This window comes from Bubalus kerabau, chromosome 8, assembly GCF_029407905.1.
Source record: "Bubalus kerabau isolate K-KA32 ecotype Philippines breed swamp buffalo chromosome 8, PCC_UOA_SB_1v2, whole genome shotgun sequence".
In the NCBI taxonomy this organism is placed as follows: Eukaryota; Metazoa; Chordata; class Mammalia; order Artiodactyla; family Bovidae; genus Bubalus; species Bubalus kerabau.
In genome coordinates this window covers 23,480,814-23,624,992 of record NC_073631.1, presented here as the reverse complement: position 1 = coordinate 23,624,992, position 144,179 = coordinate 23,480,814, and the positions used below count along the sequence as shown (strand labels likewise).

General features: G+C 39.7%; 1 protein-coding gene and 1 long non-coding RNA gene across 3 annotated transcripts; one reads left to right on the top strand and one right to left on the bottom strand.

The window, feature by feature from the left end:
* Positions 1-51,411: 51,411 nt before the first annotated feature.
* Positions 51,412-136,764, bottom strand: SCIN (scinderin). Of its 2 annotated transcripts, XM_055589875.1 has the most exons (16): positions 136,451-136,764; positions 126,976-127,130; positions 121,597-121,758; positions 109,469-109,618; positions 80,462-80,554; positions 77,104-77,236; positions 76,616-76,704; positions 75,282-75,497; positions 73,016-73,137; positions 67,702-67,792; positions 64,842-65,012; positions 57,962-58,139; positions 57,545-57,666; positions 54,893-54,970; positions 52,435-52,495; positions 51,412-51,792 (listed from the first exon to the last, which is right to left on the bottom strand). In XM_055589875.1, exons 1-16 carry the CDS (start codon positions 136,647-136,649, stop codon positions 51,665-51,667), a joined length of 2,148 nt encoding a protein of 715 aa, XP_055445850.1. In that variant the 5' UTR covers positions 136,650-136,764; the 3' UTR covers positions 51,412-51,664. The 2 variants fall into 2 exon arrangements, with proteins under 2 accessions (XP_055445850.1, XP_055445851.1); XM_055589876.1 differs by lacking the exons at positions 121,597-121,758; positions 126,976-127,130; positions 136,451-136,764 and adding an exon at positions 111,132-111,608.
* Positions 78,530-79,384, top strand: LOC129658965 (uncharacterized). Its single transcript, XR_008717626.1, has 2 exons — positions 78,530-78,752; positions 79,065-79,384. It is a non-coding gene; the product is annotated as an uncharacterized LOC129658965 (long non-coding RNA).
* Positions 136,765-144,179: the final 7,415 nt, after the last annotated feature.

The following is a 144,179-nucleotide window of genomic DNA, read 5'->3' as shown; positions in this document are numbered from 1 at the left end:
TCAACAAATGTCATACACTATATTAACAGAATGAAGAATAATATCTACATATATAATGCATGAATGTGTGCAAAGTCACTTCATTTGTGTCCAACTCTTTGCAACCCCATGGACTGTAGCCTACCAGGCTCCTCTGTCCATGGGATTCTCCAGGCAAGAATACTGGAATGGGTTGCCATGCCCTCCTCCAGGGGATCTTCCCAAGCCAGGGACTGAACCCATGTCTCTTACATCTCCTGCACTGGCAGGCAAGTTCTTTACCCACTGAACCAACTGAGAATCCTGTGTATACACACACACACACACACACACACTAGAATATTATTCAGCCTTTAAAAAGAAGGAAATTCTGCCATTTGCAACAATATGGATAAACCAGAAGGGCATTATGCTAAGTGAAATAAGTTAGAGAAAGACAAATACTGTAAGATGTCAATTATATGTGAATCTTAGAAAGTTGAATTCATAGAAACAAATTAGAATGGTTGCCAAGGGCTGAGGGAGAAGGTGAAATGGGGAGATGTTGATCAAGGGACACAAACTTCCAATTATAAGCAAAATAACTTCCAAGTTATTTAAGTTATAAATAAGTTATATTTCAGTTATATATTATATTTAAGTTATAAATAATTTATAAGACAAAGTTCTGAGGATCTCTTGTACAGCATTGTGACTATAGTATAAAATGCTGCATTATTTCTTGAAAGTTGCTAAGAGACTAGATCTTAATTATCCTCAGCGCACACAAATGGTAACTATGTGAAATGATGGAGGTTTTAACTAATACTAATATTATTGTAGTAATCATTTCACAATATACATACATCAAATCATCATGTTGTACACCTAGATTTACATAATATCATATGTCAATTATATCCCAATAAAGCTGGGAAAAAAAGATATGCCTTGAAAAGAGATATTTTCCCATGCCCCAAATAATAGAAGAAAAACAGATGCATTTTATGTTTGTGAAGTGTATCAATACCATTCATACTCATAGTAATTTATTCATGCTTCATAATCATATAGCTGTGTTTCCCTGATGGTTCCCTGATGGTAAAGAATCTGCCTGCCAATGGAGGAGAAACAGGTTTAATCCCTGGGTGAGGAAGGTCCTCTGGAGAAGGAAAGGCCAACCCACTCCAATATTCCTGCCCGTGAAATCCCATGGACACAGTCCCCGGAATCTCAAAGAGTCAGACACGACAGCGACTGAACAACAACAATCGTACAGTCAGAGTATTTTTGAGCCAGACTCCATCCTCAGTTGCTTCTTGAACTCCTCTGCCAAATACGCAGCATGTTCAAAACTTAATTATCACTTTATTATCACTCTGATTGAAACATGGCCTTCCTCTTTTAGTCCTTTTTGGGGGGTTGATGGTAATTTATTTAATAACCTAAGTAATAACCTCAGAGCCATTTTAAAAATTCTCTTATGCTTCACTTATGATTAGCCACCAATGTCTCTTTAATCTATGTCTTTACATGCTCATTCCCACTGCTTACATCTGGTTCTTATGATGTCTCTCCTAAACTGGTTAATTCACCCCCTAACTGATTTTTCAGTTAACAGGCAGCGGCAGTGAGATTTGTTTCCTATGTCTGGCACCAGAGTCTGTTCTCCTTTCCATTCCATTTGAGGGAGTCCACATTTAGGTTAATTCACTTTGATCCACTGCATAAACCCAGGGCATAATTTTTGACAAGACTTAAACCCAAACCACTTAAACCCAACCCCAAATTCACTTGGAATGAACATCTAGGTATGAATTTACCCAGCCCATAGAGCCAAAACCCTCCTCCTCCATTTTATGGTCAGCTTCAAGGTCTAGCTCCACCACTTTCACGTCCCAGGACAGAGTGCCCCTTCCTCCAGGAGGGCCTCCATGAGCCTCTGAACACCTAGTCCAGGCCCAGCTGCAAAAAGGTCCAGTGGTATAAGAGCAAGGTATCATGCCACACCCCATATAAGGCCTGTTTTGTAAGCTCTATTTCCCGGTCTTGAACTTGCCTCTTCTAGGATGAATGATGGCTTCCCTGGTGGCTCAGCGGTAAAGAATCTGCCTACCAATGCAGGAGACACAAGAGACTTGGCTTCAATCCCTAGGTCGGGAACATTAGCTGGAGGAGAAAGTGGCAACCCACTCCAGCATTCTTGCCTGCAGAATCCCGTGGACAGAGGAGTCTGGCGGGCTACCATCCACGGGGTCGCACAGAGTTGGACACGGCTGAGCGCACACCACACATGCAGGGTGAATGACAGTAAGAGTGTCCAGTCCAACGGGGCCCCAGTGAGGCCATCACATCAGAAGAGATGAGTCTTGATTCGTCTCAGTTTTAAGTAACACTCTGTGTTAACACTGATTTCAACAGTCTAGTTCTATCCTGTCCGTTTTACATTTCTGCCTTCAGTCCTGAACATCTTATACCTCTCAGTCACCGGTTTATGTCCTCTTGGGGTGCTCCAAGGCTCAGTCTTTCAGTCTTTCTTCTTAGGTAATCTCATCCAGTACCAAGGCTTTAAGCGCTCTCAACACTCTCAAATTTGTCTCCACACTGGGCCTCTTCCCTGAACTCCACAACTGAGATGAACATAAGCCTGTCAGACAACCTCTAAACCTGCTCTCCAGACTCAACATTTCTCTTTGTATTCATTGGCAAATCAATTTACTTGTGGAGGCATGCTCATACGTTATATCTCATCTACCAGCAAGCCCTGTGGACACAAGTATCTAAACCTGACCACTTCTCACCACCACACCGCTGCCCCTCCAGGTCCTGACTGTTGTGTCCCTGGTCTGCTAATATGGTCTCTCTGCTTCTGGGAGAAAGCTTTTCCCCTAGACTCACAAAGCATGTCCTGAGAAAGGTCTTTCCTGAATACTTTATCTAAAGTGTCTACGTCCCCTCCCTTCTCCACCGTCACTCTTTTCCTTATTCTATTTCTTCCTAGCACTTGTCTCTACCTGGCATAATTTGTATTTGTTTGCTGGGTGCCCTTATTCACTGTCTCCTTCTTCTTTTCCATCATAAATTCTAGGGGTAAGGGTAATGTCAGTCTCACATACAGAGTCTACTGCAGTGTCTAGCACACAGTAGGAGCTCAGTGAAGTTATCAAACGAATATTTCATATCCTGAGAAGAACTGCTCAAACAGAAACTCACAGATCTCCACAAAAACAATAATTTCAAGGCACAATTCCATACAGAGAAAACCAAAACAGATCCTAGATAAACAGCTTTGAATGTCCCATTGTTAAAAAGAGAATGCTTAAGCTTCTCAGGGTAAAATATCTGTATTAACAGTCATTTCAGTATTTTTAAGACTAATCATCAGGTGCTTGCTGTATTTTTATATTTAATGAACCCATTCAGATGTTTTCTCATTCACAAGAGTTGAAGACTGCAAAGGAGTGTTCAGATTTTTACAACTTTGAAGCAGCAACTAATTATAATTTTGAGAAAAAGAGTTTTCCTGTACCTTCAAATCATCCATGTTTCAAATATTTTAGCCCAAGTTTCAGCTAGATTTTTGCTTCAAGCATTTCCTTTTTTGTTGTTGTTGTTATTTCATTTGTTTCCACCTAATATTTTCTTCTTTGTTTTATTATAGTGGGGGTGATCCTGTGGTGGCGTGTGATGGGGCAACTATTATCAGAGTGTAATGGTTATATTATCACACTCTTCCCCTTGGATAAGAAATGAGAACCATTATTATCATGAGTCAAGGACAGGCAGAAATTACCCTTTTCAATTCCATGAAATGTATGCTGATGCTTTTAACATCAAGGGCTCATGTGTGTTTGAGCCTGGTGTAAACTATGTAACACTCACTCTTGAAATGATTGTTACTAGCATATAGAGTACTGCTGCTGCTGCTGCTGCTAAGTCGCTTCAGTCGTGTCTGACTCTGTGCGACCCCATACATGACAGCCTACCAGGCTCCCCCGTCCCTGGGATTCTCCAGGCAAGAATACTGGAGTGGGTTGCCATTTCCTTCTCCAAATATAGACTACTAGCATATATAATTGTAAGTGCTTCCTCTTTCTGTTGAACATAGAATACAAGACTGGATGACTAATTTCAGATTCTCTAAACTGAGAATCATGCATGGGAGAAGGAAATGGCAACCCACTCCAGTGTTCTTGCCTGGAGAATCCCGGGGACGGGGGAGCCTGGTGGGCTGCTGTCTATGGGGTCGCACAGAGTCGGACACGACTGAAGTGACTTAGCGGCAGCAGCAAACTGAGTATCTGTACACTTAGTGAGGAAAATTTAGTTTTTACTCAAAAAATAACTGATATCATGACATTTGGGGATATTTTAATTAAGGAAAAACATTTTAATATCTAATGAGATGGTACATGGTACAAATATTGCCTCAAATACTCCCTCATCATTAAAGAATTTCTGACAATTTGAAGTATCTTTAAATGAGCATTATAGATAAATATAAAACAAACAATAGGCTAGTCCTCACTGCAAAAAGTTACCTACTAAATCATTGTGTTAGGATGATTTATAGTCTAATGTCCTACTGAAAATAATAAGTAGAGGAAATTTTATTACATTTCTCTTAAAAGCCCATTTTATTTATTATTAATACACTACTTAAAAACATATTCCAAAATATCTGATATAGCATTAAGCTAGTATCCAAATAGATACTTAGAAAACTACAATTCACTCTTTGCCCTAATCATTGTGTTTGTGTGTCTGTGTTTAATAGTGCTGGAAGAGTTAACCAGGTGTGCCAAGTGATAATCTGGAAAAAAAGACAAAGGTTAAATAATTCAGTTAACTAATCCTGAAGAACGAATAACTAATTATGCTGTGTGTGAATGTGTGTGTGTGCGCGCGCATGTGTGTATGTGTGTGTGAGTGCACTCAGATGCTCTGTCGTGGTCTACTCTTTGTGACCCCGTGGACTGTAGCCTCCCCGGCTCCTTTGTCAATAGGATTTTCCCGGGAAGAATACCGGAGCAGGGTTCCATTTCCTCCTCCAGGGCATCTTCCCAACCCAGAGATCGAACCTGAGTCTCTTACATCTCCTGCATTGGCAGATGGGAAGCAGTGAGCCACCTGGGAAGCCCTATTTAAGCTGGTAAATAACTTAATAAACCACCAAAAGGTGGTTGTCTTACATTTAACATTTAAGGGCAGCTTGGACTCTGGTTAATTTTAAAATTATGTCAGGTAGAATCTTTGCTTACATTCAGTGAGTTTTCATGTACTGATGAAAAACATCATGCTTTATTGGAAACTTTGTTCTTGATGAATGATAAGAAAAGACTGATTAAGAGAAAGCTGGCAAAATATATCATTTGTTTGAATATTGATATATCACTCATTCTGTAAATAATATATTTTGGTCACCTATGGGGAACATTACAAAACATAAATGAGCTTTCTATTTTGATGCAAAAGTTCTAATTAAAGTCTAGCCTGTAAATCATTAATAAGAGTCCTTCACATCTTACCTGATTTTAAATTTCCACTCCTTATTTTGTTTTAGTTCACATTAAGGAAATCTTTGATCACATCTGAGATGACTGCTGAACAATTTAATGCTCTCATATGTATGACATCAGTTACTTTAAGTAAAACAATGTTCAAGTTGTTGGGAATAGAAAGTATTTTTTACAGTTAAAAATATAAGTGACAGTTGATAAAATGACATGTACAAAATACCATGGTTATCCTTTAAGATGATATTTTAACACTAAGTGAATGTAAAATGACTCATAAATTCACCCATCTTCAAAAAATTTAGTCTACTAAAGTTAACAGTAATCCAATGTAGAAAGATATAAGAGCAAGTTACATATAATGCTGCTAAAACATCTGATCACATGGATTTACTGTGAATCAGGAAAGCAGGTACATGTGACTGAAAAGGTGACTTTGAAGCTGGGTCCATACAGAAGGCTTTGAGTTTGTGCATGCTGGAAGAAGGCAGGGAGAGGGCTGAAGCCCAGAGAGGGAGTTCATTCCAGGAAGAAAAAGGAAACAGCAGAAGCAGAGGCACAGAAGGAGAGAATCCAGATGTGATCCAAGGAAATAGCAAGTAATTTATCAACTAATAAAAACATAGGACTGCATGACAAGAGGCAAGTTCAGAAAGAAAAAAGAAAATGGACTCTTACGCTGGAATGTTTTATATATCTTAATAAGGAATTTGGACTTCAGCCATTGATGACTCCTGAATGTTACCTCCCATTCCAGTTAGCTCTGGGCTACCCTGGTGGCTCAGATGGTAAAGAATCTGCCTGCAATGCAGGATACCAGGGTTTGATTCCTGGGTTGGGAAAATCCTCTGGAGGAGGGCATGGCAACCCACTCCAGTATTCTTGACTAGAGAATCCCATGGACAGAGGAATCTGGTGGGTTGCAAAGTCGGACACGATTGAAGCGCTTAGCCCGAACGTATACAAAACACTTGGATGTATTCTGAAGTCGTAATGCTCCAGTTTGTAGACCTTTGATAAGTGTTTTTGGATTGTCTTCTAACCTTATCTGCCACCCTTCTCATTCCTACTCTCCCACCCTCATTCCTGTGCTCCATCCACATAGCACTACTCCTCCATGTATTCCACAGCATACTGTGGATGAAAAAAATAAATTAGTTGATCTAAGAAAGAAATGGAAAATTATACTGCAGCCAAATTAAGGATTATAGCCCAGGACAGCCTCTCAGAAAGCTTTGATAACTGTCCCACCTGTTAGAGGTCAAAGCACAAAGTTTCTGAGGCAGAGGACTGGCTGTACATTAAATGACATTATTATTGACAGTTTATACAATTTACCAAGTCACGGGTCACAGGTCATCATGGCCCCTTATAAGATTAAGAAGGAATGTTATCTTTTAGGGAGCTGTCTTGTCAGTGCTAGGAGAATGTTGCTCTTTATGGCTGAGCAGGTATTTCTGCCGATGGGGAAGCTGGGTTGATGCATAACACAGATACATAAGGCACAGTAGAGGGGAAATAGGGGGCCTAAGGGCACAGAAAGCTTTTATGCTTCAATTTTTCTTGTCTTGCCATAAAACATGAATTTTACTTCATAGTGTCCTTCTATTTTATGACTCTGCACTTTTTATATGATGCCCATAGGTCCCATGGAGAAGGCAATGGCACCCCACTCCAGTACTCTTGCCTGGAAAATCCCATGGATGGAGGGGCCTGGTAGGCTACAGTCCATGGGTCGCTAGGAGTCAGACATGACCGAGCGACTTCACTTTCACTTTTCACTTTCTTGCATTGGAGAAGGAAATGGCAACCCACTCCAGTGTTCTTGCCTGGAGAATCCCAGGGATGGGGGAGCCTGGTGGGCTGCCCTCTATGGGGTCACACAGAGTTGGACATGACTGAAGCGACTTAGCAGCAGCAGCAGCATAGGTCCCATATCTACACCTGTTCAGCCCTCCACTGACCCTTGTTCCCTTGGATATCTGTGTATCTCTCAATACCAGGTTCTAGAACCTGCGTCTCTAACTTTCTCAAACAGAATAAGTCACTCTTTCCTCTGTGCTGCTTCTGGATCATGTGCCTGCCACTACTGAGGCACTCATCACTTGGAAATTCTTTGTTTTCACGTCTAAGTCTCCTGCTAGACTCTGTGATCCCCAATGTCTAGCACAAAGCTGGTACAGAAGCTATCACAGCAATCTACCTTAATTAGGTTGATTATTTTTTTAAAGCAGACACAGCTGCCATTTCAAACTTGCAGGATGCCCCTCCTTGAGGCTTATCTTTGCTTGGAAAGAAGCACTTTAAATGCCCCTCGTCATTAAATAAAATGTAATCAGGCAAAGATTGCCTGGGAAACAAGACAGAATAGGGCCCCTTTTTAAGAAACAGTAAATAGCGCTGCCACTCCAAGTGGATTTGTCACTTGGGGAAGGACAAGACTTTGTCTAGAGCAAAGGAACACCCTGGATGGAAAAGAAATAAAATTCATGTACTTCAGGGAATCCTTCCATTTAGACTGAGATGGTCTCAACCAAGATCTATGGCAAGAATGGGCCTGAAATGGGAACATGTAATAGAAAGTGAGGGAAGAGTCTGCACTGTAACCTGGAGTCAAGACTACGATGCAGATGGAAGGTAAACCTAATTCTAGGACACACTATAGATGAATCGGAAACCCTCCCTCCCTCCCTCCATCCTTTCTTCCTAACATGCTGGACTTAGTCCAGATGTAGGCGCACTGTTTCTTTACGTCATAATTGCTACAACTTCTATAGAGATCTTGGTTGATAATCACATTAGAATAGCAGGTCCTGTTTGGAACAACAATTCTACAGGCAAAAACAGCAGTGAGTGAAAACCAAGAGGCACTGGAAGATCGACCATGTTATCCTAGACTCTACAAAGTATTTAAAGGTAGAATTGGCTCATTAAGTTCCCATGGTTATCAGATCATTCAGGGAAAGAGGACGGGCCCCAAGAGAAAGATACAAGTATTCCTTGCTAACCTAATATTTGATCCTGAAGTGGCTGTATTTTGAAAAATGAGATTTGTGACCTTCTTTATGCTGCCCCAAGCAGCTCATATCAGTCACAGAACAAATAGTCATCAAAGATTTTTTTTTTTTTTTTCATTTACAGACTGCCAAATTCAGATTTGTACTTTAGGATGATTACTCTGGCCAAAAAATGGGTAAGAATAGAGAAAGAAAGACTGGTTAGGAAGCTTGGTAAGACTCCTGATTAGAGCTTAATTACAGCTCTATTGGATTGAGGGGGAAAAGGAGTTAAATAATTTGGAGAGAAGATAGACAGGCCCTAGAAATTCATTCAATAAATGAGGTTAATGAGGTATCATATGGCTCTTATGTATTTAGCCAGAGTACCTAGAAAAATGTTGGAACAATTAAAAAAAGTAGAAAGCATACACACAAAAAATTAGGAGGCACCAAAAAAATTAGGAAGTTCAAAAGGTGACATTGGTGTGGTAGAGAAGACAGATAATGAGCCTGAAATAAGAATGCAGGTTTGAGGCAGTGGTGATACAGGTGTACACAGAGCAGTCAGCCCCGAGGTTTTTCAAAAAGTTATCAGAATCACTTGGTGAGGTTTGTCTGTCTGCTTATTTCAGAGATTTCTGCTAGTTGGAATTTTTAGATTACATGTTACATACATTATGATTGATTAAGCAGGCAACACATTTTGATTTCCTCACAAAGCTGTAAACTACTATTGATTATAATGCTATCATAAACAGAAAATAGCAGGAAAATAACGATGGCAAACCAGCAGTGAGCATTAAAATCAAGCCTGTTTTCTTGTGCAACAGCAGCTTTGTATAGCTTTGTGCTTCCAATGTCAACAATTTTTTAAAGTGCTTAGTTGTATATAAAAATCCTAGGGATAACAGGAATTCTGGCAGTGGGGGAGGGGCAACACAAAGCAAGTCTGAATTAAATCAAATCTGGATTTACTTGATTTTATGGCTTCCCTGGTAGCTCAGATGGTATAGAATCCACCTGCAATGCCAGAGACCTGGGTTCAATCCCTGGGTTGGGAAGATCCCCTGGAGGAAGGTATGGCAACCCACTCCAGTATTCTTGGCTGGAGAATTCCCATGGACAGAGGAGCCTGGCAGGCTATAAACAGTCACGTGATTAAGCACAGCCCATATCTATTTTATAGCCATACACTTACTGCCATTTTTTTAAAAACATAGAGGGAAAGCTTACTTTTCTATATGACTAAAAATTTTGAGCTTCAAACTTTCTTATTTTCCATTGAAATATTTGTTTAGTTGGCATACTTCATTAATAATGCATGGCTTCTTAGGAATACAACTCTGATGTATGGTCAAAAGATTTTTAGTTTCCCACCCAGACCTACTGAATCAGATTACCTAAGGGATAAGGTCTTTAAAAACTTCTGGAATGAGAAACAGTTAGAAATCATTGACAGAAGTTGGTGCAGGATAAATTCCCAGGGGTTCTGGGGTACATGCAGGATAGGTGTGACTATTAGAGAACAAAGGACAGAAATTTGGAGGCCTATGTTTCCACATACATAGCAATTTTAAAACTGGCATTACTTTATGTAATTCTTCATCTGTCAGGAAGTGATCAGAAGAGATGGTGCCAAAGCAGATGGGTGTCAGAAGAAAGGGTGTGTTGGCTCTGGCGGGGAAGACTGTGTCTCTGTTATGCATACAATCCTGTATGTATGAATATTATAATCCAGAACTAAAAGAGGACTTCAGTTCAGTTCAGTTCAGTCGCTCAGTCGTGTCCGACTCTTGGCAACCTCATGAATAGCAGCACGCCAGGCCTCCCTGTCCATCACCATCTCCTGGAGTTCACTCAAACTCACGTCCATCGAGTTGGTGATGCCATCCAGCCATCTCATCCTCTGTCGTCCCCTTCTCCTCCTGCCCCCAATCCCTCCCACCATCAGAGTCTTTTCCAATGAGTCAACACTTTGCATGAGGTGGCCAAAGTACTGGAGTTTCAGCTTTAGCATCATTCCTTCCAAAGAACACCCAGGGCTGATCTCCTTCAGAATGGACTGGCTGGATCTCTTTGCAGTCCAAGGGACTCTCAAGAGTCTTCTCCAACACCACAGTTCAAAAGCATCAATTCTTCGGCGCTCAGCTTTCTTCACAGTCCAACTCTCGCATCCATACATGACGACTGGAAAAACCACAGCCTTGACTAAACGGACCTTTGTTGGCAAAGTAATGTCTCTGCTTTTTAATATGCTATCTAGGTTGGTCATAACTTTTCTTCCAAGGAGTAAGCGTCTTTTAATTTCATGGCTGCAATCACCATCTGCAGTGATTTTGGAGCCCAAAAAGATAAAGTCTGACACTGTTTCCACTGTTTCCCCATCTATTTCCCATGAAGTGATGGGACCAGATGCCATGATCTTCGCTTTCTGAATGTTGAGCTTTAAGCCAACTTTTTCACTCTCCTCTTTCACTTTCATCACTTACAAGGAGGCAAAAGGGGGATTTGCTCCTGTTCAGTTACATTTAATCAGTACTGTTAAATACTGATATGAATGAGGATCTCCCTTTCACTAGAAGGGAAGAAATCTAGGTCATCCCTGGCCCAGAAGGCTGGGATATCTAAGTACACGGATCTAAGATAGGAGTGAGAAGGGCGCCCTCTGTGTACAGGTGGTACAGGATCAAAGCACGAATCAAATCTAACCTTCCTTCTCAGAAATTCTACTAGTTATACTTTGGCCACCTGATGCAAAGAACTGACTCACTGGAAAAGACCCTGATGCTGGGAAAGATTGAAGGCGGGAGGAGAAGGGGACAACAAAGAATGAGATGTTTGGATGGCATCACCGACTCAATGGACATGAGTTTGAGTGGACTCTGGGAGTTGGTGACAGACCGGGAGGCCTGGCGTGCTACAGTCCATGGGGTTGCAAAGAGTCGGACATGACTGACCAACTGAACTGAACTGAACTGATGTATAAAATCAATAATTGTTATGTAAAATAGTCCTTTATTAATTTGATTAACTTTAATTTTTTAGCTCCCTGATGATTACAGAACCTAGTAACTACACAGCATTTTAGTCAAAGTGATGAGGATTTAAAAATTACTCTAAGCTACTGAAATTTTCTGATGTGAAATTGGTAAACTGAGCAAAGACACAGCAAAATTTCTGAACTGTTGAAAAGAAAAATAACACTGGTGGCTATTTGCAAGTATTTTAACGAGCAAACTGAGTCCTAAATTTGACGTTTGATAAGATTTTCGCATTTTTATAAAAATCACTATTTGTTAAATAAATGAAAGAGCAGTTACAGTTTACAAAGCTATTTTAAAAGGAATTTTCCATATTTAGCAATGACCTTCCAAACTGCCTCAAAAAGAAAGCAATTGATCCTAATTTTATAAATGAAGAGACTGAGGCTCTGTGACAGTGAGAGATTTATTTGCTGAGGGTCACTAAGCTAATGTTTTGGAGTTGCAGCTTGGCTGATTCCAGGTAAGAGCTCCACCATGACCACGTGCTGACCAACTTAGGGATGCGGAATAGAAGCCTAGGAGAAAGGTTTTTTCCAGAAAGCTTCTGCTATACCGAACTGGGGCTTCCCTGGTGGCTCTACTTGCAATACAGGAGACCTAGATTTGACTCTGGGTTGGGAAAATCCCCTGGAGAAGGAAATAGCAACCCCCTCCAGTATTCTTGCCTGGAGAATCCCATGGACAGAGAAGCCTGGTGGGATGCAGTCCATGCAGCAGAAAATTACAGAAGGTCAATATGTCCTTGTTTAAAAGTACATTTCCTATTTTTAACACAATAATCCCTCATATGCTTGCTTCTTTTATCATGAAGATGTAATATTTAAGGATTAATAACCAGCAGGCTGAATATTGAGAGTTGGCAGCAAATTTATGATGTTCTCAATCCAAAGGGATTTTTATGGTCTTAACACATATCCGGATGTAGTTTTAAAATCAGGGAAAGAAATAAAGGTTAAAGTTTAGCACTGACACAGAAAAAACTGGTGTTGGGGAACTGCCCTATCTTCTATTTAAAGATAACTCTACCGTTTAAAGGAAATTAGATCATCCTCCAATAAAATGATAGGGGTGGAATGTGTTGCCCACATAAAAAATTACGTTATTATTAAATTACAGATCTTTTTATTCTGTACTTCCCTGGTGGCTCAGTTGGTAAATAATCTGCCTGCAATGTGGGAAACCTGGGTTCGATCCCTGGGTTGGGAAGATCCCGTGGAGAAGGGTAAGGCTACCCACTCCAGTATTCTGGCCTAGAGAATTCCATGAACTGTGTAGTCCATGGGGTCGCAAAGAGTCAGACATGACTGAGCGACTTTCACTTACTTACTTACTTATATTTTCTTTCGAATAGTGATTCTCCATGATACAAATTGAAGGTACTCATGGATGGCTTATTAATCTTAGAGTCAATTGCTTTTTCAGGAACCTGACAATTAAATCAGGCTGATATTCAGACTGAGAAATCGCTTATGTTTTAATTCATATCTTATGACAATAGATAGAAATGTTGTACAAGCCAGGTTCTCAAATACGCCTATAATTCTGAAATGAAACTTGGCTTCAAGATGTGCTAAGTGCCAAGTATAATAAGGCAATGTTGTTTCAGGGGAAATCTGAAATATTAGAAAGAAAGTTATGTGTTGAGTTATGACAAAGGTAAGTAGTATTCAACTGGAAATCTTGCTATATATACAATACTGCATACTATAGACCACAAAATAGAACTCCATCTTACCATTTAAGTCTCATATTGGAAAAAAATTTGTTTCATTCTAAAATAATAGGTACAAAGAAAGTATAAGTGATCCACTAAAATACCTTGGGAAAACTATAGATCTCAGTGTGCATGTGTGTGTTAAAACCCAGCCACATTATAGACGCTAAACCATCAGTATCAGAAGACCAATTTATCTAAGAGTAAAATTAAAATTATTTCTCAATGCTGTTTATCCATGTGTAAAATTGTAAACATATCTGAAAAAATATTAAGAATTTTGTATATTCTGTTTAAAAAGGAAATTATCAATAATGGACACAGTTAATATTTTCTACTTGAACTTTCCATTTATTTAGTTGAAGGTTAGAGGTGGATTGGATTAGACTCTAAAGCAGGGATGAAAAATGGACTGTAATTGGATCTTCTGAATTTCATATACATCTTGTAAACTTATAAACTATAACTATATTAATAAAGGAAAAAATCTATATTTCTCTTCTTCCAAGAAATGGATATTAAAATCAGGCTTCTAAAAATCAATTTCCTTTAAATATTTTGAGTCTGAAACTATAATTTCCAAACAATTAAAAAATTCCATTTGTTTAAGTTTTACTCAAATATTATGGAATAATATATTGTTGAATACAAACGTTAAAAGTTTTAATAAGTTCCAAGAATCCATGTACAATGCAGGAGATCCGGATTTGTATCCCTGGGTTGGGAAGATCCCCTGGAGAAGGGAAAGGCTACCCACTCCAGTATTCTGGCCTGGAGGATTCCATGGACAGGAGAGCCTGGTGGGCTACAGTCCATGCGGTTGCAAAGAACTGGACACAACTGAGTGACTAATACACACACAAGAATATAAAAATATTTTGACATTAAAAAGTATATACAAGTGCTGATGGGAATACGAATGGTGCAGCCGCTTTTGGAAAACTGGCAGCTCCTCAAAAGGTAAAACATCGAGTTATCATATAAGCCAGCAATTTTATTCCTAGGTATCAACCCAAGAGAAATGGAAACATATGTTTATACAAAACTCATATATTAATGTTCATAGCAGCATTATTCATAATAGTTAAAAAGTGAAAACAACCCAGATGTGTCCTTCAACAGAAGAATGGATAAACAAAAATGTGATGCATCCATATAAAGGAATATTATTTGGCAGTAAGAATGAATGACTTCTGTATACTATAACACGGATGAACCTTGAAAACGTGATGCCAAGTGAAAGCAGTGAGTCACAAGGACCAAATGCTGCATGATTCCATATATATGAAATGTCCAGTTCAGGCAAATCTATAGAGACAAAACAAACAGCATCTCTATAGTGTCTCTAGGCAACCAGTGGTTGCCTAGGGCTAGGAAGGGGGAATGCTGGGAAAAAATGAGAATTGACCACTAACATGCATGAAATTTCTTTTTAGGGTGAGAAAATGTCCTAAAACTGATTTCAGTGATGGTTGTATAACTGTGAAAAAAGGGGGGAGCAATAGCAATCTCTCAAAAACTAATTGGTGCAAATAAATCATGTTTCTTCAAAAAAGACTTGCACACTTGCCCAGATACAAAGATATTTAAATCTAGCATGTTCATAGGAGTAAAAAAAAAAAAACAACTTACAGTACTCCAGTTCTTCAGGAACTGAAAATATGAATGAATATGCAGGCCATTATTCATGTTCAGTAGAACATTTCAACTGAATTCATTATAGTTCTTTGACTACAAAGGGAAAACATCACCAGGCTTTAATAGATGTCCTTGAATTTTTATATCAAAATGAATCAATATATAAATAAATATATTAAAAACATGTAAGCATATCAAAATATATCTGATCATCTGAAGAGTAATTCACTAACAAGCACACAGCTAGCATGTATTAGCTGACTATCTGAAGTCACATATCCAAGACTTCACAAAACAACAGACTGCCTCTGAGGGGTTCAGTTCAGGATTGTGTCCACTGCATGTTTTCATCTTACAGATAATCCATTCCAAGTACAGTATTAATATAAAAATCTCCCTGCTACAACATCAAAAAAGAAGACTAAGCAAAGATCAAGCAAAGGTATTTGGCAATCCACCGTGCCAGTGGATGGGGACTTAGTTTAGCAACTGCGTTTGTATACATTCTAATCCAGGCTGAACATCTGGACTGCTGATCAAGCGCAACACTCATGTGACTGGGAGACTTTTGGCATAAACACAGACAGTGTTATGTATACGGGTTCATTTTGCAGCCTGATATTTATGTCGTGGAAATTAAACATGAATTTATGCAAAAAGAGAGTATATCAGTACATACGAATGGTATTTAGAGATTGCCTTCTTGCCAGTATTGTAGTAGGCTCTGGGGAATTAAAAATTCATGATGATATGTATTTATAATACATGCAAAAGAGATACAATATGTGTTTAATCATTATTATAATAGATACCCCCATGTATTATTTTCCTTCATGATTTTCGCCCTAAACATATTATAAAATATTTAATCAAATATCTACAACACTAAAATTTAATTTGCTTTGTTTTCCCCTCTGTCTCTTCTTTGCCTATAATTTTAAGTGACTTAAATAAACTTAAATAAATTTTAAGTGACTTAAAATTATAAGGATAATTATATTTCCTTATATTATATAAGGAATATATTATATACTATATATTTCCTTATATTATAAGGAAAATTATAAGAATCAGGACACCAGACTTTCCTTTTTCCATTCCAAGGAGCTCTGACAACAAATCATTTCACACATGGAATAGACAAACGGTGGGCTCTTTTTTAGATTTTTGAGATATCCAAAATTAACCACTAAAGTAACTTTGGGGACTCTTCTGAGACCATGGAACATTCTGCATCACCCACAAGTTTTTTGGAAATTCAGCCTTCACTGAAGCCAGAATTAGAGTTCACCATGTGGGAAGATTTTTTTTTTTTTTTTTTCAAGAAACCCTCAACTCAAACACCTTTGTCTGTGTATAGCAGTCAGTGTTGTTAGCCACCAACAGATGAAATCACTTTTAAGTAGTTAAGCAGAAAGATAATAGATAAAGATGTCAGGCAGCTCTTTGCATCTGCAGGAGGGCCAGAGAGCCTGGCTTGGAGGCTGCACAGTCAAGAACCATAATTCTACTCCCACCATTGATAAATGGCACCAGCAAAGATACCAACCGCTGCAGCAGTTGCTGGATGAGGCCACCACAGACCACACTGCCCACACTGCTGAGGGTGAGTCCTGAACAGCACCCCTAGCACCTCGGCCACAGGCAGCTCTGTAAACTGAGTGCACCCACCACGGCTCTCGGGCTTCCCAGGTGGCACTAGTGGTAAAAAAAAAAAAAATTGCATGCCAATGCAGGAGACACAAGAAACGTAAGTTCGATCCCTGGGTGGGGAAGATCCCCTGGAGTAGGAAATGGCAACCCACTCCAGTATTCTTGCCTGGAAAATTGCATGGATAGAGGAGCCTGGCAGGCTACAGTCCATGGGGTCACAAAGAGTCAGACATGACTGAGTAACTGAACACACACAGACACACACACACACATACACACACACATACCACGGCTCTCGCGCAACTGGATTCGACAGTACCAGTGCCATCAGCTCCCAGTTCAAGTCTGGAATGGTTTGCCCTCCACTAATGGCAAGGAAAGATGGGAGTCCTGGCTGCCCACTTCCTTGCAGGAGATGGGCTCTCAAAAGGTGCTGGTGGTGTTACCAAGCTCAAGCTCGCTCTGCGCACTGCACAATAAGCCAATAAATCCGAGAGACAAGGGGTTGAGAAAAGAAAGGGACTTCATTCAGGGAAGAGGCTGACTGAGAAGATGGCAGGCTAGCACCTCAAAATAACCCTCTTGTGGGGCCTGGATGCTAGATTCTTTCGTAGAGTCAGAGAGAAAGTGTAGGGTAAGGGAGTTAGAGGAGGCGAAGTTAGGAAAAAAAAGAGACCGGCACTTTACAGGAACAGATCACCTTTAATGAGGCCAGAAGGGGCAGCAGTCAGATTAGTGAGCTGCTGCACTAACCCAAGAAAAGAGTAAGTATATATAGGCTTATATGTGGAAAGCTACTGTTTTTAGGCAGCCTGTTCTTCTCGAGGGTTGTACAGAGTAGTTATCGCTTAAACGGCTGGGGCAAGGAATTCTGGAGATGGGCCAGGGGCTGGACCGGCAGGAACTGGGCAAATCAACCTTAATGTCTATTTTGTTTTTCCTTCAGGTGAGAGAGTTCTTTGTTTTGCATAGAATGGTGGGGAGGACCTGGAGGGGAGTTTTAACTCCAGGTTATTTTGAGCCATGTAACTTGCCTTCAGAAAGATGCCATGAGGAACTAAAGTCAAAAGGCAGAATAGAGAGGGAGAGGCAGTGGGGCATTGAAGTGAAAGGGTCTTCAGTCTTGTAAAACATCTCCAAGGAAATGGCCAGCCTTTGGAAGGGCTGCGTTAATCTTTTCTGTTCACAGGTGGGCAGAGTCAGATAATCTCTCTATAAGCTAAACAAAGGCACTTTAGTTTGCAGTCAGGCAGAGGGGCAGGGTCCTTTGAGGCAAGCCATTAACCATGATTATAATAACAAAAGCAAGTCAAAGAAACAGTTTCCAAAATGGAGTAAGAACTGGCTTCTTCTCCACAACAGTGGGGAAAACACTGGCCAAAAGTGCTGGATGGCCTAACAGCCTAAAATATTCAACAGGATGTGAAAACATTGCTTTTCAGATTTCTGGTGGACCATGCCTTTCTCTGCTCTGAAAATATAATTTCTGTGATAGGTGGAGAGGGTTGGAGAACAGAAAGTGTTCCTTCCCAACACTGCTATTCCCTTACACATAATTCTTTCCTATGCATGTTTACTTATAGATTATGTTCAGCATCGTAAAATTTCAGTGCCAATACATGAAATTTGATAATACATTTTTGATACACAATTATAAAAAGAGAGAAATAAGGGAAGTTGAAACTATGGCAGAAGAGTTGATGTGACTGTCTTCCTCATATGCCTGGAATGCTTCTGGTAATAAAACATAACTACTCAACTTAAAAAATTTGGCACTTTCATAAATTCATGGTTATAAAAAACAAAGTTTTTCAACATCATTCCTCTCCTGTTTAAGTTTTTCTTTTCTCAAAAACACCCCTCTCTCCATGGTGACTATTTTAAGCTTTATCCATTTGCCTTGAATGTCCATCTCATCCTGCCCAGGGCAGATAAACACCTCATTCTCTGGCTATCTTTCTCTTTCCCTCTAGTGATGATAGAGCCTGAGACCCTCTTGCCTAAGACTAATCCCGCCCGTGCTCTGGACCCCATCTTCTGCCACTTTTTCATGGGTCCCTACCATCAATTATTTTACTGTGTCATAGGTTTGCAAACTACATCTACTGGCTATTCCTCCTCAGCATGGAAATGTGCTCAAGGCTCTCACATTCTCAAAAACTTTCTTCATCCAGAGGTCTGTCTTCCTGTTGCTACCAAGTTTGTCATTGCCCTTACAGCCCCATTTTTCCCCACAAGTTTCCTGGACTACCTCTACTATCTCACTCTGCAGGCCCTCTTCAGCCCCCGAGATCCCCTGTACTGCTCCCAGAAGTCAGCAAAGATTGTGAGAACTGAATCTAATAGTTCTTGGGTTTTATCTTCTTTGATCACTCAGCAGCTTTGAGACTGTTGACACCACTATTCTCTTCATTTCTCTGAAAATACAGTCTCTTCGTCCTCTCTCTTCTCTGGTCTCGTCCTCTCAGGCTCCTTGGAAGGCTTTAACCCACTTACCTCTTAATGTCATTATTCCCCAGCCTTAGTCTTTGACCTCACATTTTTTTTCTCTTCACACCTCAATGGGCTTCTGCATTTCCTCTCATGATTCCAAATATCATCTAAATAACGATGACTCTAAAACCTACATCTTCTCTCTCATCTTCTAAGCTTCTAAGCTCTAGGCCCACGTTTCTGACACCTTACCTCACATATCCTTCTGGAAATCCCACAGGAATCACCCACTCAGAATGCTCAAAACTGAGCTCCCAATTCCTCCCTCTAAGCCTGCCTGTTTCCACAGCCCGCTCTCTTACGGAAGTATTCCTTAAGGAATCCTTAAGGAAGCATCGTCCCAGGTGACCAAGCCAGAAAACTGCCATTACCCTTAACTCATCAAGTTTTTCTCACTCCTCATATCCAACCATTCATGAAGCTCTTTCTGCTGATTTGCCACTTCAGTATCACTCAGGACTGTTCATCTCTCCATCCCAAAATTTTACTCCTGTTTATGCCATGACTGTCGAATATCTGCATCTGGATGGCCACACAGCTTCAGTATTTCTCCTGCCTCCAGCCCCACCCCCTCAAGTGCATTGTCTACATTGCAGCCAAGGGGGGCTTTCTAGTGTCCAAATATGCCTGCTGGCTTCTTTGTCTAACATCTTTTACTGCTACCCCACAGGCTCCAAGGATAAAGCCTAAACTCTCTAATATGTCTTAAGATCTTTCGTCGACCTTGCTCCTTGCTTGCTTTTTCAGCCTTAATAGTTACTCACAATGCTCCAGCCACTGTAGCACTGTTTCTGTTGGCCGTTACACCTGGCCACATGTAAACAGTGACCCAAATAAGTGAACTGGGTAGGAGGAGTGACATTATTACAGTAAGTCCTCTACACTGGAAACTTTAAGTTGCAAATTTTCAAAGATGTAAACGTGTGTTTGCATGTCCAGTTGGGAAAGCTAGTTCACGTGTCTGGCGTATATTTTCATTGGATGTATACTCTACAAGTGGATCTGCTTTTGTGAACTTTACAGTCCTGTATGGGGTACATAGCCCAGTATTTTTATCTCAAGTCCACGATGTCTGAAAGGAAGTGTAAAGGCAGAGGTGATGTAGCTGGTATTGATAAGAAGTACCAGCTGTTGTACTGTACTTTTCAAGGTACTGTATTCCAAGATGAAAAAATATTTTTATTATTTGTATTTGTTTATGTATTATTTGTGTGGAAAGTATTATAAATCTATTACAGTACAGAACTATATAGCCGATTGAGTTAATTGGGTATGAAGGCTAACTTTGTTGGACTTACAGATAAACTGAACTTAAGAAATGGAATATTTCCTGCCATATAGGAGCCTTGCCTGGTGTCTCAGACAGTAAAGAATCTGCATGCAATGCAGGAGGCCCGGGCTCAATCCTTGGGTAGGGAAGATGCCCTGGAGAAGGGAATGGCTATCCACTCCAGTATTCTTGCCTGGAAAATCCTATGGACAGAGGAGCCTGGCAGGCTATAGCCCATGGTGTCGCAAAGAGCTGGACACGACTGAGTGACTAACATATATTACCTGCCATAGCAGTAAACAAGGATGTCACAGTCATCAGAGATTGCAGCCTTCCTACATGAGCTGGTGAGCCCTAAGAGGACTCAGAAAGGAAAAGAATACCTGCTCTCTAGCAGCCATCAGACTACAGCAATTTCCTAAGGTAAGCCCCGAAGAAATGAAGCTCAGGATGTGAAAATACAGGATAATGGCTCCAGGATACCTGAGATGCATATGAAGGGAATGACTGCACTGAGCCCAGATTCTTGCATCTTCCCATACATAGACAAGCACTAAATTCCTTAACTTGGGTTATCTGGTTTTCTTACAATAATTTTTTACTCTTCAGACTACATGCCCTTTGTTGCACAACTTCTATATAACTGGCTCCTCCCCTCACCTTCTCAGAGCAGCTCTCTCAGGATTACTTGAGATGCTGTCTCCTGGGCCTGAAGTCCTAAAATTTCTATCATATACAACATAACTCTCAACTTTTAGGTTGTGAATATTTTTTAAGTTGACAGACTTATGAAAGGGCTCTTGAAATGGGACTTGTTTGTATGTAAGTGACTAACTGTATTAGAAAAGCCAGAGGGATGTGGTTCAGGGTTACAACTGCTGCTCCTTGATATCATCCACCTCCCAGGCTCCTTATTATATCAATTTATGCTACCACCTACAGGCTGTATATTGTCACCCTGCTTATTTAACTTATATGCAGAGTACATCATGCACAATGTTGGGCTGGATGAAGCACAAGCTGGAATCAAGATTGCCAGGAGAAATATCAAGAACCTCAGAGATGCAGATGACACAATCCTCATGGCAGAAAGTGAAGAGGAACTAAAGAACCTCTTGATGAAACTGAAAGAGGAGAGCAAAAAAAGCAGCCTTTAAACTCAACATACAAAAAAACGAAGATCATGACATTCAGTCCCATTAGTTAATGACAAATAGGTGGGGAAACAGTGGAAACAGTGACAGAGTTTATTTACTTGGGCTCCAAAATCACTGTAGGTGGTGACTGCAGCCATGAAATCAAAAGACACGTGCTCCTTGGAAGAAAAGCTATGATGAACCTAGACAGCATATTCAAAAGCAGAGACAACACTTTGCCAACAAAGATCCCTAGAGTCAAAGTAATGGTTTTTCTAGTAGTCATGTTCAGATATGACAGTTGGACCCTAAAGAAGGTTCAGCCCCAAAGAAATGATGCTTTTGAACTGTGGTGTTGGAGAAGACTCTTGAGAATCCCTTGGACTACAAGGAGATCAAACCAATCAGTCATAAAGGAAATCAACCCTTGGAAAGACTGACGGTGAAGCTGAAGCTCCAATCCTTTGGCCACCTGATGTGAAGAGCCAATTTATTGAAAAAGACCCTGATGCTGGGAAAGATTGGTGGCAGAAGGAGAAGGGGACAACAGAGGATGAGATAGTTGGATGTCAACTATCGACTCAATGGACATGAGTCTGAGCAAACTCTGGGAGATAGGGAAGGAGAGGGAAGCCTGGTGCAGTACAGTCCATGGGGTCACAAAGAGTCAAACACAACTGAGTGACTGAACAACGTTACCACCTACACCTTTACTCCTTATGGTCACCTCTCAGTAACAATATGACTACTTCACCTTGAATAATATATCCTCTTTACAGATAGCAGATGAGACAGAAGCAACAAGGATGAAGAAAGAGTGTTGCAAGGAAAAGCCAATTCTGACTCCATGTTGGAAACTGTTTCTTTGACTTGCTTTTCATTGCTTTTGTTATTATCAGTTCAGTTCAGTTCAGTCGCTCAGTCGTGTCCGACTCTTTGCAACCCCATGAATCGCAGCACGCCAGGCCTCCCTGTCCATCACCAACTCCCGGAGTTCACTCAGACTCACATCCATCAAGTCAGTGATGCCATCCAGCCATCTCATCCTCTGTCATCCCCTTCTCCTCCTGCCCCCAATCTCTCCCACCATCAGAGTCTTTTCCAATGAGTCAACTCTTCGCATCAGGTGGCCAAAGTACTGGAGTTTCAGCTTTAGCATCATTCCTTCCAAAGAAATCCCAGGGCTGATCTCCTTCAGAATGGACTGGTTGGATCTCCTTGCAGTCCAAGGGACTCTCAAGAGTCTTCTCCAACACCACAGTTCAAAAGCATCAATTCTTTGGCGCTCAGCCTTCTTCACAGTCCAACTCTCACATCCATACATGACCACAGGAAAAACCATAGCCTTGACTAGACAGACCTTTGTTGGCAAAGTAACGTCTCTGCTTTTCAATATGCAATCTAGGTTGGTCATAACTTTCCTTCCAAGGAGTAAGCGTCTTTTAATTTCATGGCTGCAGTCATCATCTGCAGTGATTTTGGAGCCCCAAAAAATAAAGTCTGACACTGTTTCCACTGTTTCCCCATCTATTTCCCATGAAGTGATGGGACCAGATGCCATGATCTTCGTTTTCTGAATGTTCAGCTTTAAGCCAACTTTTTCACTCTCCACTTTCACTTTCATCAAGAGGCTTTTTAGTTCCTCTTCACTTTCTGCCATAAGGGTGGTGTCATCTACATATCTGAGGTTATTGATATTTCTCCCGGCAATCTTGATTCCAGCTTGTGCTCCCAGCACTTCATTGCAAATAGATGGGGAAATAATGGAAACAGTGAGAGACTTTATTTTTTGCGGCTCCAAAATCACTGCAGATTGTGACATAGGTATGAAATTAAAAGATACTTGCTCCTTCAAAGAAAAGTTATGACCAACCTAGACAGCATATTAAAAAGCAGAGACATTACTTTGAGAGCCAACAAGGTCCTACTAGTGAAAGCTATGTTTTTTCCAGTAGTCATGTATGAATGTGAGAGTTGGACTATAAAGAAAGCTGAGTGCTGAAGAATTGATGGTTTTGAACTGTGGTTTTGGAGTAGACTCTTGAAAGTCCTTTGGACAGCAAGGAGATCCAACCATTCCATTCTAAATGAAATCAGTCCTGAATATTCATTGGAAGGACAGATGCTGAAGCTCAAACTCCAATATTTGGGCTACCTGTTGTGAAGAACTGACTCATTTGAAAAGACCATGATGCTGGGAAAGCTTGAAGGTGGGAGGAGAAGGAGATGACAGAGGATGAGATGGTTGGATGGCATCACTGACTCGATAGACATGAGTTTGAATAAGCTCAGGGAGTTGGTGATGTACAGGGAAACCTGGCATCTGTAGTCCGTGGGGTCGCAAAGAGTCAGACACGACTGAGCAACTGAACTGCACTGAACTAAATCTGCCATCTTCTTGGTCAGCTGGCTCCCTAAATATATCCCTTACTTGTCTTAACCCCTTTTCTCTTGGAGTTATTGGCCTACCGTGTAACCAGCAGAGTGAGTTTGGATCAGGTAACAAGAATACCTGTATTGGGAAGGCTAAACCTACTCATAAATCTCCTCAACATCTACTCATGTATTGGGCAAAGCTCTATCCTGTGGCCCTTAACTCTAAGTCAAACCAGAACATGTAGCTTTCTGTCTTTGTAATATGTCTTTTAACCTGGGTATTTTGCTACTTTGAACAAAATGAGAGCTCTGTTAATAAGAAAGAACTAAAGATGCCATTTTGACTAAATAACAGAATTTACCACAGGAAATTTTATGAATCCCTGAAATATTAAAACATTCTCTCTCAGGTCCTCTTTTCATTGTCCCTTGCTGCTGTTTTCACCTGGAACAATTTTTCGTAACTCTGATGTGCCTGGCCAACTTCTTCCTATACCTCAGGTCTACCCTAAATATCACTTCTTTCAGAATGTCTGCTTTGAACCACTCCTGTCTCACCTTCCCTCAGATTCCAAACCAACACTTCTTGTGTACTTTCATGATGGTTGGATTTTTAAACTCTGACATAATTTTCTTTTTACTCCGCAGGCTTTCCCACAAGACTGTCTATTTTGCTCACCACTGTATGTTCAGAGTATGCAGTATATACACTCAGTATAACTTGTTGAATGAATATGAAATACACATGAATATGTTAGTGATTGAAAGGATGTATATAATATATATACTATTTATATACGTTATATATCTATTTAACACAGTATACAGATGTTAGTAGTTAGAATAGGAAAAAGGAATCCAAAACGGCAGTGGCTAAAATACAAAGAAAGGGAAAAGCCCTCGAAAATGGAACAAAAGAAAATCCAGGGACTGGAGTGAGAACTTCAGGTCAAACAAATATGCCCCCTTCCTGGCTAGGCCAATTTGCATAGGGCAGCCTGGTTGGGGGTGTGGGGCGAAGGAGGAGATAAAACATAAAATGAGGAAGCTAAAAGGGATTGAGGCCTCTCTTTTGGGGCCAGCCTGCCCTCATGCCTCCAGGGTTTACTATCCTTTGTTTGACAAATAAAACTCTGAGCTGTAACCAAGCTATAACACTGGTTCGCCATTTTAAATCTTTGTTGTGGCAAGACAGAACCAAGGAAATTACACACTCTCCCAACACAGAGATCCAAGGAATTAGAACATACTTGAAGGAAAATATGGGCTGAATCATGGGGTGGATCAATTTTACTCAAAATTAATAATATGTGCTCCCTATCCCCTGCCACCACCCCTATCATGTTACTGGCCACTTGCTTGGATGTGTCATTTTTAAGATGTTAGTATATGTAAGACAGATCAATGAGATTCAAAAAAGCTAGCTACTTTGAAGAAATGAATGACTAGAATAAAGATCAGGATTAAAGAATATACCAGATGATGAACAAAGGACAGATTCTAATATTTCTCTCTCTCTTTCTCTCATCTTGGCAATGAAAGCTTTCTAATTGGAACATAATAGTTTTATTATCACTTTATGAAGCCTTACTCATGTTTTAAACTATCATCAACTTTCAAATGTTATTACACATCCTTTCCCACTTCCCAATGCCTTAGCATTTAGCAGACAGTAAACAACATTCTGTTGGATAAAAATGTGCCATTTTTATGGCACTGGCTGGATATGTCAAGAAGAAACAGTTAGAACCAGACATGTAACAATAGACTGGTTCCAAATTGGGAAAGGAGTATGTCAAGTCTATATGTAGTCACCCTGTTTATTTAACTTATATGCAGAGTACATCATGCAAATGTTGGGCTGGATGAATCATAAGCTAGAATTAAGACTGCCAGGAGAAATATCAACAACTTCAGATATGCAGATGATACCACTCTAATGGCAGAAAGTGAACAAGAACTAAAAAGTCTCTTGATGAGGGTTAAAGAGGACAGTGAAAAAGCAGGTTTAAAACTCCACAGTCAAAATAATAAGATCTGGTCCCTTCACTTCATGACAAATAGAAGGGGAAAAAGCAGAAGCAGTGAAAGACTTAATTTTCTTGGGCTCCAAAATCACTGTGGTTGGTGACTGAAAACATGCAATTAAAAGATAGTTGCTCCTTGGAAGGAAAGCTATTAAATGACAACATATTAAAAAGAAAAGACATCACTTTGCTGACCATATAGTTAAAGCTATGGTTTTTCCAGTAGTCATATATGGAGGTAAGAGTTGGAACATAAAGAGGGCTAAGCACTGAAGAACTGATGCTGGAGAAGACTCTTGAGAGTCCCTTGGACTGCAAAGAGATCAAACCAAGTCAACCCTAAAGGGAATCAACCCTGAGTATTCATTGGAAGGACCGATGCTGAAGCTCCAATACTTTGGCCACCCAATATGAAGAGCCGACTCATTGGATAAAAACCTGATGCTGGCAAAGACTGAAGGCAAAAGAGGAAGGGGCTTGCAGAGGATGAGATGGTTAGAAAGCATCACTGACTCAACTGATATAAACTTGAGCAAATTTGGGGAGATAATGGAGCACAGAGAAGCCTGGTGTCCTGTAGTTAATGGGGTCACAAAGAGTTGGACATGACTTAGCAACTGAACAACAATGACAACAAAATGTCATTATTCTTCATATAAGAGAAAAATGGCAAAACTTAGCTTAGAAACTGTTGTCTAAGGATTTCCAGACTGTATTTCACAGAAGAATAAGACTCCATGCAGGTTTCTCAGGCCTAATTTTTCTTCTGTGTAGAATTCTGTGTCTTTTTATTCATCCTTAGGACATGCATTGATAATTTACCACATCCATCTTCCCTCTTAGGTAAACCTGGACTCCAAAATCTATATGAATTATTTATGAATTAATGCTTTCTCAAAATTGAAGAAAAATTGAAGTGTAAACTAAAAATTAAGATTGGAGAAGAGTTAATGTTTGCTAACCTCATTCTGATTCTGGGAAAGATTGAAGGCAGGAGGAGAAGGGGACGACAGAGGATGAGATGGCTGGATGGCATCACTGACACAATGGACATGAGTCTGAGTGAACTCCAGGAGTTGGTGATGGTCAGGGAGGCCTGGTGTGCTGCAGCCCATGGGGTCGCAAAGAGCCGGACACAACTGAGCAACTGAACTGAACTGAACCTCATTCTAAGTGGGACAGTCATCAGAGAACATGCTTTGGGAAAACAAGCCATATCTCTGAATGAAATAAATACTCTAACTTCCATATTTCACTAACATGACTAATGTAAAAGATTACAATGTAAAACATGAAGTGATGACATTTATATTTTTAGTGAGCTGACATAATGTTATAAAAACATTATTAAAAATTAAAGAACTTCAAGGCGTAAGTGAAGTTAAAAGTCTTCTTGTAAATAAGCCATTACTTATTCATTCTTCCTATCTTCATCCAAATTAATCACCTGCTATGATACAAGGGAGGTCTCAACTGGGAAAATGTTTGCTTTCAAACCTAGAAGCAATATTTTTCTTCTTTTCTCCCTCTGTTACTTCTTCCCAGATTTACTGAGATATAATTGACATATAACATTGTAAAAGTTAAAGATACATAGCCTGTTGATTTGATAACACTTAAATATTGCAAACGATACCCCTTATAGCCTTAGCTAACACTCCCATGCCATCACATAAGTACCATTTCTTTTCTGTGCTGCTGCTAAGTCGCTTCAGTTGTGTTGGACTCTGTGCGACCCCATAGACAGCAGCCCACCAGGCTTCCCGTCCCTGGGATTCTCCAGGCAAGAACACTGGAGTGGGTTGCCATTTCCTTCTCCAATGCATGAAAATGAAAAGTCAAAGTGAAGTCGCTCAGTCGTGTCCGACTCTAGCGACCCCATGGACTGCAGCCTATCAGGCTCCTCCGTCCATGGGATTTTCCAGGCAAAAGTACTGGAGTGGGGTGCCATTGCCTTCTCCCTGTAGTTAGAACATTTAAGCTGCTATTCTCTCACCAACTCTCAGTGTATAATGCAGTATCATGACCATAATCACCATGCTCTATGTCAGACCCCCAGAACTTGTTGATCTTATGACCAGAAGTTTGCACCCTTTAACCGTTTTCTCCTTATTTCCTCCCCCCGGACCCTGGTAACCACCACGCTACTCTCTGTTCCTCTACTGTGTTTTTAGATTCTACATTTAAGAGCAACCATGCAGTTCTTTCTTTGTCTAACTTATTTCACTTAACATAAAGTTTTCAAGATAGAACCAACATTTCTTAATTAATCATTTTGTGCACTATCTAGGGAATAATAACCTTCACTTCATAACTTAGGTGGATTTCCCCCAAAGGATGATGAGGGAAGCAGCTTTTCTGATTCATACAAGGCTAATACCTCCTGTTTCACATTTCTATTTGATTCATCAGAAACGGAATGACTGTCCAAAAAAATTGGGGGAAAGTAAACTCCTACATAATAGAGAGTTGGACTGTGAAGAAGGCTGAGCGCCAAAGAATTGATGCTTTTGAACTGTGGTGTTGGAGAAGACTCTTGAGAGTCCCTTGGACTGCAAGGAGATCCAACCAGTCCATTCTGAAGGAGATCAGCCCTGGGATTTCTTTGGAAGGAAGGATGCTAAAGCTGAAACTCCAGTACTTTGGCCACCTCGTGCCAAGAGCTGACTCATAGGAAAAGACTCTGATGCTGGGAGGGATTGGGGGCAGGAGGAGAAGGGGACGACAGAGGATGAGATGGCTGGATGGCATCACTGACTCGATGGACATGAGTCTGAGTGAACTCCAGGAGTTGGTGATGGACAGGGAGGCCTGGTGTGCTGTGATTCATGGGGTTGCAAAAGTCGGACATGATTGCGCGACTGATCTGATCTGATCTGAAACAGAAGGTTACATAATTAAAAAAGAAAGAGAAGAAGGAAGGAAGGAAAGTAAGAGAGGAAGGAAGGAAGTAGGGAGGGCTCTCTGTTTCCAGCGCTTTCCCCAAAGATGTTTTTCTTTTACCTTGGGCTTTCATCTATCTCTGAAGACCTTACCATTCAATCCATCTCTAGAATTTATAGATTAGCTGAGTCTGAGCCTGTGTTTGGAAAGATGGTAGGAGGAGTTCAAGCGAGAACAGGTTCTAAACAGCTGCAGGAAATCACTGAGAAAATCCACAAGCATTAATAGTAGCTACATAGATTGATTCCTATTTATTTCCTCATAAAAATCTATCCATTCTAATAGTGTTTGACTTTTCTTTGTTTTTGAGTCATTTCAGTGGGCTCTCTCCACACTAGCTCCGAGTCACTGCCAGCTCCACTGGCTGTGGACAGTCCACGCATATCATTGCTTTCCCATGGAACTTACTAGACTCTAGACCCTACTAGCTGAATGCATTTTGTTGTGTCTTTCTTGCTCTTTAATCAACTCTTTGCTTTGGATTCTGTTCTTTTTCTTTGTCTGTTTCCCATAAATTGAATGTTAAGGCCGTCCCCTCACCCCCTCTAACTCTGGCCTCATAAGATGATACTTCTAACTCAACTCTCATGCCAGAACATGCTTCCAACTGCAACCAATTTTCCACCAGGGGATGAAGAGCTTCTTTGTTTGTTTCCCCATCCTCACACCACCATGCTGCTCCTATGAAAGGGAGCAGAACCTTGCCCCACGTTTGGTTTTTCTTTTTTTTTTTGCCACACTGAAAGGCATGTGGGATCTTAGTTCCCTGAAAAGGGATTTAACCTGTGCCCCATGAAGTTTTTTTTTTTTTTTTTTAATTGGCTCTCTAAAAGATAGTATTTGTTTTTTTTTAAAGGATGTATTATGACACTGAGATCACAGACAGCTGGTAAGGAACATTTAAGTGAGATTTTTTATGATCAGAAAATAAAGGCAATTTCTCTGACAAGACAGGATGTATGTATGGGTGTGTATATGTACACCAGGCTACTCATGATAGTTCATATTCAGAGATGATTATAGATGTTCAGGAAAAGAAAAGATTTCTTCTGACCTGACCAGAGTCACTGGATCCCTCCAGACTGATGCTGTCAGGACTTTTAATTCTAGCTGGACAACAGATGTCCTCTCCTCCTCTTCAGAACTTCGTTCCCTGCATGATGTGCCTGGGAAACTGATTCCCAAAATATTACCTTCTCATCTGAGAGTGAAAATTGCTATCATATTGCCTTCCGGACTGTTCTGCACTAATCCAGTTATAATGCACTGCAGCCTGGAGCGACTGCAGGTAAGCCTGGGACCCGCCTTCTCTGGCCCCAGAGCCTGCATATTTTAGCACTGCAAACTCTGTCAGACAGCGTTCATACCCAGGGCACCTCCCAAAACAACAGCAGCAGCAATATTGTAAAACCCTTTGGAGCAGTAAAAACCAGATGCAGAAACAAAACCCAAGTCCACCTAACCATCTCGTGAAAGTGGTTTCTCTATGGAGAGCTTTGTTTTGCTCCCTACCAATACATGATTGTCCCTTCAGTTCAGTTCAGCTCAGTCCCTTAAGGGATGCATTTTAGTTATTGTGGACACGTTCTTTAGCATGTGAATTTCTCTGTTCTCCTGTTGGTGTTTCCTCCTGACTGTAGGATGAGGAGTCTCTGTGTCCTTGTGCAGTAGTCTGAAGAAATGTTTTTCCCTCAGCAAGCCCAGCTGCTGTGTATGAGCAGCTTGAGCTCTTTCTGTAAAATAACCTAAACCTGTTATTTCCATGCTAATAAATCAGAGATTCAAAACCCTTAAAAAAAAAATTAAAAACTACAACAGCCCTGTCTAGAACACTTCATATGCTACGGCAATTACAATTTCTCATATTCCATGAGTTCCCCAACTTCACTGATACACTTGAGGCAATCTGTATCTAAAAGAAAAGAAGTGTGCTGTGTGCTCAGTCATGTCACATGACTCTTTGGGATCCCATGGACTGAAGCCCACCAGGCTCCTCTGTTCCTGGAATTCTCTAAGCAAGAAAACTGGAGTGGGTTGCCATTTCCTACTCCAGGGAATCTTCCTGACCCAGGGATTGGAGACATGTTTCCTGAATCTCCTGTATTGGCAGGCGGATTCTTTTACCACTGAGCCACTGGGAAGGCCGAAAAGAAAAGACAGGATGGTTAAAAATACCTCCAGGACGGCATTTTACCCATAGGCAAAAGGCAGGACACAGCACCAAGCTACAGAGAGATCTTAGAGAGATACAAGGAATCTTAGCTTCACCTCTCATCACAACCTCTCCTTACAATCACATGTCTCCTCTAAAATGATGGAGACAATGAACCTTACTTCAGTTGCCTCCCTTCCTTGTTTATCTTAACCCCAAAATTCTATCCACTATGAGCTCCATAAAGCTTAACCATGTGAAGCAAGACTTTCCAGAAGGTATTGCATTACTGAGAGCTCCTAACTCAACTGCTATTTCCAGTTCATGGGAAAGAGAAGGTATCAGGAAAAATTTTTGTCTCCATAGCATCTATGATGGGTCAACAGTCAAGCAAAAACCTACCCACATTCATCTAATCCTCTGACCTTTCTAAGGAGTTAAGAACTATTCTTGGTTGTTCTCACTTTACCCCACCCAGGGCTCATCAGTCTCAAGGGGAAGAAAGATCTAACAAAATACATTCCAGTTATAGATCCAGCACAAGCTAATGCCAGTGCCAGATAATTAGTAAACCTGAAATTAGTTCATTCTTGTTTACTTGTTTACCAAGGAGTTGGCATTAGCCAGAATGATTAGGATAACATCAACATTAATCTTAAGTCATGAATTATTAAAACCTTAGACTGAGTCACAGTAAATATGCAGGAATAATATTTTAATTTGGTTCTGTTTGCAATCAGTGCTGAAATGATGGAAAAGCATCGTATGATTAAGTATTGGTAATAAAGGTATCATTTTCATTATAATAACATTAAAAACAATCCCTCTAAATAAGATGAACTTTGTCAGGTTAACTAAATTAAAAGACCCATTTTTCACCAGTAACAGAAAATATTATGACTCCTGAATTCTTATTCTTGCACTAGGAGAAAAATATGTTAGAAATCATCATTCTGAACAACTAGAGACCAGATAAAATACATGCAAATATCACGGCCAATTATATATTGAAAACAATATCCTAATAGAAGAATTATGTTGTCAGATAATAGTCAGTTGCTTTTCATATCAGTATGAAAGAAACACAAGTTGCAAAGCACAGGGGAAGCAATATTTCTGATTTGTCTTCCAGTGACTGCATTATACAAGGAAATTACTAATCAGTATCTTCAATTCTTTGCCAGTGCAAAAAAGAAACTTATCACTTAAACATTCAGTAACATCCCTTGGTGCACTTTTATATGCATTTCTGTTGGGTTTATTCCATGGAGTAGAATTTCTAGGTTATAGGATGTGTGTGTGTATGTGTGTTCGGTCACTCAGTCTTGTGCAACTCTTTTGTGACCCCATGGACTGTAGTCTGCTAGGCTCCTCTGTCCATGGAATTATTCAGTAAGACTACTGGAGACAGTTGCCATTTCTTTCTCCAAGGATATGTATATGTTCATTTTAATAGAAAGTAAAAGCTTTTCAAAACCAACGTATCCGTTCATACTTTCACCATCCATGGATGAGAGCTTCAGTAGCACCACATCCTCTTTAGTATTTTCACTTTGTACTGACAGTATTTTATTTTAGCCATTCCCTAATGAATGCTTTGTTTGAACTACTTTCTATAAGTCTAATGGCTTTTGTATATCATTCTTTGCAAAGTGCATGTATAAGCCTCAAGTTATTTGTCTTCCCAGGGACAACAGCAAGCTGGAATGAATGGTCATTCTACATGTTTTTGACCAATGCAGCTTTAAAATTCAAAATCAGTTAAAAAATATAATAAATACTTATCATTTTCTTCCTCTTAGTTCAGTACATCTCAACTTATTATTTTAGTAGAAAAGCTGGTTTCTTTACACAATGATGTATGTTCCCAGCGCATAGCTTTGGAAAATGACCTATAAGAAAACTGCTGTATGACTGAGTGATGAGCCCAGTGGACAGATGCTTAATGTTTAAAGTTATCATGTGTTCCTAACCGTGCAATTCAGTTCAGTTCAGTTCACTCGCTCAGTCGTGTCCGACTCTTTGCGACCCCATGAATCGCAGCACGCCAGGCCTCCCTGCCCATCACCATCTCCCGCAGTTCACTCCAACTCACATCTATCAAGTCCGTGATGCCATTCAGCCATCCCATCCTCTGTCATCCCCTTCTCCTCCTGCCCCCAATCCCTCCCAGCATCAGAGTCTTTTCCAATGAGTCAACGCTTCACAAGAGGTGCCCAAAGTACTAGAGTTTCAGCTTCAGCATCATTCCCTCCAAAGAAATCCCAGGGATGAATGATCTCCTTCAGAATGGACTGGTTGGATCTCCTTGCAGTCCAAGGGACTCTCAAGAGTCTTCTCTAACACCATAGTTCAAAAGCATCAATTCTTTGGCGCTCAGCTTTCTTCACAGTCCAACTCTCACATCCATACATGACCACAGGAAAAACCATAGCCTTGACTAGACAGACCTTTGTTGGCAAAGTAATGTCTCTGCTTTCCAATATGCTATCTAGGTTGGTCATAACTTTTCTTCCAAGGAGCAAGCATCTTTTAATTTCATGACTGCAGTCACCATCTGCAGTGATTTTGGAGCCCCCCAAAAATAAAGTCTGACACTGTTTCCACTGTTCCCCCATCTATTTCCCATGAAGTGATGGGACCAGATGCCATGATCTTCATTTTCTGAATGTTGATCTTTAAGCCAACTTTTTCACTCTCCTCTTTCACCTTCATCAAGAGGCTTTTTAGTTCCTCTTCACTTTCTGCCATAAGGATGGTGTCATCTGCATATCTGAGGTTATTGATATTTCTCCCGGCAATCTTGATTCCAGCTTGTGCTTCTTCCACCCCAGCGTTTCTCATGATGTACTCTGCATATAAGTTAAATAAGCAAGGTGACAATATACAGCCTTGACGTACTCCTTTTCCTATTTGGAACCAGTCTGTTGTTCCATGTCCAGTTCTAACTGTTGCTTCCTGACCTGCATACAAATTTCTCAAGAGGCAGGTCAGGTGGTCTGGTATTCCCATCTCTTTCAGAATTTGCCATAGTTTATTGTGATCCACACAGTCAAAGGCTTTGGCATAGTCAATAAAGCAGAAATAGATGTTTTTCTGGAACTCTCTTGCTTTATCGATGATCCAGTGGATGTTGGCAATTTGATCTCTGGTTCCTCTGCCTTTTCTAAAACCAGCTTGAACATCTGGAAGTTCACGGTTCACGTATTGCTGACGCCTGGCTTGCAGAATTTTGAGCATTACTTTACTAGCGTGTGAGATGAGGGCAATTACTGGAGGCCAAATATTAGAAAAATACAATATGGAGGCAATTCTATTTACCAGGAATGTTAGAAATATGTGGTATGAAAATCTATTTCATAAGCTACATGAGATAGGAGATGAGAATACCAAGAATTATGCTTGTATAAATATGGATGACCTTAATAAATGACTCTTCAAGGTAAGGGTGGTGGTTGTTGTTCAGCTGCTAAGTCATGTCTGACTCTTTGCAACCCCATGGACTACAGCATGCCAGGCTTCCCTGTCCTTCACTAGCTCCCAGAGCTTGCTCAAACTCACGTCCTTTGAGTCAGTGATGCTCTCCAACCATCTCATCCTTGCTGCCCCCTTCTCCTGCCCTCAATCTTTTCCAGAATCAAGGTCTTTCCAATGAGTCACTGACAGAATAGAGTATGTACCTTGAGCATCAGAATGACAAAATGGGAGTGGTTTCTGCTAATGATAGATCTGGATCCCTGCTGAATCCAGGAAAAGGAACTTCCTTTCTTTGCATGTGATTATATTAGGTAAATATGCCAAAATATCACTTCCAAGGGATGGCAAAATACTAGCCTCCTCAAGAATATACATTTCTCTCTCTTCCATAGGTATCCAGTCAAATGTCTTTGATTTTAAATCAGTGAATATGTTTGATAAATATAAAATGTTTTGGGTGTATTTTTTAAAAAATATTACTACACTGCACATCAAAAGTTTTAAGCAATTTGTACAGCCATTAACAGTGTATTTGTGAACCTGTGTCCCTATACACTGATGACCACTAACATTTTGATATTTTAACATTTGCCAGTTTGGTAGATGGACAAAAAATATGTTTCTCCTGTTTAATTTTGAATTCATTAAATTATGAGTGTCATAGAACATCTTTTCCATATTTATTGGTCATTTTCATTTTTTTCTGTGGACTATCTCTTCATATCTTTTGACTGTTTCTCTATTGGACTGTTGACTATTAATTTTTAAGAATTCCATTTCAATGACAGAAATTAGTACTTGCATAGCAATAATGTTAGCTGTATGTATTACATATTAATTTCTAAGTTTTTCAGTTTTGGGTACTATGTATGTCACAGTTTCATCTAATAAAGCATACAGTATTTTTCTTTTAATGCTTTCTGAGAGCATATGCTTTTGCTGTGATGCATACAGAAATTGTTTGTACAGCTGTGGTTTTTTTCTCTCCCCTTCAGGCAGGTTTAAACTTTTGCAACAGGATTAAGTCATCATTTTAGGCTCTAAAATCATTCTACTTTATCATCTTGCCCAAATCTCATTTTTGAGATTTCCATTCAATGAATATTAACTGAGATCCAGCTATTTGCCTAGGCCTATGCTGAAATTTGGGATGAGAAAAGCCATTCACTAAACTACAGAAACTTAAACACAACTTACATTGAACCAGTAAACTTGTTCCTTATTAATTTCATGAAGAAGTTTTCTTTAGACATTTTCTTCTCACTAGCCTTGAAATATACAATTAAGCTGGTAGGAGGAGAAGGGGACAATAGAGGACGAGATGGTTGGATGGCATCACCGACTCAATGGACATGAGTTTGAGCAAGCTCTGGGAGATGGTGAAGGACAGGGAAGCCTGGAGTGCTGCAGTCCATGGGGTCATGAAGAGTAGGACACGACTGAGCAACTGAACAACATAAGATATTAATACTTATAAATATGTATGTTTTTATTTTGTACTCCATTATTATTCCTAGAAGTAGCTAGATGGCTTCTTATAGCATTCTTGTTGAGTGCAGGGGAAGTGCTATCATTATTAATGTTCAGGTCAAGCTGCTGTAGCAAGACTAATATAAAAAGAAAAAAAAAATTTTTTAATTTATTTTTGGCTACACTGGATCTCTGTAGCTTTGTGAAGGTTTTCTCTAGTTGCAGTGAGTGGGGGCTACACTTTGTTGCAAATTGCGGTGGCTTCTCTTATTGTGGAGCACAGGCTCTAGGCACATGGGCTCTAGAGCACAGGCTCAGTAGTTGTGGTGCATGGGTTTAGTTGCTCCGTAGCATGTGGCTCTTCCCAGACCAGGGATCCAAACTGTGTCCCCTGCATTGGCAGGTAGATTCTTAACCACTACACCACAAGGGAAGTCCACAAGATGACTTCTTAGGCAAACGTCTTATTAGGTAAATGTCAGCATTGAGGCACATGGCCACAGTCAACTCCAAGTGAGGCTGAGAAATTTCTTCTTTTTTTTTTTTTTTTTAGAAATTTCATTTCTATTTGGACCACCCATATATTTGCTAAAATTCTGGTGTGATTAGAAGGAATTAAGAGATAGTGATACTAGGGACACTTGGCAGCTTTTGCCATAACCCATTTGGGTGTAACTCAACATTTTTTTTGCTTCTTTTACTCAATGTTGACACACCTCTTTTCCAAAGGTGAACAATGTAGAGTCCAACCCAGTTCAGCTCAAAATCTAGAATCCCTACGTGATGTGAAATTCTTTCCCTGAGTCCTGAGGAAGCATCATCTGATTCTGTGATTGACTAACTATAGATAATTTCCCTGCCACTTCCCACAGCCCCCACGTTCCCACAAAAACATGATATACAATAGAACCAGGACAACTGTAATAAAAATTCCTACTTGGAAAAGAGAAGGATATAAATGACACAGAAAAGCTGTTCTCTAGCAATGCGGAAATCTTGCTGGGCAGCAATTGCAGACTCCCCTCACTAACACTGGAGTGAGCTCCTTGATGAAATCCTGGCTCTGCCCTCTTGGAAACTCCCCACACTGTCCTTGTGGTCCACTGGCTTTGTCCTTTAGGAAATTCTTCTTTATCCATCATCCCTGGGACACTTCTACAGTGTACACTGGAAAGCATATTCTCTTTTCACTTTAGATGTAATGATAGACAAGGAGTTTCAGGGTTTAAATTGAATGCAGCCCAAGTTTCTCAGTTCTCTGCAGATACAGGGTTAGAATCTCAGGAGATGGTTTCTTATCAAACTTTTACACACTAGACTTGCAAGTTCCTTGGTAGTATAATTTGCTCAAAAAATAGTTGAGTTCTTGTCTATTCCAGGTAGCTGTATGTGAAAGAAAGCACAGCCAAAGGCCTTATCTGTATGTAACCCCGATGATGCTATATTGTCTCTCTCCCTTGAATTAACAGCAGTTACCCTGGGTTTGGAAACCACATCCTTAATCTGATTTTGGACTGGCTCACATTCATGAAGAATCCTTAAGAGAGGGCTCTAGAGCAAGGTCTTGGGTGACAAGTTTTATCTGCTGTGATTTTGTTTACAGAAACAGTTGTCTTTTCCAAGTTACTAATCCCTCAGTCAATTTAGATTAAAGGCCACCTGCTGAGAATAGAGCCGAGTTATGCTCCCTTTTCAGCTCTGCGTCACACTGATTAATTCTTGCCTGACTCATCTCTCTCTTAGTGCATTGCTAAAAGCTGCAAGGGACAGCCAAGACACATTAATATTCTGCAACTTTCTGATCCCTGTTCCAGGAGATACAGAATTGGTAGGCACATGATCTGCCTTCTTAGTTACCACGGGTAACAGTTTTATTTAATGTTTAACATAAAAAGGATTACTGGCTCTTCAGTCTGAAGTATCTGTTTACTCATGCTCAGCAAGTCTGTCATCAAGGAAGGGCCATGTATGTTAGGATAGTTTTACAGTGTAAAACTCCACGTATGGTATCAATTTTTGTATTAATTAGAGTTAAAGCTGAACTGCTTTAAAAAGAGACTTCAATGGCTCTAAGAGAAGAACATTCTTTTTATCTATTCATCTTAAACAAGATTGTAACAGGCAAGCTCTGTCAGCAGCTACACGTGGCTTCCATCTCTGAGCCCAAGGTGGCTATTTGAGCTCTTGCTGTTTCACAGCCAGTGGGAAAGAGAATAGAAAACTGGAGGACAAAGAGCTTTCTTTTCAAGGAAGTGACTATTCACCTGCCTTCATAACTCAAAAAACTTTTGCTCACATCATTAGCCTGAATTTATTCAGATGACCTTGACACTAGGGACACAGAGAATGTGACCTGCTAAGTCACTCAGGGGGGTTTCTGTTACTAACAAGAAGAATGGAAGAATGGATAACAGACAACAATCAGTGATACAGATAACACACTAACATATTTCACAAACGAACATATTGCTTGTTTTTTTGACATCATTTTGGGGGAATTGCATATTTGTAAATATGTATATTTACAAACAGTTTTAGCTTCCAAGTTACAAAATTACATATTTTCAATTACATTTCATATCTTTTGAATATTCAGGCTGTTTATCAACACCAAGTCAATAATCAATAAAATTATTTTTTATCTGTTACTTTCTGCTTTTATTTTTTTTCTCCTTCGAGTTACACATAGTTTTTTTTCAAAGCTCTCTAAACTTCTACCCTCTACTTTCTGAAATGTTCAATAAAAGCAAAACTTAACTAATGTGTTTGATGGTAGGAGACTATATATGCTAATGCAAAAGGTGAGTGAATACATAAAACAGCTGATGATATATGAGAGGTGTTAACAAAGAAGGAATTCTCCCTACCTTCTGAACAGGTATTGTTCATCTTAATTTGTACTTCTCACCTCTGCATGTATAACCCATCTCATCAAGAATAAAGTACTGCAAACTAGTAATGGTTTCTGGCATTCAGTTTTGTTCTCTATGGACCCACCGTCACCATTTTTGTTGTTTTATTTACTCTATTCACTCCTTGAGCTTTCCCCTATATTCCCTCCTTTCCACAAGGTTTCCATGAGCAGTTGAACAATTATGCTTATACTTCCCTTTCTCGGCACTCTTGCATGCTATCTGTTCATTTTAGTTTTGCTCAGACAGTCTTTCTTCACCATATTCTGCATGTCCTGAGCCTGTGCCATCCTCTCCTCCTTCTCTTCTCATTTAGCTTAACCAGGGGCAGCAGCTCAACAACCCTGTGCTGACTTCCACCAGCTTTGCTGTGTTTTTTTCCCCAGCACCCACACTGACCAGTGAAGGCCACTGAGCATGTGGAGTGTAAGAAGAGTAGGCAGGCAGATGCGTGCTTAACCTTGAGTGAAACTGAGGTTAAAACACAAATGATTTACCTAATATACTTAGTTCAACTAGCAGTGGTGGAATTAGGATTCCTCCCAGGAATCCTGGCATCCTTTTAATTAGAGAATTAATTAGAAGATTTATCAGGACATCATCCAGTGTTCTTTAGCATTGCTCTGCTATTGTGAACAACCACACTGCTTTCAGACAAAGCAAAGGAAGTCCTACAGCCTCAGGGATCTGTCAGTTACATTTGACTGTTAGGGGTGATCCACGGGAGGCTCAGGCAGGGATCTGGTTCTGCCAAGGCTGAGTAATTTACCTTCTGGGAGAAAAACCATGCCCAAAAAATTGAATGAAATTACACCCATTTCTTTTGGGTCTCACTTAAAAATTATGTTAAAAGCTAACAAGTACAAAATACATTTAAAAAAACCTATAAAACTGGAAATTTTAGGATCATAGAATATTTTATCAAACTATAGGGTACTTACAATCCTTGTTGGGAAATAGAACAAAAACGTCCATACTTTTTGTTAACTATTTTTTTCATTAAAATTGGGGAATCATTATTCTATTGCTTTTTTTCCCAACACATTCTTCTACGTTTGTGTTCATTTTAGTGCTAGACTATAGAATGATTTGTTCCTATGTATTATTTACGAAATTCCCTGAGAAATATATTGTGGTTGGCAGAAACCTCTTCTCTTAAGGAATATCATCATGGGAACATAAAGAAGAGGCTTATGTGCAAGGAGATCCAACCAGTCCATTCTGAAGGAGATCAGCCCTGGGATTTCTTTGGAAGGAATGATGCTGAAGCTGAAACTCCAGCACTTTGGCCACCTCATGAGAAGAGCTGACTCATTGGAAAAGACTCTGATGCTGGGAGGGATTGGGGGCAGGAGGAGAAGGGGACAACAGAGGATGAGATGGCTGGATGGCATCACTGACTCAATGGACGTGAGTCTGAGTGAACTCCGGGAGTTTGTGAAGGACAGGGAGGCCTGGCATGCTGCAATTCATGGAGTCGCAAAGAGTCGGACACGACTAAGCGACTGAACTGAACTCAACTCAACTATGTGGATTCTATAGGAGTAGTTCATCATTATATAAATTTTCTGCTTTGAGTAACTGATGACCTCGCAGGGCCTAAAACATTACAAAGAAAAGAACAAAACTACAGTCTATTCAGCTATTGCTTAAAAAAAAAAAGATGTTATCTTTGGTGCCTTAAATAAAAGTTTACGTAAAATAATTGCTGTTAAGTTGTCACGTCACGTCCGATTCTTTACAACACCACGAACTGTAGCCAGACAGGCTCCTCTGTCTATGGGATTTCCCAGGCAAGAATACTGGAGTGGATTGCCATTTCCTTTCTGAGGGGATCTTCCCGGACCAGGGATCCAATCTGTGTCTCCTGCACTGGCAGGTGGATTCTTTACCACCTAGCCACCGGGAAGCCCCATGTAAAATAATACTTGACATTATAAAAACATGATCTTTTGAAACACTTTAATATTCATCAGTTACGATCTCAAATAATAATTATTCTCATTCAAATCTGGGTTGAATATTATATACCGTTAGAAGCCTGTTGGCTAACCTCTCTGATGACTCACTGAGAATATTATCATTCTAGAAATGTTATTACTGGCTCTTCAAATACATAAAGTTTACTACTCTCAAAAACCAAAGCTCAGGGCTCCTGTGGTGGCTTAGTGGTAAAATATCCGCCTGCCAATGCAGGAGACTCGTGTTCAATCCCTGGTCTGCGAAGATCCCAGATGGGGTGGAACAACTAAACCCGTGTGCCACAGCTATTTATCCTGTGCTCTAGAGCCCGAGAGCTGCAACTAAGAAGCCTGTGTGCCTTGAGCCTGTGCCCTGCAACAAGGGCCACCACCGCAGTGAGAAGGCTACGCAACTAGAGACTAGCCACCACGCACCATCGGAACTAGAGAAGAAGCCCACGCAGCAACAAAGACCCAGGACAGCCAAATATTTTTTAAAAACTCCAAAGCTCAAAAATGATCTTACTAAGTTAGGTATTTAATTGTTCAAACTATTTTATTTTTGGTTAGACCCTAAAAAACTGTCATACCCACTCCCTTGTCTCCAAAGAGTCTCACGACAGGATATTTAGCAGTGTTACTCTAATTGTGAAGATAGCAAGTGCCTTATGCGAACCTAGTATGAGAAATTTCTTTCTGCATCTGTTTGTAGGAGGGTCAGGTTGAAACCAGAATACTCTCTTGCAAGGATTAGGAAAGAGATGAAGTATTGACTAGATTTCCCCCTAGCTACAATTATATTTATTTTCTATTTTAGAAAGTGGAGTCTAAGCTGAAGGACAGAAGAGAGTAGGAAAATGTACTGGCTTCCCAGGTTATCAGCTTTTATCCACTATGCCAACCAACTAGAATCCTGGCTTCACTGTATATCTTTCTACCCAGTGGGGCAGTGGAGTAGCAACCCCCAAAGATGACCACATCTTGTCCTGAACCTGTGAATGTATTACCTTACAAGGCAAAGGGACATTACAAATGTGATTAAATGAAAGATCTTGAGAGGGGGAGATTATCTAAGATTGTTCAAGAGGGTCCAAGAAAATATAAGGATCCTTATAAGTGAAGGAAGGAGGCAAGAAAGAGTCAGGGAAGGAGAAATGACTGATGGTCATATGGCAGAGGGCAGATAGGGAAAGAGATTTTTGAAGATGCTACATGGCTAGCTTTAAAGACTGAAGAAGTGATCACAAGCCAAGGAATGCAGGAGGTAGGCCACTAGAACCCAGAAAAGGCAAGGAAAGGAATTTTCCCCCCAAAGCCTCCAGAAGGGATGTAACTCTTCGACCCAATTTAGAATTCTCAGCTCCAGAACTGGAAGACGATATATTTATGCTGTTTTAAGCCACTACATTTGGGATAATTTGCCATAGCATCAATAGGAAATAAACATACCATGATTCAACAATATCAATTTTAAATATAGAATAGCAAATAATAGTGGAGTGAATTGCCATGCCTTTCTCCAGGGGATCTTCCCAACCCAGGGATTGAACCCAGGTCTCCCGCATTGCAGGTGGATTCTTTACCTGTATCCATATATCTTATTTTATTATATTTTATTTATTTATTTTGGCTGTACTGGTGCAGCTTGTGGGATCTTAGTTCCCTGACCAGGGATTGAATTTACACCCTTGGCAGTGAAAGCATGGAGTCCTAACCACTGGACGGCCAGGGAATTCCCTATCCATCTCTTAAATGATTAAATCTTGGGTATAGGGTTTCTGTGTCATGATGACAAGAATGTATAGCAAATTTAGTTAATTAATTAACAGCTCTCATTTAGTCCTTCATGTGAAACAACATGTTAAAAAAAAAAAAACCCCAAAAAACGAGGCAGTTGTCCTACCATATGGTAGTATCTCAATTTAGCTTATTTCCTTAAAATTTCTCTGAAGTAATGGTGCATTTTCATTTTGCCCTGTAATGACTAGGGATGTTAGGGATTCGCAGTCTTGAGACTACTGACATTTTAGACTAGACAGGCCTTTGTTGGGAGAGACCTTCCTGAGCACCCCTGACTTCTACCCTCTAGGTGCCAGTACTGCTAGATGTCCCCAGTGGTGACAACCAAAATGCCATCAGACATCGCCAAATATCCCCAGGGGGGCACAGTCGACACTGGTTGAAAATCACTGCTTAGGCAACTCATTATTTGAGGATGTATCCCCCGTAAGTATCCACTAGAACATTCACAAGAATATTTGGCTATGCTATTAGGAAATAGAATAATATGTTATTATTCTATTTTATTTATTTATTCATTTTGGCTGTGCTGGTACAGCTTGTGGGATCTTAGTTCCCTGACCAGGGAACTGGTCAGGGCTTCCCAGGTGGCGCTAGTGGTAAAGAACCCACCAGCCAATACAGAAGACATGAGAGAGGCGGGTTCGATCCCCGAGTCAGGAAGATCCCCCGGAGGAGGGCATGGCAACCCACTCCAGTATGCTTGCCTGGAAAGTCCCATGGGCAGAGGAAACTGGTGGGCTACACTGGTGTCCACTAAGAGTTGGACGTGACTGAAGCGACTCAGCACACATTAGGAAATGATCAGAAAGACAATGGCTGCTGTTTCTTTGAAATTCATGTTTGTAACTAAGGAGATGGAGAACCTCAACAAGGCAGTCTCTCGTGGACTCTCCTGGTTTTCTTCTTGCCTCACCAGGATTTTCGCATTCTCTTTGCTGCCTCTGCCTCACCTCTACATGCTGGAACATCCCAGGACTCGAGTTACCCACTCAGAGGTCTTCTTTATTGACACACACCCTAGGTCATCACATTCACTCTTAAGTCCCCAAATGTATCTATACACTGACTCACAGCATATATGCGTCCCCGGCCATGAATTCTCTACTGAACTAGAACAGCTACTCAACAACTTCAATTAACTGTCCAATAGGATAAGCATCTCAAAAATAAACACATTCAGCTCCCGTTTCCCCACTCAAACCTCCTTCCATCTTCCCAGCTCAGTAAGTTACAGCTCCTCCGATACTCGATTTCTCTCATTTTCTCACATCCTCTATCAAATCCACCATCCTCTCATTGGATCCACATTCAGAACACATAGGAATCCAACCCTTCTTTGCCACCGCACTATCAACTCTGTCTGGGATTAGAATCAGTGCCTCCTAACTGGCCTCTCTTTTTCTGTCTTCTCATCCTGCAGTCTCTTCTCAACAGCCAGAGTGATGCTCTGAAAATGTCAGACAAATCACGTCATTCCACTAAATCCCATCCAGAGGGAAAATGAAAATGCCACGAGTTGTATATGATCTAATCTTTCTGATTTCGCTTCCCACACTTCTCCACCTCTCCATCGCTCTAGTCACACTGACTTCCTCACAATTCTTTGAGCAAAGCAAGTAGCTTCTTATGCCTCTGCATAGAATGGCCCCAACCAGAGATGTGTCCAAGGCTCTGTGTTAGTCACTAGTCATGATTCTCCATGGAACAAAACCAACAGAATAGACTGATAGATACAGATCTCGGTATCTACTTACATCTATCTATACAAAATAAGATTTATTATAAGTTATTGGCTCACATGATTAGGAAGGCAGAGAAGTTCCACAATATGCCATCTGCAAGCTGGAGACCCAGGAAAGCCGGTGGTATACATTTCCAGTCCGAGTCCCAAGGCCTGAGAACAGGAATTCTTATGATATAAGTCAGCCCAAGCGCAGAAGACTGACGTCTCAACTCAAGCAGTCAGGCAGACAGAGCCAATCCAAACTTCCCCCACCTTTGTGCTCCATTCAGGCCCTCAGTAGGTGGGATGATGCCTGCCCACGTTGGGGAAGGCTGTCTGCTTTACCCAATCGACCAATTCAAATACTAATCTCTCCAGGAAACACCTTCACAGATGCACCCAGAAATAATGTTTAACCCGATAACTGGGCATCCCATAGCCCAGTCAAGATGACACATACCATTAACCCTTGCAGTTCATTTCCTCACTTATTCCAGGTCTCTGTCCAAATACCACCCTGGAGAGACCTTTCCTGTTCACTCTATCTAAAATAGAATTGCTCATCTCACAATCCCTGGCCTTGTTTTCCTTCATAACACGACTAATCGACAGAATGTGGATTTTAGTATTTGCATCTTTCTGTTTCCACCTACTAGATAGTAGCTTCACTGAGGGAAGGTATCCTTAACTACCTACCCTCTGCTGTATTGCCAGCATTAGGCTATAGAACAGGATACAGAGAATGAGATAGGTAAATATTCATATGTATCTATCACAGAAAGATATGTGTATATATACAGGGGTGTGTGTGTATATATATATATATACACACACACACACACACACACACACACACATCAGGATATACATGCCAGGATAGCCTAGCAAGTAGCAAATATATTTTAAAAGCAATATATGGTTGCAATCTGTTAGGCTACCCTGGTAGCTCAGATGGTCAAGAATCCACCTGCAATGCAGGAGATCCAGGTTCGATCCCTGGGTCAGGAAGATCCCCTGGAAAAGGGTATGCCTCAGGATATACATGCCAGGAGAGCCCAGTAGGTAGCAAATATATTATAAAAGCAATATATGACTGCACTCCACTGAACTTCAAAATTGGAAAACAGTATAAAATACTTCCACAGCCACATCTGACCTGCTTTGAAAATCATTCAGTTGTTTCCGATCTGCTTAGAAGTACTCTTCATTTCCAATCTAAAATAAATGTAAGTTTTGACTGTATTTTTCAGTGTTTTCAAGACCTAGCAAAATCTTTACTAAAATGAACAAAGAGTGCCCTCTACTGTGCTACACAGATGCATGTATCTCTGAAGGTTTTTTTTTTTTTTTAATTATTTATTTCTTATTGGCTGTGCTGGATCTTCATTGCTGTGCATGTTTCTCCAATTGTGGCTACTAGGGGCTTCTCGTGACAGGCTCTAGGCACACAGGCTTCAGTAGTCGTGGTATATGGACTTGGTTTGGTCTATGACATGTGGAACCTTTCTGGACCAGGGATTGAACTTGTCCCCTGCACTGGCAGGCAGATTCTTATCTGCTATACCACCAGGGAAGTCCCGAAGGTATCTTTTTTCCTTAATTTTTGCTTTAATCAGGCAGAACACTGTTTGAAAAGGTTTACAAATAGATAATTTCATCTTTGATGCTATCAGTATTTCTAGAGTAAACAGAAAGTAAATCTTATGCTGCTGGGGTGTAGATTTTTCCTCAATGGCTATTTACCACCTCACACTGGATTTGAGGCAACAGTAGAACATAAACGGAGTTTTTAAGTCAAAGAGATGTTTTGCCGGTTATCAGATACCGTGAAGGCTAAACAGCTACAGTTTTTGCTGCTGCTTACATCTGAATGAACATTAAGAAGTCTCCCCAGATAGCGAAGCCAGGAGAGAACTGTATGTGATTTGCAGAAGGCTCTGCTGCTGCTGCTAAGTCGCTTCAGTCCTGTCCGACTCTGTGCGACCCCATAGACGGCAGCCCACCAGGCTCCCCCGTCCCTGGGATTCTCCAGGCAAGAACACTGGAGTGGGTTGCCATTTCCTTCTCCAATGCATGAAAGTGAAAGTGAAGTCATTCAGTCGTGTCCAACTCTTAGCGACCCCATGGACTGCAGCCTACCAGGCTCCTCCATCCATGGGATTTTCCAGGCAAGAGTACAGGAGCGGGGTGCCATTGCCTTCTCCACAGGAGGCTCTGGTAGGTATTTATCCTGGCTGCATATTGTATTCACCTGGGAGCAGTTCAAACTATTAACACCCAGATCACTTTCAGCAACAATACTCAAGTCTTCCTTGCCGGTCTGTGAGCCTTTTAGTTCTTTCTCTTGCCATGCTGAAGTGGTTTTCCACTGGGGGCAATTTGGCTTCCCTCTCTCCCCAAGGATATTTATAATGCCTGGAGACAGTTTTAATTAGTACACTGGCAGAAGGCATAGGAGAGGAAGGGGTTACTGGTATCTGTGAAGCAGAAGCCAGTGATGCTACCAGTCACCCACCCAGGGGCGTTCCCAGAGCAAGAATTATCAAAATGTCCATAGTGCCAAGACTGAGAAACCCTGCCTTCTCAGCCTGGTTAGGACCTCCAGAAAAGCACAGAAGGGATGGAAACAAACTTCTGTATTTCATACCAGTCTTAGAGGGAAAACACTTGGTCTTCTGCTCTTAAATATGATATTGGCTGGTGGTGCTCAGTCGTGTCCTACTCTGTGACTCCGAGTACTATACACCCATCAGGCTCCTGTCTATGGGATTCCCCAGGCAAGAATACTGGAGTGGGTTGCCATTTCCTTCTCCAGAGGATATTCCCAACCCAGGGATCAAACCCGTATCTTCTACATTCACAGGCAGACTTTCTAGCCCTGAGCCTCCTGGGAAACCTACGTATGATGTCAGGCTGTACATTTTTTTTTAATAGATACCCATTTTAACATCAAGTAACTTCCATTCTATACCTGTTTGCCCAGTTTCATTATCAGTGATTGTTGAACTTTATCAACTACTTTACTGCACCTATCCAGATATTCATATGCTTTTTTCTTTTTAGTCTGGTAATATGGAGATTAATTTTTAAATGGGTTCCTGGGATAAAACCCATTCAATGTAGAGTCAATTTGATAAATTTTAAAGATTTTTCCATCTATGTATGGAGGAATACTGGCATATAGCATTCCTTTCTTATAATTCTTTGTTTAGCTTTGATATTAGGGTAGTACTGGCCTCATAAATGGGTCAGAAAATGTTCTTTCATCTTCTATTGTTGGGAACAGTTTGCACAAAATTGGTATAACTGCTTTTTCAAATGCTTGATAGAAGTCACCAGTGAAGCCCAATTAGACCTAGGCCTTTCTCTGCCAGAGACATTTAACTAAGAATTCCTTTCTTTAATAAGTGTGTATGTGCTGCTACTGCTCCCTGGTGGCTCAGTGTAAAGAATCTGCACAGCAATGCAGGAGACAGGTTTGATCCCTGATCTGGGAAGATCCCCCAAGAAGAAAATGGCAACTGACTCCAGTATTCTTGTGTGGGAAATCCCATGGACATAGACTGGCGGACTATAGTCCATGGGGTCACAAAGAGCAGGATACAACTCAGCGACTGAACAACAACGTGTTGCTAATTAAGTTCTGTTTCTTCCTGAGTTAACTTAGTTTCTGTCTTCCAAAGAATTTGCCCATTTCATCACTGTCAGATTCATAAGCATAAAATTATGGTTTTTATTTTCTTTTCAGTGTCCATAGATTCTGTGATATAACCCCTCTTTTATTCCTGATATTAGTATATATAAATATAAATTTATATTTTCCCCCATTTTCTGTAATAGTCTGTATTAATCATTTTCTTCTGTTTCCTTTAGATTTAATTCACTCAGTTTAAGGTGGAAGCTTACATCATTGAGGCCTGTTCATCTAATATTAGCATTTAGTGCTATAAATTTCCTTTTAAACCCAGAGTTAGCTGTATCCCACACATTTTAATAGGCTGTATTTCAATTTTCATTGAGATAAAAATAATTTGTTTCCCTTGTGATTTTTTCATTTATCTAAACATTTGCAGATTAGAAAGCTATCTGCCTGTTATTTCTATTTTAATTCCATTGTGATTAGAGAACACAATTTGTATGATTTCAATACTTAACATCTGTTGAAATTTGTTGTATGGTCCAGAATATTTTCTCTCTTGGCAAATAATTTAAGTGCCCTTAAAAACCAATTACATGTACTGCCATTATTGGTGGGGGCTTCCCTGGTGGCTCAGATGGTAAAGAATCCACCTGCAATGCAGGAGACTTGGGTTCAATCCCTGGATTGGGAAGATCTCCTGGAGGAAAGCCTGGCCACCTACTCCAGTGTTCTTGCCTGGAGAATCCCCATGGACAAAGGAGCCTGGCAGGCTACAAAGAGTTGGACACAACAAGCGACTAAGCACTTCATTGGTGAAGTGTTCACTACACATCAATTAGGTTAAAGTGGCTGAGAAAGCTGTTCAAAATCTCTAGGTCCTTACTGATTTTCTTATTCTATCAGTTCTTGAGAGATTATCTCCCCATTACAATGGAATTCCATGTTTTAGTTTATTATTTTCACAGTTTCATTTTCACATTTAAATTTTTGAACCATATGAAATTTATCCAGGCATATACAAAAAAATGTGGATCCAACCTTTTCTTTTATCACTAAAGTATTTCATTATTAATATTTTAGGTAGTACAATAAGGATGGTATTTAGGAGAAACTGTTTTAGAAAATATATAAAATACATAACATACTTTTAAAATATCTAAAGTGAAAGTGTAAGTGAAGTCACTCATTCGTGTCCGACTCTTTGCAACCCCATGGACTGCAGCCTGCCAGGCTCCTCTGTCCATGGGATTTTCCAGGCAAGAGTACTGGAGTGGGCTGCCATTCTGGCTGGGTATCTTCCCAGCCCAGGGATCGAACCCAGGTCTCCCGCATTGTAGGCAGATGCTTTTACCATCTGAGCTACCAGGGAAGTCACAATATCAAACATGTATTTAAAATATCTAACATGTATCTAAAACTAAAAAGGGAGAAATCATAATGGGTAACAAATCTAAAGATAGAGCAAGAAAAAACATTTTGAAAATACAGTTTTTAAACTACAAGATGCGCTTCCTTATATGCAATGAATACTAACATTCTTTTCTTCCTTTTGACTAGAATTTAATCTCTCTGAGTAATCTGTCCAGCACAGAAACTATTTTGAAGCCAATTCTAGGACAATCTTGCAAAACAAACAAACAATGCTCAAACACAAAACAATAGTTCACTTTACATAGGTTCTTTGTTTCCTGGTCTTTTGTTCAAAGTTAATGCCATGATCCAATTCCTTATTTGAAATTCCTGAGCATGCTACTTCAGAAGAAGTAGTAAATAAGAAATACTTATTTCTGACTAGTACTTGACTTTCCTGGATTCATTAATGTTCTTTCCGGTCACAAATTTCACACAAAGACCAGTTTGCTATATTTTCTGAAGCAAAGAAAGGTCTGTAAAGCACTAGCTGACAGCTAAATTTGTTACAGTTTTTCATCCCAAACATCTTTGAGGAATATCAGAGACAATAAAACAATCTAACCTTTCATATTAAACATTAGTAAGCAATAGCTCCATTCTAGAAAAGTAGAAAATAATTCATGTGACTTTTATATTTATTAATTCGGCTGTATGAAAGTGCATTTCAAATCCAAAAGACTAATTTCCATGTGTGTGTACGTGTAATTGGAGTTTTAAGGCTACACGATATCACAGAACGACGGCCCTGCTATAATCCACCAAATGTTCTTTTTAGAAGTAGCCTGGTTCCCCTGCCCTAGGCTGACTTCACACGTGTTGCAGGCGTTTCTTCCAGCCATATCACTTTTGGGTGTGAAATGCAAAAAGGAATTCCCTAGCTCACCTTTTTCAGGTAATTTTTACAGATCCTTTTTATCCCTGCTGTCCACCAACAGCCCTTCAATTGACTGACGCAGGACTGATGATACAGCGGCTGTTTTTGCTGGTCATTTCTGTGACCGCCCCAGGGTTTTGTCCTTTCCTCGGGGCTTGTGTTGATGGCACACCTGCCGCCGAGTCCTTGCGTTTGGGATTTGAGAAAGTCGTGTTTTCACAGCGCAGGATTAAACAGCTGGGTCTGTTAAGGTGAATGTTTTGTAGCCCAGGACAGGAGAGAACCCCGAGCCATCTCCCTACTTTTTTAGGCCTCAGACCCATTGTATAGAGCAAGCTCCCACTTCTGGAAGCAAACCAAGATCTAAGCCTGTAAATGCCTCCCAGCTTACGAAATCAAAACCTAAGGACAACCAATCACAATCAACTAGGCTTCAAGCTGTAGCCAATCAGCAGTAATTTCCTTGCTTTCTTGCCACCTTTTCTCCATGAAAATCTCTCCCCAGTGCTCGGTTTGGCAGTGCTGGATCCAAGAAGGTTTTTGACCAAAAAAGAATTCTTAAAATGGTTAATATGCTTATATTTATCTTTTAACAGAGCCCGGGTTACATTTACACTATGATATTTAACTCTATAACAATGGAAAAGTTTGATTCTAACTACTTAATGAGTTTTTAAAAATTAAATTCATATTTATTTATATATAAAAGTATTTTAATCTTAAATTTGACAGTGTAATTAACTCACACATCACACTTGAATAAAATGTCACACAATGTCACCTTTTTAAGTATATGTATTTTAATGATAAAGACAGTATTAGTGAAGCCTTTTTTGTATGTATCTTTTGTGATGTTAAACAGGTACTGTCAAATATATGGATGTATATAAAAGTGGGTTAAGAATATAAATCATTTTGTCAAGAAAGAGCTGTGCTTTCAAAGGCTTCTTAAAAGGCCAAAAAGGTAAAGTTTCTCTTAGGAAATGATGCTTAGGAGTTAATACTATCACAGTTACATCTGCTAAAGAAGGAAAATAACAAACTTTTAAAACCATCTTAACAGAAATCTTACTGCAAACATGTGATTCTTTTCAACACAATACATAGAAAGAAGAATAACCTCAAAGGCAGGTATAACTTTCTTCCATGGTATATTAAAAGTAGGAGTTTGGCTAATGGCTCCTAAATTGTAAAAGTTGCTGACAAACTCCCCTAGATTGTGTATAGTTTTTCCCCTTTAAAAAGTCATATAAAAAGATATGTTAGCATCCAGCAGAGCTAATATTGGTCCATAAGAAAAGTTATAAAAATATTAACATAAGAAAATTCCAGTTTAAAAGAAATTTCAAGCCAATTCTAAGCACGGAAAAATAGCCATATGGCTGAGGTTAATTTTCTAAAGTTAAACAAGCTCCTCCTTCCCCCCGGGACAGCTGCCCCATTATATTTGTTTTTTTCCTACAAAAATCAGTTTACCACCTACTGGAATCCCAGCCCAGGAACCAGCCTGTGAAAGTAGGTGGCTCATGACCCTGTTTTATGATGACAATTGGCGTCCTCTTGTCTCTTCCAGAAGGGTCAGTCTCAAGGTATATTTTGGCTAAAAAAGAGTTTAAAAAACAAATAAATTTGGTTAGTTTCAACTAAAGGAAAATAACTAAAGAATGAAAAGCCTTCCAATAAAAGTAATAAATCAAATTTTCATTGGCCCAAAGTAGCCAATGCTACTCCATTTGGACAATTCCTTATTATTTTCTCACATCTGGAATGTGCATGTCTCATTATTGCCTGAAAAAAAATCCCAAACTTTATGGAATTATCCTTACAGCATAATTATTCTTTACTTTGCAATAATGCAAAAAAACCCACCACCACCACCAACAAACTACTGCCAGAAAGAACAGCATTCCTCAAAAGGAATTTATAAAAATCTAGATTATCAGAGTTATGGAGCTTTTACTATTCCCATAATTTTAAAAAATGAATTTAAAAGTCTAAGAATAAATTGATATAATTATATCCTAAATTAGATAACAAAACATAATTTTCTTATTCCTATTCTGAAATTCTTCAGTTTTAAAAAAATTCCACTACTCTTTAGTTCTGAAGATGAAAGCTAAGATTCTTCTGATTCTTCTTGGTTTTGATACACGGTTTTGGAGGACGTGGTGCAAAGAGAAATCAGGAACTTGGTAACAACTGTTCAGAATTATGTCCTAATTGCCCATGGGATCCAGCTTACCAGACTTCAGAGATTCCGATTTCTCAACTTCATTTGCATCTTTTCCAATCCAAATAAAAATCTGCAAAATGAAGCAATAATAATACTCATAATTTTGGGAGTCTAGATGCAGTGTGAGCCTTATGCAAAGTGCTTCTCATACCATCTCACTGAATCTTCACAACGGCCCCAAAGTCAGGGATGTGAAGATGCAGGTCCAGAGAAGTTCCGTCGCTTTCCTACTGTCTACACTTACTAAGAGATGCCTGAATTTGTATCCAGCCAGTTTGACTCCAGATCACATTCTGGTATTTTATGTTTATATAGTATTTTTCTAGTTTACAAAGTGAGCCTTCCTGAAAACAACATACTGGCTGGGTTTTATGCACACATGCTCCTGGGGTGTGTAAAGCAGGCATTATTCCCATATTATTATCCTGAGGGAGCCACATGTAGCTTGTTCATGGGCACCCCACACTCCCTTTAGGAACCCCTAACTTAAACCTAGTCTTCTCCTATGTTATGGCATCCTGTCACACTTTTTGGGAAAAGTGCTACGTGTGTGTGCGCTTAGTCGCTCAGTCATGTCCCACTCTTTGCCACCCCATGGACTGCAGCTTGCCAGACTCCTCTGTCCATGGGGATTCTCCAGGCAAGAATACTGGAGTGGGTTGCCATGCCCTCCTCCAGGGGATCTTTCCAACCCAGGGATCGAACCCAGGTCTCCCACGTTGCAGGCAGATTCTTTACAGTCTGAGCCACCAGGAAAGCCCAAATATTGTTTAGTATTTAAATACTGATTCTTTAAAACCTGATATAAATTCTGCATGTATCCTTCTTGTCAAATGTAGGTTGTGTACTTCAGTGATGAAAAATTCTCCTGAATTCCCTTATATTTAAATCACATTAAGATCACTTGTTGGCAGAGAAATTTTGGTCAAGTTAGTTTTGATTATATTCTAATTCGTACTGAAAGTGCTGGAATATTTGCCTACAGGCACAGAATAAACCATGACAGCACTGCTGAGTAAATACAAAGCATAGTTAAAAAAAAAATGAAGTGTAGTACCGGAAATATTCTAAAGCATCCTTGATCATGGAAGCAACAGAGTTGACTACAAATGGAAAAGATTAAATTCTTCTGAATAATGAGACTTTCTTATTTTGTAATTCTTAAATACACAAAGGTGTTTTATTGACATGAGGTTTTATATTTCATATCTAGAAATAAGTGATCCATTCACTTAGGGAGAATCTGTGACCAGATCCCATATTCAAATATGCTAATTCAAGACCAAGAAGCTAAAGTATAATATGACTGAATGATTGAGCAAGTAAGAACAGACCTAAAAGTAACAAATCTCTATGGTTGACTAAAGATTAGGCCTAATTCAGGAACGTGTTTTATATTTGTTCTACATAATGTAGCTCCTAACATATTTATTTTTCCCTGTCACTATTATTAATTTGCTGCTCTTTAGTCGATAATCATGTCTGACTCTTTTGCGAACCCATAGACTGTAGCCCTCCAGACTCCTCTGTCCATGTGATTTTCCAGGCAAGAATACTGGAGTGGGTTGCCATTTCTTTCTCTAGGGGATCTTCCCAACCCAGGGATTGAACCTGTGTCTCCTGCATTGTCGGGCAGATTCTTTACCAATGAACCACCAAAGAAGCCATTATTAGTTTACATAGAGGTTAAAAGAAAACGACTCTCAGGTATGACTTCCCTGGTGGCTCGGACAGTATAGGATCTACCTGCAATGTAGGAGACCTGGGTTTGATCCCTGGGTTGGGCAGATCCCCTGGAGGAGGGCATGACAACCCACTCCAGTATTCTTGCCTGGAGAATCCCATGGACAGAGGAGCCTGGTGGGCTACAATACACGGGGTTGCAAAGAGTCAGACACGACTGAGTGACTAACACACAACACATCGATGTGACATACAAAATCACCAGTAATTTGCTACAAATAAAGACATATATATTAACAGTAATGTATTTTAGTGTGTAGATTCAAAAGTATTGTTTGTTTCTTCTCCAGGGGAGAGGTCTCCGATGACTTCTTGTCAGATTTCAAGAGAAATTCTGAGTATTTCAGTCTCCCTGAGGCATTGCAACCCACTAATGCATTTATTACTTACATGTATGAATGAATAAGAATGAATGAATGTCTGAATAAATAAGGAACAAATGAATCTTACAAAATAAATGAAAAACAGGAGTTTTTTGTTGTTTGTTTGTTGTTTCCACCTAAAACTATACAGCCAAAGATGGATAGCCATGGAATCATTTCCAGCTGAAGAAAACTTGCCATATGCATTAGTTTTATTTTTTGCCAAACTGAGGAAAGTTTCTTATGAATATAGCCTAAATCTATGGGTCTATTTATTATTAAACTTCCCATTTCTCAAAGAAGGTTGTATCAGCTCCCAACTATAAGCACACTTTCTCGCCATGAACAAAATACAGTTTTACCTGTTCCCAAGCATCTAACAGCATGACATCATCTTCTGCTAAATCATCCTGGGTAAACTCTCCTGGAACCTCTTCAATCTGAAATGTATAAAAAAGTTTTGTAACCCAAAAGTCAAGCAGTGATTTTTCTAATATAAAGGATACAAATGCTTTGTATTATCTGGAGCATAGGTGAAAAAAAAAAATTTGTTAGTCATTTTTTCCCTTCCCTTTGGGCAATAAAAACTTAAATAATAAAACAATCTATTTAATCATGTATCACAAACTGAGGCTATCTTATTTAGGAAGGAGAGTATTTAACATAAATATTGCATATGGCTTTAGAGAGACCATGCACAAGAAATATAGCCATAGTTTCGTCTACTTCCAGTTCTTCGTGACAAGTTGCTTCACAGGTTTCTGTTGCCTCCCTGGTTCCTAAAGACATTTAAGTTTATGATGCAGGTATTACATCTTCTTTCATTTTGTAGGTAGGTCAAGATTATTAATAGATCTGGTCATTTTTAAAAATCAATCATTTTAAATAAAATATTATAACAATATTCCATAAGCAAAGTGTCATTATTTTTATTTTAAATGGGTTAAATTGTGTTCTCCAGAGCTAACACTAAAGGGTAATTGGCTAGTTTAACACACCCAATACCAGCAGGCATTCATTAAAGTTCAAATTTTTGAAAGAATTCTGGATGAAACTCCCCCTAGTCATTAGGAGGTGGTGACAGATTGGATTAGGGTTTGCAGTTCTTCACGTCTCCCCTCTGCCGCGTGACTCTGCAGGTAAAGCTGACTGTGGCCTTGGCTGTGTCACATTAGCCAGTGGGACTCAGCGGAGCCTCCTGTGCTCCTGGGCTCTGTCCATGGATAAAAGGCATGAACCTCACCTGCAGCCCCTTAAGCATGACAATACCTATTTGTTGCAATCTGATGGTATTCTCAGATTGTTACACAAAAAACAAACACTAGCCATGTACAGAGGGCAAGAAATGTGTTTATATATCTTTTTACAGAATATACCATGCCAGGCACCGTTCTAATTCTTTATATGCAACAACCAAGATAATATTCACAACAACTCTGTGAAGTCGGTACTAGGATTAGCCCCATTTTTCAGATGAGAACATTATAACACAGAGAGGACAAGTGACCAGCCTCAGGTCACACAGCCAGTAAGAAATATCACCAAGTAAGTGATATCGAACAGGCACACTGGTTCTAAAAGCTGTGCTTTTGACCAATAGACTCTGCTGTCTTGTATGAATCTGCACGTCTAAAGCCTGTTTTCTGATGATGGTAATAAGATCAAACACTTGTTAGCAACACTCCTTTTCCCTAAAATGTTAAGAATTAGAGTTCCAAATGTCAAACAAGAAAATGAATAGGTGTAAAGAAAAAAGTATATTTCTCTTAAATATGTGAATGACAAAAGCCAAAAACTAATAGATTTTTTTAAACTTAAGAAAAAGCCTAGGAATTATATTTGTGAGTATATATTTGCATATTCATTTTTGTAAAATATATCTTCATTGGAAACAAGCATGATATTTATAGAAATATTAGCAAATAATACTCTCAAGAAATTAGGCTCACACTGAAAAAGATGTTATTTGGATGTGATACCAAATAACAGACAAAAGAGTAAAACAGATTTTCCTGATGAAAAATTTATAAAATACAGGGATTTCCTGCAAAGTAGATGAATAACTGTGGTGCCTAACAACCTAATATTTATCACAATTCACCATTTAAATCTTTAATCTTTACGTCAAGTCACTTGTAAGCTGCAAGTGTGTTTCACATATGAGCAGTTTCTTCTTCAAAGCATTTTATTTCAAGCATGCAATGTACCTGGGAAAATATTAATGTTCATGTGTGTGTTCAAAAGTAAAGCATGTATTTACCAAGACAGGGTGACCAAATCTTTATATCAAATTTTATCAGCAAAGAATCTGTTCCTTAAATGAAAAGTTTATACAAAAGCCTAGTATGTCAAATGGAGAAAGCAGAATTTTTGTGATTAAACTGAGATGAGGGGCTCAGCCCAGGATATTTCAGAGATGCATAGAAAATACTTGTACACAGACACTTTGACTTCGAATTGCCTAGAATTCAAAGCTTGTGAATGTGACTTTGACATAAAATATTCCTGCTGATTTCAGCCCACTTGCAGGTGTGTGTAGAGCTTTCTGTGATTTTGCTCAATGATCATAATATTTCCATAATGTTTTCCATTCCATCAACACGGTGAGACGTTTTACTCCCCTGGGAAACTGAAGTGTACCATTTTACATAGTTTGATCACAGAAACCACTATTGCTGCACACCAAAAGTGTCAAATTATTAAATTAACAAATCCAACCATGTGCATATGCATACAGCAACAACCACGTGCTGACACAGGTGTGAAGTAGCTGATATTTTTAAGAGCCGCTTGATTTCTGTGGTACATTACAGTATTTCCATGCTCTCCCATCCATTATCATTGGCTCCTAAAATCAGCCCTGTGTGGAGCAAAGATTGTCATCTGTGGTTTGCAAGTAAACCAAAACTGGGAACTGGAGTAGGAATGCCACTGGAAATACTCAGATCAGTATCAGAATGCCTCCCTTTCCCCCTGCTGTTTGGTTCTACCCCGTGGTTTCTCAGGACGCTTACAATGAATCTTCCAGTTTTGTTGGAGCAGCCGTAAAGCCGAGGTGGATGGTCTTCAGCCTGGGATTCTAGCAGAGGAGAGGTCTGGTAGTCTTTTTTCCCTCCAAGGGAATTCCAAAACTCCTCTGTGGAAAACACACTGAGTTAACCTATGCATTTTCAGGAGCGTATGGTCGGTATTGCTTTACAGTAACAAATAATTGCATCTCACCTCAAGTTCACTGTTAAGTTACTTAAATATAGCAGGAGATGTTACACAAATAGAGCAGGTACCGTCACCCATTCTTGCAACTAGTTAATGGGTTTTTAATGCCCTATAACCACTTCAAAGTTCTTTTTTATAAAAAAGATAAATTACATGATGAGCAAGTACACCAAATGTAAGTTCTGGCTCGTGTCCTTGGCCCCACCTGTACACACCTGGTTCCTTGCCTTCCTGAATCGTTGCAGTTTTGCATTTGAGGACGCTTGCCATGTACTCTGCTCCTTTCTCCTCCTCCTGTGTGGAGCCTTTTCCTATCCAGATGTAGCCATTATTTTGTCGCAGTTTCAGGACAAAAACATCATTGGAATTCAATGAGTTTGCATCAACATCGACCTAGAGTATGAAGAAAAATAACATGATTTAAATTCATTGCTGATCCCTCAGTAAACATGCCCAAGAAGCTGTGCTGCTGCCAACCCACCTACAGACTTCTGTCCTGATCCAGGAATTAATTCAGGGGGCATTAGCACACCACTTGTTATTGTTGTTCAGTTGCTAACTTGTGTCCAGAACTTGACGACTCCATGGACTGCAGCACACCACCCTTCCCTATCATTCACTACCTCTGGGAGCTCGCTGAAACTCACGTCCATTGAGGTGGTGATGCCATCCAACCATCTCACCCCCTGTTGCCCCTTCCTCCTCCTGCCTTCAATCTTTCCCAGCATCAGGGTCTTTTCCAATGATTCGGCTCATCATATCAAGTGGACAAGTATTGGAGCTTCAGCTTCAGCATCAGTCCTTCCAATGAATATTCAGGACTGATTTCTTTTAGGATTGACTGGTTTGATCTCCTTGCTGTCCAAGGGACTCTCAAGAGTCTTCTCCAGCACCACAGTTCAAAAGCATCAATTCTTCAGCACTCAACCTTCTTTATAGTCCATCTCTCACATCCATATATGACTACTGGATAAACCATAGCTTTGACTAGATAGACCTCTGTTGGCAAAGTGATGTCTCTGGCTTTTAATACATTGTCTAGGTACAAAAAATTCTCAGAGCCAGGCTTCAACAGTACATAAACTGTGAACTTCCAGATGTTCAAGCTGGATTTAGAAAAGGCAGAGGAACCAGAGATCAAATTGCCAACATCTACTGGATCATTGAAAAAGCAAGAGAATTCCAGAAAACCATCTACTTCTGATTTATTGACTACACCAAAGCCTTTGACTGTGTGGATCACAATAAACTGGAAAATTCTGAAAGAAACAGGAATACCAGACCACCTGACCTGCCTCTTGAGAAATGTGTATGCAGGTCAGGAAGCAACAGTTAGAACTGGACATGGAACAACAGACTGGTTCCAAATAGGCAAAGGAGTACATCAAGGCTGTATACTGTCACCGTGCTTATTTAACTTACATGTAGAATACAGCATGAGAAAAACTGGGCTGGAGGAAGCACAAGCTGGAATCAAGATTGCAGGGGGAAATACAAATAACCTCAGATATGCAGATGACACCATCCTTATGGCAGAAAGTGAAGAAGAACTGAAGAGCCTCTTGATGAAAGTGAAAGAGGAGAGTGAAAAAGTTGGCTTAAAGCTCAACATTCAGAAAACTAAGATCATAGCATCCACTCCCATCACTTCATGGCAAATAGATGGGGAAACAATGGAAACAGTGTCAGACTTTATTTTTCTGGGCTCCAAAATCACTGCAGATGGTGACTGCAGCCATGAAATTAAAAGACGTTTGCTCCTTGGAAGAAAAGCTATGACCATCCTAAACAGCATATTCAAAAGCAGAAACATTACTTTGCCAACAGAGGTCCACTGAGTCAAAGCTATGGTTTTTCCAGTAGTCATGTATGGATGTGAGAGTTGGACTATAAAGAAAGCTGAGCACCGATGAATTGATGCTTTTGAACTGTGGTATTGGAGAAGACTCTTGAAAGTCCCTTGGATTGCAAGGAGATCCAACCAGTCCATCCTAAAGGAAATCAGTCCTGAATATTCATTGGAGAGACTGATGCTGAAGCTGAAACTCCAATACTTTGGCCACCTGATGCGAAGAACTGACTCATCTGAAAAGACCCTGATGCTGGGAAAGATTGAAGGTGGGAGGAGAAGGGGACGACAGAGGATGAGACGGTTGGATGGCGTCACCGACTCAATGGACGTGGGTCTGTGTAAACTCCGGGAGTTGGTGATGGACAGGGAAACATGGAGTGTTGCAGTCCATGGGTTGCAAAGAGTTGGACATGACTGAGTGACTGAAGTGAACTCACCTAGGCACCACTAGGTAACCGCTAGGGGGTTAGAAACATTAGAACAGGCGCATATATTGCTGGGTCACTGTAAGGCTCAGCTGCCTGCATAATCCTCTGAGAATAAAATGAGGCAAATTTAAGTGATACATAATAAGGATAATATTCAAAGAGACCACAAAAAGGATGATGGCCTATAACTGATACTTGGAAAGAGGATGTAATATTCCCAAATGACACTCATAAAGCAGTGTTCAGATTTTCTCTCCGCTACTAAAGAGGTTTGTCAAATAATCAAGGGGACATCTAAAAATCATAAAACAGGGATTGAGATTTAATGTAAGAAAAGACTGTAACAGAGATTGACTAAAAGCTTCTCCAGGCTCAGATAAATTATAGCTCAGATTATAAAATAATATTCAGAAGGCATTAAAAGCATAGCACTGCTGCTGCTGCTGCTAAGTCGCTTCAGTCGTGTCCGACTCTGTGCGACCCCATAGACGGCAGCCCACCAGGCTCCCCCGTCCCTGGGATTCTCCAGGCAAGAACACTGGAGTGGGTTGCCATTTCCTTCTCCAGTGCATCAAAATGAAAAGTGAAAGTGAAGTCGCTCAGTCGTGTCCGACTCTTTGCGATCCCATGGACTGCAGCCTACCAGGCTCCTCCGTCCATGGGATTTTTCAGGCAAGAGTACTGGAGTGGGGTGCCATTGCCTTCTCCATAGCACTGACAAACCCCCTTCCTTTTAACCAAGATGTTGTAGACACCGTCTACAAGATGTTGTGGACACCGTCTGGGATGAGCCACATGAGCGCAGTTCTGGTCCATGTGGCCCAGGGCCAGTGAGAGGCACCTGGCTGAGGCCAGACTGCAGCCTGAGGGTGAGCCTTAAGGTGGAGCCTCGGGGCAGCAACAAGGCATTGTGCAGAGCCTCAGGCTTGGGAGGGGGCCTGAGGCCCTAGCATGGGCTTGCGTCTGTAAGCTTGTCATCTTGTGTCTCTGCGCTGGTCTGAGGCCCTCTGGACACAGGAGTGTGTGACTGCGACAGTGTGTGTGTGACTTTCCGTAGGACTCCGTGTGACGTGTGACGTGTGACGTGTGCTAGCAGGGCGATGGAGGAGGAGGAGGAAACAAGACTGTGATGGGGCAGCCACGAGGGAGGAGGAATTCCAGAGCATGGTGTCCTGAGGCCAAGTGCAGAGAGCCCTTTGGGAAGCAGCACGTGATGCTGTTTGACCAACTGTGTGGGGTGGCCAGAGGAAAGCATCAGCGTGTAGAAAGCTGGTCTTGCCCAGGTCCATCAGGACCCTGTCCCCAGAGACAGCACTGGAGGAGCAAGCATGTACTGCTGGAAGGTTTGAAGATGTGCCCAGGTGTTGGTCACATTCAGGGGAAGGGTTGGCATCTTCTTTCAGTAAGACGTTGGCCCCATGGACCAAGCTCAAAGGAATCCATCAGATGTGATGATGAAAACTGGTAGGAATTGTGACTCCCAATTCCTAATCCAAATGTCTCCTTGTTTTGTGTGTGTGTGCGTTTTTAGTCACTCAGGCATGTCCAATTCTTTTTGACCCTGGTGGCCTGTAGGCCCACCAGACTCCTCTGCCCATGGAATTTTCCAGGTAAAAATACGGGAAAGGATTCCCACATTCTACTCCAGGGGATCTTCCTGACCCAGGGAATGAACCTGCCTCTCTTGCATCTCCTGCACAGGCAGTGAGCTCTTTACCAACTGCACCACCTGGGAAGCCAAATGTCTCCTTGTTGGTATAGAGGAAAGAGCATGGAAGATGGAGAGACAGGTGATAAGAGGCCCATGTCCAGACTGGTGTGAGGTCAGGGTGGCAGTTCCACAAAAGAACCTTAGAAAGCTTTAGCCTCCCAAGAGATGAAAACAGAAAGTCTTATCAATAGTGTTTTGACTGGAGCATTTCAGAGAGGCTAGGAATGCAAAGGTTAGTTTGAGAGGCTGCAAGAAAAGAAAGAATCTGCATCACAAGCAGCTCACGATGCTTCATAAAGAAGCATCCACTGGGAAGAGCTCAGAACTGTTACGATTCTCCTTGACTCTTGCCTCTGAAATCAGCTAAGAGGGCCTGGAGATGAAAATTTCACTTTCAATTTGACAGACTAAACAGTCAGTCACAATTGAACACGTGAGAATCCCTGCACAGAATGTCATGGATGAATCAATACAGAATGGCATTTAAATTATATGACTAAACGAGCTCACTCTGAGGAAGGCCAAGACAGCCCTGGAGAGCTCAAGGGCTTCGAGGACAAGCAGAGAAGGAGAATTCAGCAACTGGGTGCGAGTGAAAACAGCCTTCAGAAGGGTGACCCTCAAGGGTGGGAGAAATCCTGGTAAGTGTGGGGTTTCAGAAGCCTCGTTTAAAACAGTGTTTTGAGAAGACAGAAAGAGCAACTAAGTCAAATGCTAGAAAGAGGCTGAAAACAATGGCATCAGAGAAGAGAATTTGATGGCAAAAGGTAGGTCATTGGCAAACTAGATAAATCCCATGTGGATGGTGTGGCGGGAAGGGATGGCTGAATGGAGCGGCTTTTGATAGAGGAGGCTTAGCATAGCAGGGGCAGTGAGGGGGCGAAGATGACTCTTCTGAGGATTTGTACTCTTAAGGAGTGCAGAGAAAGGATGTGGTAGCCGGGAGGCTCAGAGTCAAGAGAGTTTTTAAAGAAAGGATGGAAGTGTTTTCAAGGCATGTTTGTGCTGCAGAGTAAGGAATCCAGGAGAAAAGAATAAATCAGTGATATGAAGAGAAAGAAGATGACTGCAGGCAAGAATGATGAACCAGAGTTAGGATGAGAGTGCTGGACAGAGAAATCCAGGGACGTCTTTGGAAAACCCCAGGACAGGGGAGCCAGGACAGAAGTCAGTGGTGGGGAATGGGGGCAGATGGAATTTGGCCTGAGAGACAGGAGTCATTTTATTTAAGTAATAAATACGTATTCAGTTATTTACCAGTATATTAGTTTATACAAACATTATTATTAATATCAATATTAATGTGTACCTTAGTGTTTATATGTAAATTACTATTATAAAATGCTTATTAATTGTTAGCTATCAATAAATTAACAACTTAAATTGATTTCGTAAAATAGGCAAGAAGGAGAATTCGATATACAGACGCAGACAAGCTGGTGATATTGGTGGGGAGTAGATAAGGTAATCAGGCTTCCCACGTGGCTCCAGTGGTAAAGATCACCTGCCAATGCAGGAAACATAAGAGATGTGGGTTCGATCCCTGGGTCAGAGGGCATGGCAACCCACTCCAGTATCCTTGCCTGGAGAATCCCATGGACAGAGGAGCCTGGCGAGCTACAATCCATAGAGTCACAAGAGTCGGACACGACTGAAGCAACTTAGCATGCACGCGTGCAGATAAAGTGAATCTTCTGGGATTATTTTTATATTCTCTGTGAACTCAGAATCCATTATCAGTAGAGAAGTGGGATGTTGGAGACGTGGGGGATGTGATGGGTGGAGAGGGTTCGTGGATTCAGTCGTGAGACTGGAGAATTGCTGGAAGAAATGGGGCCTAAAGGACAGGAGTCCTTGTCACACAGTAGATGCTTGAGGTGCTAAAGTTATTGCCAAGGACAAGGTCTAGTACAGGACCACAAGTGTGAGATGAAGTGGGGTCAAGATAAGACTGCTAGATGAGAGGAGCCAGCGATGGAGACAGTGAGACAAGAAAGCCATCAAAGAAAAAGAGGGCAGGACTCTCGGCTCAGCAGACATAGAAAAGAGATGGAGGAGGGAGACGGATAAGAAGGAGCGAAGTCAATGGGGCAAAAGTGAGCAAGGTGGGGCGCCTGCCATCCCATCCCTGGTCAGCCAGCATCGGAGAAAAACACAACTTCCACTCGAGAGGGCTGTATGGGCCTCTGTGACCTCAGAACACAGAGCAAGAAAGGGGGCGGCTTACAGGAGAGGTTCCAGGGGGAGGGAGGCTGTGACCCACCTGCTTTTAAGGGCTCATCTGAACAGCTTGGCAGAGCAGTCCAGGTTTGTGGGCATACAGAGAGCGCAGGGCAATTAGGAGACTTGGGAGACCTGGGTTTCAATGATGACTGAGGTGATGGGGTGAGGAACTGTGAAGAATCCTCCTTGAAGTCAAAGTACCCAGCCATTCAAAACCCTGGGCCCACTGGCCTTGCCCCATACCTGGCGGGCTTGGGGCCAGACACTGCAATCTGGGGCTTGACTTCTTTCACAGCTGCCACTCAGAGGCAGCTCGTTCGGCCAGCTGAATTATGACTCTGGTCCAGTATGGCAAAGCTTGCTTTCCATGTTCCTTTACATTTGTGCAAATAAGTGCCTTCTCTTTCAACTTCCCCAGTGTGGTCACCAGACCATCACCCGCGATCCATCTTCCCCCAGGCCTTTCAAGACAGAGCTTAAGCTGTCTCAGGGCTTCAACAACTTGATTTCTTACATTTTCTTTTTTGTATATAATTAAATTTAGTTTTAATGGAAGGATAACTGCTTTACAGTATTGTGTTGGTTTCTGCCAAACATCAACATGAATCAGTCAACGGTATACCTGTGTCCCCTCTCCATTATTCTTAAATCCATTTGTTTCGTTACAATGTGGTTGAAAAATATGAGAGGCCCGTTATCTGATTAACGTTTTTACTTTTTACTTGATTCTCCTGCTTTTAGTTTTTTTAATGGTGAAATATGTTATAGCAATGAAAGAAGTTTACTTGCCACTTTTTTTTTAATGACTGATATTGGCTGATGGCCCAGGGCCACTGGGAAATCCATGAGCAGGGCAGGTTTTATTGACCGCGTGACATTACCTCCATAATTCTGGTGATCGAAGCCAGGTTTCTTCGGACTTGAAAGAGGCGTGTAGGGGGGGCCGGTGCCTGACCTTCTTTCTTTGATGTTCCGTTCTTGTAAATAATGAGCGGTTTGTCTTTGAACAAACTCAGCAGGTGAGCAGGTTCTTTGCCTTGGGAGACTCGAATCTGGGGGCAGAGGGGATAAAGAAATGTAATAAAGAGGGCAATGAAAGAAGGCTGTATTTCCAAAGACATCCTTATTTTTCTTTTCGAAAACAAAATTAAAAGTAAATAAAAAGTCAAGTGCAGGAGGAACGATGATTAACAGAAAATATAGGTTCATAAAAATCAAGCACAGCTTCCTTGCTGACTTAGGAACCATTCGTTATTCCAGATAGAGCACACTGGGGCCGGGGGAGGTGGGTACAACATCACATTACGCTGCTTTGTGCTTCCACACTGCACCACTTACACCTTAGCACAAAGATGTAAAAAAAAAAAAAAAAGTAATTTTTATAAAAGATGACAAAGATCAGCACTTTGTTGTTTTTCCCTTTGGAGATGTAGATGAACACATGAGTGAAAGTGCTAGTCGCTCAGTCATGTCTGACTCTTTGTGGCCCCATGGACTATAGCCTGCCGGGCTCCTCTATCCATGGGCTTCTTCAGCAAGAATACTGGAGTGGGTTGCCATTCCCTTCTCCAAGGGATCTTCCCAACCCAGGGATCGAACCCAGGTCTCCTGCTTTGCAGGCATATTCTTAACCATCTAAGCCACCATCGTTACCTAAGAGTGAACAAAGATTTCAATCCAAACATCAAAAGCTGGCAAAATAAACAGAATAGATTTTTACTTTTTAACTTACCTATGGAAATGGTAATAGTAGATTTACTTAACATAATCATTTGTCAGGATAAGGAAATTGAAGAAAATAAATGGTAAATGACTTAATTTCATCTATTAGTTGAACAGATCCTAGATTAGACATGAATTTCCTATTTTTTGCATAAACTATTGATGCATTTATTTACATGAACAGTTCAAATTTTGTGTCAGTCTCCTATTTTTTTTCAATTACCTTGCCTTTTGCAAAAATTAAACCATCTCCCCTACCCTGCCCTGGTCTGTTTTTTTTCTAGAAACCAAGTGAATGAGAATGCTGAAGTATACACCATCGATGGAAGGCATAGGGTGTGGCGAAAGTAACTCCACAGATAACCTTCCGTTAGCAGCTGCTGCTGCTGCTGCTGCTAAGTCGCCTCAGTCGTGTCCGACTCTGTGCGACCCCACAGACGGCAGCCCACCAGGCTCCCCCGTCCCTGGGATTCTCCAGGCAAGAACACTGGAGTGGGTTGCCATTTCCTTCTCCAATGAATGAAAGTGAAAGTTAGCAGACATTTACTTAAATAAGCAAGCAGCCAATTATGAAACTGTGTTGGGGCAAGGTTAGCTAAGAGTACCTAAAACTGTTGTTGCCTTAGCATTTCCCAAAACATTGAGAAAACCTCAACTGCCAAATTGAGAGAAAGAGGGCTACGGATTAATACCCATTCTCCACTGTGAATGAAAATAAGAAAGAGAAAGGGGAATTCCCTGGCAGTTCATGCTTAGGACTGTACTTCCACTGCAGGGAGTTCAGGTTTGATTCCTTATCAGGCAACTATGATCCTGCAAGCGACGCAGCAAGGCCAGAGAGAGAGAAAGGTAAATTGAAAAATTTTCAGTACTGTTTCTGAGTATGAAGGAATGTTTAAAATAGCAATTTATTGTAAACCCCTGCCATCTAGTGGTAAAACGAGGCATTATGCTTTCATTGTTAATTCAGGATTCAAATGCCTGACAATAAATTCATTCATTGGGTGTATTAAATAGTAGTAGTTAACTCTGAAATGTAGAATTTATAACGCACAGTGCATATCTTCAAAGTTCTGTGTGATTTTGTAAGAATAAAGGTTAATTAAATGACATCGATGATGTCAGTTCTTAGACATATTTCATTCAGGAAATGAATGTAGTAAACAGTTCATGGGGAAGTTCACAGGAGTTAAGCGTATTTAAAGAATTCAATAATCTTGTTAACTTGTTAACTGACAATTAACAATGTTAGTTTTATTTTAAAAAGTCAATATGCATCTTTAAATTTAAGTCTAACTTGCTTTATTTAGGAACTAAAAACCAAGATGGAAAGAAAGCCAGCTTAAAGACCAGATTGGATCTCCATATATTACATATTATGCACTAAAGTATCGGACTTACTTTTCTAATTATTACCTTTGAATCAGGTAATAATTTAGATAGAGATTTGATTTATAAAGATCTGAAAATGTATAAAAATTTGAAAACTGGAAAGTGATCAGTTGGAAGTGATAACTCAGGTAGAACGCGGACACGACTGAGTGACGGACACGACTGAGCGACTTCACTTTCATTTTTCACTTTCATGCATTGGAGAAGGAAATGGCAATCCACTCCAGTGTTCTTGCCTGGAGAATCCCAGGGACGGGGAGCCTGGTGGGCTGCCGTCTATGGGGTCGCACAGACTCGGACACAACTGAAGCGACTTAGCAGCAGCAGCAGCAGCAGCAGCAGCAACAAGCGGTTGCCATTGATCTCATATGATTCTAAAGGAAAGATTCTTTGGGGCTGTAAATCTGTTAATAGCTTATTTTTGTTTCTATTTTTAAATTTGTTCCCTCTTTTCCAGAATCTGAGAAAACAAGTATGGCATGAGAGTAGGAATATTTAAATTCTGAAATGAAAAAAAAGGAAATATTTACAAAGTGTCAAATCTGCATCCTGACATAGGAGAAGGGTTTTAACGAGACATTGGGCTTGCAAAACTTGTATGAGTTTAGGGGGTAAAAACATCCCAACCTGCACAGCCTGTCCCCCGAGGGATCTATCCAACTGAACAGTCAGGAATGCGGAGGTTGTCAGCTCATCCCGCGTGGCATTTGCTCCTTGCCTGGAGGAACCAAAGTAAAATTAGCTTGTATTTAAGTTTAAGATCTCTAAGGCAGGCATTTCAAACAGAAAGAAACTTAAGTTATTATGAAAGATCAAGAAGAAACCTTGCTGTTTTGACATAAAAAAGCCATAGAAGCTATTGTTTTTTAAAGTACTAACACTGAGCCATGATCTATCCTATGTATTGTTTAGAATAACATATCATAGATGTTTTTAATCTCCATTTCAAGGGCCCATTTTTAGTTCCATAATAACTTAGCTAAGTAGTCAATTCTGTCTGATTTCAAGTTGGAGCTGCCTATTTTGGGAAACAATCTCAACAGTGAAAATAATCCATTTGAGTAGTATATGAGCCAGATCTATTGGGCTGGATATTAGAGACACTTTATTTTTCCATGACTATTTGGTGAGCATAGTAACAAATGTGTGGACCCACAAATATCAAGAAAATAGTGATCAGAAGCAGGCAACGGAGGGGCTTTCCAGGTGGCTCAGTGGGTAAAGAATCTGCCTGAAATGCAGGAGACGCAGGAGATGTGGGTTCAACCTGTGGGTCAGGCAGATCCCCTGGAGGAGGGCGTGGCAACCCACTCCAGTATTCTTGCCTGGAGAATCCCGTGGACAGAGGAGCCTGGCGGGCATTCTGCAGTGTCACAGAGTTGGACACGATTGAGTTAACTGAGCATGTGCGCGCGCGCACGCGCACACACACACACACACACACACACACACAGGTAATGGAGAGGCCCCCATTTTGTAATTCTGGTCCTTCTTTAAAGGCATTTCCCATGGACAGAGGAACCTGGAGGGCTGCAGTCTATAGTATCACAAAGAGTTGGACATGATTGAATTGACGGAGCGCGCACACACAAACACATACAGGCAATGGAGAGGCCCCCATTTTGTCATTCTTTAAAGGAATTATGAATAAAACGGTAAGAGAAGCTAAAGTATCAGTGACCAGATAGGAGTCAATTCATTGGCAACTTCTCTTTCTAGGATAACTTGTGGCTCTAACTCCAAACGCTGGCTTACCCTACACAACAGCCTCTGGGAGATCTGCTTGTTTGATGACTGTGGGAGGGAAAAGGCAGTGAAAGCACTGTTTGTAGCCAATCCTCCCATCTCTATGTGACTACAGGTTAGCAGGAAGAATACCAATCCTGGAAATGGATTTTGACAATTAATTATATTCTTGCTTCTGAAGTTTTGAGAGTGACCTACCTATTCCATACCCAGAACCAGATTAACAGTAGGCTCCCAACCTGGACAACACACACACATACATACACACCACACATGCACATATGCACACACATACCCCCACAACACTGAGTGCAGGAAACCTCATTTATCTCAGAATATTTCATTGAACCAACAGAGTCAAATGGTTGATATGAAAATGTTGTACAGTGGGGTGAAAAAAAAGGACATGCTTATGTCAGACATATGTTTAGAAAAATAGAAAATGCTTTCCATAATAAGGGCACACATGAAGATATAGTCTTTTAATGCAAATAACTGAAATTTTCCATGAGCCTGTCAGGCTAGCAGACACTTCTGGGAGCCGCTGGAAGCACCAGGTGGGGAGTAACGCAGAGCTGAGGAAACAGCAAGGTCTGTTATCACCTGTCCTTGATTCGCTAGCTCGGCACTTTCTTGGATATTTCTTCATTTTCTTTTTGCCTTCTGACACTCTTAATATTTCACTGTTTATCTCAAACCCTTCTTCTTCTTCCTGTCAAAGTGACCACGTTTCCACCCACACAGATTCAAACTAATTTGCTTTATGGATCTGTGACCCAGGCAGTCAAGGACTGCAATGCAATCAAGACCATAAGAAAATTGCTTTGTCTCTTAACTTTGAAATCCTGTGCTTAGAGGGAGAAAAGAAGCTATCTACTTTGATATGATTTCTTCTTTACAAATCTGTGGTACTCGTTACTCATTAAAAATAAAATGCTGCATGAAAATGGAATTTATTGCTTCAAGAGACTCATCATCACCACTGATCAAAGTTTGTTTAATTTCAATTACTTGACATTTCAGAGAAAAGATCACTGCTGAAATTAGTTTTCTTTTGTCATTTTAGAGTCTCAGTAGTTTCAGAAATAAAAAGACAAATTTATGTATTCAGCAGTGATTTCATTCAAGTTTGTCACCTTTAACTCTGCCTCTTGGATTTAACCTATTCATATCCCATGAATGAAATGACCACATAAACTGGAAAGTTGTTTAATTTGAAGCTAGTCCTCAGGAGGCATTTCCTAAATGCCCCTTCACTATGTTCAGGGAAGTTTTTGAAGTTCTGCAAACTATACATCAACAAACTTACAAATTTAACATCTGTGCTATTAAACGACCCCATGGACTGTAGCCCGCCAGGCTCCTCTGTCCATGTGATTTCCCAGGCAAGAATACTGGAGTGGGTTGCCATGCCCTCCTCCAAGGGATCTTCCCGACCCAGGGATCAAACCCAGGTCTCTGGCATTACAGGCCGACTCTTTACTGTCTGAGTCACTAGGGAAGCCCAACTAATCACTTGGCTCCTTCTCATTCACTGGTTTTATCTTTTGCTTCCTAACTTTGCTCATGCCATACACCATTACTACTAGATTAGAGCACGCTTTTTCTTGCATTGCTAGGAACACCTTCAATACTATTTGCTTGCTTTCCTCACTCTCATTTCTGCTCCCACTTAGATGTCACCTTTAGGAGTCCTTCACCAATAACCTAGCAGTGAGCTTGAGTGTCTGTTCCTAATTCTACACAGATCATTCAGCTTGGTTTTATCTTAAGCCTTCATACTTTATTGAAATGGCTGATAACCATCTTTCTCTCTTTTAAGTATAAATTCTTGGGGAACGTTTTTTATTGTATCTTTAGTATCTAGCTCAGTGCTTGGCACATAGAAAGTGCTCAATGGACACTTTCAAGTGATTTAAAGAATAGCTTTTACATTCAAAATTTATAACCTGATTTAATCCATTTAATTTATATCCACATAGTCATTTATGTGGATTGCAAATGGCTAATTCCTCAAAACATTCTCTTGAATCACTTATTTAATCTTTCCTGTTTGATTTAAGTGCCACAATTATTAACTATATTTTTTACACACCGAAAAGAATTTAGAGGAAGACCAAGAAACAGAATGTAAAAGAAAAGCTTACTCAGGATGTAAGTAATGTAAATTCATTACATACTTACAATGAATTTATCCTTACAGATGCCATGCTTTGCACAGATACTTTTCTGAATTAAAATTTTAGAAAAGGAAATTGCAAAATAAGGATATAGCTTTTACCAGGGGATAGCTGCAGGCAGGCCTTAAAGATAGCTGCAGATCAAGGTGTGAAATGTTGCTTCACCCGTTACAAGAGTTGTGACTTTGTGTTAAATTATTTACTCTATCTGATTCCCCCCTCCTTTTAGATCTTTTGAAAATTATCTGATTGTGAGGAAGAGAAATAATACATGGAAACATCTAGCATTTTGCTGGCACAAACATGCTGCTCAAAAAAAACCGGTTGCTATGAAGATGGCATCTTAAACACAGAGCTAAATAGCTAAATACATTCATCTTTGACAGGATATGATGCAACTGTGGGGTCAGAAATGTCTCTGAACGCAGAGGTTCTCATTAATGCCATGGTGTACATTAGAAACTCCAGAGTCCCGCCAACTGGGGGTCTGATTTATTTGGTATAAAGAGGGCACTGTGTATTCAGCTTTGGGAAGAATTATCTGGGTTAGTATGTGCAGCTAGTGGTTGGAGCCCTTGCCTAAGGCAGTGCCTGTCAATCATTAAGGTGATTCTGAATCATCCTGAGAACTTGTTAAAACACAGGTTCCGCTTTAGTAGGTCAAAGGTGGGGCCTGATATTCTCTATTTCTAACCAGCTCCCCAGGGACGCTGACACTCCTGGTTTCCAGACCATCCTTGGGGTACCAAGAACACATGGGGTGGGGACAATCATCTCATCTCCTGATCTTGGTTAAGGTCAAGGCACTGGCCAGTATAAGGGGGAAGTGGTCACACTGTGAGGATGGATGACTCTGTCATCCGGTGGGACACTCACCATAGAGAAAAGTCACCCTATCAGCAGACACCCGAGTCCTCGTCCACTCAGTATCCTCACTGAAGACAGCTACCACCATGTAGGCAAAGGCAGGATCCTGTTTCATCCTCTCAACTTCAACCTACACCACTCAGCTTTAATATCTTTTTTGAAAATTCTTTTCTTTTTCTCAGTCTTCTCAGAAATATTCCACTTTATGTGATTTCACTTCACAAATAGTTTGAGAATCCAGCATTGCATGATTTGTTGCAGAATCCTGCCCCTTGGACTAGTCCAGCATGCTGTGTGCACTTCACTTACTTGGTTGGACATTTCCATTGGCACTGACTCTAAGTTAACTTGAAGGTGAAAGTGTTAGTTACTCAGTCATGTCCTGATGCTTTGCGACCCTATGGACCATAGCCCACCAGGCTCCTCTGTCCATGGGATTCTCCAGGCAAGAATACTGGAGTGGGTTGCATTTTCTTCTTCAGGGGACCTTCCTGACCTGAAGATCAAACCCAGGTCTCCTGCATTGCAGGCTGATTCTATACAGTCTGAGCCACCAGGGAAGTAAACTTAACCTTCAATTAACTCAAATCATTATGCAAAAGAAATGGATAAGAAACGGAAGCAATAGCATTTTTTATTTAACACTGCTATGAATTTCATGAGGACAAAGAATAAGGATGCATCAATTTGAGATCTCCAGAGTCTGAAATAGAACCATAAATTATATACATGCCTTAGAGAATCTGACTGATTGGAATGTTGCAACTCCAATCTGGATGAGCCTCTGTGAATTTTAACAAGAAGAAGACATGGTACCTGATGCTGGCCAGTTGGAGTGTTTGTTAGCTTTCAAAGGAGAGGAGTTATCCAACTAGATATCCACTAAAGGAACACCACCCTTCAGCTACCAAAACCTTTCTCCTAAATTGGTAAGGATGACTTTTATCTAAACTGCTCATGGACAGCAGCTACCAAAACATAGCCAAAATCATACAAGAAGAAAATACTACATTCATGTTATACAAAGCTCACGAGGCTAAATTATAGGATAATTTTATCCCATATTGCATGGAATATAATGAAACTTAACTTTGGAGCAAAATGTAGCCTCTACAGAACTTGAGATTTTATGAAAGAGGGAAGCTCACCAGGTGTAGATAATCTGTCCTCTGGGATACGTGTAAAGTATAATGTAGCAGTCCCCACCATAGAATTCACCATACGCGTTTCGGTCAATTTCGACCCTACCGTTGTTTTCTACACGCCAAATCTAAAAGGAATGAATAGGTGTATCAAAATCAAAATCTTTATCTAGTACTACTTCTCTAAGGTTTAAAAAAAAACATTTTGGTTTAGAGCTGTCATTAAAAACCTTTTCCTTTTCTAACTAGTTACAAATCAAGCAACAGGAAGAAATTCTTGTCCGTTTGGTTATTGACTTCTTAAGTGTTTAGAGTTCTTTTATACTCTTTTCTTTTATACCCTTCATAGTACTTATCTCAGTTCTGAGCCTGTTGATTAATAAAATACCTATTGTTTGATTGATTAGTGAAAATAACATGACACTCCAGTTACATGACAAACCGAAATATTTAGCTCAGAAATACATCTCTTAACTTATATAAATTTTTCATCAGTTGGGAGGCAATTTTTTAAAACTTCTCCTTCCCTGTGCTTTAAGGCATGAGACTGTTTTTTTTCTTCCCCAGGTAAGAGTGGCAGATTGTGACTAAACAATAAAAATGCCAAATTGCATGACTTCTATTTTCAAAATGTGCCATAAGACTAAGATAGAAGCAGGCAGGACTAGTTATTTTCTATTTCCTCCGCCTCATCACAAACTAAAGATATTTTTAATTAAAGGTTAAAAGTTGGAGAGATGAGAGTTGTAAATGAAATGGGCAAGTAACACGTGAGTGAGAGACTGCAGACACTGCACGCACACACATCCTCCTGCCGGTCCTGGGAGGCTCAGGATAGATCCTCTGTTTTGAAATTGAAGATGAGCAAGTGGAATGGAGCAGTGCAGTGCTTTCAGAGAGCAGCCTTCCTGCACTGTCCCAGAGAAACAATGGCAGCATGGCTTGGCTAAACACCAAATCCTAGAGAAAACCCTGGACATCATCTTCCCAGGGTGGCATGGGAGGACTTCTCAGAACACTATGCTCTGATGTGGAGACTGCAGCCAGGACACATTTGGAGCTGGGGATCCATGTCCACCACGGGGCTCTCTGGTTGCGCTGAGCTCCAGAAAAGGATGTCTGAGCAGGACACAGACTCAAGCCCCAAAGCTGATAACCCTATGACAGCGACCACAGGAGACACTTCTCCCTGTGTAGTTCCCATAACCCCTGCCCAGCTTAGAGTCACACTTCAAGCCTTTGAAAAGAGGAAAAACACCTTCTTAAATCTCTTACATTAAATTCTCAGACTTTGGTCTGAGCAGTGTGTGATAAGCTCTGGGAATGAAGAGATAAATTATTCAATTCCTTCCCTCAAGGAACGACAAGAGGTCTGGGAGGAGAAATCTCTAAGTAAATGAACAACGCTGTGGTACTTCTATGATGAATCCATGAAGAACATGACTTCTGGCTTGAGAACAGAGAAAGGTCATTTCCATGCAGAAAGAAGTCTCTTCAGAAGAGATGAAGCTTGTGACTTAACTGAGTTACAAAGGAGTGGGAATGTCACCCAGATGGCAATGGGGAGGAGCCCTCGAGGCTGTGAAGGCTGAGGTGTGGAGAGCAAGGCTCAGTCATGGAAGGCCTGGGAGGCCCAGCTAAGGACGGATGTTCTCAGGAAGACTGTGGAGAGCCACCAACATACTCTAGAACAGAGGATCTTATACAGTTCCCCTTATGTTAGATGACTCAATGGCAGGCCAAACATGAAGAGATTTTAGTTAGGGAGAATTCTTAGGAGGGTTTCAACAATTTGTGTCAAAAAATAGCAATAATCAACAAATTCATTTTGAATGTTCTAAAAACATCTGTGATGTTGGCACATAACACATAATTTGCCTTTGTGAATGCCCCTAAGGTGCAAGGGAAGGACAAACTTAGGGCTTGGAGCTTTCGGAGCAATGTACACACGCTGGACAAGTCTAGTTCCGAGAGCAGAAGCAGGCTTGGACCAGGAAATGAGATGGAGACAGCTGGGTTCCTTGGAGGCCTCTAAGGTGATTAGGTGGCCTTACACAAATTACCTAGTTTCTTAGAATCTCAGCAAACACACTATACACTAAGACTGAAGGTCAGACAACGCTGTCTTCCAACTTTCAACCCCCTGGTCTTGGATCATCTTTATTAATCATTAAAATGCACATTTTACAATTTGTAGCTTCCTGAAGTTCTATTTCCACATAAACTGACATAAATGGGCTTGACAGACAAATAAACAGAAATATGTAAGTACCTCCACTTTGCCAGAACCATCATCCACCACGTGATGCTGGGCTGCCATTTGTGGGGAACTGTGCAATTTTGAGGCATCAAATGGAATTTGTTTTACGTGAGCCACTTTTTCTGTGACATATACTTTCCCGAAGCCATCGCTCTGATCTCTATCTCTCCAGTCTTTAAAGAACTGTTTGAAGATTGGTGTTTCACCTCCTTCTGGAAGAACTTGAATCTGAAATGTAAAAAATTATTATTATTATGATTAGCTCAGTGGGTAGAGCATCAGACTTTTAATCCAAGGGTCCAGGGTTCATGTCCCTGTTCAGGTGCTCTGGTTTGGGCTTCCCTGGTGCCTCAGTAGTAAAGAATCCTCCTGCCAATGCAGGAGACATGGGTTTGATCTCTGGGTCAGGAAGATCCCCCGGAAAAGAGAATGGCAACCCACTCTAGTATCCTTGCCAGGGAAATTCCATGGACAGAAGAGCCTGGCAGGATATAGTCCATGGGATCGCAAATAGTCGAACACGACTAGTGACTAAACAACAATAATTATAAACAGAAAAATAAGAGACCAAGGAAAAACAATAATCTAGTTATGGAGAAAAAACTAAGGAAATGCAAAGAGGAGCCTTTTTTTTTTTTTTTTTTTTTAAAGATGACAAATGTAAACTTAGAAGCTGGAATCCTTATATGAATACAAAAGGAAAAGTATCAAATATGAAGCTAAAACAATTCAACCCTGCTTTTTTTCTTATAGCTGAAGTAAGTGCCAATGAATTTGGATGTTTGAGAGAAGAATCAAGTCATTTCATATGTTTCCATTACAGTCAAATAAGTTTGACTGTTTTTCTATATTAGGTTCATAGAATTTCTGTGACCTGAAAGAAATTATCTCCTTGTGCTGCTTTTGCCAGGACATAAAAATGAAGAGAAAAGATGAAGATAGGAGACTCAGAAAAGAGCAACTAGTCAGTGTCTAAATTAATCTCCATGAAGGCAAGTATTTTCTGGGCCTTAGTCCATGCTTATACAACTTGCTCTAGGGAATATTTGATATATGCTCTCAGTTAATTCAACTGTGCTTGACCATCTTGACTTAAAGGCTGTGCAGGAAGTGAATGGGCTTTTATTCTAATCACAGAGTCCCACTGAAAGCCTAATCTCCAATTTCTGTAAAATTCCATCCTCCACACAGAGTTCTAGAGCACAGGACGCAACATTGCATGCACATAGGTAAGAATGACTTCTGTGTATGTTTTTTGGAACCAAATTCGCTCAGGAGTTTTGTGGTGATGTCATGAGCTCCCATATCTAAAAAATTTTTCCTAGCTAGTTCATTTCCATACGTACTTGGGTATTCGTAGAATAATTCATTTGCTGTAGGAATTCCTCAGCTGTCTTCATGGCAGCCTTTCTCTCCTGGGGATTAGCATCTTTACCTAACATGCAACATAAATGAAAGAGAATTTAGAGAGGCAAGATATTACATGATTAAGAGATACTTGTGCACCAAAAATCAAATATAATTATAATTTAATTTAACTACAATACTGAAAAATGGCAAAAACTTCCTAGTATACTAAATATATTTAACAATATTATAATATAGACTATATAAAAAATTCTATTTCTAGTGCCCAAAGACTTTCTTTTACCCCATCATCCCTAGTAAATAAGGCTAATAGTAAGAAAATATGGTTTTGATGTCTGCATTGTCTAGATGATGCAGAAAGGTAAGCTTTTTTTTTTTTAAGTCAGAAAAGATGTTTTATTTCTCTTTCTGAAGAAATACATATAAATCTGAAGTATGTCAACAATGCCAATGGCATTTGTTTTACCTTTCCATACGAAAATCTGTTTTGCAGCACCGTGGTCCAAAATGAAGCATTCTTCAGACAGAAGCATCGCCATGGAGAAGGGGTTTTCTTCTGCCACCAGACTCACTTTCATGGAGCCACTGGCATCTGAAACCTGACATGAAAACCGTGAGCTTGCTTGAGGACGACCAGTGAGCTCTAAACTGTGATCATGGTGATGGCTGCACAGCTCTGTACATGTAATAAAAACCACTCAATTGCACACTTTAAATGGATAAACTATATATGTAAGTTATATCTCAACAAAGCTATTTCAAAGAAAACAAAGACAAAAAAAAAACCAAAAAAACCCTCATGAACCCAGTTACACCTTGGAAAAGACTTTCTTAAAGCCCTTTAGGATAAAAGTACTACTAATAAAAAGCTAAGTTTCAACAGAAAATAATAGTGATAATAATCATGGATAAAGTTTGTTTCAGTTTTCACATATACCAGGTGCTACACAATGAACTTTACATGATTATTTCTTAGTCTGTATAAAAATCTTTGAAATAGATACCCTTGTACTCATTACACACACACAAAGCTAAAGCTTAAACGTTCATTCATTCAATATTCACTGAGTACTACCATATCCCAGACACTGTGGTAGGGAAGGCCCTGATACATTATAGCTTATGCGTACAGACTTTTTTCAATATGGAGCCTGTCATTTACTTAAATACTCTATAAATTATCAAAGTAAATCTCATGTCACAAATAAAATATCATAAAATAAAACTTGTTACATCTGTGTCACAAGTAAACTTACCGAGACTCCCGAAGTTTGGAAACAGCTACATAAGTTTTTTTTTTTTTTTTTTAAGCTGGAGACATACAGCTTACAAAGTCTTACAAAATTTCCTGGGTTGGAATTCAGTTTTTTCAAGGCCTGGTAGGCTGTAAGGTAATCCACCTGGGCTCTTGTTAAATATGCAGATTTGAGGGTCCTCCCTAGATGAGTGGTGGGGTTTTACAGCACTGCGGTGGGGCTTGAATTCTGTATTTTTAGAAATAACCCGAGGTGAGTCAGCTTCCCAGCCCTGTGTTGCTGCGTTAAGTCACTTCAGTCGTGTCTGACTCTGAGACCCTACGGGCTGAAACCTGCCAGGCTCCTCTGTCCATGCGATTCTCTAGGCAAGAATACTGGAGTGGGTTGCCATGCCCTTCTCCAGGTGATCTTCCCTATCCAGGGATCGAACCCGAGTCTCTTTTGTCTCCTGCATTGGCAGGAAGGGTCTTTACCACTAGCGAGCGCCACCTGGGAAGCCCTGTTCAGCTTTTCAAATTATTTTCAGGACTCAAATAGAAGTATGCAATACATGATAGACCCACTAGAGGGAGCATTGACTCAAGATTAACATTGTGTGTTAGTCGACTCTGAGACGCTATGGACTGTAACCTGCCAGGCTCCTCTGTCCATGGAATTCTCCAGACAAGACATCTGGAATGGGTTGCCATTCCCTTCTCCAAGGGATCTTCCCGACCCAGAGATCGAACCCTGGTCTCCTGCACTGCAGGCAGATTATTTATCAGCTGAGCCACAAGGGAAGCCCCAAGATTAACATGTTCATGCTTATTTCTTTACTCTCATGATGTTCTCTGAGGGGAGAACAGCTTTATTTAATGAGGTAACATAAAAGGTATTTGTTAAACTCTTGAAATTGGGTTTTAGAAACCCAATTCTAACAATAAAAATAATCAATGTAAATTAAAATAAACGTATGCTTTAAAAAATAAATAAATTATTTAATTAAAATTAATTTTAAAATAAATAAAAATAATCAAAACAAAACCCAATAATAAAAAACAAGCAGTCACAAAATCTTTAGAATAACAATTTCTGTGTGGCTTATATGAAAATTATCAGCATTTGGGAGTGGTAAAGACATTTTCTTTTGCCATCTAGATACAAAGAATCTATTTCTCCTTTCTTTCTACAGAAAAGGAAGTTATTCTACACAAGACAGTAACTTGAACTTCATTTAAAAATCACTGTGTGTCCGAGCTGGACCATCCCTTTAAAGAGCAGAAAATAGACATCCTTCTTGTCAGAGATGAGAAAAGGACTCAATTCCACAGGGAGACTGTGGTCTGCTCCAAATCATGTGCTTGGAAAGTTACAGAGGGAGGGAATGCTTAACAGATCCCATGTGAACAGTCTCCTCACCTGGTACATCTTATGGATTTTGTTACCCTCACCAGCAATAAAATCATAAAATTGTGGATTGGAAGGAACCTAAGTAGTTCCAATTTAATCTCTCTTTTGTCAGATAAGAAAACTAAGACCCAGAATGGCCGTGTCTTGGCCAAGGTCGCCCTGGCAGTCCTTCCCACAGAGCTAACATGGAACTAAGTCTGCCAACACCCAGGACAGTTTTTACCCTTTTTCCTTCCAGCTGTTTGATTTGATAGCCTTGCCCTCTTATAAAAAAGACTTCATGATAGCTAAACAGGATATTTCAAGTGAGGTCATAATTTTATAGCTCATTAGGATTTCATAAGAAAACGCTTACAGTCTTTGTACTCTATGAAGGAAACACTTTATTGAATGTATTGTACTGAATGTAAGATATCAGGACATATTGTCGCTGGAGCAACGAGCGGTGGTTGTGCGGTGCTGAAGTGGTGCGCGGTCGAGAGGAGATACCCCACCTCCAAGGCAAGGAGCACTAGCTGTGCTTTGCACCAAAGAATTCATGCTTTTGAACTGTGGTGTTGGAAAAGACTCTTAACAGTCCCTTGGACTGAAAGGAGATTCAACCAGTCCATCCTAAAAGTGATGAGTCCTGAATAATCATTGGAAGGACTGATGTTGAAGCTAAAATTCCAATACTTTGGCCACCTGATGCAAAGAGCTGACTCATTTGAAAAGACCCTGATGCTGGTAAAGATTGAAGGTGGGAGGAGAAGGGGACGACAGAGGATGAGACGGTTGGATGGCGTCACCGACTCAATGGACGTGGGTCTGCGTAAACTCCAGGAGTTGGCGATGGACAGGGAGGCCTGGTGTGCTGTGGTCCATGGGTCACAAGGAGTCGGACACAACTGAGTGACTGAACTGAACTGAACTGTTGCAAACTAGTACAGCAACTATATATATAATTTTTTAATTTAAATCACAGCAAATTATTTGTTGTTTTTAATAAAAACTTTTAAAGTAATAGAAATAAGAGTTTTAAATAACTGTGTTAAAGCAAAGAACAAATTCTTCCCACACATTTCTCTTTGAGGGCAACGAGGAGCATTGTCATCTGTGGCAAACAGTCCCTCCCCAGCAGGTCTCCCCAGCACCATCCTGTCCAATAAAAACAACAGAACTTCCTACCAGTGAACTCACCATGTAGAGTTTAGCCATTTTCCTATTAGTTATATCTGCTTTGATGTCATCATCATCTTCTCCATCCCTAAGCTTTGGCTTTTTCCCTAATACCTGGAAAAAAGAGTACAGATAAAAAGATAAAGACCTCTCATTAATGGCACAAAGTTTGAAAAAAAGATTCCTAGGTCATAGATTATAAAGTATAAGCAACTGAAATGACAAGGCTCAGACATTTCTCACCAATCATACTAAACTGACCTTCCCCCACAGGTCAAATCAATCAATAGCATTAAGTAAACAAACACTGAGTTTGCTGGTGATGTGAACTTTCAAGAAAGTGAAATCCCAAACTTGAAAGTGTAGGTCTCCATATTATTGAAAACTGTTGCTGCTGCTAAGTCGCTTCAGTCTGTCCGACTCTGTGCGACCCCATAGACGGCAGCCCAACCAGGTTCCCCCGTCCCTGGGATTTTCCAGGCAAGAACATTGGAGTGGGTTGCCATTTCCTTCTCCAATGCATGAAAGTGAAAAGTGAAAGTGAAGTCGCTCAGTCGCGTCCGACTCTCAGCGACCCCATGGACTGCAGCCCACCAGGCTCCTCCATCCATGGGATTTTCCAGGCAAGAGTACTGGAGTGGGGTGCCATTGCATTCTCCATTATTGAAAACTAGTAGGAATTAATTAAAATATGAGTTCTAAGTTCAGCTGTGCAACAAAATATCTTCTATAATCTCTGCTTCTACAAGCAATCTATAGGTTTTATTAATTTATTGTAACAAAGTCTTGGGCAAAATTACTATTTGAGGGTAGGGTACTATTATTATTATTGATATAGGCTAGGCTAGATGAAATGTCAGTTAATCATATGCTTTGCTTCTGCTGCATTTTTGACACAGAACAAATGAATGTCGAATGAATGAATGTGCTTATGTACTCTTTGCACACCTGATGCAATCCAAAAGTTTAAGAAAAGCATTTTGGGGAGGAGCTAAGATGGCGGAGGAGTAGGACGGGGAGAACACTTTCTCCCCCAATAATTCATCAAAAGAACATTTAAACGCCGAGTAAATTCCACAAAACAACTTCTGAATGCCGGCAGAGGACATCAGGCACCCAGAAAAGCAACCCAACTCTTTGAAAGGAGGTAGGAAAAAATATAAAAGACAAAAAGAGACAAAAGAGGGAGGGACGGAGTTCCGTCCCGGGAAGGGAGTCTTAAAAAGAGAGAAGTTTCCAAACACCAGGAAACCTTCTCACTGCCGAATCTGTGCCGAGCCTTGGAAGCACAGAGGGCAACTTAACAGGGAGGAAAAATAAATAAACAATTAAAACCTGCACATTGCGAGCCCTACGGTAACTCCCCCAGTGGAGAAGCAGCGCAGACACCTGCATCTGCCATTAGCAAGCGGGGGCTGGGCAGGGAGGGGCAGCGCAGGCTGCATCGCAAGGATCTGGCCTGAATACCCCGAGCGCTATCTGAGCGAAATAATTTGGGCTAGCAAACCAGACTGTGGGATATCTACCACGCGAAAAGTCAGCCCTAACCTAAGACACCGCCAGGCCCGTGCATGGAACAAAGGACTGAACAGAGATAGCCGGCGGCAGACCATCCCCCTCCGGTGATAGGCAGCCAGAGCTGGAAGGGGACAATCGCAGCCCGAGAGAGACATTATCTATAAAACTGTAAGCAGGCTTCTTTGCTAACTAAAACTTCTTGGGGGTCTGGACGGTCAACATCTGCCTGAGAAGGTGCACTGGTGCACACCTAGATAACTGAGTGGCGGGGAGGCGATAAGTCGCAGCAATCGTGCGCGCCAAACACCTCATCACCTGAGCTGCTCGGATCTGGGAAGGGCACAAAACACAGGCCCAACCGAGAGTTTGCGCCTCTGAGGACTACCCGAGTGCCTGAACCTGAGCGGCTTGGACCTGCTAGTGCAGGCAGCCCAGGGCCGGCCTTGGATGGTTCCCGGCGGAACAACCTAGAGCCTGAGCAGCATGGGCAGGGAGGCTACACGCGCCGAGAATGGGGGGCAGACCTAGTGTGGCTGAGGCACTGCGAGCACACACGCCAGTGTTATTTGTTTGCAGCATCCCTCCCTACCTCCCCTCAGCACAACTGAACAAGTGAGCCTAAAAAAAAAAAAAAAAAAAGTGTCCTCCACCGTCCCCTTTGTGTCAGGGTGGAAACCAGACACTGAAGAGACCAGTAAACAGAAGAAGCTATAACAGAGGGAACCGCCTTGGAAGCTACAGGCAATAGATTAAAACCCTGTGGTTAGTACCAACTACATAGGAAGGGGCCTATAGATCTTGAGAAATATAAGTCAGACCAAGGAACTAGCCAAAAATGAACTGAACCCACAATACTCACAACAAAACCAGAGAAAGTCCTCGATATATTTTTACTATTTTTACGATCATTCTTTATTTTTATTTTTTTTAATTAAAAAAAAAATTTTTAAGTCCACCATTATTCCTTTAATTTTCACTTTTATAACCGATTACTTTGCAAAAAAAAAAAAAAGTCCCTATTTTTTTTTAAAGCAAACTTCATATATATATTTTTTATAATTTTTTTGACCTTGGTTTTTTTTTATTTTTTTTCCTTCTTTTCTTTAACATTGTATTTTTGAAATTCCAAACTCTACTCTAGATTTTTAATTTTAGCTTTTTGGTATTTGTTATCAATTTTGTACCTACAGTTTTTTTTTTTTATAATTTCTGTGACCCTTTTTTCTTTTTTCTTTTTCTTTTTCTCTGTTTCTTTCTCTTCTTCTTTTAAATAACATTGTATATCTGAAATTCCACACTCTACTCTAGATTTTTAATTTATGCTTTTTGGTATTTGTTATCAATTTTGTACCTGTATTTTCTTTATAATTTATGCAACTTTGTTCTTGTTTGTTTTTTTCTCTCTCTTTCTTTTTCTTCTTTTTTTAACATTTTATTTTTGAAATTCCAAACTCTATTCTAGATTTTTAACTTTTGCTTTTTGGTATTAGTTATCAATTTTGTATCTATATTTTCTTTATAATTTTCACGACCTTGTTTGTTTTTCTTTGTTCGTTTTTTCTCTCTTTCTTTTCCTTCTTCTTTTCTTTAACATCGTATTTTTGAAATTCCAAACTCTACTCTAGATTTTTAATTTTTGCTTTTATGTATTTGTTACCAATTTTGTACCTTTAAGAACCCAATCTTCAATACCCATTTTTCACTAGGGAGCGAGATTACTGGCTTAACTGCTCTCTCTCCCTTTGGACTCCCCTTTTTCTCCACCAGGTCGCCTGTGTCTCCTCCCTAATCCCTCTCTACTCTACCCAACTCTGTGAATTTCTATGTGTTCCAGATGGTGGAGAACACTTAGGGAACTGATTACTGGCTGGATCTGTCTCCCTCCTTTTCATTCTCCCCTTTTATCCTCCTGGCCACCTCTGTCACCTTCCTCCTTCTTCTTTTCTCTGTATAACTCCGTGAACAACTCTGAGCGGTCCAGTTGTGGAGTGCACATAAGGAAGAGATTACTGGATAGCCCACTCTCTCCTCTATTGATTCCACCTCATCTCATTCGGGTCACCTCTAACTCCCTCCTGCCTCTTCTCTTCTCCATATAACGCTGTGAACCTCTCTGGGTGACCCTCACAGTAGAGAAACTTTTCATCTTTAATGTAGATGTTTTATCAATGGTGCTGTATAGAAGGAGAAGCTCTGAAACTACTGTAAAAATAAGACCGATAACCGGAAGCAGGAGGCTTAAGTCCAAACCCTGACTCCAGGGAGCTCCTGACTCCAAGGAACATTAATTGACAGGAGCTCATCAAATGCCTCCATACCTGCACTGAAACCAAGCACCACACAAGGGCCAACAAGTTTCAGGGCAAGACATACCAAGCAAATTCTCCAGCAACAAGGAACTCAGTCCTGAGCTCCAAGATACAGGCAGCCCAAAGTCACCCCAAAACCACAGACATCCCATAACTCATTACTGGACATTTCATTGCACTCCAGAGAGAAGAAATACAGCTCCACCCACCAGAACACCGACACAAGTTTCCCTAACCAAGAAACCTTGACAAGTCACCTGTACAAACCCACACAGAGCGAGGAAACGCCACAATAAAGAGAACTCCACAAACTGCCAGAATACAGAAAGGACACCCCAAACTCAGCAATTTAAACAAGATGAAGAGACAGAGGAATACCCAGCAGATAAAGGAACAGGATAAATGCCCACCAAACCAAACAAAAGAAGAAGAGATAGGGAATCTACTGACAAAGAATTCCGAATAATGATAGTGAAATTGATCCAAAATCTTGAAATCAAAATGGAATCACAGATAAATAGCCTGGAGACAAGGATTGAAAAGATGCAAGAAAGATTTAACAAGGATCTAGAAGAAATAAAAGAGAGTCAATATATAATGAATAATGCAATAAATGAAATTAAAAACACTCGAGGCAACAAATAGTAGAACAGAGGCAGAAGATAGGATTAGTGAATTAGAAGATAGAATGGTAGAAATAAATGAATCAGAGAGGATAAAAGAAAAACGAATTAAAAGAAATGAGGACAATCTCAGAGACCTCCAGGACAATATTAAACGCTACAACATTCGAATCATAGGGGTCCCAGAAGAAGAAGACAAAAAGAAAGACCATGAGAAAATACTTGAGGAGATAATAGTTGAAAACTTCCCTAAAATGAGGAAGGAAATAATCACCCAAGTCCAAGAAACCCAGAGAGTCCCAAACAGGATAAACCCAAGGCAAAACACCCCAAGACACATACTAATCAAATTAACAAAGACCACACAAAGAACAAATATTAAAAGCAGCAAGGGAAAAACAACAAATAACACACAAGGGAATTCCCATAAGGATAACAGCTGATCTTTCAATAGAAACTCTTCAAGCCAGGAGGGAATGGCAAGACATACTTAAAATGATGAAAGAAAATAACCTACAGCCCAGATTATTGTACCCAGCAAGGATCTCATTCAAGTATGAAGGAGAAATCAAAAGCTTTTCAGACAAGCAAAAGCTGAGAGAATTCAGCACCATCAAATTAGCTCTCCAACAAATACTAAAGGATATTCTCTAGACAGGAAACACAAAAATGGTGTATAAAACTGAACCCAAAACAATAAAGTACATGGCAACAGGATCATACTTATCAGTAATTACCTTAAACCTAAATGGGTTGAATGCCCCAACCAAAAGACAAAGACTGGTTGAATGGATACATAAACAAGACCCCTACATATGTTGCCTACAAGAGACCCACCTCAAAACAGGGGACTGAAAGTGAAGGGCTGGAAAAAGATTTTCCATGCAAATAGGGACCAAAAGAAAGCAGGAGTAGCAATACTTATATCAGATAAAATAGACTTTAAAACAAAGGCTGTGAAAAGAAACAAAGATGGTCACTACATAATGATCAAAGGATCAATCCAAGAAGAAAATATAACAATTATAAATATATATGCACCCAACACGGGAGCACCGCAATATGTAAGACAAACGCTAACAAGTATGAAAGGAGAAATTAACAATAACACAATAATAGTGGGAGACTTTAATACCCCACTCACACCTATGGATAGATCAACTAAACAGAAAATTAACAAGGAAACACAAACTTTAAGCGATACAATAGACCAATTAGACCTAATTGATATCTATAGGACATTTCATCCCAAAACAATGAATTTCACCTTTTTCTCAAGCACACATGGAACCTTCTCCAGGATAGATCACATCCTGGGCCATAAATCTAGCCTTGGTAAATTCAAAAAAATTGAAATCAATCCAAGCATCTTTTCTGACCACAATGCAGTAAGATTAGATCTCAATTACAGGAGGAAAACTATTAAAAATCCCAACATATGGAGGCTGAACAACACGCTGCTGAATAACCAACAAATCACAGAAGAAATCAAAAAAGAAACAAAATTTGCATAGAAACGAATGAAAATGAAAACACAACAACCCAAAACCTGTGGGACACTGTAAAAGCAGTCCTAAGGGGAAAGTTCATAGCAATACAGGCATACCTCAAGAAACAAGAAAAAAGTCAAATAAATAACCTAACTCTACACCTAAAGCAACTAGAAAAGGAAGAAATGAAGAATCCCAAGGTTAGTAGAAGGAAAGAAATCTTAAAAATTAGAGCAGAAATAAATGCAAAAGAAACAAAAGAGACCATAGCAAAAGTCAACAAAGCCAAAAGCTGGTTCTTTGAAAGGATAAATAAAATTGACAAACCATTAGCCAGACTCATCAAGAAACAAAGGGAGAAAAATCAAATCAATAAAATTAGAAATGAAAATGGAGAGATCACAACAGACAACACAGACATACAAAAGATCATAAGAGACTACTATCAACAATTATATGCCAATAAAATGGACAACGTGGAAGAAATGGACAAATTCTTAGAAAAGTACAACTTTCCAAAACTCGACCAGGAAGAAATAGAAAATCTTAACAGACCCATCACAAGCACGGAAATTGAAACTGTAATAAAAAATCTTCCAGCAAACAAAAGCCCAGGTCCAGACGGCTTCACAGCTGAATTTCACCAAAAATTTAGAGAAGAGCTAACACCTATCCTGCTCAAACTCTTCCAGAAAATTGCAGAGGATGGTAAACTTCCAAACTCATTCTATGAGGCCACCATCACCCTAATACCAAAACCTGACAAAGATGCCACAAAAAAAGAAAACTACAGGCCAATATCACTGATGAACATAGATGCAAAAATCCTTAACAAAATTCTAGCAATCAGAATCCAACAACACATTAAAAAGATCATACACCATGACCAAGTGGGCTTTATCCCAGGGATGCAAGGATTCTTCAATATCCACAAATCAATCAATGTAATACACCACATTAACAAATTGAAAAATAAAAACCATATGATTATCTCAATAGATGCAGAGAAAGCCTTTGACAAAATTCAACATCCATTTATGATAAAAACTCTCCAGAAAGCAAGAATAGAAGGAACATACCTCAACATAATAAAAGCTATATATGACAAACCCACAGCAAACATTATCCTCAATGGTGAAAAATTGAAAGCATTTCCTCTAAAGTCAGGAACAAGACAAGGGTGCCCACTTTCACCATTACTATTCAACATAGTTTTGGAAGTTTTGGCCACAGCAATCAGAGCAGAAAAAGAAATAAAAGGAATCCAAATTGGAAAAGAAGAAGTAAAGCTCTCAGTGTTTGCAGATGACATGATCCTCTACATAGAAAACCCTAAAGACTCCACCAGAAAATTACTAGAACTAATCAATGACTATAGTAAAGTCGCAGGATATAAAATCAACACACAGAAATCCCTTGCATTCCTATACACTAATAATGAGAAAACAGAAAGAGAAATTAAGGAAACAATTCCATTCACCATTGCAACGGAAAGAATAAAATACTTAGGAATATATCTACCTAAAGAAACTAAAGACCTATATATAGAAAACTATAAAACACTGGTGAAAGAAATCAAAGAGGACACTAATAGATGGAGAAATATACCATGTTCATGGATTGGAAGAATCAATATAGTGAAAATGAGTATACTACCCAAAGCAATTTATAGATTCAATGCAATCCCTATCAAGCTACCAACGGTATTCTTCACAGAACTAGAACAAATAGTTTCACAATTTGTATGGAAATACAAAAAACCTCGAATAGCCAAAGCTATCTTGAGAAAGAAGAATGGAACTGGAGGAATCAACCTGCCTGACTTCAGGCTCTATTACAAAGCCACAGTTATCAAGACAGTATGGTACTGGCACAAAGACAGAAATATTGATCAATGAAACAAAATAGAAAGCCCAGAGATAAATCCACGCACATATGGACACCTTATCTTTGACAAAGGAGGCAAGAATATACAATGGATTAAAGACAATCTCTTTAACAAGTGGTGCTGGGAAAACTGGTCAACCACTTGTAAAAGAATGAAACTAGAACACTTTCTAACACCATACACAAAAATAAACTCAAAATGGATTAAAGATCTCAACGTAAGACCAGAAACTATAAAACTCCTAGAGGAGAACATAGGCAAAACACTCTCCGACATACATCACAGCAGGATCCTCTATGACCCACCTCCCAGAATATTGGAAATAAAAGCAAAAATAAACAAATGGGACCTAATTAACCTTAAAAGCTTCTGCACAACAAAGGAAACTATTAGCAAGGTGAAAAGACAGCCTTCAGAATGGGAGAAAATAATAGCAAATGAAGCAACTGACAAACAACTAGTCTCAAAATATACAAGCAACTCCTACAGCTCAACTCCAGAAAAATAAATGACCCAATCAAAAAATGGGCCAAAGAACTAAATAGACATTTCTCCAAAGAAGACATCCAGATGGCTAACAAACACATGAAAAGATGCTCAACATCACTCATTATCAGAGAAATGCAAATCAAAACCACTATGAGGTACCATTTCACACCAGTCAGAATGGCTGCAATCCAAAAGTCTACAAGCAATAAATGCTGGAGAGGGTGTGGGGAAAAGGGAACCCTCTTACACTGTTGGTGGGAATGCAAACTAGTACAGCCACTATGGAGAACAGTGCGGAGATTCCTTAAAAAACTGGAAATAGAACTGCCTTATGATCCAGCAATCCCACTGCTGGGCATACACACTGAGGAAACCAGAAGGGAAAGAGACACGTGTACCCCAGTGTTCATCGCAACACTGTTTATAATAGCCAGGACACGGAAGCAACCTAGATGTCCATCAGCAGATGAATGGATAAGAAAGCGGTGGTACATATACACAATGGAGTATTACTCAGCCATTAAAAAGAATACATTTGAATCAGTTCTAATGAGGTAGATGAAACTGGAACCTATTATATAGAGTGAAGTAAGCCAGAAAGAAAAACACCAATACAGTATACTAACGCATATATATGGAATTTAGAAAGATGGTAACAATAACCCTGTGTACAAGACAGCAAAAGAGACACTGATGTATAGTTCAGTCTTATGGACTCTGTGGAAGAGGGAGAGGGTGGGGAGATTTGGGAGAATGGCATTGAAACATGTATAGTATCATGTATGAAACGAGTCGCCAGTCCAGGTTCAATGCACGATACTGGATGCTTGGGGCTGGTGCACTGGGATGACCCAGAGGGAGGGTATGGGGAGGGAGGAGGGAGGAGGGCTCAGGATGGGGAGCACGGGTATACCTGTGGTGGATTCATTTCGATGTTTGGCAAAACTAATACAATATTTTAAAATTTAAAAATAAAATAAAATTAAAAAAAAAAGAAAAGCATTTTGTAGAAAATACATTTGGATCTGCTTTGAATTTCTATACACTAAAATCATCCCCAAAAATGCCCATAAAGACCTTAATTAATGAATTTAATTAACTGACATAAGTATCATAGTATGTTAAGAACAGGAATCAAATATAAATGTATTCAAAACGATATGAGTTTTACAACACAAATATAAATGCAAGTTTAAAAATGCAAAGATGCTATTTGTTTAGATTTAATAAATATTTAATATACAATGAGATTCCATGCATAATGTGTTTTACAGTCAGTATTCCTTACAAATATACTGTATGAAAATACATACTGCTGAATACCAGACAACAATAAAAGTTTAAATTCTAACCTATGCATGAGTACAGCGCAGTCTCGAGTTTAGAAATATACTAAAGATTTATTTTCCTCTGGGAATATGCCCATCTTTTTGCTTACACAATGATCCATAAAATCCTTTAATTATTGAACATACTAAATGATTGCAATATAGTTTTCTTCTTTTGCTAAAAGTAGGATCAAGACAAAAGTTAAAATGCAACCAGAATTGCTTTTTTTATAACAATTTTATCTTGGTTAGAAATATGTATTCCTTATAAGAGCGGTGAAAGATGTCATATACCCTTTTAAAGTTCTACTCCAATGAAGACAGTAGTTTGGAATCAATAGTTTGGGTTAAAGGACATATTTAATACTGAAGCAGAGAAATCTTATCTGAGAATGCTCCTTGAAAGTTTCACCTAAACCAAGACCTGTCATTCCAGCTTGGAGTCCCCCCTTTCCTTCAATTAGCTCCTGTAAGTTTCCACTTAAAAGTACCACCATCCTTTAACATGCTCCAAACTTTATCTTTCCACAAAACTGACCATTCTCCATCCTTGTCAGTGGATCTCTATTCTTCTCTCCACCTGGACTTACAATCAAGACATCAGTTTTGAATACCCGCTGTCTTTCTTTTTGAATCTCTTAGCTGCTCAGTCATTAAATTCTCCCTCTTTACTGATGATGTTGAAAGTCTCTGATCCCTGTCTACATTAACCTCCACCCTAGTGAAGTTCTTCATCACCCAAGTCACAGGTTATGCCTACTCCTGTCAATTCCCTCCTGCCTTCAGGGCCCCATTCATCTTTTCATCCAGAAAGTTATTCTTTACAGTGGCTGGAAGACTCCTTATTTCACTTTACTTCAGCGTTTCAAGAAGATGACTCCAGATAAGATTTACATCTTTTATCTGCAATAGTGATTTTTTTTTTCAATTTTTTTGTTTTATTTATTTATTTATGGCTGTGCCGGGTCTTCGCTGATGCCCGGGCTTTCCTCTAGTTGCGGAGAGCAAGGGGCTACTCTGTAGTTGGGTACACAGGCTTCTCGCTACGGCGGCTTCTCTCGTTGTGCAGCACGGCTCTAGGGCGCGTGGGCTTCAGTAGTTGCGGCTGCCAGACTCTAGAGCACAGGCTCAGTAGTTGTGGCCCACTGGCTCAGTGGCCTCAAGGTGTGCGGAATCTTCCTGGACCGGGGATGGAACCCATGTCCCCCTCGTTGGCAGGGGGATTCTTTATCAGTGAGCCCTCAGGGAAGCCTGGCAGTAGTGAATCTTAAGGTTCAATGTGCTCAAGCAACATCTGGGTAACTTGATAAAATACAGATTCCCAACTGCCAGCTGTTACAGTGGATTTGAGGTGAAACCCAGGAATCTGCAGGATTCCCAGGTGGCACTAGCGGTAAAGAACCCGCCTGCCAATACTGGAGCCATAAGAGAAGTGGGTTCTATCCCTGGGTTGGGAAGATCCCCTGGAGGAGGGCATGGTAGCCCACTCCATACTCGTGGCTGGTGAATCTCACAGACAGAGGAGCCAAGTGAGCTACAGTCCACGTGGTCGCAAAGAGTCAGACACAGTGGAAGCGACTTAGCACACAGGCATGCACCAGAAATCTGCAGATGATTCTGAGCTGGATGCTACTGACAGAGCCCCAGCTCCTCTGCTTGGTTTCCAAGGCACCTCCAGAGGCTGGATGTAACGTACTCGGCATTATTTCCCAGCATCTACCAAGTAACCTCCTCTAATCAGGCTGATCTTTTCCATGTTCCCCGGCAGCCATGCACTTTCCTTCTCCAGGGCGATACATAATGCTGCATGTAACTGTCACCTAGGTTGACGGGGTGTGGCAGAAGCAAAACCGAACAATTACTCTTTGGTTGATTCAGCTAATTATAATTAGCACAATACTGTTCAGCATAGTAATAGCTACCACTTATTGAATGTCTCCTATGAGTCACACTTTGGGTCAGGAGCTTTAGACACATGTTAATTTCAACCTTATAAGAGCTCCCGTGAACCAGATACTGTTATCATTTTACAGAAAAGGTCACTGATACCCAATGAAGCTAAGAGATTGTTTTACACACTGCTACGTGTTGAGGCTGAGATTCTGGTTGTTGTTCAGCTGCTCAGTCATGTCTGACTCTTTGTGATTCAATGGACTGCAGCACACCAGTCTTCCCTGTCCTTCACCATCTCCCAAAGTTTACTCAAACTCATGTCCATTGAGTCAGTGATGCCATTTAACCATCTCATCCTCTGTCGTCCCCTTCTCCTCCCACCTTCAATCTTTCCCAGCATCAGGGTCTTTTCTAATGAGTTGGCTCTTCGCATCAGGTGGCCAAAGGACTGGAGTTTCAGCTTCAGCATCAGTCCTTCCAATGAATATTCAAGGTTGATATTCTTTAGGGTTGACTGGCTGGATTTCCTTGCAGTCCAAGGGACTCTCAAGAGTCTTCTCCAATGCCACAGTTCAAAAACATCAATGCTTTGGCACTCAGCTTTCTTTATGGTCCAACTCTCATAACCATACATGACTGCTGGAAAAACTGTAACTTCACTATACGGACTTTTGTCGACAAAGTGATGTCTCTGCTTTTTAATACACTGTCTAATTTTGTCATAGCTTTTCTTCCAAGGAGCAAGTGTCTTTTAATTTCATGGCTGCAGTCACCATCCACAGTAATTTTGGAGTCCAGCAAAATAAAATCTTTTATAAGGTTTCTCAGGAGACAGGTAAGGTGGCCTGGCATTTCCATCTGTTTAAGAATTTTCCACAGTTTGTGGTGATCCATACAGTCAAAGGCTTTCAAGTAATCAATGAAGCAGAAGTAGCTATTTTTCTGGAATCCCCTTGCTTTTTCTATAATCCAAAAAATGTTGGCAATTTGATCTCTGGTCCCTCTGCCTTTTCAAAATCCAGCTTGTACATCTGGAAGTTCTCAGTTCACATACTGATGAAGCCTAGCTTGAAGGCTTTTGAGCATAACCTTCCTAGGAGGTACAATGAGCACAATTGTATGGTAGTTTGACCATCCTTTGGCATTGCCCTTTTTTGGGGACTGGAATGAAACTGACCTTTTCCAGTCCTGTGGTCACTATTGAGTTTTCCAAATTTGCTGACATATTGAATGCAGCACTTTCATAGCATCATCTTTTAGGATTTGAAATAGCTCAACTGGAAATCCATCACCTCCACTTGCCTTGTTCGTAGTAATACTTCCTAAAGACCACCTTACTTCAGACTCCATGATGTCTGGCCCTAGGTGAGTGACCATACCATCATGGTTATCTAGGTCATTAAGACTTTTTTGTACAGTTTTTCCGTGTATTCTTGTATTCTTCTTAATCTCTTCTGCTTCTAATAGGTCCTTACTGTTTCTGTCCTTTATCATGCCCATCCTTACATGAAATGTTTCCTTGATATCTCCAATTTTCTTGACATGGGTTATTTTATACTTGTCTGAGATTGATTTTAATTCTTTGAAAATTATCCATTAATGATAGTACCCCACTTGTCTAAACACCATGTAGTGGAATGTATTTATATATTTATTGCTTTTTATTATGTTGCATGTATTCAACTAAAACTTTTCAAATGCCATAATGTCCCACACTTAATATAACCAATGCTTATATATCAATGTGTACCAGACACCTTTCTAAGCACTTAACATTTATTAAATTGTTTCATATTCATAACAAGCTATGAGGTGGCACTTTCATTATCCCATTTTACACTTGAAGAAACAAGACTAAGTTCATGCAGCTAGTAGGTGACAAAGTCCAGATTTGAACTCTGACTCCAGAGTATGTGTTCTTAACTAACAGGCTGTGCTGTCTCTCCAAGCTATGTCAAAAAGTCTTCACTTAACTGTTTAGGACTTGTCGTTGGAGATGAAGCAGAGGGTGCTTCATAGCAGGGCTTGTATATTTCTATTTATTGTCATGTTTATTTCTCCCATTCTGATCAGAATAATGCCAGCAAATACAGCATGCGGCACTCATCCTATACACAATGGGTGGGGTACTCCCCCTTTCATTTTTCTCAGAGTCCCATCTGCCTACTCCCCTTTCCTCTTGGTTCTGCCTATGCTGTGGGCATTACAGGCTGAAAGAGAGGAGTTCTTTCATCTGTCAATGTTGTGGGAGCAAACAGCCCTTGAAAAAGATAAAACAAACATGGAAGAGCTACTAAAAAATGTAAAACAGTAAAACCATGATACCTTTTTATCCATAAAATCATCAGAGGTTAGGAAAAAACTGACAATATCCAGTGTTGGGAAAAATTCAGTATTCTACCAGGCATTCTGGTGAGAAGGAACATTCTTCAAAGTGATGAACAGTAACAAAAACCTTAAAAGCATGGACTATCCAGCCTACTCTGTTGACCACACTTCACAAGATACATGAAAAGTCCACTTAACACATATCTTAACACAAAAAAACCCCCATCTGTTTACCTTCTGAAAGTCACAGCCACGCACAGCATGTTTCTCTGTATACATATAGTTTAGCTAGGTATGCTACTAAATTATTAAAAGCAAACTTCATAAATTAAACTATGAAAGGTGGCCACTTCTTTTATAACTATTTTAAAGATATGGAAGAATATTTAATAAATTTTCAGAAAAATGCATGTGTGGCATCAACAGCGCTTGCATAATGTTTTTAAAAAATACAGGTCAGAGATAAGAAAGAGTTCCTCCACCAACTATGTCTACTCACGCTTGGAAGGCAGCTCTGCTCACCACTATACCACCAACACTGTACTCTATTTACTCTCATGTGTAAGGTAATTCGTGTCAACATATGCATATAAATACACATTAAGGAATATGATGGCATTTCAAATAAATGACTTGGATAGGAAAAAAAAAAGGATGCCTATCATTTGATTCAATCTTTCTATTTTAGTAGCTTATTCTAAAGAAATAATTAAAATGTATAATTAAAATGTATGCAAAATGTATCCCCACCATCCCTGGGATTCTCCAGGCCAAGAACACTGGAATGGGTTGCCATTTCCTTCTCCAAAGCGTGAAAGTGAAAAGTGAAAGTGAAGTCGCTCAGTCGTGTCCGACTCTTCACTACACCATGGACTGCAGCCCACCAGGCTCCTCCGTCCATGGGATTTTCTAGGTAAGAGTACTGGAGTAGGTTGCCATTGCCTTACTTAAACTAATTACCACTTCATTTTAACTTTGTGATGGTGGTTTAGTTGCAAAATCGGATCTGACTCTTTGTGACTCCATGGACTGTAGAGTCCAACAGACTTCTCTGTCCATGAGATTTCCCAGGCAGGAATACTGGAGTGGGTTGCCATTCCCTTCTCCAGGGGATCCTCCCAACCCAGGGAGCAAACCCAGGTCTCCTGCATTGCAGGCAGATTCTTTACCAACTAAGCCACCAGGGAAGCCTGACTACCTCAGGCTTCTGTCTCAGCCTTATTCCCTCAGTTCATCAAAGGATAGTAAATATTACTGGATCCCTAACAGCTCTAGGCATTTTGACCAAAGAAGCACTTGTTAATGTAAAGACCTAGAAGGAGCTAGCAGGGGCCCAGGATTCTTAAGTTTTCAGCTAGGAAATGAAGTAGCTCCAAAGATCACAGGGACTAGTTCGTTACAGATGAGGGCCTAGTTTGTTACAGATGGGATGTGAATACAAAAATGGGAGTATCTCTATCTTTTCCTCTCTGTTTTATCAGTAACATAATGGAAATGCTTAACAATGTAAAACACTACTCCAAGTATATTAAAGAGGTTGGAAATTTGTGGAAATACAATTTTGTTCTTTGCCTAGACTTTCTTTTCTGCTGTTTATTCTTTGCCTTCAACAGGAGCTCAATTCAAAACAACTCAGGAGACATTTATATTAAATTATTAAAGCAAACACACAACCCAGCTCTATATTCACAATCCCCCATCTTCAGAATTTCTAGGTTTTCATGACCTGTGCCAAGACCATCCTCAGCATCTTGCATGTTTCTTTTGTAAGATCCACTGCAACTTTGTTTAAAGAATAAGTTGGCCTATGTGTAAATTTGTTTTCTTAGAAAGGATCAAGCAGTTAAGGAAAACTTTGCTATACTTTCATAATCCGTACTGACTTCTCACGTTTGCAATTGTCTTTATTCATTTTGAAGCTTTTAGCCAGAGCCATCTATTTTGGATACAAAATTCCAACATTTGCAATCTAGCTCATACAAGATCCATTTTCCCTCCTTTGACATTCAACAGAAAGGTCAAGATGCTTGGACACTTTTCAGTAAGAAATTAAAGTAAATAATAAGAAAAGAAGAGATAATTATGTGGCCTGGAAGAACAGTACATAACCTCAAACTCCAAATCACCTGGGATAAAAATTATTTACACTGGTGTCAAGTCCTACAGTGTTAAACAGAGGGTCTTATGTACTTCTCAACCCAATTTCATCTCAAGATTAGGAAAATGAGTTAGGAGTATGCCTTAGGCCCAGGTCTTAAAAACACTGAAGCAAGGATATAACTAACCCCCTGGAATTCCAACTCGTACTGCAGTGCTTTTAAGAGAATGAGACATGGCATTGTTTTTTACCTTAATTATTTTACTGTAAATGGCTCTGCTTCTTTTTTCACTAAAAACAGAGTAAGTTTCTGCATTCTAAGAGCTAAAATTTTAATTGCTCAGTAGTTTTGTGTTTATTTCCTTTCCCTAACTGGAAAAAAGATAAATACAGTGCAAGCATATGGTGAATAGAAAGAAATTGTTCAAGTGAAGTACAGCCTCATAGTTTCGGTATATTTACTTACTTCGAGACAGTTTATGTCTTTGATAAGACTAATATTTGATAACAGGGAAGAAACACTCATATAAAATGACAGGCAATTCCGAGAAAAGTGGCACCCTCCTGTAGCCAGCTCCACCTAATATGGAAACAGTCCAACATTTGCCCTCCTGCTCTCTCTCACTGATGTACTTCCCCACCTCTAAAACACCTTTATCCCTTTACTGATGAGTCACATAAAAGGTAATTTAATACATCATATAATGAGTAAGGTATTTTAGACCGAGGGAAAGCATGTGAAATACCTGTTTGGATAAAAGGACAAAAGTGAAATGAGTGTTTACAAGAGAGCTTCGTTTCATTATCTCGCTCAGGAGTTGTCCAGTAGAATTTTCTGTGACTATAATATTTCACATCTGTGTGATCCAATACAGTGGTCACTAGCTACCTATAGCTACTGAGCACCTAAAATGTGGTGAATGTCACCAAGTAACTAAATTTTAAGTATTATTTAATTTTAGCTAATTTAAACCAAAACCTAAATAGCCACTTGTGTCTCACACGTCAAATGCAAGCTTCATTTGACAATGTAGCTCAGGAGGATGCAGAGAATGCTGTGGCCTAGGGGAGCTGATCATGACGGAGACCTGAACCTCAGCATAACTGTAATATCCACACTGTAGAGATTATATTTAGGGAGTCAACATCATGAGAAAGTTAACTCATAAATGATTATAATATAGAAAGCTAACCCACAAACTGCTACTACATAAAGCTAACATGACTTTCTTTAACATGGAAACATAACTCCCAAGTTATTAAAATATATAAGCCAGAATGTCAACTTACTAAACTAGAGCAGCTGTTTTCCGCTGACTGCATACTAGAACCACCTAGGAGTTATGATAAAGAACACTCAAGTCTGAACCCCAGCCCCAGAGATTCTGAATGAAGCCCTAGCACTGTGTATTTGGAGAGACCCTGGGCTGGGTACAGTGATACAATTTAAACCTTTAGTGGTATCAGCTTTGTTAGCATGACTCACTCATCTTAACCATCAGGACAAGTCTGCCGAGCATTTCTGACCGTCACGTGCATGTGGGCTAAGTCACTTCAGTCATGTCCAACTCTTTGCAATCCAGTGGACTGCAGCCCTCCAGACTCCTCAGTCCATGGGATTCTCCAGGCAAGAACACTGGAGTGGGTTGCCATTTCCTTCTCCAGGGGATCTTTCCAATCCAGGGATCAAACCCACGTCTCTTACATCTCCTGCACTGGCAGTGGGTTCTTTACTACTAGTGCCACCTGGGAAGCCATATCTTCACAAAAAGAATTAATCTTGTGGACAAATTAACATAGGCTGGTGCTCTGGAGGTTGCCCTGGGTCAAATCTTAAAGATTCTAGGCTTTCTGCTCCTTCTGGGGATTATTAGACCTTTTTCTTGTAAGATCTCAAACCCATTTGGACCTTTCTACCTGACCAGTGCTTGAATGGACACTTTCATCATTGGCCTTTAAGATTCCCAATCTTTATGCTTCACAATGAGCACCCTCCACCCTTGTCTTTTTCACAATCCCTTCACTTACTTATATTAGACAATCTGAGCTGGATGGACCCACAACTAAATGACTCTGGGACCTTATTTTCATATTTAAAATGGTATAATAATTAATACCACTCACAGTTATAATGATGATTAAATAAGGTAAATAAACCTGACTTACATATAATCAGATTAGGCAGAGTTTTATGACAAGAGAGTTGTGAAAGTTTCCTCTTTATCTAATTCAGAAAATTCCCAAACACCAACATTTAACTGAGCAAATTCAAAATGGCTTTCATGTACTCTGAGGTGCTTGAAAAATATCTGCCTACCTTTTATACTCACATTAAAACAATGTATTTTCTTTCAAAAAAAATGTCCACCCAATTACCCTGCACCTAATGCCTCTACAGTATGGATGAAAGGTTGCGTGCTAATCCTAAGTGATATAAAATAAAAGGTCAAGCCAGCCCATTGAACACAAAAATTGTGCTACAAAAGCTAACACTTTCAATATGGAATACACAAAACAGGTATGACTGTCAAAACTGCGTGGCAAAATTTTGGAAGATCAACAGATGTGGGTCCCATTTCTCTGCATGTTTAAGATCTGCCATGGAATGAAAATCTGCCATGATCTGTGACCCACAGATGTCCTATTCCCAACCAACGTGGGCAAGTTACATAGGTTCTCTCTGACTTTCTTCATAGAGTGAGGACGCAGAGATGCCACTGGTGTTTTGCCATCTCGCCTGGGTCTACCCCCAGACTCATCAGCAAGTAATTCCTTAAAGATCAAAGCCTTTTGCTCTCTTATCTGATGGCATGATCTGGCCACGAAGCTGTACCATACCCACACACAAGGCAGCTGGAGGTTTTGGAGAGCTAATACCCAAGGGGTGACCCCCAGCCAATGAGGGATGAGAGTTACCAGCTAAATCCCATAGCCATGTCAGCTTTCAGTGTGCCAGTTCTGAAGTGTTTTCCATAGTTTCTCAGAGGAGCCCTCTGGGACTAGGTCCCAGTTACCTGCAGCAGTAAGTAACTTACTAACATACTATTGCCTCATTTCACTCCTACTCCGGGCTTCCAGGATCATCTTCCAAATAACAATCTGCTCCCAAGTCCTTTTTCCTGAATAGGCATTTGAGGAACATAAACCAAGACAGGGGATAATAAATGTATCCACTTCATAGGGCTATTTATGAAGTAAATGGGAGGATAACAGGCAGGAAGGCCAGGGGTCTCCAAATGGAGGAAATAGGCTGCAAGTGTCAGACATTTTTTAATCTCTCTCTTAAGCGGCAGGAGGAAACAAACTAGTGATATGTTTTTTTCTCTTCTCTATACAAATTTAACTCCAGTACTCTTGCCTGGAAAATCCCATGGATGGAGGAGCCTGGTAGGCTGCAGTCCATGGTGTTGTGAAGAGTCGGACACGACTGAGCGATTTCACTTTCATTTTTCACTTTCATGCATTGGAGAAAGGAACGGCAACCCACTCCAGTGTTCTCGCCTGGAGAATCCCAGGACGGGGAAGCCTGGTGGGCTACCGTCTATGGGGTTGCACAGAGTTGGACACGACTGAAGCGACTTAGCAGCATACAAATTTAAAAAGGAGGTTCCTCTTAAAATACTGTGCTGCCATAATGACACCTGGTTCACCTGAAGTTAACCTTTCTCAAACCTTGAGTTAACCAATGCATTTTTCTTATGGAAATGTTTGTCTTAAGCTATGTTAATATACTATGCATTTACCCCAGACTCTGTCTTCAAGTCCGTAATGCCTAATGGCTCAGAACCAACTTGACAAACCAGTTTGTTATACTCAGACATTGTTACCCTACTCTATGTAAACAAAACTATTTGTATGGTAATCTGACGTTTTATGGCCCTGGGATGACTCCCCTGGTGCCAAGATTATCCCAAAATACATCTTTTGGATGAGGGGCTTGATGCCATTCTGAGTTTTAAGACATTCCTTTCTTTCTTTAACAGACTGCTAGTGACTATATAATATCCAGCTAAAAACTAGCAGGCGGGTATTCTTTCTGCCCCCTTCTGATGTCTATGTCAGAAGCTTTCTCTATGTCCTTTATACTTTAATAAGACTTTATACACAAAAGCTCTGAGTGATTAAGCCTCGTCTCTGGCCTCGGACTGAATTCTTCTCTTCCGGAGACCAAGAATCCCGGCGTCTTTTCATGGTTCAGCAACAACCTTTCATAAACTAGCTTATCCATGTACAGCCCATACAGGAATGCCAGTTGCAAGTAGGCCCTGGATGTTTGTCTTGGTGCTGCTTGTTTTACCTCCTCTGCAGCAAATAAAATCCATGACAAATTTGTTTCTTAGGTTATTGAATTTTTGTGTCCTTGACAAGAAGCACTTGCATCACCTAAAGAAAAATGCAGCTAGAAAGAAGAAAAAGTGAACAGAAAATTCAGCCAACTAGTGAACCGTTTGCCCTTACCCGTGTAAAGGAGGACAAGATGAAATTATTATTCTATATTTTAATATTTAATTTACAAAATGAATGTCAAGGAGTTGTGAATCACTGAATCTCAGAGATCTTGCCCTTTGATATTTGAGTCCGGCCAATTCTTAGCACAGGGACAAGAAGAAATCATCTGAAACTGCCAAAAGAAATACAGTCTTACTATCAGTTCTTTTATTACTATATATATATATATATATTTATATATACATATATATATAATCACTAATGTCACAGCAAACATGAGGAGAAATAAAACTAATAGAGAAACTAGAAACATACCATTCTACTGTAATATTTGTGTTAGTTTATCAATTCAGATATAGGGAAGAGCCACCCTTCCATACAGGCCATCTGTCATAGAACTGCATTATCCTATTGATAGGGCTTATCACTCGTCCCTCACTTCAGCTACAAACTAAAGGAGAAATTACCTCATTCAAAAAAGCTTGCCAAGTAATATTAGCTTGGATTGACTATATAAAGTGACATCTTATTAGTAAGGTCACATACCTTTATGTTGAACTTTGGTGTGATAAAGTAAATTATTTGAAAAATCATCTTCCTGTAGTATATGGTTAGCTATACTTTTACTATATTTCTTATCTTTGTTCAGAATATTTCAACTGCCCCCACTGGATGAGCCAATGAGGAACAAAGTGGGTATCTGAATTAAATACTAGACAGGGTTTTCTTTGCTGGCGGCTCAGAGGTAAAGAATCTGCCTGCAGTGCTGGAGACCTGGGTTTGATCCCTGGGTCGGGAAGATCCCCTGGAGGAGGGCATGACAACCCACTCCAGTATTCTTGCCTGGAGAATCCCAAGGACAGAAGGGCTTGGCAGGCTGCAGTCCATAGGGGCACAAAGATTTGGATACAACTGAAGCAACTGAGCACACATCCAATAAAAATACTCGTTAAAAGAAATAACAAATGAACAGCGCCTTGAACAGTGCCTGGCACATAAAATAAGCTACCAATAAGTGGTAGATACAAGTAGCTACAGCAACTGTATTGCTCTTAGAAGCATAACCTTGCAGCGTGCCCTACTTCCCATTATAATTCTGTTGATTTGGCGTGTGTACTAAGTATCACTTACTGTAAAGCAAAATGGGGGATAATTTAAGTGCACTGCAACAGAGAGAAGAAAAGGAAAGATTTCTATTTGCTGGTACCTCTGATACTTCCTCTCTACTTCATATGTAATAAGAGGATTACTCTAGAGAGAGTGGCAAATATTTTGAATCCTCTTACCTCAAAAATCTTTGAATGGTAAACCCATAAATGGACCACGTGGCTCTCATAACAATGTTATTTCAATCACACAACAAATTCTGGTGAACTTCTCTGGTGTGCCAGACACCACGCGACATGACTAGGAAATTCCAAAGTATGTAACACATTGTTCAATTTCCCAAGAACTAAAAGAGGCTGGAAAATAAAGGAGGGGTAAACAAGGAAGCTAAAGCTACTTGGATAGCACACAAAGAGAAGTGTACTTCTCTAACAAGAAGTGTAGAGAAGTGGACTTCTCTAACAAGCACATTGCTCTAACAAAACGTTTTCTGTTGTCTCTTGGTGTTAATATGTTCACTGTGCCTACTGACCAAACTAACATCTTACGCAACTCAGATTTCCATCCTCGCAAAGCATAAAGTTGTGACTAACAAGGAATTAAGAGGGTGAGAGGTGCTTCCCAGGTGGCTCAGACAGTAAAGAATCTGCCTGCCATTGCTGTAGATGCAGGTTCGGTCCTTGGGTCAGGAAGACCCCCAGAGAAGGAAATGGCAACCCACTCCGGTATTCTTTCCTGCAAAATCCCATGGACGGAGGAGCCTGGTGAGCGACAGTCCATGGAGTCACAAGGAGCTGGACATGACTTAGTGACTGAGCACACACACAAGAGAGCAACAGAAACTACTTTAATGAGTGATGTGTGTGTGTGTGTGTGTGTGTGTGTTACAACCCCCCCAAAACAACTTTGTGTTTTACATTTAAGGAGTTCAAAATACCCATGTTTATTCTCTGACACTAAAAACCTGTGATTTTTGTTCTTATTTATACTATTTCCCTTTGGCACCCCACTCCAGTACTCTTGCCTGGAAAATCCCATGGACAGAGGAGCCTGGTAGGCTGCAGTCCATGGGGTCGCTGAGGGTCAGACACGACTGAGCGACTTCACTTTCACTTTTCACTTTCATGCATTGGAGAAGGAAATGGCACCCCACTCCAGTGTTCTTGCCTGGAGAATCCCAGGGATGGGGAAGCCTGGTGGGCTGCCATCTATGGGGTTGCACAGAGTCAGACACAACTGAAGTGACTTGGCAGCGGCAGCATACATCTTTAGATCCTTTAAAAATATTACATACTCGTTGTTCCAAAATTGTCATGAGGGGATTTTCAAAATCGCTCCCAATTTCTATTAGTTGTACTTCTTTGGTTCATTTGACACTATTCTACAAAGATAAATGGGGATTGATAATATTTAATCAAAAATCACCCCCAGAAAATAAAGTTTCTCCTATTCTCTGTGGTATCACTTTCAAAATGATCAAGCTTGATTCAAATATACAATATTATTTTAGTTAAAAGTTAATATATAATTCCATATAAATCCAGTAAACTCAAGATTATGCTATGAAAGCAAACATGTCCACAAAGAAGCTTCATGGCATGTCAACAGAATTATAAATTTGCAAATTCTAACTTGCTTTTTCTTTATCTTTTACTTTATGTGATAAAAATATATGACTATTCCTGTGCTTAGATTATTAAACATTCAAAAGCATTCCTGCTTTTACTTTCTGTAAATTCAAATTGTACAACCTTGGGAAGCATTAGTACCCCAGCCTTTAATGTAAAGTATTGGAGAAAAATAAATATATAGGGTGATTTCAAAAATAAAGCCCTACATCTCTATAGTTTCTTAGAGTTCATGGAGTGTATTACTTTTAACACAGGCATCAGGAGAGGCAGCACCAGGAGTATTGACAGTGGCCACGCAAAGTGGTCAAGGTGAGTGGCCAGCACTGATGTGTGCTAGAGAGTGAGAGGAGAGGGTTTTGGACCCTAAGTGAACAAAAACTGAAATGGTGTCCAATTTTACTGAACACTAAATGGGGAAGTGACTAGACCTGGGAAGGAAGATTTTACAGATGGCAAGACCCAAATGTAGCTCCTGGGGACCTGCACTTTCACAGAACGAACAGTTTTAGACATCAGCTATCCATTTCTTCCTGTACTAGGTATTCTCACCTAGAGAACATACAATCTACCTAATACATGGGAAGGCAGATAAGCTCAAGACTCAGTTATCACTTGCCAGGAGGTAAGTTGTTAACTATTGATTTATAGAAAGAAGACTAGCAGAATATATAGATTATGCTTATCTAAACACTAACTGCTCCTATATCAATGTTGTCAGTTTTCAAAGTTAATCAGTCATATGGCTTTCTTCATATCTTCGCCAACACTATCATCTAAAACACAGGAAAGTTTTTAAAGCAATACTATCCTCTTTGCAACAGGAAGACAAATGTAATTGGTTATCTAGTACCTCAAAGTTCACAGTTAATTGTATTAATTATCTTCATATTAACAAGCAATGAGTTAGAGATGTGAAGGTTACACAGATAATAAGGCAGTACCTTGCCCTCAAGGAATTTAGTGTAGCATCATAATTAAGATACAAATTTCGCTGGGCCAAGTACTTTGGGGAAATATAACTAAAATTTTACTCTTTGTCTAAACAGACACCTCTAAAAGATAATTTAAGAAACACCTCTACAATTCAAGTCTAGATCTTACTTACAAGATACTCAGATCTTAAATATAAATATCCATCATGAATATCTAATCAACTTGTCAAAAGAATGACTGAATAAATTTTCTTATTTTCAAGCAATTATGACTTATAATAACAAGATGAACATAATTATTATATGGGGAGATCCTCTAGAGATTATCTTATATTCTATTGTCATGCAGTTTAAAATACGTAAGTTTGGGAGGGATGTATTGGGAGTTTGGGGTTAGCAGATGCAAACTACTATATACAGAATGGATAAACTACAAGGTCCTACCGTATACAGCACAGGGAACTGTATCCAATATCCTGTGACATTGGAAAGAATGTGAAAAAAAAGTATATATAAGTGAATCACTTTGCTGTACAGCAGAAATTAACGCAACATTGTAAATCATCTATACTTCAAAAAAATAAATTTTAAAAAATAATAATATAAAATACATAAGTTTTATCATGGGAAATCTTTCAACTTCTGATGGTGTCACTCTGACCATGCTTTCCAGCATTTGAGGACCCTTACAATCTGTTCCTATTCTTGGACTATGTTTTAGATTCAGTGCATGCTTATCTTCTCAATCAGACAATAAAATATAGCCTCTGAACTTGATTGGGAACCAACCTGGTGATCAATAAACACTGATTGACTGAAATATCATATGACATTCTAATTTTTCTTTCCAGTTTTCTCTTTTAATCCAAAATTTAAAATAATGATTGTACATATGACTTTCCAGGGAGCCTTAGTGCTTTTTATAGAAGCAAGAAATCTAACAGTTCAACAACACAGCATCTGTTCATAATCTCCCTGTAGTATTTTTACTGCCAGGATTCCTTCTATAGCATGTACAGTGATTATGGGCTAAACAAGTTCATTAAATTACACTGGAAAAAAACTCTTTCCAGGTTAGTTGCTTTGTTGTTGTTTCAAACTACTTGCTCCTTCTTTTTGCTATCTACCCTACAGATAGCAAGATGCTGTCTTTTTAAAAATGAAAGTCTATAAAACATACTGATAAATTATTCATCTTCACCATTCTTCCTCCCTCCTGATGTTTAGAGAATGAGTAGAACCAACAAAGAAAGTTTGAGACCTTCGGGCTATTGAGATATTTGATTTTCCTTCACATTCACTGATTATTTTAAATAGGAAAAGAAAAAAGACCAAGAAAAAAAGCTTTACATAATTTATATGCAGCTTTTCATGGTAAATATGCTTACAAAGAGGAGAAAATCGGCACAGAGGAAATTCAACCCTAGTTACAGGCTTTAATTAGCTCTGCTTATAGTATCACTTTCATTATTTAGGCATATGACTTTTAAAAGTGCTGAAGATACAGAGAAGAGGCTGACCACACATCCCGTTTCCCCAGACGGTTCTTGTTAATGCATGCGATGTCCTGTGTGGTTAGAACCCCCTGTTACTCTCCAGTGTGTTTGGTTTTAAAGGATTATAAATGTATGATCATCCTAGAGATAAGCCATAGGAAAACAGTGTGAAAATATTACAATACTGTGATCAATAGATAGTTGAACCACCTCTAAATAAACATCAATTTTTCAAAAGAATCTCAGAAAAATTACTTTTCATGATTTTCTGTGTTGATCACTTGAATGTGTTACAAAGACATGTTCCAAAAATTCAGCATTGAATATGGAGTCATGACAATTGCATCATTTAATTGGTTGAAAAGTCCTTGAGTTCAAGCCATTACCAACCTTCATATATAGACTTTCAAAGTTTTGGGAAATAAATTTTTAAAATTCTCATTAAAAATGAGTCACTTAAAAGATCAATTTTAGAAGATATTCTGAGAGATTTTTTAGAATCCTCTAGCAAAGTCAACAGTTGCATTAGAATCTCAGAAAAAAAAAAGTGGCATTCCATCATCTTAAACAAGGTAACCTTTTTTTGTCCCTGTGCTATGGACCACTTTGGACCATTTTTGCCAAGTCTGTGAACCCCTACTAATGAATGTATTTTTAAAATGTTTAAAATAAAATATTATTACAATGAAAACCAATTATATTAGAATACAACCATCAAAAATCAAAATATATGTTCAAAAAAACCCAAACATGATTAAGTAGTAAAGCTCCTTCATATACTCATTACATAATATTATTGACTAGCAAGTCTAATAACAGCCATAATTATCAAATAGTGATAAGCATAAATGATATTTTGAAGTTGTCTGCAATACCTACAGTGTGATCCGAAAAGTCACAGGTTCTGCTCGTGCTACTGTGGTTTATTAACTACATTCACAACTGGAGAAATTTTTCATGAAGAGGTTAGTGAAAATGAAACTGTGATTTTTTTCCCAACCAAGTTCATAAACTTTCTGAATTCTATTGTTACATGTACAACATTAGGAAGGCCTAAAAGTCAAACTAGTTGATCGTAAGTGCATACTTAATTCATCAAACAACTACTTACCCAGGTAATCAAGCTCCAAATGAACATTTCTAAAAACAAAACTTCCCATTGAATGCTTTTTAACAACAAAAAAAGAAGGCTTCCACTGAAAATTCAGTTCAGATCAGTTGTGAGAACTGTCGATCATAACACAGTATACATGGAATGTACTAAATAGAAACAAAGTAGGCATTTTCTAGGAGTTATTTTTAGAAAACAAAGATCCCCTAAAACATTTTTATATTAAACAGTGTGTCCCTTATTCCTATCTCTAATATTTTAAAATCAGTTACATTTTTACAAAATTTTTTCCTCAGATTTGCATTACCTTGTTTTCATTTAACAGCATCATACAGTCATACTTAAGCTTTTATTTCTCAGAACTTTGAATGAAATCCAACAAGCAAAGACATGGAAAATACATACGCACAGTTAAGGCCCTCAGCCCCAGCAGCTTCATCCTCTGGAACAGACTCAAGTGATTGGTAATTAAACATGTGCAATCACAGATCACTGGAACCTAAAAGGACCCAAGAAGCCACTTTGTCTAACCCTCACTTTACTAATGAGGAACCAGAGGCAATGAGAGTTTAAGGGACTTCCAAGGTGACATGGAGAAGCTAGCCCGACAGTTAATGCAACACTCCCTCCAGCTCCCGGCAAGGACCAATTGTGTTCCAGGGGCCACTTCTATCAAAATATAGCTATTGAAACAAGGGCTTACAATCAATTAGAAATACATCTTATTTATAGGTTTTTGCTTCTCAATAGGAGAATTAGATAACTTAAATGATGATCACATTTCCAGAACAGAGGTCTTCAAAAAATATGAAAAGATCAAGAATTTGCTGTAAGTAGTTTCAAGGCCTAATTTATTAGTGATATAATTTTGACTACTGAAAACCCAGGTAAGCCATTCCTAATTTTATTTTTTCAGATGGTCTTTTTTCTCTGATTATAAAAGGAACCCATTATAATACATTTTGAAAACACTAATGAAGAGGAAGATAAGAAGAAGCCATATATCCAGAGTCAAAGACATTATTGATAATGTTGGCAATATTTCAGCATATTTCTTTCCAGATATAAATGTATATATGAATATACAGCTATATAATATAAACTTTCATATTAAGATAATATTACACATAAAATTTTACAGCCTATCCTCTTAGCATTACACCAAGACCATCTTCCCATTGAATTCAAATTATTTCCAAAACATTAACATGAAAATTTGTGTTTAGTGGTTATTAAAGTAAAAAAGTTTAAAGACACTATAATCAATAAAATGATTCCATTATATAATTTTCATTTACTGGATTATGTAGCCTAGCATTGGATCAGGTAACTCTAACGCATTAAATTGCTCTAAATAAAAAAATATTAAAAATACATGTTTATAAAACTGTCTTTAGAAAAATTTAAATGCAAATGGCTAAAATCTTTGGGGAAAAGGTGTAATATCCTAGGAAATTAGAGAAATGAAAACTCAAAGAGAAAAGTGGGAAAATTCAAAAAGGTATTATGATAGGAAATGCTGACAGGGTTCTGCAAAGTCATGAAGGAAACAGTACTTAGGCAAGGAAGCAGCAATTGGTACAAATATTTAGGGCCTAGCTCATATAGGAATTCAATAAATATTGGTTAAATAAATGAATGGGAATCAATTTACCAATATGTATTTAGAGAGTTGAATATGATTATATCCTTTGACTGACAATCTTATTTAAGGGAATATATACAATATTTAGACTCAGGTACTCACTGCAGTTTTCTTAAAAGGGAAAAACTGTTCACAACTAAATGTTCAGGACTGGTATACTGATTAAGTAAATGACAGAGATGTAAAGAGCCATACAGATAATTCATGTTAATTTAAGAACTATACTAAAATTATAAGTGCCTTACCTATACTATAATCCTTAGTTTAAAATGATTGAAATATTTAAAATATTGGTGTATTTAATCTCCTGGTATAAGACTTTATTTCATTCTTTTAATGAAATAATTAATTTTAAAATTGAAAAAAATCACTACATTAAAAAAAGTTGAGAAGCTCAAATAAATATTGTTTTTATTCCAAAATATTTTCTTACAGTCAATCTCAAAGGTGTTGCCCACCTATCAGTCCTTGAATATCACAGAAGATAGGGAACAAGTCTTCCTTTGATAGTCATTCCAATGGTGGGGAAAAACAGTCGTGATATGCTATTCTCCTAGGACCATGACTTAGAAAACTCTGATACATCCTCTTACCTAATCTGAGCTTATCAGAGATGTTATTAAATCTAACACACAGGCTCACACATACGGCTTAGAGGGGCAAGCTTTTAAAGACCTACACGACTCATAATACCTTTGTAAGCTCTGATGGTTCACTCCCTTCTTCTACCACAATCAGCTGAGCTCTGCCTTTCCTTTCATTGTCCCGAATGCCGATGGCAACCTGGCTGGCCTTCAGACGCTCGTACTTGTTGCAAGAAGATCCACACCACTGGTAAATTTCCTAAAAGAAACAGACAGATCTTTGACCTCAAGAATATACGACAGACATTCAGCCCGGGTATAATACACACTGTGGTTAATGAGGAAGAAACACAAAGGCATAAAAAATAAAGTTATCCTCTGTTGAGGTATATATGATTCGATATACTTAATTTATACCTCATTGTGTATCCTGTTGCTTTCAGTTAGCATTATAAAGTGGGCATTTTTAAACATGGAAAATATAAATACATATCTCAGCATTCTCTGTGTATATAATCTACAAAGCACAATTTATGAAAGTAAACTTATACAAGTTATATAAATGTAGAATAATAAACCTAACATCCTTCAGAAAGTTAGTCAAGAATCTATTACAGTAGTAATATGATCTTGCTGATCATAAAAAATGATATTATCACTTTTGTAAAGCAATTTAACAATCTTTACCGAGTCATGAAAAGTTAAACCTTTGACCCAGTAATATCACTAACTGGAATTTATTTTAATAAATTATTCATAAAGAAGAGAAAAAAACATGTGTACAGGGGTTTTTCACAGCTGAGATTTTTGTAAGGCATTGAAAAGACATTAAATGCTCAACAATAGGATAACAATTATATAAATTATGATATATAAAAATATACTTATATATAAAAATTATACTTTAACAGAAATTAAAAAAAAATGGAAACAGAACAACAGCAGTTTTATAAATAGTAAATCAAATACATTACTTGCCATTTATATTACAGTATATATTTTGGACTTAGGTACAATGTTCAGAAAGTATACAGTAACAATGTAAAGTAATAATAAATGTCATTTTCTCCACTAAATGTGATTTAACACAAGAAAGAAGTTTAATGGTACCCAGGCTGGTGGGATGTGGGAGTAGGTATTATTATACCCTATTAAGGAGACAGATACTAAGACAGGCTCTTTTCAAGGGCAGTTTGGCATCACATTAAAAAATTACATGTGCTTTTAGAATCAGGACCGTTTCTAGGAATCTATTTTACAGAAGTATCAGACACCAGATACAAAAACAAAGAAACAAAACAAAATGCCCATTCAATAGAGAAATCACCATAAAAGTGTCATTATGTGGATACTATAGACTATCCTTCAGTGGTTAGAAATTGAGGATAATGTTTAAACACTGATGTTGAAAATATCCAGGTACATCATCAAGACTTAAATAAAACCACACAAATAATACAGTTCCATTTAATTAGATACAAAAATATAAGCTCTGTTTTTGCCTTTGCAGGAAAAAGATTTTTAAAGCTGTCTCATGGGGAGGGGCACACATTTGCAGAAAGAAAGCCCTCAGTTTTTAATCTGTCAGTGTTTTTTTCCTTTTTTTTTTTTTTTTTAAAAATGTCACTCATTTATTAAGTGATTATTAGGAGCTAGATGTTGGGACTAGCGATGAATGGATGGATACTAGCAAGCAGAGACTGACGTGTAGATCACTAAGGCTAGTAATATGTTTGCACTACCGTCGGTTTTCAAAACGTTTCCATACATACTTGTCTAGTCTGGAGAGGAGGTTGCACTGCGGTTAAGTGTAAAGGAGACAGACTTCAGCAGCCCTTTACTATGTGACTTTATGTTTGCAAACTTTCAAACGAGGGGATAAATTAATAGCAGCAAAAAAAAAAAAACAACAGCACCCTCAAAATCAGAGAAACGGTCTCTTTTCTCTGATACAGTCCAGAGTTTTTTCTTCATTCAAAGATAGCTTACTATTGCCTAAAATGGGGCAGGCTCCCTGTCCGTGGGAGTGCAACTTGAAAGCACACAGCCCAGTAACAGTTTCTCTAACCCCTTAAGCTGTACCCTCAACTCCCATGTTCCTTATTCATCGGCTCCACTTTCCTTTTCAAGAATAAAATATAACTCTTAGGAATTCACGCCTTCATAAGAAGTAAAAGAAAAAGGGACTGTGCCTTGCAACTCCTTTCATTTCAGAATCCGATCTAGTTATTCAACATGGTTAAGGGAGTGGGTTTTTTTTTTTTTTTTCCTTCTGTTTTGTTGGTTTTTCTTTTTTTTTTCTGTTTTCTACATCTGGGTTCTGAATATGAGACTCACATTTAGAGGTGATTTGAATACCAGGCCCACGTTAGCAATTACAAACAGTGAAAACAAATGGTTCCCAATGATCAGCTAACACCTAATCACTGAGCATTAAAATCAGATGTTAGAGTAGGATAGTGATTTTTTTTTTTTTTTTTTTTAATATGGATACCTGAGCCTACCCTTTAGGGACTCTCAGGTGTGTTCTAGGCAACTGCATTTACTGACACTCCCCTGATAATTCTAAGCATTAAACCAGGGCTGGAACATCTGCTGGTCTCTAGGAGCAAACTGCACCCAGCAGGTGTTGCAGGGAATCTATCATTTCTAAGTACCCCTTGAAGCAAAGCAGGCTACTCTGCCAGTACACTTGGGCTCTTAGCTTAGGTACCTTTTCTTCCTTATTCCGTGATATTTTGCAATTGATTTTTTTTCTTAGTAGATCTGAGAGAACAAACTTCTAATATTTGCATTACAGTGAAATATAAGAAGTGGATAAGAAGTTCTCTCTCAAGATTTCTTAGACTGTTAGCCACATTCATTACTGATTTGCTCTGTATTTTTATATTCATCCAATAGATGTTTATATTCTCTCTACTTTAGTTTTAAAAATGACCTCTTATCTACTTCAAAGAAATTATATAAAATCACACTAACTGTAAGGAAATCAAACCAGTCAATCCTAAAGGAAATCAGTCCTGAATATTCATTGGAAGGACTCATGCTGAAACTGAAGCTCCAATACTTTGGCCACCTGATGCAAAGTACTGACTCATTGGAACAGATCCTGATGCTGGGAAAGATTGAAGGCAGGAGGAGAAGGGGATGACAGAGGATGAGATGGTTGGATGGCATCACCAACACGATGGACATGAGTTTGAGGAGTTGGTGATGGACAGGGAATTCTGGTGTGCTGCAGTCCATGGGGTTGCAAAGAGTTGGACACAACTGAGCGGCTGAACTGAGTTTTTATTAGTGTTTGTAAAGCATTAAGGAAGTCTGGTAAAATATGTTTAAAAATGAATTCTAGTTAATGATAATTTTATAAATATTATTATTTAACATAGAATTTTATAATATTCCTTGGACCCCAAAATATTTTTTATGATATTATTGTGAGAGTTTTTTATGTGCAGTATCAATTCACAGATAAATTTAGTTTTAGAAAATATTCCTCACCATTGCTTAGAGACAACTTTCAACCTTTAAAATAGCAAAAATATATCTAGGAAAAACTCATAAAAATGATAAAACTTTTAAAAGTGAAGTTTTCCTTTTAACTCAGAGAAGACTAAATCATCAAAGAAAGCATTGCCAAAAAATTTCTTATTGAGCATGAAAACGGATGTTGTGTGTTATGCTTACTCTTTTATTATTTTCACCTTATTTTGTGATATTTCTAGAAGTAACATAGCTTATTTATTAGATTTAATTTTCAGTGATTAACTTAGACAAAAAATGCAATAAAATGGGGACTTTAAATTGCTAAAAGCCAGAACTGTTTAAAAAGTTAATTAAAAAATAAAATTAAAAATTTTTTAAGTTAATAAAAAACACTTTCATTCAATACTATGTTTTTTATACAAACATAGTTTGTTCAGTTATGGACATTAAAACATACTTCAAATTTTAAACAGAATTTGAGCAATTCATTCAATTTGAGCAGTTCATATTTTACCACATGTGGGTGATGTGTTTAAGACGTCTCATTTTAACAGAGTGCTACAGTGATGAAATGCATGTGTGCAGTACTATTAATAAGCTGCACTAGCCCAACACGCACCCTATTCAGAGGTAGTTGGTTAAGACTACTTTACCACTCTGCAAATGAGGAACCCTTGTACTCAGTTGGCCCCATGCTTGAAAAAACTCCCCTATAATTCAACTTAACCTTTTTTTTAAAGGGCAAGGGCTAAAAAATAAGAAATTCTGCACAGAGCTAAAAAATATAACTGATGTGATAGGTTGATGTGTATTCTTAAAACAGAAAAAGTTTTCATTATAATTTAAATTGTTTTGATTATAATACTTGAATTATATATTGGGAGGTAGATAAACTTTTTGTAAATCTGATTTAAGTGTACTGGACACTGAAAATTATAAAGCAAATACAGTTTCTGAGGCAACTATTTTACCTTCTAAGATCCTAAAGACTTTAATAACGCAACACTAAACTTTAAATTTTTGGGGGGAAAGGACATAAAAACTCCGTGTAAATATGGAATTATCCATTCAATTCAGACTGAAGTCCACTTAAATTTTGGCAGAAATTTGCTGATGTATGTACTGCTCATGAACACCCTCAAGTAGAAGCTTGTGAAGCCACAATTAACTCTTAATGTACAAACTATTTAAGGAAAGTAAAATTATTCTGGATAGTTGGAAAAGGAAGAAATAAGGGAGTAAAAACACTCTGTTACTGGCAATGAGTTTGGACCACCAGTAACAAGAAATAAAAGTAAGTGAGTGGTATTCATAGAAACAACCACACCGCAGGCAGACCAGAGGTTTCTAAAATTTCTTCTAAACTACATGGTCAGAGCTAACAAGTCACACATCGTTAAGTGTAGCCAAACCTCATTCGGGGACAGGAAATAAGAGCAGAAATAAAACAATGGTTAATGATGCCCTTGAAGGGAGGCAAGATTTCAGAAGCTGAGTTTAAAGGAACCCTCCAATGATGGTGATTCATGGGCAAAGAACTCAGCATGGACTTGCTCCTTTTTCCAAGCTATTTATTCTAAACACATCTAAAAGTTTATAAAAGCTGGGGGTGGGAGGAGCAGACCTCTTACTCTCCTTGCTTCTATTGGTTTTATGTTTCCAGTGCCTAGTTTTCCCTTTGTTGTTGTTTAGTCACTAAGTCGTGTCTGGCTCCTTTGTGACCCCATAGACTGTAGCCCGCTAGGCTCCTCTGTCCATGGAATTTTCCCAGGCAAGAATACTGGAGTAAGTTGCCATTTCCATCTCCAGGGGATCTTTCCTACCCAAGGATCAAACCCATCTCTCCTGCGTGGCATGCAGGTTCTGTACCACTGAGCTACTAGGGAAGCCCTAGTTTTCCTTAGATCTAGTTAACCAAATACAGAAGTTCATTCAGATACCCCTCTAGGCTGAAGGATCATTAAACACTGCTTTAAAAAAGATATTAACTTGCACAATACTTCCAAGAATCTCCATTTTTTTTAAACTTTAAAACATGATTTTTAGTTTTTGGATAAACAAATGTTCATTTATATTCTATTTTGTTGTTGTTTAAAGTCAAGCTACCTCAATATCCTTCAATGACATGCATATGTGTTTTTAAAAGCATCTCTGACTGAAGGATAGAAGATGGATGCAGAGGGTGTGGATGGTCACAGAATACTGGGCGACCAGAAAGGAGGAATTGCATGTGAGGTAGAACAGAGCAGTGCTGATGGAGAAGCAGAGAAGAACAGAGGGATATTTATAAGACTAAAGTCTACAGGGAGGGTCAACCATGCCTTTTGATGGGTACTGGAGGACAGGGAGAGGGGGACATGACTTGGACAACTCTAGCATGGCTGCAGCAGTGATGTCATTTATTGGGACCAAGTGACAGCTTTTGGAGCAAACTTTTCATAAGAAGAGAAGGTGAGATTGTGTCCTACTCAAAGTACCTAGCAAAGCAAGGAAGTCTTATAGTCACATCTTACTAAAATAATTTCCGCCAGCCCCATAAGTAGGTGACTCAACTATTTTTAACTGACTTATTTGTTCTTTAGACATATGACTGTGAACTTCCCAGCACCTTTAGGCATCTCCCATATTGAAATGGGAATGTTCAATAACCTGGGAGTGGGGCTTAAAAAGAATCTACATCAGGACTTCCTTGGCAGTCCAGTGGTTAAGACTCCCCACTTCCAATGCAGAAATATGGGTTTCATCACTGGTCAAGGAACTAAAATTCCATGTGACCTGTGGCACAGCCAAAAAAAGTTAAAAGTTAAAAAAAAAGAAGAACCTATACCAAAGGCCTATTCCAAAACCTTAAAATCAGAATTCCAGGAATCAAATCACAGGTATCAGTACTCTTAAAACCTCTTCTAAATGATTCCAGTGTGAAACCATGATTGAGAATTAAAATATAATTCCTAATACCTTGGCGAGCCATCTTTCTTAGTGCGCTCATCGATTCTGCAGTTACAGCATATGTGTAGCTCTGTACCAGTGCTTCTAACATTCTACCTGATCACACTCTGATTTGTGTATGTGTTTGTGTCCCTCACCACTTCACAGCACCTTGAGGTCAAAGGCTATCTGCTTTTCATCTTTATACTCCAAACACCCAACACATGCTAAGAACACACTAAATGCCATCCGTCCGTACTTTTACTGCAGAGTAAATTCTACAGATTTAAAATTAGGTTGATCTTGCCCATTTCTCTTCTTGTTGTCCCTAGTAGATCTAGTGGAGTACTTTGGAGTAAGGAAAAATGTATCCAGAACAAACGATTCTGCTCAGTGTTCAGTTTTAAAGTTAGCCTCCTTAAGTCATAGTAGAGACAAAAGTCTGAAAGCCAACAAAATTTTAATTTAAAAGAAACTTGATTTTGCCAGAGTTAAGGGTTTTGCAGGGGAGGAGTGAGGATGTGGTCTAGAAAGTCAGATCTGTATATCAAGAACCACGGTCTTGGCCTTAGGGGCTAGAGTGCACTGCAGGAACCGCCGAGAGGACAGCAGTGTGAAATAGTGTAAGACTAGTTTGGTCCAAAAAAAGGAGGTCATTACAAGCAAACTGGGAAACATGACCAGGTGCAATGAATCTTTGAGAAGAGCTTGGTAATCTCTGTCATACATTTATCCGTGATGCTGAGCATGAGAGCAGAAACAGCTCTGGACAGTGTCCAGGCAGTTGGACTAACAGGTATTGGCAACAACTTGGACACGCTGTTCCCGACACTTTTATGTGGCACAGGAAAAACTAAGCAGAACGCCTCAGGGTGGGTACAGTTGTGGCTCACAGAACCAGGAAGGGCCTTGCCGTGGAGATGTGGGCATCTCAAAAGACCAAAGGGAGGATACTTTCCAGCAAATGCCTTAGGATAGAGGTCAAAGCCCAGCAGTTAAGATTCAGTGAAATGTCAATGCCTCTGGGAAGGTTAGGGAGGAGGGAGGCTGAAGACTGCAAACCAGACTCACGCTTTCATTCTCAACCCTCTCCCCATCCCAGGCCATTAACATTCCATATACCTCCTCTGGGATGGCAGCGGGGGTGGGTGGGATAATCTGATGTGCTTTAATGACAACAACGCAATGTGAACTGCAGCACAGGAGGCAAGTAGAAGAGATGAGTTCACTGGATTTAGCAGAAGGCATGGATTTAGCAGAAGGCATTGATGCTCATAGGAAGTACAGTTTCAAAGAAACGGTGGGAGTGAAAGTCAGAAGATGTGGGTTGAAGGCCACATCTGGTCAATGAGGAAGTGCAGGCTGCTTTCTTGAAGCAGATGACTGACTATGGGAGAGGGCAGGATAGATTATAAATAGCAAGGCAGTAGGGCAATATTGCATAACTGACCAAATAAGTTAACACGGGAACAGAACATGCAGAACGTCATGATTAAAAACCCACCACAGCAATTATCCTTCAATTTAAAACAAATAAATTTTTAAAAATAAATAAAATGGATAACCAACAAGAAAAAAAACATTCAGCACAGATTCCTATTTCTCTGAAACCTAATTCTCCACTAGTGACTGGCTCTGATATACACTTCTAAAAGAGTTAACTTCAGATCCCAAACTTTGAGAATATGGGCTTTTTTTCATTATCACTCACATTCCCGGGTTATAGATGTTCTGTTGCAATATTAAGCTGTGATGTTATTAATTTCTACAAATTCCTCATATCTTTAAAAATAGTGGGAGAGCAATGATTCATAAATTCAGCAACATTAAAACATATATTTCAAAAGCATTTTTCCAATAATTCGGTAAATTCCAAATTGCTGAAATCTACCCATGTCTCATATTATTTACTGAAAATACACTAAATATAAGACAACTTATCCAAATCATCCTCTAAAACGATAATTTTCTTAACTTCCAAAGTGATTAAATAAATAATTTTACAATTTCATGCGTTAGGTTGGAAAGATTACACTGTCATGTCTAGGGAATATTTTGTCGTTGTTGTTCAGTCACTCAATCATATCCAACTCTTTTGCGACCCCATGGACTATAGCCTGCCAGCCTTTTCTGTCCATGGGATTTCCCAAGCAAGAAATCTTGGAGCAGGTTGCCATTTCCTTCTCCAGGGGATCCTCCTGACCCAGGGATCGAACCCTCATCCCCACACTGGCAGACAGGTTCTTTGCTTCTGAGCCACCAGGGAAGCCCCTATGGAATATTTACTATAGTCTAAAATCCTATCACTAAAGTATATGCCACATCACCTTAATACTGGTGATTGTTTATCCAAAAAAAAGCTCACTTCCCCCCAAAACAATCAAGATATAGGATGTAGGTTATACCCATAACCTTAGTGTTGGCCATGTGGCTTTAGCTGAATGACAGCTTTAGATGTGCAACCTATCTTCTTCATGTCTGGGTCATGAAACACACGAAGTACCAGCAATAGCTTCCCTTTGTGCCCACCAAAGCAGAAAGTGGTCACGAAATAATTAACTCGTTAAGTGCTGTTAAAATATTATGACAGAGATTTTCATCTCATTCTTCTTGGTTGACTACGACACACCCCAAAACTAAAGTGCCCGAGGCAACTGCAAGATCTTATCACCTTTGAGAAACTTTTGGCAACATACCAACTGGTTAAAGGTTAGTAATATAAACACAGGTCATGTGAGTGTTTGTTGTAAAATACTTAGGGATTCTGAGCTTGAATCCCACTAGGATATCTCTGGGAGTGGTGGGAAAGTTCCACAACATAAGAGGGAATCAGCTTCAAGTATTGATGCAAGAAAATTATCCCAAATGTCTCTAATCAGCCACAAGAGCAAGAGATAACTTGAAAGTCATTGGAAATATTAACTACATAAAATAAAGAAAATTTACTATTAAATAGGTCAATGTCCTTGAACCTTTTTATAGAGACTCTTCCCTATGACATGAGCCTGGATTTATGGGGAATATTCCTATGACAGGTATTACCTATGGAAAGACAGCATGTTACCAGAGCTAAAATCAGTCTAGCACAGCACTGAACTATGCAGCCCATTGTGGAAATTCAATACTTATTCAATAAAATAATAAGTAATTTCATTTGTTGTTTAATTGCTCAGTCGTGTTCAACTCTTTTGCAACCCCATGGACTATAGCCCACTGGGCTCCTCTGTCCATGGGATTTTCTGGGCAAGACTACTGGAGTAGGTTGCCATTTTCTCCTCCAGGGGATCTTCTGAACTCAGGGATCACACCTGCATCTCCGTGTCTCCTACACTGCAGGCAAACTCTTTACCATTAAATGACCAGGGAAGCCAAATAATTTCATTACTAATACTAATTTCAGTAGATTCTAAGCCAGATTAGACATCATCTATTCTGAATTAAGCAGATTCTGAAACTGTTACAAGATACTCTGTTATAGAGCCATATCACACTTGGTAGGATGTAAACTATGAATAGAAAAATTCAGGTCTCGTCCCAGATTGCCGCTCAACCTGCTTTAACGCAAGTGACTTTCTCACATATTCTAAGGTGGTTTTCCCTGGAAACTGGGATGGTAACTGTCATTTCCAGATATGATTGTGTGTCAGACGGGACTGAATCACCATCAGCTGAGATCAGTATGTCACTAGAAACCACAGTCAAGATGAAAAAAAACCAAAAACAAGGAAGTTAAGGCTGGAAGAGCTTAATGACTTGCTCAACATCAAAGAGTAGAGAGTTGAAAAGTTCAACTGGACACTATTCATGACAAAGAGATTATTGCACTTGTAAAACAAATACATTATATATAAAATATTTTTTTTAGGAAAGAAGTATTTTCAAGTAACGGCAATGATGAATTACATTATCAATGGGAAGTATTTATGGGCCCCAGAGCACATCTAATCAAATACCCAAATTTGTAGACGAGAACCTGAGATTATATGCAACTTGATGAAAACTGAGGTCCACTTTTTCCATGAACCATATCACCTTATATATAAAAATACTTTGTAAATTATAAGGGGATAAAGGGCTATAAAATATAAGTAGTTAAGACAGAAAATGAATTACTGTACATTAGCTGTGAGAGATTCCAAGTGCTGTGACTGTCTTTGGAACTGCACAGCTTAATACACCTGATCATCTATTTATATGCCATGGTTTTGCTTGCTGGTGAGTGCAGAGAGAGAATAGTATCTGTTTTCTGCCTAGATATTAAGGTTAGGCAGAGAAGGCAATGGCACCCCACTCTAGTACTCTTGCCTGGAGAATCCCATGGATGGAGGAGCCTGGAAGGCTTCAGTCCATGGGGTCGCTGAGGGTCAGACACGATTGAGTGACTTCACTTTGACTTTTCACTTTCATGCATTGGAGAAGGAAATGGAAACCCACTCCAGTGTTCTTGCCTGGAGAATCCCAGGGACGGGGGAGCCTGGTGGGCTGCTGTCTATGGGGTCGCACAGAGTCGGACACGACTGAAATGACTTAGCAGCAGCATGAAGTTTACGACTTAAGTCTGGTTAGGGCAACAGGACAGCATCTAAAGTTGAAAAGGACATTTTCATGAAATTCACTGTGAAATACAGGGCAAGAATACTGCCATTTTGCATGTAGATGTCTAAATGTGACACTGGGAATTGTACTTGGGGCATTAGTGGCATAATCTCAACTATGCACACAGCTAGTATAATCTAAGACAGTTGGATTATACACTAGTAGTAATAAAAGCAGAGGTGACCCTAACTTAGAGAACCCAATGAAGTTTACAATTTGGGTCATTTTCCAAACCATTTATAACCTTAGCATATTCAATTTCTGTGCTCCTGCTAGCTTAATATTGCTCACACTGGGCTTTGTATAGTTTCATTTTTAAATTTCTTAGTATCACATCTTTCTATATACATGAAATGAACTCTTTTGGCCTCTGACTGATGCTCTTCCCCAACATACTGCCTAAAGAGAGGCAGTAAAACAAAATACTTAGGTAGGAATCACTGTTCCCTGGTGGCTCAGCAGTAGAGAATCTACCTGTAATGCAGGAGACACGGGTTTGATCCTTGGTTTGGGAAGATGTACTGGAGAAGAAAAGGGCAACCCTGCCACTGCACATGGTTTCCAGTAGCAGGAAATACCCTTTATTTCTACTTTTTTTTTTTTCCTTCTACTTTTGAAACCTTACAAAGTTTTAAAGACTTAAGTCAGATATTGCCCATCCCACTAAGATAATACTAGACATTTGTACTTGTGCCTTTTCTTCTAACAATTCTGAGAGAATTAACAAGTACGAAATAGTATTATGTGTGTGGCTATATGGGATATATTAGTATTTGTTGAAATACTTTCCCTGCACTCTTCAGGCAGGCTATTTACACTCATCCTACATCCATGTTAAATTCTAGAATCTTTGCTTCCTGGGGGAATCAATTTCCCCCTCATGCAATGTTTTCCCACACATATTTCAGGACAAAAATAATTAGAGGAAGCTCTGTTCAAGAAGAAGGGGAACTATATTAAGAATTATTCAATTTCTGTTCTATGGTAGGAAGAACTAAATCATTACTCCATTCTAATTAAGTTTATCAAAAGAAATAAAAACTTCTGAAGTTTTATGTGTCATTTAAATACTTGCCAACTAGTCATATGATATGACTGCATGTCACGTAGCCATGACCACTTTCTAGTGTGTAGAAAAAGTGAGTATATTCCACAACACATACATCTGATTTGATCTGAAGACAATTTACCTTCCTCTAGACATCTCCAGGTAAGCATGAAACTTACAGTGCCAAGGTCAATGATGAAGCAGTCACCCTTGTTGAAACTGTCCCAGCTTAGGGGAACTTCCGTGGCCCTGACGACTCTCCGACCTTTCACATGCAGGAGCCTCTGAGCGGTCAAGTCATTTGTAAGCACATGATTGAGTCCAGATGCCACACCGCCAGCCTGATCAGTTAGAGAAAGAAAACAAAACAAAACAGATGAGGCTTTGACACGGCAGCTTAGAAAACCGCTGGTGTTGGTACCAAACTGCTTGCTAGGGCAAGAGAAAACAGCCAAGTGCGTGTGAAAAATTAAATGTGCAGAAGAGAATTTCCAACAGGCAAATCAATAGGTAATTGTTTTGTTGTAGGCTCTTTGTCCTTCCTATTTTAACCATTCCTGTTAATACCACAAATATTTACAGAAAACCTTCAGTATATAAAACCTGCTACATAAACAGAAAAGAGTTGTTATTCTTTCCCTTTGGGAAACTAATGACTCTCAAAGCACTGAATGAGAAGGCAGATAAGGATTTCAGAGGAAAAGGTGACAGGAAGTTAGAGAGTTAGAGGTCACAAGCATACACGAAGGGGGCCCGGGAACCAGGCAGCGTGAAATTCCCATGGTCACAGCCTCAAGATAAAGGAGGGACCTGAGTGCTTGACAGGTATGGGCTGCTTCTAATTTTAGTCCTTGATTTTGCATTAAATAATCATCACATGTCTTATTTATCTATTTATTTAGGTAAAAAGAGTTTACAAAACATGCCAGGCCTAAGTATTTACAGTCTAAATTGGTTGCATATCCCCACCAAAACAGAAAGAAAATCAAAGTCCAACCACGTTGAACTAAGAAATGGGGACAAATAAAGATGAACTGTATCAAGCACATCTTCTTACATCATTTGAAATTAGCTTTCAGCTTTTTCAAGCTTTTCATTCTTTTCCTGAATTAAAATGTTAGGGACAATAATATTTATCTACTTCCATAATTAACTATGAGGTAATGTACAAAATAAAGGTGCAGTGGAAATAAATCTGTTATTTATTGATCAAAATCCTCCCATGATAATATGGAAAGAAAATTAGCCATATAAATTGGGACTTCCCTGGAGTCCAGTGGTTAATATTTATTTACTTCCATAATTAACTATGAGGTAATATACAAAATAAAGGTGCAGTGGAAATAAATCTGTTATTTATTGATCAAAATCCTCCCATGATAATATGGAAAGAAAATTAGCCGTATAAATTGGGACTTCCCCGGAGTCCAGTGGTTAAGACTCTGCCTTCCAATGCAGGGGTGTGAGTTCAATCCTAGGTTGGAGAGCTAAGATCCCAGATCCTCGGGGCCAAACAACCAAAAACATAAAACAGAAACAATATTGTAACAAATTCAATAAAGCCTTTAAAAATAAATGGTTCACATCAAAATAAAATCTTTAAAAAATGAAGTCTATTAAATAATCCAAATTTCAAGTTTATTACATCAACATATACAATAAATCCAAAGAAAGAAGTCAAGCTTCATATATAATTAATAGCACATTCTTTACATTTCCAATGACTTTTAGACTTCTCCGCTTTTCCAAAAGGCCCTCATGAATATAAAGGTTTTATTAGTACAGGCTTAAATGTTGACTTCAGGATAACTATAACCACAAGCTTTTACAAATACATGATAATTTCCCAGTTCGTAATTTTAAAAGGATTGCCATATTTCTTGACAGCACAAAGTAGTATACAATAAAAATAAAGTTTATCATCTACATATTACTTATACTTGGCCATTTTAATTTTTTAAAATAAGAATATTTATACTTTAAAATAAGAATATTATACTGTGATCTGATAACAAAAAATAGTGTAAGAACACTGTGTTCTGAAAAAAAAAGTCATAAAATATAGAGTTGACTTAGGCTGAAAATAAATATATAATAGTAGGATAATTTCATATGGTGAACTATCAGAGTGATATATATATATATATATATATATATATATAGTATGTGAACATTTAATGGTAGTTTTAAAAATTAATTTTGTCTCTAATATTTGATGCCAAAAATGAACAAAACCTTAAGTTTCATATATATCCATATCAGAAAGTAATTCTTCTGTGAACATTGCTTGAATGAACCCTAGAAACTCCCAGTCTCCTTCTACCTACTTTATAGAATGAAAGCAAGGTGGATGATCTTCTAAACCAAGGGCACCATAAATACAGTTTTACTGGCTGACAGATGTCTAATTGTTGCTACTTACAACCACAGTTGGGGCTGGGTCTTGTTCAAGCTGGGACAGGGGCTTAGCCAGAGATAATAAAGGAAGCAATGCTGCTGCTGCTGCTGAGTTGCTTCAGTCGTGTCCGACTCTGTGCAACCCCATAGATGGCAGCCCACCAGGCTCCCCCGTCCCTGGGATTCTCCAGGCAAGAACACTGGAGTGGGTTGCCATTTCCTTCTCCAATGCATGAAAGTGAAAAGTGAAAGTGAAGTCGCTCAGTTGTGTCCAACCCTCAGCGACCCCATGGACTGCAGCCTACCAGGCTCCTCTGTCCATGGGATTTTCCAGGCAAGAGTACTGGAGTGGGGTGCCATTGCCTTCTCCGAAAGGAAGCAATAGTAAGTAAGTAAGTAATCCTCTATAACTCCTCCCCAACTCCCTATAAAACCTCACAGAGAAAAAAACCACAGTCAATTAAATGACATGGGACATGGGAAGATGGTCTCACCGTTTCCTAGCTACATCTTTATACTGCATATGGCAACTAAATGTGACCATTGCTGACTTGGTAATGGTAGACGTTGCCAAGTTTTTCTCATTTCAAAACCTTTTCAAAGAGTATTCTTAAATAAAAATTCATCCAGACGTTTGAACCATTTACTTATATTGAAAGCATCATAATATCGTGGTTACTAGCTTAGGCACTGGAGTTGGTCACCCAATTCAGTCATATAGTACCTATGCTGCTACTGCTGCTGCTGCTAAGTCACTTCAGTCGTGTCCGACTCTGTGCGACCCCATAGACGGCAGCCCACTAGGCTCCTTTCTCCCTGGGATTCTCCAGGCAAGAATACTGGAGTGGGTTGCTGTTTCCTTCTCCAATGCATGAAAGTGAAAAGTGAGACCTTCACAAATTAGGCTCTCTAAGCTTCCATTTACTTATCTTAATAGGATGATAATGATAGAAACTGTACTACAGGGCTGTCTTTTTCAGTTAAATGAGATGACACATGTGAAGTGCTTAGTACATCCCTAAAAGCATGAAATTAAGTATAACATAATAATCTTTGCTGTTCTGGGTGGTAAAATGATCTCTGTTTCCACATCTCCTATCAAGTCTAGCTACAACTACACATGTTACCATCTGGTTAATGTCACTAATGATAAGATAGTAAACCGATTTTTTTGCTGATAAATTTGACCTCTATGTGCAAATATCCTCTTTCTAAAAAATGCTGATCTGTGGTGGTTTTAATTCTGACAATTAGAAGACAATTATTTAATAACTGTAAATTTACTTTTATCATGTCCACTTTTAAATATATTTCCAGAAATTTGATTTCAGAAGACCCACTAATACCAGAAGAATTAATAATAGCATGAGTCTCAAATGATTGCATATGCACTATAACATACACATTTTTATCATTTAATCTAATCCTTCTGACACCTACACAAGAAAGCTGTCGTTATCCTGTTGCACATTTGAGGAAATTGAGCACAGAAAACCTGTTTCCCTGAGGCAAACAGGCCACATGCGACAGAAATGGGTTCATAATCAGGATGATGGTACAGTACATGCATTTAGTAATACAAGCTCCAGCTTATTCTAAATCTTGGATTCATTGATATACAGGGGATTTCAGGATCATTTGACATAAAATAACTTATGTGAATTAAATGAATAAAGGGCAATAGTTTCATATTTAATAGTCTCTAGATTAGAGTCAGAATTCTAGTTTAGTAGTTTACTTCTGAGGTTTTAGGTCTCCGCAGGGCTAATATGCTGGAGGGGCGGAGTGGTAGGGTCTCACAGAATACCTGCTGAAGCACGTTTGATTTTAAAAAGATTGTTTCTGGGGTGTTTGTAGGGAAGGTATTCCTCACACTTTAACTGAACATTCTCAGGGGCATGGGGAATAATGAAAGATGGACAATCTGCAAGGATCACTGAGAGAAATCCAGAAAAAGCTATCCTTTACTGAAAGTTGCCTTAAAAGTATAGAGATAGTTAATTATCTGATATTTTACTTGTTTATTTCCAAAGTAAAGTCATCTGATGATGAGTTTCAGGCCAAAACACATAAACGCTGTGAGTGTGTGTGTGTGTGTGTGTGTGTGCACGTGCGTGTGTGGGTATGTGTGTATGCCAGTGTATGTGTAGGAGTTTGTGAGACTGAACCACGCATATGTTCAATTCAGTGGTTTCATTTGTAACATTTCTAAGATCAAACTAAGCTATTTGGGAAATGTATGTATAGTTCTATGTATTAACTGAAGTTATACTTGCTATAAATACTGAATTCATACGTTCCAGAACTGAAATTCCTGAGTCATGGGTTATTTGTAGCAAATTCAGCGATTCTTTAGAATAGCAAAAAACAAACACTATTAATGCCCATGTTGCCTATATTTACTTAACTTCATTAAAAATTACCCTGCCAAATGAGATTAAGTCAGAATATGTCACGCATTATGCTATATATTCCACAAACATTTATCAAGCACCTATTATGTGTCTAGAGAGTCCTAGGGCTCTATCAGTGAACAAAATAGATTAAAATGAAAATGAAATACCCTGCCCTCTTTCTGAATTACTTCACTCGGTTTAAGCAGCACTGACATATACTAACTACCATATGTAAAACAGCCCGCCAGTGGGAAGCTGCTGTACAGGCACAGGGAGCTCAACCTGGAGCTCTGTGACAACCTAGAGGGGTGGGATGAGGTGGCAGGGGTCCGGAGGGGAGGTTCAAGAGGGAGAGGACATGTGTATACTTATAGCTGATTCACCTTCTTGTATGGCAGAAGCCAACACAATATTGTAAAGCAATTACCCTCCAATTAAAAAAAAAAGCCTGCCTTCAATGAAATTCTATCAAGACATGAGGTATGGATGCATAGGAAGAGAAAGTGAAGTGAAGTGAAGTCGCTCAGTCGTGTCTGACTCTTTGCGACCCCATGGACTGTAGCCTACCATGCTTCTCCATCCATGGGATTCTCCAGGCAAGAATACTGGAGTGGATTACCATTTCCTTCTTCAAGGGATCTTCCCGACCAAAGGATCAAACCCAGGTCTCCCGCATTGGAGGCAGACGCTTTAACCTCTGAGCCACCAGGGAAGCCCGTTAGGAAGAGAAAAGGGGTCATAAAACAATTTGAGGGAGCTGCTTACCTTGTATTTCAGACCTCCTCTAAAGTAGCCAACAAAATCTGTAGACTCATAGCCTTGAAGTTCTCTGTTCTGCACAGGTTTGCCACCCAAATAGTCATCCATCTGGACAGTGAAGATGGCAGCTGCTGTGCTTTCATCCTGAGTACACTCCTTCCCTGAAAGAGCAGATGACAGAAGCGCATTTGTCAACTGAGAAACAGCATTAAGGCAGAATGTCTGATAAGAAAACACGCAGAAACTATCTTTGAATTATACTGTGTGGATCACAATAAACTGTGGAAAATTCTGAAAGAGATGGGAATACCAGACCACTTGACCTGCCTCTTGAGAAATCTATATGCAGGTCAGGAAGCAACAGTGAGAACTGGACATGGAACAACAGTCTGGTTCCAAATAGGAAAAGGAGTACGTCAAGGCTGTATATTGTCACCCTGCTTATTTAACTTCCATGCAGAGTACATCATGAGAAATGCAGGGCTGGAGGAAGCACAAGCTGGAATCAAGATTGCCGGGAGAAATATCAATAACCTCAGATATGCAGATGACACCACCCTTATGGCAGAAAGTGAAGAGGAACTAAAAAGCCTCTTGATGAACGTGAAAGTGGAGAGTGAAAAAGTTGGCTTAAAGCTGAACATTCAGAAAATGAAGATCATGGCATCTGGTCCCATCACTTCATGGGAAATAGATGGGGAAACAGGGGAAACAGTGTCAGACTTTATTTTTTTGGGCTCCAAAATCACTACAGATGGTGACTGCAGCCATGAAATGAAAAGACGCTTACTCCTTGGAAGGAAAGTTATGACCAACCTAGAGAGCATATTCAAAAGCAGAGACATTACTTTGCCAACAAAGGTTCGTCTAGTCAAGGCTATGGTTTTTCCTGTGGTCATGTATGGATGTGAGAGTTGAACTGTGAAGAAAGCTGAGCGCTGAAGAATTGATGCTTTGGAACTGTGGTGTTGGAGAAGACTCTTGAGAGTCCCTTGGACTGCAAGGAGATCCAACCAGTCTATTCTGAAGGAGATCAGTCCTGGGTGTTCATTGGAAGGACTGATGCTAAATCTAAAACTCCAATACTTTGGCCACCTCATGCAAAGAGTTGACTCATTGGAAAAGAGCCTGATGCTGCGAGGGATTGAGGGCAGGAGGAGAAGGGGACAACAGAGGATGAGATGGCTGGATGGCATCACCGACTCAATGGATATGAGTTTGAGTGAACTCCAGGAGTTGGTGATGGACAGGGAGGCCTGGCGTGCTTCGATTCATGGGGTCGCAAAGAGTCGGAATACGACTGAGTGACTGAACTGAACTATAAATTTATGTATAAATTGTTCATCTTCAACAGAACAATTTTTCAGCAGAAATGATGCAATATAAAATACTATTTTGCTAATAACTAAAAGAATTGCTCTGTATCTGCTTTCCAGTTTTTTTTTAAACCTTAAAAGAATCACCACTGTCCAAATACATTCAGGATGATATAACAATATATTCCAGTAGGATTCAGATTCATTTGTTACAGTGATAAGATCAGGTTATCAAAACATTTTTCAGTTGTCTTAGCCTTTCTTACCATTAATCTCCAGCTTTCCAACATGTCAATATATTAATATTTGTAAGGAATACAAACATCATAGGCCAGAACTAAACAACACTTTGAGAATGGGAAAATTAATGTAACTTGACCTTATCTCTATTTTTTTAAGTATAAACTTTTTTTTTAATAAGTATGTGTAACATAGGCATAATTAAGTCAATACATTTTTAAGGAATTTCACATGTTTTGATTCTTTTCACTGCCAAGCACCTTAGTTCCTCCAAAGTCATAATCTTTAAGATAAGATAGCCCTGTCTAAAAGCCCAACCTACAGCTGTCAGTTAGTCCATAATTCTTTATTTAGGCTTCTCTGAACTTCAGTGGAATATGGTCACACTTCAAAATTCTCCCCATGTAATCTTTGGAATCCAATTTTCTCAAGCAATTTACTTTAGTACCATGTTTAAGATCAAGAGATGGATCTCTCTGGTTCTGAATTTGACAACTTTAAAAATGAGGCTTCCCTGGTGGCTCAGTGGTAATGAATCCATCTGTCAATGCAGGAGATGTGGGTTCGATTCCTGGGTCGGAAAGATCCTCTGGAGAAGGAAATGGCAACCCACTCCAGTATTCTTGCCTGGAAAATCCCATGGACAGAGGGCCTGATGGGCTAGAGTCCATGGGGTCACAAAAGAGTCAGATACAACTTAGCAACTGAACAACAAAAATATATTAAGTTCAAATCATATTCACTCCTAAGCAATAAAACCCTAGAACAGTACAGATTGTTGGGATATGCCAATACATTTTTTTTTTTAAGTCCAGAAACTGTGTTCTCAAGATAAATATAAAGATCGCTTCTAGGACTACAGAGCTGATAATTTCCCTCATATCTTAAGCTTTCCCCTGTGTTTGAGTTGCAGTACCCCCACTTCACTATCTTACTGGCATCAGATAATATTCTCTGAAGGAAAAGGGAGAATAAGAGAAGCAGCATGCTCACATCTTTTGAATGTTAACATATGCAGTATCATCCTGGGAATTTAACATTTAACACACATTTAATTTTCATAATTCTAATACAGATCTGATCCAGGCCACCTCACTGAGGTCAAAACACCAATTCTTAAGACCCAGTGTCCTCAGTGTACACAAAGATCAGAACCAGGACAGTCCTGAGAGGACCTCAAAATTTAAAAGACATTTAAAACTTTTACTATACCTAACCTGTGTGAAAACCGTTAATGACTCTAGAGATAATAGCAGCTAATATACATTTATAGCACCCTTGCTATGGGCCAGACACTGTGCTAGTGCTTTACATTAATGATCTGCTTTAATCTTCAAATGACCCAACGTAGCCAAAATCATTTTCTACCATGTTACAGCAGAAGACATGGAGGCTTCGAGAGAAAAAGTAACTTCCTTGAGGTCATAAAGTTGACCTTTGCAGACACAGCCCAGGTTTCTAAGACAGGTTTCTGTGATTCTGAGGCACAGATCTTAGAAACTACAATACTAGTAGGTTTTTTTAAACTCAGACTCTCACTAGCAGGAAAATTTTGAGGTGACTGGGGAATGTAATTTTCCTCCCTGGATAACTGACACATAAACATTTAGAAGCTGTAACAATACTAGAGTTCACCTGGAACCCCAACTAGGAGTATTCACTAAAGTTGAAGAAAGGAAGTCAGTCAAGTATATTAAAGAAAGAATTGGATTTATTTATAACTCCTCTCTTACTCTCAAAGAAGACTGGTGTGCTATCTTCTCAGGAAAAAAGAAAATCAGTAGCTAGATATCAATTTTATGAACTCGTTGCGGTCAAAGGAAATTACTTAACACACATAAAAAGCACATGCAGTTTTGCAGTCCACAAGGGCTCGAGTGTCATTCTTCCGTCCACTTCCCCATCCATAAATCAGATTATCAATGAAGGCAAAGATGTCAAAGGAGGGAAACTTAAATCAACCTTAATAGGAAAGGTGTTAAGGATGATGCATCTGATACACGTATTCTTACTTGAGAACAGGTTGAAATCCGAGTTTCTTGAGGTAGATACAAATGGATAGGTATGTGATTAATGAATGAACTGGAAGTAAGTTAATTAAATTATCCTGTAATTTGTTGATGCTTATGTACTGTGCTAGGCCAGGGAATGTCAGTATGAGTAAACCAGAGTCTTCTAAAAAGGCTGAAAGGTCTTAATGAAACCAATACTAGCCTTTGAATATAAAAACTAGAATCAAATTCAGTTATAGCCTGATGAAATTCTCGTAAGTGTTCAAAAACTATTGAGTGTTCTGAATGAGTTCTTATGATTTCATTTATTTTTCCCATGCTGATTTTCCCAATGCCTTTCATGTTATATTCTTTTATGTTATGTTATTTACATTATATTGTGTTATATTTTATTTGTACATATGCTGTATGTTTGTTTAGTCTCCAAGTCGTGTATGACTCTTTTGTAACACCCATGGACTGTAGCCTGCCAAGCCCTTCTGTCCATGGGATTTTCCAGGCAAGAATACTGGAGTGAGTTGTCAATTCCTTCTCCAGGGATTCCTCCTGACCTAGGGATCTATCTAATTTGCGTCTCCTGCACTGCAGGCAGATTCTTTACCACTGAGCACCCTGGGAAGCCATATGCTGTAAACTTCCTAAAGTTGTTTTGAGGATGTGATGATTTTATATACGCTGCTGCTGCTGCTAAGGCGCTTCAGTCGTGTCTGACTCTGTGCGACCCCACAGACGGCAGCCCACCAGGCTCCCCCATCCCTGGGATTCTCCAGGCAAGAACACTGGAGTGGGTTGCCATTTCCTTCTCCAAAGCATAAAAGCGAAAAGTGAAAATGAAGTCGTTCAGTCGTGTCCGACTCTTAGCGACCCCATGAACTGCAGCCCACCAGGCTCCTCCGTCCATGGGATTTTCCAGGCAAGAGTACTGGAGAGGGGTGCCATTGCCTTCTCCGGATTTTATATATAAAACATAATAAAAAGAGAGGTTTAATGACTAGGTTAATGGAATATCCATTCATGATAAAAGCTCTCAGCAAGTCTGGAATACAGGGGAAAATTCTCAACTTAATAAACAGCATCTTCAAAAAACATAAAGCTAACATAATTTTTAATGATCAAGGACTGAATCTTTTCCCCCCAAAATGGGGAACACGGCAAGTACTATTACTGAACATAACACAGGAAGTTCTAACTATTGCAGAAAGGTAGGAAAAAGAAATAAAAAACATAAAGATCGTAAAGGAATAAAACAATGTGTCTATTTAGAAATGACAGGATAATCTGCATAGAAAATCCTAAGAATAAAACAAACCCTTTAGAATAAATGCATTCAGCAAGATAGCATGATAAATATTAACCAATAATAAAAAGCAGTCTCATTTTTATATAGAAACAATGAACATGCAGAAATTGAAATTGAAAGCACAATACCATTTTCAGTCACTTCAAAGAAACTGAAATACTCAGAAATATGTTTAACAAAACAAGTACATGATCTACATGCTAACAACTACAAAATGATGATAAAAATCAAAGACCTTAGTAAAGACAGTGTTTGTGAATTGTAAGTCTTGTAATATAATAAATATGTCAATTTTCTCCAAATTGATCTATAGACTTAATGCTATTCCTGTCAAAATCCTATCAAGGTTTATTACAGATTACATGAGTTTGTTATAAAATTAATGTGAAAAGGCACAGTCCCTAGAACAGCTAAAGCAATCCTGACAAAGAAAAATAAGGTAAAAAAACTAATTCTATCTGATATTAAGTTTTCCTATACAGGTACAATAATTAATTAAGATAGTGTGGTATTGGTTAAAGAATAGACAGATGGATCAATAGACCAAGTTTCCTCAAATAGAACATTTTGTAAAACTTTAGTATGTATAGCTTAGTATATTAAATTAGTATACTATATGTATACTAATTCAGTATGCTGCTGCTGCTAAGTCGCTTCAGTCATGTCCAACTCTGTGCGACCCCGTAGATGGCAGCCCACCAGGCTCCTCCATCCATGGGATTTTCCAGGCAAGAGTACTGGAGTGGGGTGCCATTGCCTTCTCCACTAATTCAGTATACACACATTAAAGTATAAGCATATAAGTACAGGACAGCACAGACTGCCACAACCAGGATATTGACACTGATACAATCCACTTATACACTTTTCATATTTCCCCAATTTTACTTGTAGTCATCTGCACTTGTACATTAGTTAAATATAATTTTATCACGTGTGTAAATTTACATACCCACCATCATAGTCAAGACACTGTATAGTTCCATCACCAAAAAATCCCTCATGGTGCCTTTTTAAAACTCCACCCACCTCCCACCTGAACTACTCCTTCCTCACCTCATCCTTAACCTCTGGTAGCAATGAATCTAGATTTTTAAAATGTTATATGAGTAGAATCATATAGCACGAGACCTACTGGTGTTGTTTTTCTTCTTCCCATTAGGCATAATTCCCTAAGGGATTCGTCTGACTTGTGTTTATCTGGAGTTTGGGGCTCTCAACCAGAGTGATGTCAGAAAGAGAAAAACAAATATCATATATTAGTGCATATATGTGGAAGCTAGAAAAATGGTATAGATGATCTTATTTGCAAAACAGAAATAGAGACAGCCACAGAGAACAAAGTATGGACACCACGTGGGGAAGGAGAGTTGGATGAGTTGGGAGATTGCGATTGACACATATACACTATTGACACGATGTATACAATAGATTACTAATGAGAATATAACTGGATAGCTCAGGGAACTCAGTGCTTGGTGGCGACTTAAATGGGAAGGAAATTAAAAAAAAAGAGTATGTGTATATATATGTATGTATAGTTGATTCACTTTGCTGTACAGTAGAAACTAACATAACATTAAAATTAATTTTAAAAAAGTTTGTTCCTTTATGTTGAATAGTGGTCCTTGGTATAGACATGCCATTTGTTTAATCAGTAACCTCTTGAAAGTTATGTGGGCTGACTGAAATTTTGCTATGACATCAATGTACTGGTTCTTGCATGAATATGAAATTTCTCTGGATTAAATACCCGTGAATGCAACTGCTGGATCACATGGAAGTTGCATGTTCAGTTTCATAAGAAACTGCCAAAGTCTTTTCCATAATGGTTGTACACTTTATATTCCACCCCCACCACAAGCGATGTATAAAACTCTAGTTTCTCAGCATCCTCCCCGCCGGTATATAAGTTCTTTGTATTGTATGTTGTATACGCTCACCCAGTTTTTTGGATTCACAGTGCCTTGAAATAGAACCCAGCACAGACTAGTTGGTAGATGCATTTAAACTGCTAGGTACAAAACCAAAATGTTTTTTTTCAGGAAGAACCAATGCAACAACTTCTGAATGACATGCAACAAATGCTTACTTTGTAAAGGAAATAAAACAAAAAAATAATCAAATAAAAAGATCTGAGATATGTGAGGGTATTATGGAAAGACACCGAGGGAGAGGCCAGGGAAGATAACTCTTCCTCTGTTCTCCAGTTTTGGGACCACTTCTTCCTGTTTCCCTTTTCTTCCTCTCAGCTGGCCTGTTTCTTCATTTCTACGCTATTCCCCTTCTCATACCAGGCTGATTTTAACTCTATTCTCTTTCATCTTCCTCTCAACTGACTTCCTTTAGTCAGGCTTTCTCTTCCCTTGAACTTTCAGCTCTCCCTCTTGGAACGTCCTCTCAATCTGTTTTTCTGAATAAACCTCACGAATTCACCCAAATTTAGGTCTAATGGTGTGCTGGTGCTCAGTCATATCTGACTCTTTGCTACTCTGTGGACAGTAGCCTGTCAGGCTCCTCTGTCCAGGGAATTTCCCAGGCAAGAATCCTGGAGTGGGTTGTCATTTCCTTCTCCAGGGGATCTTCCCAACCCAGAGATCGAACTCCCATCTCCTGTGTCTACTGCATTGATAAGGGTTCTTTAACCACTGTGCCACTTGGGAAGCCCAAATTTAGGTCGAGTTATATCTACAGGTCCTGCTGGCTACTGTGCTCTAATCTTTCCACATTTCCCATGAGTTTCTATCACACAATCCCTCCCAACTCCCCTCATTTTCCTGTTTTTCCATCAAGGCTCTTCTGCTTCCCAGTGACCACAGACACTTTGTGTCTCTTTCCTGGCGCTCATCACATTTTACCTGTGTTCTATCACTTTTGTTTTATTGCATCATTGAGACTGTAAACTTTCAGGGAAGTTCCTTAAGTTATTCGTATGCGAAAATGCCTTACACAGTGCTGGACACATTGAAAGTTACTGAATTAACCTATTAATTAACGCACTAGTAAGTTCAGTTTTTATAGATCTTTAAGATCATAAAATGTTTCTGCCCAAAGCATTTCTGTTACATTTTTTGAAACTGGAACTACATCAGTTTAGTTTCTCTTCCCTTTCTGAAGTCTGATTCATTCATTCATTTACAACACTTTTACTCATTGCCAAACTAAGTTCTAAAAAAAGGACCAAGGTGAAGGCATTACTATTCTATGTGGCTTCACTCATTCATGAACATAAGTTATACATTAAGATTTCAGTGGGGTGATTCTTGGTGTAAAACATAAATAGATCACTGTCTGTGATAAAACGAATAGTGACATTACACTAGAAAACCACAAGGAGTTTGGATCTCAGCCTCAGCCTCCTCAAGCAGGCTCAAAATTTTAGTATCAAATAAATGTTATAATGAAACAGTCCTGTCTCCCTGTACGGATTTCTCATTTGGAAGTGTTTGTTCCAGGTGGTGGCTAATATTGAGAACATCACTTCTCAATGTTCTCTACCATCTTGCCTCAAAATCTTTAAATGTTAGGAAGGAAAAATGACTTTCAGGGACTTCAAAATGTGTATGTTTTGTGTGTTTTCCCCATAATGAATAAAATTATAAATAAACACAGTCTAGGGGAGGCAAGCTGATTCTCAACGAAGGCAGTAAGGCTCAGATAATCGGTGTGTTGTTAGACGGGGTGTGCCCAGTGGCACAGGATCTCACAGGGAGAGGTTAGACATTCAGGATGTTTACGAGTAAAAGTAGAAGGTGGAAAAAGTAGAACACACAAGGCCCAGTGTCCTAAGAGCCCTGCGAGGGTGAAGCCCAAAATAATTACTACCGATGAAGGAGCTGTTTTGTTCCAAACTGTGTCCTTGTTCAAACACATAGGTAATAAATATAAAAATAGTCATTATAAAGCGACTCATCTAAAGACAATATCTGCCACAGAAGGTTATTTACTTTTTATTGATAAGGCCGCCAGCATCCTAATCAAGAGGAATTTCTGTTCACAAAGCTGCAGGCAGCGCGGTGCAGGCTTGGAATGTGATTTTTAAAGCAGCCAAGAACTTACTTAATCGTTGCAATTACTAGAGAACGCTAAGCTGAGTCCAAGGCGGGGGGGAGGGGTGGAAAATACATACACGCATACATATATATTCAAGGACTTCCCGCGGCTGCGGGCGAATGCCCACAAACTTGTTTGACTTCATCTCCTAGCTGACAGTGAAACCAGGACTGAACTTACCGGAAGGTGAGCCTAACTTGGCCTGCCCCAGGGAGCGGCTGGCAGCCGCCCTGGGATGAAGCGGGAGTTTGGAGACTGGAACGTCAAAGGGGGAGAAGCTAGAGGAACCAGCTGCAAAACCTGGGAGGTGGACTCGACAAAGGTCAAAGCGATGGAGGTAAGACTGCTCCCCTGCGTTCGCTAAGGCGTTTGCAGCCGCGGACTCTCGCGAGTGGGAGGTGTCCAACCCCAAAGTTGGAGGGGGCGCCCACTGGGGCGCAACCGGCGCGACGGGTCTCCAGGTGGGTCCAGCTAGTGCTGCCTTCCCCCAGCCGGCCACTCGCAATCCCGGGCGGCCTCGCCCCTCCCCGAGCCGGCCCCGCGGCCGGCTCGCCCCTTACCCAGCCAGAAGTGCAGGCGGTAGGTGAAGCCCCGGCTGGCCTGCGTCGTGTGGAGCACCAGGTAGGCATCCCCGACGTAGAAGTTGCCATACGCGGTCTCGGGCACCGGCACCAGCTCCAGCTTCTCAATTCTCCAGACCTGCAGCCCCGCCCGCTTGCCCGCGCGGGCGAACTCCTCGTGGTACAGCCCCTGGGCCATGATTCGGGCACGCGATGTTCCGGGGAGTGGACGCGGGGTCTCGCTGACCTGGGAGTCGGACTGAACCCAGACCGATTGGATGGACCCAGGCCGCAGCGGTTTTATAGGGTTTGCTCTGCGGGGAGGCGGGGGAGGGGCGGGGCCCCCAAACGGGAGGGGCCAAGTGCCCAGACAGGAGTTACTAGCCAGGAGGCAATCACTTCTCAGCCTAAGCGCAGCATCCTGTACCAACCTCCTGCGCCCTTTCCTGCAGCCCGAGGGAAATCGGAATCTCAGATATCGTAGAGATCCTGAGAGAACCTTACTGAAAATCCAGGAAATGCGTCCTCCCAGGAAGGACATATTCCTTGGCAACAGATGGAGGAGATCAACAATGAAAACTGTTTAGTGCATCGTTCAGGGGAAAAAAAAATATATTGGCTGTCCAGGTAACAATTAATCATCAACCCCATCATTTCATCTGCCAGTCTCTCCATCCCTGCTGGCCACAGTTTCTCTCTGTCTTGATCTTCCCGGTTTGAAAGTGCCACGAGAAACAGCTTGTCAGTTTTCTTGGAAAGAATGAAAACCTGTAAGGATAGCAGTCTTACCCCGGGGACAGAGCTCTATAAGTCTTCAGGGATTCAGGAAGCTGTGGTTAACCTCTTTGCCACCTGCTTCGTTCACCAAGAAAATTTTTTGGAAAAAAAAAAGCAGCAATCCTCTTGGGATGTTCTCAGGCTGGGTTGTTTGTGACTGTGGTATTATGTACTTAGCTTACCCTGTGAGTTACCTCTTACAAATGCTTCAGGGTGCTGATCTTCTTGTTTTCCCTACAGACTTTGCTTTTGTAGCATGGGCTGAGCACTGTAAAATATAGATGAAAGTTTACTCCTTATTTTGCAGTCATTTAACTGAAGCTGATGTGGCACTTGACTTTATTGTTATTGAGAAAGCAAATTGCTCAGGACGCAGAGGAAGAAAGCTAGTTTTTATGCATGTACATTTTCTGTCACTGTTTTCCAAATTACAGGCTTCTCTGGAGGTCACCGCTGCTGCTGCTAAATCGCTTCAGTAGTGTCCGACTCTATGTGACCCCATAGACGGCAGCCCACCACGCTCCCTCATCCCTGGGATTCTCTAGGCAAGAACACTGGAGTGGGCTGCCATTTCCTTCCCCAATGCATGTAGACGGCAGCCCACCACGCTCCCCCATCCCTGGGATTCTCTAGGCAAGAACACTGGAGTGGGCTGCCATTTCCTTCCCCAATGCATGAAAAGTGAAAAGTGAAAGTGAAGTCGCTCAGTCGTGTCCAACTCTTAGCGACCTCATGGACTGCAGCCTACCAGGCTTCTCCATCCATGGGATTTTCCAGGCAAGAGTACTGGAGAGGGGTGCCATTGCCTTCTCTGGAGGTCACTAATTACATACAATTTGATTTTTCCTTAATTAATTTGTTTTGAAATACGTATTACATGACCATGGTAAAAGAATTCAGAAGTATAGGTGAGCAATAAAAATGTATCTATATTTCAGCTTTCACCAGAGGCAGCTGAGTTACCAGTTTCTTGTGTATTTTTCCAGACATATTTGCTATTCTTTCATCTACAAGAATATAGATAGCATAGTAATTTTATTTTCTAACAGAAATGGTAATATACACACTGTTTTGTAACAACATATCAAAATATCAATACCCAGTACTCATAGAGCCTCTTCTTTTTACTGACACATGGTATTAAATCTTATAAATGTACTGTAATTTATTTAATCTGTTGAGGTTCATAGGTATTTAAATTTTGTCTATATTTTGCTAACACAATGTTGCCAACAACATTTCTTGCAAGCAACCATTCTTGGTTCTGAGGCTTTAGCAACTTCCTAACTACAGCAAGCCTCAGGTTCCTCATGTATAAAATGGGAAAATAATAGTTTTCACCTTAAAGATTGTTATTTGAATTAAATGCACAAGTACCTGTGTTTGTTTGAACATTCTTTGGCATTGCCTTTCTTTGGGATTGGAATGAAAAGTGACCTTTTCCAGTCCTGTGGCCACTGCTGAGTTTTACAAATTTGCTGGCATATTGAGTGCAGCACTTTCACAGCATCATCTTTTAGGAATTGAAATATCTCAACTGGAATTCCATCACCTCCACTAATTTTGTTCATAGTGATGCTTCCTAAGGCCCACAAGACTTCTGACTCCTGGATGTTTGGCTCAAGGTGAATGATCATAATATCTTCATTATCTGGGTTATGAAGATCTTTTTTGTACAGTTCTTCTGTATATTCTTGCCACCTCTTCTTAATATCTTCTGCTTCTGTTAGGTCCATACAATTTCTGTCCTTTATTGTGCCCATCTTTGCATGAAATATTCCCTTGGTATCTCTAATTTTCTTGAAGAGATTTCTAGTATTTTCCATTCTATTGTTTTCCTCTATTTCTTTGCACTGATCACTGAGGAAGGCTTTCTTATCTCTCCTTGCTATTCTTTGGAACTCTGCATTCAAATGGGTATATATTTCCTCTTCTACTTTGCCTTTTGCTTTTCTTTTCTCAGCTATTTGTAAGGCCTCCTCAGGCAGCCATTTTGCCTTTTTGCATTTCTTTTTCTTGGGGATGGTCTTGACCACTGTCTCCAGTACAATGTCACACACCTCTGTCCATAGTTCTTCAGGTACCCTGTCTGTCAGATCTAATCCCTTGAATCTATTTGTCACTTCCACTATATAATCGTAAGGGATTTGATTTAGGTCATAACTGAATGGTCTAGTGGTTTTCCCTACTTTCTTCAATTTAAGTCTGAATTTGGTAATGAGGAGTTCATGATCTGAGCCACAGTCAGCTCCTGGTCTTGTTTTTACTGACTGTATAGAGCTTCTCCATCTTTGGCTGCAAAGAATATAATCAATCTGATTTCAGTTTTGACCATCTGGTGATGTCCATGTGTAGATTCTTCTCTTGTTGCTTCCAAATGTTCAAGCTGAATTTAGAAAAGGCAGAGGAACCAGAGATCAAATTGCCAACATCTGCTGGATCACCAAAAAGCAAGAGAGTTCCAGGAAAACATTTACTTTTGCTTTATTGACTACGCCAAAGCCTTTGACTATGTGGATCACAACCAACTGTGGGAAATAATTCAGGAGATGGGAATACCAGACCACCTGACCTGCCTCCTGAGAAATTTGTATGCAGATCAAGAAGCAACAGTTAGAACTGGACATGGAACAACAGACTGGTTCCAAATCAGGAAAGGAGTACATCAAAGCTGTATATTGTCACCCTGCTTATTTAACGTATATGCACAGTACATCATGTGAAATACTGGGCTGGATGAAGCACAAGCTGGAATCAAGATTGCCGGGAAAAGTATCAATAACCTCAGATACACAGATGACACCACCCTTATGGCAGAAAGCAAAGAAGAACTCAAGAGCTTCTTGATGCAAGTGAAAGAGGAGAGTGAAAACGCTGGCTTAAAACTCAACATTCAGAAAACTAAGATCATGGCATCCGGTCCCATCACTTCATGGCAAATAGATGGGGAAACAATGGAAACAGTGAGAGGCTTTTCTTGGGCTCCAAAATCACCACAGATGGTGACTGCAGCCATGAAATTAAAAGACGCTTGCTCCTTGGAAGAAAAGCTATGACCAACCTAGACAGCGTATTAAAAAGCAGAGACATTACTTTGCCAACAAAGATCCATCTAGTCAAAGCTATGGTTTTTCCAGTGGTCATGTACAGATGTGAGAGTTACACTATAAAGAAGGCTGAGCACCGAAGAATTGATGTTTTGGAACTATAGTGTTGGAGAAGACTCTTGAGAGTGCCTTGGACTGCAAGTTTAAGGTTGTTGCTGAACCACAAAAGATTCCAGGATTCTTGGCCTCCAGAGGAAAAGAATTCAATACGGGGCCAGAAATGAGGCTTGATTACTCAGAACTTTTGTGTAATAAAGTTTATTAAAGTATAAAATAGAGAAAGCTTTTGACATAGACATTAGAAGGGGGCAGAAAGAGTACCCCCTCACTAATGTTAGCAATGAAGTTATATACTTTAAATTAATTATTACAGTGAATCAAAAGCATGTCTGGAGGTTGTGAAGACCTTACTAGACCCACTCCCATAATTTACATTTTAAGATTACAGGATTAGCCACAAGGTTTTTTCCAGAAACTGTCCTCAAGCAGGATACATTATTGTTATATAATCCTAAGGAATGTAGAGGAAAAAAAGTTTGTCCTTTCCTCCTCCTTGAGAATTCCAGATCCCTCTCTCCTTGGGGACCCCCAGACTTCTTATCAACCCTCCTAGGAAGTGACTCTCTCATCCCCTCCCCGCCACCTTTTCTTTTAAGAGCATTATTTTGCCAAGGGAAAGGGGCATCATTTTCATTCCATAACTACTTCCTGCTGTTTAGGGGCATTGTCCCTAAATTGCTGAGGCAACATATTCTCCTAAGCCTCATACTGAGGGTCTCTGTTCCAGGGGTCCCAAGTAATAGTTGGAGGAGCCTGTGGCACTCATAGGAGCTTGGACAACCATTTGTAACTTAAAAGCTTTCAGACGGTTAGAAACAAACCCTGTTTTACAGTTATAGATGTAAGGCAAAATAGTCATTAAACCAAGTTAAACTCAAAAGTCACATTATGTCCATAGTTACATCAGTCCATCTTAAGATTGTTAGATGTCATTACAGAGTTGAAGAGAGTCCTTTCCTTGAAGTGGAGATGTCCACCATGGGAAGCCTTCCACTGATGATAAGGGGATCACTCCGCAGACCCAGCAATTAGACCGATTGTGGAATGTGACATAGGAATGAGTTCAGGACAGGAAGGCATTGTCTTGAGGGTCAAATGGCAGACTCAGGACTTTTGGAGTCAGCAGAAGTAGGCTCACATAGATTATCAGGCCCATCTAAAAAGTACAAAGTCAGAGTATAGAAAGTAAAGACATAAAATGATGTCACTTCGTTCTGGTCAGGGTGCCACCTCTTAACTCGAGTGTGATGCACCCATGAATCAATTCCTGCCACTTTAACAGCTGTGGGAGAAGAAAGAATAACCTGGTAATTAGGGCCTTCCCAGAGGGGCTCGAGAGATTGGCCCCCAGATCCCAATGTTTTTTTCAGGAGCTTGGCTCCTGGCTCAAGTAGAGGCTTGCTTGACTCAGAGGCAGAGACACCTCCCAGAGTTCCATCAATGCCTGTTGCAAAGCTGAGGACTGAGTTACATAATTAGTTAATTCTAAGGCTTTAGGAAAACTTTTCCATTGAGCATTTTCAGGAATTATTAATCATTCATCCTCCGACTGTAACCATCCTTTATCAGTAATCTTTGCTCCTCTTTTCTCATATCTTTCTAAATCTTCCTCAGTATGTTGTAGATTTTCCTGTTCCACAGGACCTGTCCAGATCAAGGGTGTCTGCACTGAAGGGGTTTTGTAAAAATGCGCTTTTCTGGCTTGACAGTCAGCCAGTTGATTACCTTCTGCTACTTTACTCCCATCCCTGCTGTGCCCTTTGCAATGCATAACAGCTACTTCTTTAGGGCAATATACAGCAGTTAAAAGTCTCTCGATTCTCTGAAATGCTTAATAGGTTCTCCTGTTGCCATATAAAACTGTCTTTCTTTCCATATCGCAGCATGAGCATGTAAAGTCAAATAAGCATACTTAGTGTTCAACTCTCAGCACAGCGGCTGTAGGTTACCTACTTTATGCTTCCCATCCCTAACAAAAGAACTGCCATCTGTAAATATTTCTGTGTCAGGATTGTCTAATGGGGTATCCATTAGATCTTCCCAAGCTGCATAGTTTAAAGTTAGAAATTGAAAGCAATCATAATCAGGTGTTTCATTTTCCTTTTCAGGAAGGAAAGTGGCAGGATTTACATTTCCACAAACTTTAAAGCTTAGTTATTGGTCCTTCTAACAACAATGACTGATATTTAAGAAGCCTACTGTCTGTCATCCAAGTATTAACCTTAGAATTTAAGATTCCACTCACATAATAAGTCAGTACGGTAAGATTTCATCCCTAATTTTTTTAAGGCCTCAGGTGTTAATAAAGCCATTGCCCCAATTACTCTTAGACAATGCAGTCTAGTGAAATTAGGTCTAATTCTCTACTTAGATAAGCAATAGGTTGCTGGTGAGGCCCTCAGGGTTGTGTCAAAACACCCAGGGCCATACCTTTTCTTTCAGCGACAAAAAAATTAAATTCTGACCCTGTGGGCAAGCTCAGAGTGGGAGCTTTCAGGAGAGCAGTCCGAAGAGCCTTAAAAGCCTTTTGAGCATCTGGAGGCCAAACCAGTTTGTCAGTTTGGGCCTGCTGGGTCTCAGTTATAAGTTTATATAAAGGCCGGGCAAGTTCCCCATAACCTGGAATCCAAATGCAGCAGTAGCCTGTGATTCCTAAAAATCCTCTCAATTGCCTCAAAGTCATAGGCAGGGGATGATTTAGTATAGGTTTAATTCTTTCAGGGCCTATGGCCCTAGTCCCTTCTGATATGATTAGGCTCAGATATCTAACAGATTGTTGACAAAGCTGAGCCTTTTCTCTTGATGCCTTGTAACCTTAGCTTGCTAGAAAGCTTAAGAATTCCTCTGAGGCTTGTAAGCAAGCTTCCTCTGTCTCAGCACAGAGCAAAATATCATCTATATATTATAGCGTAACTGCTTCGGAGCTATTAAAGTTTTGTAGATCCCGTGACAAACTTTGCCCAAATAGGCAAAGTGGACTGGGCAGTGGACTGCCCAGACAGTCCACTACGGAAGCAGATAGGGAAGAAAGTGGGCCAGGGGCTTCAGTAGGCACACAGAGTAAGTTGCCCCAGTATCTAAAAGGAAATCGATGGATTGGCCCCCCCACAATTATTACTACCCGGGGTTACTCAGGTGTAATTAGGATGGGAGCTTGTGTGGGGACCTCCAGGCACCTTCAGTCCTGATTGTCTTGAGAGTCTGACCCCTGAAACCTAAACCTCTTGGGGCAGTCTCTCCTCCAGTTTGGTCCCTTGTAGACTGGACATGGAGCCAGGGGCGGCTTAGATGCCCGAGGGCAATCCCGCTTGAGGTGCCCCTCCTTTCCACAGTAATAGCAAACCCATCCCTTTTCACCTGGGTCCCTCTTGGGATTTTTCTCAGGCTGTTTAAGAACGGTTCTGACAGCCATTACAAGGGCTTCCGACTGTTCCTTTGTCTTTTTCGGCCTTTCTTTCTTTTCCTCATATTACCTACCATAATAGACTGTTTGACCTGGTTGCAACAAATTATCTAAAGACTGATTTGGTCCATACGCTTGTTTTAATAGCTTACGGCGGATATATGGAGCTGTAAGTGAGTGAGAAATCTTTTAAGATCACTCTTCCCTCTTCACTTTCAGGATCAGTCTCAGTGAATCTGCAAAGGGCTTCTCTCAGTCTATCTAGGAATTTACCAGGAGCTTCCTTCTCCTCCTGTTCTATGTTTGCCACTTTGGCATAGTTTAAAGTCTTAGCATGCACTTGCCTGAGTCCTTCAAGAGTACATCCGACAAAATGACTCTG

Coding starts and splice junctions, on each gene's coding strand:
- SCIN (XM_055589875.1), bottom strand. CDS start 136,649: ATGGCCCAGGGGCTGTACCACGAGGAGTTCGCCCGCGCGGGCAAGCGG. Junction 54,971..57,544: donor ACAAAACTGGAAGATTCATT/GTAAGCGTCCTG, acceptor TATACATTTCAG/ATTGAAGAGGTTCCAGGAGA. Junction 52,496..54,892: donor TGTTAGATGCTTGGGAACAG/GTAAAACTGTAT, acceptor TTCATTTTGCAG/ATTTTTATTTGGATTGGAAA.